Raw genomic sequence first — 113,227 nt, 5'->3', positions numbered from 1 at the left:
CCTCTCCCGGCCCAGCATTTCAACTGAGGGAGGGAGAGAGGAGTCGAGAGAGAGAGAGAGAGAGAGAAGAGAAAGAGAGAAGGTGGGGCCAGGGGGGGAGAAAGCGAGTACTGTAACAAAACCACACCCTCTGGGTTTGGTGGAATGGTGCTGATGTTTTCTGAAAGCGACTTACAGTAAACGGAGGATGTAAGACTTTTGGGGGCATTACAGATGGGGGGGGGAAACCCACGTGCTGCTTTTCGTGTGTGATAAAAAAAACGTGGTCATTTTCTACTAGCACTGACTTTGCTGGTGGCTCCTTCATTGAGGGGAAAATGTACTTGTGCAACAACTAGTCTATGTGGTTGTTTTACACAGAGGAATGCAGTCTAAGTGGCTTTGGATAAGAGGGTCCACTAAATTACTAATGATGCATTTTGTAATAGTGGGGTCATGGTCAATAATTCTAGACTATCAGTTCATTATCTTTTGCAGTTTGACGGATATTTTACAAATCCAATCTGTAAAATAACAGTGTATCATAAAAATGTGGTGTGCTTTTAAGATCCTAGAGCTCTTTCACAACGAATAACTCAGGCCAAGGATTTTTGGCCTATCAGTTTTATAACTAGTGACACATTTTGAAGGTTTGTTTAAAAGCGTAAGGAATTGCGTTATCCAAGATGTGCCAATGCAATTGCATCAGTGCCAGTCGCCGATTGCGCAACACACACATGTGATGTGAAGATCCCAGGCAGGTACAACAAACCAAACCTGCACGAATTCAAGAGGCTTCTTACTTCTTGTAATGAGGATAAACACATTCATGATGACACACACAAAAATGTCAGCCAGGACACCCTCACACACACAAACACACACACACACGCACACAAAGACACACGTAAGTGTTGACACTAAGGTCCTGGGGCTAAGCTCTGTCACTTATAAGGGATCATTAGGCTGGTTAAGTTGCATGGTGTTACGACCTTCTGATCTCTCACTGAGGCTGAGTGGCACAGGCAGGGGTCTGTCTTTGGGTTCAGATCACTCCGAGTTAGACCTACGCATGACTACGATCACAGCAAGGAGAAACGCAGAGGCACACAAACTATGAAGTGAACGTGTGAATCATACTTGACTTTAAAGAGAATCATGTCTTTTTCTAAATGCAGAGTGACATGCAGCATAATGTCCGTGCCAACACGTTTCACTTCCTGCTTTGTCTCCAGTCATCAGAACTGTCACCACCACCACCACCACTACCATGTCTGCTCTCTCTGACAGGTCAACACCACCCATACCATCAAAGCTGTTGAGTCACTCACAGACAGATGACCTGTAGAAAGCCATGGCTCTCAGTCGACTCAGATGATAGGACATCAAACTTTCTCTAAGAGCTATCTTTCAAAGATAGGCCCTGAGAAATTGGTGAAATAGCAAAAAATGTATATTGTTCCACTACATGAGCTTCAACGGGGTAAGTAACGTTATAAATTCCGGGTGAAGAAATTCTAGAAATGCCGCAGAAATGCAAGTCATTGTCGTTGCATTAGAAACCGTGCTTCAAAGCCAGTGTCTATGTATAATATGATGAAATCGTTATGTAAATAGGGATGAATGGCTAAAAGAAAATTGTAATATTTGTCCTTTGACTGTTTTGAAATTGTTACCAAACTGTATTCTCTCAACAGTTCAGTCAAGAGTTTAGTCTACAGTTAATTATTCATCGCAAATTAGGGTACTTGGTTTCAAAACAACATTTCAATTGAAGTGCGAAAAAGTCCCTTTTGGGGCCGTTCTGAAGCCAGTTGCAAGAAAGTGCTATTATTTTTACTACCATGAAGCTGTTCCGCGTGACCACGTGTTTTTATAATTTACATTTGATCCAAATATGTAAGCTTCTCTCGCCTATCGCCTTACGCTCGACTCTATCGCAATGTCTATTTGTCAGATATGGTCCTGAAAGCACAAATCGGAGAGCCCAGTTTATTTATACCCGCCCTCTCAGACACGTTGCCGTAGGAGAGGCTGCACGGGGTGTGGGCCTGCGCTCACACTGCTACATCACAGAATTCACCGCATCCTACAACTGAAGTGGGGCCAGGCATGAGCCGAGTGTCCTGAAGTCACCGCTAATCCGAGACACTAGGGGGAAGCTATATAGTCACTTCTGGTAAGTAGGCAGATGCATAGGATCTGATGCTAACCTTTTGGACAACTTGTAGACTAGACTGAGCTATATAGGAAAGCACACGTGCTATACAGTAGGCCGACAATAGTTCATTGTACTGTACTAGGCTGTGTTTGACCCATGTGTTGTCTGGTCGAAGATGTCGCTATACTTTTGTTTGTTGCGTGTCTTATTGGAGAGGTCTGGAACAAAGGCGCATGGTAAGAATGTAATTTATGAAATGTACTGAGGTCAGACAAACTGCTAGTATTCGTGAAGTGGCTAAAATTGTTCCATTCATACTGACACACCAATAGGTTTTGAGTGTTTCTAGAACAAAGACGCGTATGGTAAGAAAATGATCTCTGAAATATACCGGTACGATGATTCGGTCAGACCAATTTGAGAGTATTCGTGGGGTGGCTATAATTGTTAGATTCATCCTGCCTACATATCATGTCTTGTTAATTCAAAACGTTTTGGTATTTTTCTATAAACGTGGTGTAGACAGTGCCGTTAGAATAGGTTCATAATTGTCTGATAATTGTTACTGCTGTAATATAAATACCTATAATTTTGTCACTTGTGTCCGGTGCGGTACTTAAATATACAGCATGCTAGGCAAGCAATAGCTCATGCGCGTGTCTGCTTTATGTTCGGCTCTGCTGTAGTGCATGATGTTAGATAATCAATTTGAATAGAGGTCGTCGATTAGATTTTATTTGAATTTATTTGGTAGATGTCGATTAATTAATGTCATAACAAGCAGTATCAGAAGCCATTTTCTATCGCCATTTTCAACTCGTGTGTGTTCAATAGCTACTATACGGGAACAACATTCATATTAGTACACATTGAAGCAATTTCACAGTAGATATTTAACAATTATCCATTCAAATGGCAAACTTTCTATTGCCTACTCCATAGAAAATGCATGCCTTGAATGAAACCCATTATTCACACACATCAGCTGTGAAATATGTTTAACTGGCTGTTAAAGTTTGTCTCCTGTCAAGGGAAATGTATTCTTAATGTATCTAGTTTTGAAATGTGAGTTTTTTTGAGAAATGAAGGACGGAGCAGATCTGTCTAACGTTCATGTGGTTATGTTTTAGCAGAAGGACAACTATGTAAATGGGCTACAACAGTAAACATCTTACATAAGGACTTCCTAGAATTATATAATTTGAGACATGTGAAATCTTGTGACTTAGGAAGTCCTATACAGAAGCTGTGTCCTGTTTTTGGAAGAAATGTGCTTGTAGTGTACCATGATTTAAAAACACTTCAGTATTTAATTTCCAATTTTAACATGTCTGATTTGTCCTAACAAACAATTCATCAAACCATACAAAAAAGTCCCTTCATTATGATCCACATGTCTTGCGAAATGCATTGAAAACTGGTGGTTGTCGCCTATAAACCTAAATGTTTGTTGTTGGTTATGGTAAATAAGAACATGTATGTGTACCTAACACTTACATTAAATTAATAACAAAGCAAGGGTATTCAAATCTTGCCATAGGAGATCCAGCCTGTGCCTGATTTTTCTGTTCTAACAGATAATGAATTGCACATCTGGTTTCCCGGGGATAAATCAATCCCTGTTGTGAGGAACTAAGATGGGAAAACTTCTAGCTTTGTATTTGAGGGAGTCTCACTGTGAAGTGCATTCGTATATTGCACATCTCTTAAAGTAACTGTCCAGTAAAAAAACGTTGAGAAGTTAAGACTCCTTTAACACCTACCCAAACAAAACGTGCTGACTCATCCTAAATCGTATTTATGAACAAAATATTTAATTGTATTAAAAATACTTCAAAATGCTTGTTATTCCTCATACGGGATGATGTAATTTTACTCCTGAGAAAGATAAGTTGGCTGATTAGCAGTCTTCCTCACCGATCGTTTCCGACCATTACTTGCCCACTCCATTCTGCTGTGGAGATAAACACACTTCATTCCCATGGAGAAAAACTTTAACGCAATAATTTGGAAACACCAGGCAGTTAATTAAAACCGGTATCTTAGGCAGTGTGATTTGAAATCCGTCCCGCTTCACTTTCAGCAGAAACCCTCCCCTCTGTCTTTCCCCACTGACCTCTCCCATAAAGCATGAGGAATATCAGGAACCCCTGTGTTGCATGTAGCCAGTGGTGCTAACACACACCGCGTATTGTGTACGTTGAAGGTGCGTGATGCTCTCCAGTGGGTGAGACCCTGTCGCTCCGCGACCTGTTGGAGGATGTCGACGTCGGACTCGGATTACTCCATTGATTACCTGGCCAGCGACAGTGAGGACAGCGACAGCGCTGTGGGACTGAGCCCCGACAGGCATGCGGCTGACAGCACCAGGACTCAGCCCTCATCCTCCTTACCGCCACCCTCTTCGTCGTCATTGCCATCCGTTGACTCTCTCGGCAGCAGCGACTGCTCCAACGACGAAGACCTTCGGCCGAACTTGGGATCCGCCAGCGAGCACCGCAGCAGGCCGATCGGAGACTCGGGAGACTCGGGACGGAGCCGCGACGGCAACTGCGAGGACACCGACAATGGGGACCCTCAGCTAAGCGGGGACAGGGGTTCCAGTGATGGTAACTCCATGTGTGGCGGCAGCCCTCCAGAACCCGCTGGGCAGAACCATAGTGTCAGTGGAACCAGTGGACCCAAGGGATGTAGGCACGACGGGATCAGCCAGCGGCAGAGACAGAAACAGGCCAGGGCATTCTGGGACACAACCGTGTCCTCACATGCCTGGGACGACAGGGGACTGAGTCCTGGGGGGAAGCCAAGCGAGGACAGGAAGAGGGTCCACTGTAGCTGGGACGAGGCAAAACCTGAGGAGGCAGAGAAGGATCACGCGTTCGCCCAGAAGGTGAGGTTTTGTTACTGTTATCCAATGGATTGGGTTTGGCTTTTTAAATTCCAGTCCATTTAGGAAGTTGGAACGTTTAAAGTTGGAAATAGCATTAACCCCAAACCTGCTTTAAACCAGCTATGAATCCAAAAGGTGGACATATTAGGGCTGCCTTGTCTTGGATTGCAGGTTTTTGTAGGAAAAAAAACATTGTCATAATTTGACATAATTAAAGTATAAAATTCTACGATTGATGGTAGAGGAAGGATCAAAATGGGGACGTGTGTTCACCAAAATCCTGTTGATCTGGTATGTTTATTTAAAATTGTTTGCTCAATCAGGATCCAACTGGTTTGGAAGAGAGTACTCCTTTATCTAATGAGCACAGTTGAGCTCGCAGGTCCCTGCCCCACCCCATGATGTCACTGCAGTTCAAAGCACCTTAGAGTAAGGTCACGTCATGGTTTAACTCTAGTTAACCTTAAGTAAAGGTCATAAGATGGTGTCTATTGTTAACCTTAGGGTGAGGTCATATAATAGTGTGTATATAGTTAACCTTAGGATAAGGTCATATAATGGCTGCCAGTTCCCAATTCTTTCAAAATGAGCTAATGGGATGGAACCCCATGTGTGTAGATTCCTTGGGCAGCAAAGCACCCTGTATCCCACAGCTGGCTGTCCTCTGAATTAATCAGTCTGTTCTCGTTGGTCCCCAGATGGGAGACCAGTTGCTGCTGTAGGGGTGTTGGAGGGCCAGTGTAGAGGGGTAATGTTCTCTTTGGTTTTATACATCAAATGCTCTTGCCCCAAGGCAGTGAGAGGGACATTGCCTTCTGTAAGACGCTGTATTTCGGATGGGCTGCTGTCCTGACTCTGTTGTCACAAAAATATCCAAATTATTGTAAAAGTATGTAAGTTACTCCCTGGCAAAAAGCAGTGCACTACATTACCCTATGCCACCCTGGCAAAAAGCAGTGCACTACATTACCCCATGCCACCCTGGCGAAAAGCAGTGCACTACATTACCCTATGCCACCCTGGCGAAAAGCAGTGCACTACATTACCCTATGCCACCCTGGCGAAAAGCAGTGCACTACATTACCCTATGCCACCCTGGTCAAAACTAGTGCACTACACAGAGAATAGGGCTCCGTTTGGCACATGGCCATAATATCGCTTGACCAGGGCTAGATAATGATCTTGTTTCGGTAATGAGAAGTTATTGCCAGCTGCATAAGGTTAGTAGCCGGGCCAAGTGACTTATTGATTTAAACAGAAGCGCTACAGAGGCGCTAGCCAGGCAGTGCTAGTTGCTAATGCTAACCCGCCCCTCCCCATGTTTTTCTGCAGTGCACGGATCTGCAGTGCTACCTACGGCCTCTGTCCTCCATCCTGAGGGGCCTTCGCTCCGGCAGGTACTCAGAACGTGAGTGAGTCGTACAATCTTCAACAACTAGTTTAACTCCTCAATCCCCACACTCTTCCTTGGATTATGGCACACACACCCACCCACACACACGTACGCGCGCTTGCACACGTGGACGTGCGCACACACAGGGACATGCAAGTCCACACACGCAGATTTTCAGAATGAAGGTGTGTTGTCTGTGTGTGCGGCAGGGAGTGCGTCACTAAAGATCACCACCATAGATTGCTTGAGGCTCATCATGAGTCATGGTTCCTCTAGCAGTCTCATTACTGCATAGTATACTATTTCAAACTGTTTAACTGGTTAAATACCACTACACAATCTTCATGAGATCAAACGTGTGTATTTAAAAAATATATCACTATCCCATAAGCTGATATTTTCTAATGAGCACCTTATTTCAGGTCAGCAATTGTTCGCTCTCTAGAAGCGGTACATTGTAGTTGTTTCAGGAAGTAAACCCATATAAGGAAAGATCAGGGTGAAGCCACTGGTTCATTTCCCCCATGTGTACAGAACAATCAGGAAATTACAAGGGGCCAGCCACAGCAAATGAAACCAAGCAAGGATCAAAGCGTAAAACCGACAAGAGATCTGATCTCCATTCCTTTTTTCCCAGAGAGAGAGATTAGGAGAGTGAGGCCGAGCTAGAGAAAGATAAAAGGCTTGATCAAACATGGGAGCATATCTGCTGCCACCCACCATTGCACAGACACTTTAGACCGAATGAACAGGCTTCAAAGTGGCTGTAGTTCTGCCTGGGTCAAACTACGTTGTTGCTGTTGAGATACAACTGGAGATGAGTGAGTCCAGTGAAGAGCATGTGGGAGGAAGTAAGATGGTGTCTTGTGCCTCTTCTGTACCAAAGAGCTGACATGCTAATAAATAGCTAATGATGGCCACTCTGAACTTAATGACTTGAAGACATTTCATTTGCCCAACCATCTAATACACAGAAATGTGGAAGAGTGCTTGTAACATCTCTGTCTTTCCATCTGGCAGGTCTTAGCGGTTTCCAGGAGAGTGTTGCTATGGACCGGATACAGAGGATAATGTGGATGCTTCAGAATCCAAATATGGGGTAAATAGAAACATCCTGTCATCTCCCAGGTCAGACAGTCTCTGGGACCTGGAGGGTCCAACCCCAGTTTGTTAGCTCGGTTCCACAGTTTCTGCTGCCTCCTTCTCTCCCGTCTCAAACCCTTTCAGTCCCGTCCCGTCTCACCTTTCCTCTCTCCACCTTCCTCCTACAGAGTAGTTTGGACACCGCTGCCCTGTTGGGACAAAACACTGGAGAAAACAATGTTTTGTGTACATTGAAACATTAGTGATGGCACAGGTGTAGTTCCTGTCTGGCCTCACAATGTATTTTAGTTAGAGGGGAGGACAAGGGAATAATGAACCAGTTAGAAGCTGAAGATGATTAGGTGACCGGAGCACTAAAATTCCCCACTAGAGGAAAGAGTGCCCCCTACTGGCCCTCCAACTCTTCCAGCCGCATATCTGGTCTCTTGGAATGTCAAGTCAGTAGTAGAATGCTTCTGCAAGCCTGCCTTGTAGAGATGGATGTGTCGTATGGAGTGTTGGGATGTGCAGCAGTGAAACTAGCTGATTCAATGCAGTTAGAGACTAAGTTAGCACATTGTGAAATATTTAATGGAGACATTGTGATCCAGCGGTCACAAACAAACACACACACACACACACACACACAGCTCAGACATGCATTGACCCATGGCTAATAGTCTCAATGTCTTATTGATTGAGCTTTGTAATGATGTGTTAATTGACAACACGCACTCTAAATTTACATCAGCTCTCTATCTGAGAGGAAAGCCTGCGTCCCAGCTGACACCCTAATCTATGTGCACTGCGCTAACTTTCGCCAGGATAGGGTGCAATAGGTAGGATTAGGGTGCGATTTGGAACACAATTAGTATTTCTGTCTTATGTCAGAGTTTGCACATCTAAATGTTAGTATTGTCTTCTAACCATTAGGAAAAAGCTGCTGGTTGGTTAGTGTAATGTTGCTTAACCACCTGCTTTTTTACACATGATCATAATTTTTTCACATGGAGCAAAACCATACCTCATACGCCACTATTCATTCCACCTCAATACAAAGAAAAGCGAGATATCGTCTCCAGACGTCAGTAGCTGTCTTGGAGTATGGGTGACGACAGTGAATCGTGTACGCAAAGAAGCCTCTAACAATTCGGGTTTTCAACCTGTTTACACATTTTTCGTTATCTCCCGCTCAAATCTATCATTGTGACATGACACTTTGCATAACACACACATACAGGGACTTCAGAAGCACGGTTACAGTATGTGTGTAGGGGTATTTTGTGTGTTCGAACGGACCGGGTGCTGTGTTACAGCAGGGGCACTATCATCATAACCCTGTCTGATGAGACAAACTACAAGAGGAGGCAGGAGGGTGACCGACCAGAGATCTGGGAGATTGATAGCAGGATTAGGTGTGTGTGCTGGTGAAACAATGTTAAATCTCACTGTCCACTTTTAGACGACACACACATACAGCTGAGCCGCTACAGGATGGTGGGGCGACAGACAACAGGCCTATGGGCTTACTAGGCTATTTATAGCGGTGAATGGAAAGGACAGGAGCTCTCCCTTCTGCCACGTGGGGACGGGAGCGTGCAGCAGCATAAGTAGCACAGCAACACAGCCCCTAAGTTCAGGCAGCTAGAAGCGCCACACAGACACCGAGTTTAGACCTACGGTGTCCAGTCGTCTCCGTTTTCCGGGGCCAGTCCCCGGCCAGGTGTAAGCGGGCAAGCCCAGAGAACGGAAATAGTGACAGCCAGCAGTGCCACACATCCCCGCCCGCAGTTTAGACAGCGCCACATCTCCCCTCAGATTAGACTGTTAGCAGCGCCGCACATCCCCTCAGATTAGACGGCTAGCAGCGCCGCACATCCTCTGAGTTTAGGCGGCTAGCAGCGCCGCACATCCCCTCAGGTTAGACGGCTAGCAGCGCCGCACATCCCCTCAGGTTAGACGGCTAGCAGCGCCGCACATCCCCTCAGGTTAGACGGCTAGCAGCGCCACACATCCCCTCAGGTTGGACGTCTCGTAGCGCCACACATCCCAGCAGTTCAGAAGGCTCACAACGTCATACATCCCCTCAGTTTAGACGGCTAGCAAGCGTCACACCTCCACTCAGATTCGACCGCTATGCCTAGCCGCGCCACATGGCAGCAGTTAGGCGTAGGAGCCCTGTAGAGCGCTACAGGCTCCATTTATCGTCTTCAACAGGCACGGTGTGCTCTGTCCTACAAATGGGACCTTATTATTACCGAAGCCATATGGGTACCCCTGGTCAATAGTGGTGTACTATGTTAGTGATGGGCAGAGCGACGTTTACCGAAACAATCTAAACATTTCTGTCGGGCTTTACGAAACGCACTGAATTCTTACTCAACATTGACATCTGCCGGTTAGAAATAAAAACCAGATGTTCAATGATCATGCAGACCCATATTGCTAAAACATATTTTGTGGTTCAACAGTTTGGTATGTTTGCCAGTTGAAAAGTAAAATTTGGGGTTGTTGTCCTGTTATTCTCTTTTATTTCATTTAACCATTTCTCCATTATAATGTTTTGGATGATAAAGGCGTGTGGATAAGAAGGGTTTCATTCCTATTCCCTTTGTAGTGAATTAAACTTTATTTTGAATAACAAAAATTGCTCATAATGAACAAAACTAATAACAATGTAGTTTCGAACCTGGGTCTCCTTAACTCGCATTGTTGTTAGGTTGGTAGGACATCAATAGCAAAATCTGCCACTGTACGACTCTGTGCTTTTAAAGAGTAATGGCAGAGGTCGTAAGAACACTGTCACTTTCTCAGAGCTGTGTTTAAACCATGCTCTGTTTGTCAGTGTTCTAAACCCTCTTCTGTTCTAAACCCTCTTCTGTTCTAAACCCTGTTCTTTCCTCCGTTCTGTTCCAAACCTGTTCTGTTTTCTGTGTTCTAACCCCTATTGTTTTACTTTTGTGTTCTGTTCCAGTGAGCGGTACACCACTGTTATTCTGAAGATGGAAGAGATGCTCCATAGCTGGTTTCCTCACATCCGACCGTACCTAGACCTTCATCCTGAACAGCACACTGACCACAGTCCACTAGCTAAGAAACCCAAGGTAAAGGTCTTCAGATTGTTTGATAAACGACTTAATTAGTCCAAACCCCACACTGTTATGATAGTTAGAATACATGCTTTAACATTTCTACATTCTAAGTGAAGGTTGCTGATAGCAAACACTTTGTTTTTCCAGCATAAACACATGCATTCAATTCAGAACACATTCCTGGAACAATAACTTATTTGAGGTTGTGAGAGTGCTAGGAAGAACAGTGGAACACAGCCTGTCACTGCAGTTTGGAATTCAAGCCTGCAGGAAAGTGGGGGAGGAAGCTGCTGAAAAGATCCATTATCCCGACAACAGCAGGAATAGGGCAACGACAAGCTCCAAATCTATTTTTACACTGAAGAGAAATTACATAGGTGTCATGTTGTCTAAGAACAATGGGGGGGGGGGGGGGGAGTAGGTGGATGATGAAACAATAGTCTGGTAACAGACATTTCAGGCAGAGGAGAAAGCACTGCCTTAAGAGGAGGACAGGTTAATGTTTGGAAAGAGGAGAGGAATTAGAAAACACAGTGCAAATATGTTAGAGAATGAAAGAGGTGTGCGTGTGCGTGTGCGTGTGCGTGTGCATGCGCGTGTGCGTGCGCGCGTGCGCGTGTATCTATATCAGAATCCTTTGAGGTTCCATTTCAATAATGACAGGCGTGGTTCTTCCACATGGAACCCCTTCTCTATGGTGGATGTACAGATATAAATCCATCCCTCTGTTGCCCTCTCTCCCTATCTACAGCTGTGCCATGTCTCGGTCGTCCCCCCAGCCCCGGCATCTCCTCCTGGCGGCTCCCCACCAGAGGGTGGCCATCACCCTGCCTTGCGCCCCTGTGACGCTCCCCTACCTGGCTCCAACCCCTATTACTCCTCCACGCACCTTAAATTGGTCCACTCCACCCCGGTCTGCTCCTCCAAGAACGAGACAGCCCAGCAAGAGGCACTTGGCCCGGGCAAACCAGCCGTCATATGCCCCCTGAGATCCAGCCCCAGCCTCTCAGCCGACCGCAGGGAACAGACCCAGGACGACGCGGTGTCCTCCAGCACTGACCCCCGGGGGAGTCCCGGGGACCGGCACTCCCCGACGCTGCCCCATCGAGCCAGACCCCGAGACCACCGCCAAGGTCCTCCGTCGGGGAAGATTAGCTCGCCATGCCTGGAGAGGCTGCTCCAGTCCAAGAAGAGCATCATCTCGCTGAGGAACACAGGCGGGGACAAGCCTGGCGGCGGTAGCAGCTGGCTGTGATTTAACTGCAGCCGAAGGCTTCAGCCGGACGTGGTTCCTGCCGGGAGGATGGAGGTTTGGCCCTGGGGGACAGTGCCGGGGGAAATTGTTGACCAGCGCTGACAGAACTGTGCGTTTCCCTCATGACCAAGGGGACAGACGCGCATCTTTCAAAATGTAGACGCTCTGTGAGGGGGTGCAGCTGGAGGCTGGCGTGTGGTAGGGACACGGCAACGGCCGTCCCTTTAAGAGCGTCACATTGAGTCGTCCTTTACCGGACCCCTGGTACTGTTTGTTTGCAGTGACGGACAGAGAGACAGAATAAAGCGAGAGGAGACATATTCAACTCCTGGGACTCACCTTGGTTTGCGTTGGTGGGAAATCAGAAATTAAAGCAAGTGTCCATCTGAACATGTAGTAGTCTCCTGCCCTGCATGCATCCCCTGGGTGAGAGTTCAAACAGGGAACTTTACACGGACTCCTCTGGACTTAAGTTAGGAATGTTTGGACTTGATAGGGTGTAAGAGGAAAGCCTGGGTACCACTAAATGTGTTTGTGCCATTATTTCTCTACTGGTAGCTCAAAGAGATATGGAACCAAGCTAGCGTGATCTCTGATAGATTTTGTGGTCAGATGTTTTTTTTTTCCTTAAATTGCTTACCCTTGACAAAGGCTTGACATCAGGAACCAAGAAGGGAATTGAAAGCAGTGATATTTAGAAAACTGGGATTTGATATTCCAACATGATTGGGTCCACATCTTAAATGGCAACATGTATTCTCCATAGTGCACTACTTTTGATCCAGGCCCATACGGCTCTAATGAAAAGTAGTGCCTTATTTAGGGAACAGGGCACGATTTGGGATGCATCCAGCGTGTCCATTCCCTCAGTTATGTCCATCCTGACAGAGGGTAGAATCACGTTGTTCTGACGGTACCTCGCCACTCTTTCACTGTTACTATGTCAGTCCGCTTCTTAGCGCCGTCTGATGCAACGCGTCTACCTCGCGTTGAGAACGCCCTGTCGAGGTTCTGCCTCAGATGAAAGGCCGCTACCCCCACATAACACAATGAGCCGTTCCGCTCGTCAGATGCCATTGCTCTTTCAGTCTGAAAGGCCACAGTGGGAACCACTGTCCGCGATTAAACACACCTGGTTTTTGGGAGGCACGGGCGAATATTGGCAGACATTTCCAGTATTATGGTGCAGGCAGGAAGAGAGAGCGAGAGAGACAGTCTACCGTATGTATCTGCTGTACATTAGTCTGTGGCAAGACGGTAGTGGCGCCAACTTCTGCCAATTCAGTTAACTACTGAAGATAGATTCCAGGACCCCAAGCACACGGAATTAGTATCATGTTTTGAATTGAAATCTTAACATCATTACGAATTGCCACAGTATCGGTGTTCGCTCAGGAGCACTGGTATTACAACTATGGTCTGAAATTTCACAAACATTCCCGAGTGCATTGTTACTGTCAACACATCCTGCTTACGCAACAGAACCTGTGCCCCCAAACGGCCCTTATGGTTCCGGTCAAGAATAGTGCGTGATGTAGGAAAGTGCCATTTGGAACACAGCGGGTATCTGAATTTACAGCAGATACTTTAAAGGAGGTAAACAACATGTGAATCTGTAACAGATAATGTGTAAACTACATCTGAATCCATAACTGATAATGTGTAAACTACATCTGAATCCATAAAAGATAATGTGTAAACTACATCTGAATCCACATTGTACCAGATCATTTGTAAACAATGACTCCACATCAGATTCTAGCTAATGTGATGTAAAAAAAACATTTGATTCTTCTAGTTAATGTTTGAACAACATAGTGTTGGACAATGTCTTTGGACTCATGATGGGAAGGAATTTCCTTTGTGTAAATATTTTTTGGACAATGTTCAAGGTTTATTTACTTTACCTCTCTAAAAAGGTGGCCTTTTGTGACATTTTATACTTAATAAAATATGTGATATTTGTTATCTGCAAATTAGCGTGATTTATTTTTTTGGTGTTGCCATCTGGATGGTGATCTACTCAGGATGGAAATCAATAACATTTATTTTATGAAACCATTTTTACATCAGCAGGTGTCACAAAGTGCTTTTACAGACACCCAGCCTGAAACCCCAAGGAGCCAGCAACAACAGTCCTTCCCCCACACTTGCTGGATCAATACGACTGTCGTGAGGGAGACTTTTAACGTTAGGCAAGTGTAGGCAATATCAGGGTGACTGCAAAAGAAACAATTGTTTAAACAATTAAAATATTTTCACTGAAAAACAGACACTGTCTACACGTAGCGAGAAACAGAAAACTTGATTAAGTCTGAACTGAAGTTCTTCGACACCGCCAGACCTGCTCACCTGGGATGGTCAGAAGACCAGAGTGTGACATCACTTGGACATGAGCTGTATTGCTTTTATTCATTTTGGATTATTTTAAAGCCACTGAAGTTTTGTTCAATCAAATGTATTTATAAAGCCTTTTCTACATCAGCAGTTGTCACAAAGTGCTTTTACAAAACAACCATCCTGAAACCCCAAGGAGCAAACAAAAAACAGTGTTGATGCACAGTGGCTAGGAAAAACTGAACTTAGGAAGAAACTTTGGAAGAAACCTAGAGGAACCAGGCTCGGAGGGGTGTTTTGTTGCCCAAACACTTTTTCCTCTCTTCATGTCACCTCAAATAAGATTGCTATTATAATGTTATGAAGTTCATGGATGGCGCTGGTCCATGTTTACCTCAGGAAGTCAAGATTCTGCAGAGAGTGTTACATGATCACAGACCTGAGCACAATATCAATGGTGGAGGATGAGGTTTCAGAATATACAGTGGGGAGAACAAATATTTGATACACTGCCGATTTTGCAGGTTTTCCTCCTTACAAAGCATGTAGAGGTCTGTAATTTTTATCATAGGTACACTTCAACTGTGAGAGACGGAATCTAAAACAAAAATCCAGAAGATCACATTGTATGATTTTTTTATTATTAATTTGCATTTTATTGCATGACATAAGTATTTGATCACCTACCAACCAGTACGAATTCCAGCTCTCACAGACCTGTTAGTTTTTCTATAATAAGCCCTCCTGTTCTCCACTCATTACCTGTATTAACTGCACCTGTTTGAACTTGTTACCTGTATAAAAGACAACTGTCCTCACACTCAATCAAACAGACTCCAACCTCTCCACAATGGCCAAGACCAGAGAGCCGTGTAAGGACATCAGGGATAAAATTGTAGACCTGCACAAGGCTGGGATGGGCTATAGGAGAATAGGCAAGCAGCTTGGTGAGAAGGCAACATCTGTTGGTGCAATTATTAGGAAATGGAAGAAGTTCAAGTTGGAAGAAGGTCAATCTCCCTCGGTCTGGTGCTCCATGCAAGATATCACCTCGTGGGGCATCAATGATCATGAGGAAGGTGAGGGATCAGCCCAGAACTACACGGCAGGACCTGGTCAATGCCTTGAAGAGAGCTGGGACCACAGTCTCAAAGAAAACCATTAGTAACACACTACGCTGTCATGGATTAAAATCCTGCATTAAAGATGGGTCGTGGCTGGGTCTTCCAGCATGACAACGACCCAAAACACACAGCCAGGGCAACTAAGGAGTGGCTCTGTAAGAAGCATCTCAAGGTCTCCAGACCTGAACCCAACAGAAAATCTTTGGAGGAAGCTGAAAGTCCATATTTCCCAGCGATAGCCCCGATTCTGAAGGATCTGGTGAATGTCTGTATGGAGGAGTGGGACAAAATCCCTGCTGCAGTGTGTGCAAACCTGGTCAAGAACTGCAGGAAACGTAGGATCTCTGTAATTGCAAACAAAGGTTTCCGTACCAAATATTAAGTTCTGCTTTTCTGATGTATCAAATACTTTGTCATACTTAAAAATCAAAATGTGATTTTCTGGATTTTTGTTTTAGATTCCATCGCTCACAGTTGAAGAGTACCTATGATAAAGATTAGACTTCTACATGCTTTGTAAGTGGAAAAACTATTGGCAGTGTATCAAGTACTTGTTCTCCCCACTGTACATGTTTTTTATACTGGGAATTTTTTTGTTACTAAGCGTGAGCAGTTAAGTTGTTTTTGTCTTTTTTAATCGGAATAAGTCATCAGAATAATCAGTATACTACCAAAATGGTTATTAGAGACAGCCCCAGTTGGTTTTATTATTCTTTTTTTTAACTGACCATTCAAAGACAACCACAGAACAAAACAAGTAAATTCTGAAGCATTTATTGTTTTTGTCTTTTCTGCTTTAGGAAACTCGGCATGGGCAGTTTAAAAATTAAAACAATATAAATATGGATATTTATGTAAAACATTTTCCTAATGAAGCATTATACACAATGTACAATTTTCTTCTTCACTTGGGGTAATGAATAATCTATACACATTTCCCTAAAAATAAACATTCCTCCATGCAGAAAAAAGAAAAATATGAAGCATTGAAAAAGACCATTAACAAGAATACCTAATGCACTGCTCGTGTTTTTGACTGCATAAAAAAAAAAAAAGTGCCACAAAGTGAAAAATAAAAAAACAACACTTCCAATCCATCTTGTCTTCCAATCCACTGTACGCTGTGAGTAGGAGAGCACATGAACTAGGATGTTAACAGTGGTAAACGAAAGCCTGGTACCGCTGCTCTGCGAGTTCCTACTGTACATTGGTTAATGTGATGAACGATGAGATGCATCCCCCCCCCTCCCCCCCCCGCCATCGGACAGTCTGCCGCGAATCCGCTTGACAGTCTGTCAGGAGAGACGGGACGTCTACATTTCGACCCAGGCCCAGCTGTCGAGCTGGGTCTCGGGTAGTGTGCATGTGTGACTGTGCGTCTCATCCGCGTCGGTCGTCTGGTCAGTAGTCCGTGTCCGAGCCCTCTGCGTTATCGACGTTCCGCGACAGCATGTAATTATCCATGTCAATGGAGCGACAGTTGTTGATGGCGTAGCGGAGTCTCTCCGCCATCACGGCCTGGCTGGAGTAGGGAGGCAGGCGGAGCTGGAAGAAGCAGGTCTGGGAGGTGGGGAGGCTGTCGTGAGGCTGCACATGGGTCAGAATCAGAAACAGCTTTACTGGCTAAGCACAATTTCATGTACCCAGAATGTCAATTAGTGTAATGGTGCTGGAGCGCGCAAGCAATTAGGTTCGGCAGACGGTCAAACATACTGTGGCTAGAGAGAGACAGAAGGGGTGGGGGTGTCGTCACACGAAGGGACCGGATGACGGACGGGGGGTGGGGGGGTACTCTACTGAATGTCAGTAATGTTGACAGTCTCTCAAAGATAACAGGAGTTCTGTTTGAGTCTGGGGTTAATTACAACTTGGTACAAGTTGTTTGCTGGATCGGCTGACATCAAATGCAAATGATAGAAATGGCAGTGTGTCAGTCCTTTTCTCTCAACATGCACATGCATCTACAGAATAGACAAAAGTTGGTTTGATTCAGCCGCGGTACATTTGTTTGGGTTGTGTAAACTAAAATGTTGATTTGAGGTGGTTGGAGGTAAATAACAGATGGTTAGTTCTCTCACCTGGACCACTCTCATGATCCAAATCCTTTCAAAGATGTCAGCTGTGTGTGTGTGTGTGTGTGTGTGTGTGTGTGTGTGTGCGTGCGCTGGCTATCTCACCCTGTCCACCTTCATAATCTGGAACCTCTGGGAGATGTCGGCTGTGTTTGCGGGCAGCCTGGACCGGCCTGAAACGAAGCGCATGAACAGAACCCGCTCCTCATTAGAGAAGTCCTCCAGGGTCTGCCAGAACCACTGGACCTGAGTATGCTGCTCATCCACCTCACGATACCGCACCACCTGTCAATCAAAACGGCAACCAGCCAACCAGCCAGCCAGCGAGCCAGCGAGTCAGTCATCCACACAGTACTTGTATGGTACATTTCACAAGGTAGAAACACAGCTACAAAGTCAATACGCAAATCAACTTGTTTCACATACAAAGGCCAGATAATTATATTTAAAAAAATATATATTATTAGATAAATTAAAAACAACTTCAACTTTAACAACTGAACCGAAATAAATGTCTTTATTTTCAATGTATTCTTCAACTGTTTATGATGTTAGCCTGTGTCTCCCACAAATGTCTACTGTGAGGCTATTACACAGAAAATGAATCACGGTTCATAATTCTAAAACTATGGAGGAATGGCGGAATCTGATGGAGGAATCATAAAGAATGACCCAGTTCTAACCCAAATCTAGAGTTACTTAACTTAATTGCTACCAGATATACCTACAGTGAAGGGGTTATTAAGAATTCATTTTGAATGTGATTTGAACGATTCAGAGTTGCTCAAACACCTGGATCTGATTTAACATTAGCGAGATAAGCTTGCAGTGGTATCAACTGTGAAACATGATAACGATAAAAAGCTTAATTAACCTTGCAAGTATATCCATTTATCTCATTAATAAATCTCTCCCCATTATGTAATATTGTCTGTAGTCTAGAGTAGGGGTCATGCTAACATCAATAGGCTACAGCAGGGGTAATGCTAACATCAGTAGGCTACAGCAGGGGTAATGCTAACATCAGTAGGCTACAGCAGGGATAATGCTAACATCAGTAGGCTACAGCAGGGGTCATGCTAACATCAGTAGGCTACAGCAGGGGTAATGCTAACATCAGTAGGCTACAGCAGGGGTAATGCTAACATCAGTAGGGGTAATGTAGTGCGACAGATGGAGCGCTCTACATGGACCATTCACGAAACCCAGCCACCTCTTTTGTTCCCATTCCAGTACAGGTTCTAAACCCTGCCGGACAACAACATCTCTGACGAGAGGAGGAGGTGGGGATACCTTCTTGAGCACTTCCACGCAGATCTCAGGCATGCCACAGACCATCTGCTCCAGCTGCCTGGCCGTCAGCAGGGACAGCAGAGGCACCGGAATGATCCAGGACATGCCCTCGCGCACCGCCGCCACCTGGAGGGACACAGGACAACAAGAGAGGACTTCATTTCTGTTTATTTACTGCAGCACTCGTGTTTAAACCTCTGGGTTCTGGTAATGTAGAGAAAGCCCTCTGGAATGGATCTGAGTGGGTTGGAGAGAGAGGGGGAGAGCTGAGGAACAGGCATGTACTTAGACACACACGCTACTGTCCAGAAACAGAACCATTACAGGCATGTACTTAGACACACACGCTACTGTCCAGAAACAGAAACATTACAGGCATGTACTTAGACACACACGCTACTGTCCAGAAACAGAACCATTACAGGCATGTACTTAGACACACACGCTACTGTCCAGAAACAGAACCATTACAGGCATGTACTTAGACACACATGGTACAGTCCAGAAACAGAACCATTACAGGCATGTACTTAGACACAGTCATGTGGACGTCCAGTCAATCAAACGTGTTTGGTTATTTTGTCTCTGGCTGGGAGGTGGTGGATTCACAGGCAGTGGATGTAACAGCAAGAAATCTTAGGTCGGGCACTCCTTTGTCAATGTATGCTTGTATGCTTGTGTATGTGTGTGTGTGTGTGTGTGTGTGGTACCTGTCTGTCGATTTCATGCAGGCGGTATTCGATGGCTCGCTCCACATACTCCTTCCGGTTGGAGAAGCTCAGAGGGATGCTGTTTCCCCCAGGGATTATAGGAACCATTTTGCCGTCCGCACTCTGACCCACAAACGAGTCCAGAGGAATCATCTAGAAGGAGGTTCAATTAGGATAATGCAAAATCAGCAACTCCTCGTTCCCATGCGCGTCTCTCTCTCTTCCACATCGTTCTCCTTCCTTTCCACTTATCTCTCCTCCCTACCCCCATATCTCTCTCCTCTCCTCATTTCTCTCTCCACATGTCGGTCTCCCCTCCCTGTATCCTGGCTGTGGTCCTTGCTTCACAGAGCTGGGAGCCAGGCCAACTGGCCAATCTCTGGACAGGATGTGCGGCATCAACAGGCATTCCTCTGAGGGAGGCAAGAGCCCGGCCCAGCAGATCACAGTGCTGGGGTTAGTGTAGGGAGGTCCAGCCAGGGATTAAGGCCTGACTGGGTTTCCCCTGATTGGGAAACATGATCACCAGCCACTGGGGACTGGCGTGTGTGTGTGTGTGTGTGTGTGTGTGTGAGGAGTGTGTGTTACTGTGAGGAAACAGAAGAGTGAGGAGGGGTGAGCACAGGTGAGGAGTGTTCGAAAAAGAAAACCACCTCTGCTCAGCGAGATTCAGGTTATACTCCCTAAACTGGAACAACGCCCTGATTTCCAAGTGAACCACCCCAGCGCCTCCCAACGTTTCCCTTTCTGCCCCCCCCCCCCCATCACGCTTTCAACGCAGCACTCATCTCCATTGTCACCTCGTGGAAGTTGTCCTCGGTGATGCCGCTGTCTTCAATGTGAAGAATACTGTTGAGTGTCTGGACGTAGAGCAAGTCCACCTCCTCCAGGTCCTCCAGGGTCAGAGGGATGCAACACAGCTGCTTCCAGACCAGCGGAGCGAGGTGCAGGTCCAGGGGCTTCTTGGTCCGGATGGCCACCCCCATCAGGATGCCCAGGAACTTGAACTGGAGCAGGTGTTCCTCAAGACAGGCCGAGGGACTGAGCAGGAAGCTGGGGGAGGGACGGAGGGAGAGATTGGGGGTGGGATAGAGGAATGGTTGGATGGGGGCAAAGATGGAGGGAGGGTAGAGATTAAGTTCTCTCCCTTGGCAGACTGTTTTACATGGACCCAGAATAGATGTAGTTGATGACCAGAGAGACTAAATTAAACTTGCAGTGTAGAAGTTTCTCTGAGTATTTACAGGGCAATGAAACTGTACATGCTGGCCTCAGTTTGCTTGTTTCAGTGTGTCAATCAGTGTGTTGTGTTTTTCTTGGTGCGCCTGTTTTAGTGTGTTTTCCTTGGTGTGCCTGTTTCGGTGTGATTTCCTTGGTGTGCGTGTTTCGGTGTGTTTTCCTTGGTGTGCGTGTTTCGGTGTGTTTTCCTTGGTGTGCGTGTTTCGGTGTGTTTTCCTTGGTGTGCGTGTTTCGGTGTGTTTTCCTTGGTGTGCGTGTTTCGGTGTGTTTTCCTTGGTGTGCCTGTTTCGGTGTGTTTTCCTTGGTGTGCCTGTTTCGGTGTGTTTTCCTTGGTGTGCGTGTTTCGGTGTGTTTTCCTTGGTGTGCCTGTTTCGGTGTGTTTTCCTTGGTGTGCGTGTTTCAGTGTGTTTTCCTTGGTGTGCCTGTTTCGGTGTGTTTTCCTTGGTGTGCGTGTTTCAGTGTGTTTTCCTTGGTGTGCCTGTTTCGGTGTGTTTTCCTTGGTGTGCGTGTTTCAGTGTGTTTTCCTTGGTGTGCCTGTTTCGGTGTGTTTTCCTTGGTGTGCCTGTTTCGGTGTGATTTCCTTGGTGTGCGTGTTTCGGTGTGTTTTCCTTGGTGTGCCTGTTTCGGTGTGTTTTCCTTGGTGTGCCTGTTTCAGTGTGTTTTCCTTGGTGTGCCTGTTTCGGTGTGTTGGTGTCGATGAGCTCACCGGTCCCTGTTGTAGCCCACCTCTGCACTGGCATTGGGGGAGGGGATGAGGAGATCCACCACTCCTGTTTCCAACTCCTGCATAGGGAGACAGGAAAGCGAAACACAGACGTCAGCAGGATATCCTGTCTGTACGGTGTGTCTCTAAATAACATAACATCTCTGAATCATGATCCCTCATTGTTATGGGAAACATTTATGGGAAACCAGTAAATTTTGCAACAACAGGACAAAAAATAAACATTCTGCACGCACCACAAAGACAACTTCAGACAGACCTTGGTTTTGTTCCAATATTCAAAGCAGCATACGGCTCACAATGAATCTGCAGTATTTGTTGTGTCCATTTAGCTAGTATGAATATCAGACCATGGGTTTTAATGCTCTAAAAACACTTAGTCACAACGTGGTCATCAGCTGGACCCTCCCCAAACCTCCACAACCTCCCCAACGTTCCCAGCCTTCCCAAACCTCCCCAACCTTCTCAACATTCCTACTTCCTGAAACATAATTTGGTGCATGAGCGGATGTGAACGGCGGGTGGCCTTGTAATACCTGACACATCTCAGTGATGGTGTCGTCGAAGACTCCCCCGGCGTCATCCGCTCCCTCCCCCACCAGCTTGACCTTCCAGGCCCTGGACGGCAGTCGCAGGTCCGACGCGTTCAGCTTGACAACCTGCCGGGCTATCTGTACGAAGATGGGCTTACACTTACGACCCCTGGGCCGACACAGACACACAGACAGACAGACAGAGACACACAGACAGACACAGACAGACAGGCAGACACAGACACACAGACAGAGACAGACAGACAGGCAGGCAGGCACAGACAGACAGGCAGACACAGACAGACAGGCAGACACAGACAGACAGACAGACAGACAGACAGACAGACACAGACAGACAGACAGACAGACAGACACAGACAGACAGACAGACACAGACAGAAAGACACAGACAGACAGATACAGACAGACAGACAGACACAGACAGACAGGCAGACACAGACAGACAGACAAAGATTGGGGGTGGAGAGAGAAGAGAATGGAGAGGATAATCAAGAGGTGGTAATGGAAGTAGAAAGAGGATAATGAAGTATTGGTAATGAAGGTAGAGAAGACAATGAAAAAGTGGTAATGGAAGTAGAGAGGATAATGATGAGAAAAAAGTCATAAATATGAGGACAATAATCCACCAACGCCTTAACCAGGTACCTGGTGGAGATCCTCTTGACAGTGATCTGTGGCCCGTAGTTCTTTCCTTGGACCATGGTCTTTCCTATGGACCTCACCATGGGGAGGGTGTAGACTCTGGGGGCCAGCAGGGGCCTCAGCTGGCCCTGAACGATGCCCCAGGTCCCTGCGTTGTAGTGGGACATGCAGCTCTGGAAAAGAGGCACAGCAATGTGGGTCGATGTCACAGGCATGGGGTGACGTAGTCACAGCAATGTGGGTCGATGTCACAGGCATGGGGTGACGTAGTCACAGGCATGGGGTGACGTAGTCACTGGCATGGGGTGACGTAGTCACTGGCATGGGGTGACGTAGTCACTGGCATGGGGTGACGTAGTCACAGGCATGGGGTGACGTAGTCACAGGCATGGGGTGACGTAGTCACAGGCATGAGGAATAATGAAAGTGAGATGTGTTGATATTAGTGCATGAAACCATCAACTTGCTACTGTTTCTGAGAATATTAAAGTGGGTGTTAGGCAATAGAAGTTAAATTGACTGATTACCAGTCAACAAGGTTTACTGGCCGGGCCACACAAGGAACTGGTTAAGGTGAGGGCATGGTTAGGTCTCTGGTTAAGGTTAGGGTATAGCTAAGATGAGGGTATGGTTAGGTCTCTGGTTAAGGTTAGTGCATAGCTAAGATGAGGGTATGGTTAGGCCGCTGGTTAAGGTTAGTGCATAGCTAAGATGAGGGTATGGTTAAGGTGAGTATGTACCTGATTGTTTGGACTGAGGTTCAACAGTCTCCACGATGAATACATGAGGTCAGAGAAGTGGTAGAGAAGTCGTAGTCTGGCCCGGACCACCTCCATGCTGACCTCCCTCAGGGAGCTGTACTGGGGTGGCACCGCTACAGGAAGACCCAACTGGAGGGGCACGGAGGAACCTGGGGGAGGGGGTGGGCATTTAACAACCATTTATAAGATAATTGATGACGACGAGAACTTCGTTTTTCAAGTAGAAGATGTTCCCAGCTCACCACTCCATATCCCTAATACAACCTGCTTTGGTTAGACACCGATTCAGTCCAACTGCCTAATATTACAACAACCGTCAAGCATGGCTGATTGGAGTAACGACTGGAATAACGACACTAACAGTTGAGCAAAAAGGCTGAAGGGGGTTTGGAGAATGACCAACACACCAACACATGATGCAGTGGGCCCCTTATCCCTGTTATAAAGTGTGCCCCTTATCCCTGTCATAAAGCGGGCCCCTTATCCCCGTCATAAAGCGGGCCCCTTATCCCCGTCATAAAGCGGGCCCCTTATCCCCGTCATTAAGCGGGCCCCTTATCCCCGCCATTAAGCGGGCCCCTTATCCCCGTCATAAAGCGGGGCCCTTATCCCCGTCATAAAGCGGGGCCCTTATCCCCGTCATAAAGCGGGGCCCTTATCCCCGTCATAAAGCGGGGCCCTTATCCCTGTCATAAAGCGGGGCCCTTATCCCTGTCATAAAGCGGGGCCCTTATCCCTGTCATAAAGCGCGCCCCTTATCCCTGTCATAAAGCGGGGCCCTTATCCCTGTCATAAAGCGGGGCCCTTATCCCTGTCATAAAGCGGGGCCCTTATCCCCGTCATAAAGCGCGCCCCTTATCCCTGTCATAAAGCGGGACCCTTATCCCTGTCATAAAGCAGGGGCCCTTATCCCTGTCATAAAGCGGGGCCCTTATCCCTGTCATAAAGCGGGGCCCTTATCCCTGTCATAAAGCGGGGCCCTTATCCCTGTCATAAAGCGGGGCCCTTATCCGTGTCATAAAGCGCGCCCCTTATCCCTGTCATAAAGCGCGCCCCTTATCCCTGTCATAAAGCGCGCCCCTTATCCCTGTCATAAAGCGCGCCCCTTATCCCTGTCATAAAGCGCGCCCCTTATCCCTGTCATAAAGCGCGCCCCTTATCCCTGTTAGAAAGTTTAAAGGCGGCATGGGTCTAGAGGGGAGGCCGGCTAACGCTACGGCTATACGGCCCGGCAGGTGGGGTGTTTACCTGGAGCCCGGGGTGGGGCCGAAGGGGCGGTCCAAGCGGCTGAGTGACAGCGACCAGCGGAGATCTGGTTAACGTTCTTGCCCTGCAGTGACGTCACCAGGGTGGGCTCTCTGACGTGATTGGTGTGGCCCAGACCCAACTAGGAGACAGCAAGAAGATGGAGGAACAGATCAAGACCCAGCTAATACACACTGAGGAACAGATCAAGACCCAACTAATACACACTGAGGAACAGATCAAGACCCAACTAATACACACTGAGGAACAGATCAAGACCCAACTAATACACACTGAGGAAGAGATTAAGACCCAACTAATACACACTGAGGAAGAGATTAAGACCCAACTAATACACACTGAGGAAGAGATTAAGACCCAACTAATACACACTGAGGAAGAGATTAAGACCCAACTAATACACACTGAGGAAGAGATTAAGACCCAACTAATACACACTGAGGAAGAGATTAAGACCCAACTAATACACACTGAGGAACAGATTAAGACCCAACTAATACACACTGAGGAACAGATTAAGACCCAACTAATACACACTGAGAAACAGTTCAAGACCCAACAAACACACAGTGAGAAGACCCAGCTAGTACACAGAGTTCAGAATTTTCCAAATGTGTGTCTGTTTGCAGAATGCAGGCAACTGGCATCTGGCAGTGCTCTCATCTAATTCCAGCAGCTGTTAGCACAGACTCCCAGTCACTGTGCCTGACTCTCCTCGTACTGAAAGCAAAGACATGCAAATGGAAAGCACAGGTGAGGACTGAAACGCTGTGCGTTTGAATCCAGTGACCTACCTGCCCCTCTGAGTTGGTGCCCCAGGTGTAGACCTCCCCGGTGGAGGAGAGGACCAGCGTGTGTTCAGCCCCCACCGCCACGTCCTCAATGAACACCCCCGACAGGGCCGGCACCACCTGGGGCCGGTTGTGGTTCCGGGCCCGGCCCTCCGGAAGACCTATCAGACGGTCTGGAAATACGACAACAGATGATATTTAATTCACTCCTCAGCTGAAATTAAGCGTAGGAGGGAATTGTGAATGATGGTGAATGAAAACATTATGTACCTGCGTGCTTGTAGAATTAACAGAGACAAAAGTTCCTTACTAGAAGTAAATACTCAAATGACAAAACGAGTGGCGGAAATACCTTCTTTTTGCCACACCCTGTTTTTAAAACCCCCCGAGGTAAAGACCACTTCAGGCTTCACTTTCTGTGTGACGTTTCTATGACAACAGTCAAGAGGCGTGTCCTGAATAGTATGTAGCGTGAAGCGTCGTTTCTCTACCTTGTCCGAATGTGTAGACGTTGCCATCTCTGCCGAGAGCAACCGAGAACTGAGTTCCACAAGAGACCTTCTTGATTCCGATGCCACAGAGAACATCCACCTTCTGTGGGACACGAGACACAAGCAGCACTGGTGATATATCATATCCACATATGATGAAGCTTTCTATCGCCACATCAGTTTTATTGTCCCCTTCAGTCCTCAGAAGACAGCACACGCAACGCGCCTCAGACGCAACTCACCTGAGGTGAGGACTTGGCGGTAGAGTTCCCCAGTCCCAGTTTTCCGTAGTCGCCATCTCCGAAGGCCCAGACTATCATACCATCGGCTGAGACGGCCAGAGTGTGATTCAAACCACACGCGACCTGCATGAACCAGAACACAGAGCTTTAGAAATCACTGACACTCAGAACCATTCCTCAGACTGTCCATCTACAGGAGTGTACAGAAACAACTTTACTGACGGTGGAGGTTTCTCAGAGTTAAAAGTATCTAGAGGCACAGATCTTTCTTTGTTTGGTCTCTGTGGGCGCATGTCTTACCTGCCCAACCTGGTATCCCTCCAGAGCAGTTACTCTCTCAGGTAGTTTCTTGTTGGAGGTATTTCCAAGTCCCAGCCTGCCATAGTCGCCATTACCAAAGGAGAACAGCTTCCCGTCCGCAGTCACAACGGCAGAGTGTTTAAACCCACAGGACATCTGACAAATGCAAACCATAAGAATGTATGATCAAAACAAGAGGCAGCTATAATTTAAACTCCTCTTGGTCAATACATTACAAACTAAAAACCCACTCTCACTGTCCTGTAGCATCCGACCTCAACTCTCTCACTGTCCTGTAGCGTCCAACCTCAACCCTCTCACTGTCCTGTAGCGTCCAACCTCAACCCTCTCACTGTCCTGTAGCGTCCCACCTCAACCCTCTCGCTGTCCTGTAGCGTCCAACCTCAACCCTCTCGCTGTCCTGTAGCGTCCAACCTCAACCCTCTCGCTGTCCTGTAGCGTCCAACCTCAACCCTCTCGCTGTCCTGTAGCGTCCCACCTCAACCCTCTCGCTGTCCTGTAGCGTCCAACCTCAACCCTCTCGCTGTCCTGTAGTGTCCAACCTCAACCCTCTCGCTGTCCTGTAGCGTCCAACCTCAACCCTCTCGCTGTTCTGTAGCGTCCAACCTCAACCCTCACACTGTCCTGTAGCGTCCAACCTCAACCCTCACACTGTCCTGTAGCGTCCCACCTCAACCCTCTCGCTGTCCTGTAGCGTCCAACCTCAACCCTCTCGCTGTCCTGTAGCGTCCAACCTCAACACTCTCGCTGTCCTGTAGCGTCCAACCTCAACCCTCACACTGTCCTGTAGCGTCCAACCTCAACCCTCACACTGTCCTGTAGCGTCCAACCTCAACCCTCTCACTGTCCTGTAGCGTCCAACCTCAACCCTCCCACCTGTCCCACCTCCTCATTGCCCCTCCCACCTGTCCCACCTCCTCATTGCCCCTCGTACCTGCACCACCTCCTCTCCCTGCAGGGCCTCGATCTGTCGCGGCCGTCTTTGGCGGTCGCTGTTGCCGTGTCCCAGCTTGCCGTAGTCCCCGTCCCCCCAGCTGAACACCTCGCCGCTCTCAGTCAACGCCATGGAATGGCCGTCACTACCACACGACGTCACCAGCTGGGTCACCACAAAGCCTGGGGCACACATGCCATGTAAGAGCTTTATGTTCAGGCAGGATCCCACATTTGCTTACTTCTGTGCCAGACGTTGGTAAGAAACACATAAAGGAAAGCAACGATTCTTCCACCTTGTAAATGACAGAGAAATAATCCTCTTATTTAGAAATGGGGCACCTCTCTTCCAGTCCAAGGACTGAAGGAATGAGATTGAAAACTGTCTGAAAAAACACCAGTCCTCACTCAAATTCTCTGTGGGATGACATCCAGGCAATTATAGGCATGTGTTCAGGGAGTGAACACAGAGGCAAGGCCAAGCCGTGAAGGTTCAACAATAAAGCAATATTCTCATATTTATTTGGGTGTTAAAAAAATAGAGAGACAATGTTGCATGATTTATATTCTTTGGATTTGTAATAGATATCCTGTCTTATGATCAGTGAAAACATCACCAGAACAGGAGAAGAAATGGACAATGAAGACATCGCTGATCACAGGAGTCATAACTCTTTGACTAGGAAAACTGGTCAGGAATGGACCCCGATAATCTCTTCATGGGCTAGTGGCCAACTACATCAACAGCTGAGATGACAGTCATATGCAGACACTAGGCTGGTAAAACAGGCCTTAGATGTCATTACCTTGTAGAGCTGAGATGACAGTCATATGCAGACACTAGGCTGGTAAAACAGGCCTTAGATGTCATTACCTTGTAGAGCTGAGATGACAGTCATATGCAGACACTAGGCTGGTAAAACAGGCCTTAGATGTCATTACCTTGTAGAGCTGAGATGACAGTCATATGCAGACACTAGGCTGGTAAAACAGGCCTTAGATGTCATTACCTTGTAGAGCTGAGATGACAGTCATATGCAGACACTAGGCTGGTAAAACAGGCCTTAGATGTCATTACCTTGTAGAGCTGAGATGACAGTCATATGCAGACACTAGGCTGGTAAAACAGGCCTTAGATGTCATTACCTTGTAGAGCTGAGATGACAGTCATATGCAGACACTAGGCTGGTAAAACAGGCCTTAGATGTCATTACCTTGTAGAGCTGAGATGACAGTCATATGCAGACACTAGGCTGGTAAAACAGGCCTTAGATGTCATTACCTTGTAGAGCTGAGATGACAGTCATATGCAGACACTAGGCTGGTAAAACAGGCCTTAGATGTCATTACCTTGTAGAGCTGAGATGACAGTCATATGCAGACACTAGGCTGGTAAAACAGGCCTTAGATGTCATTACCTTGTAGAGCTGAGATGACAGTCATATGCAGACACTAGGCTGGTAAAACAGGCCTTAGATGTCATTACCTTGTAGAGCTGAGATGACAGTCATATGCAGACACTAGGCTGGTAAAACAGGCCTTAGATGTCATTACCTTGTAGAGCTGAGATGACAGTCATATGCAGACACTAGGCTGGTAAAACAGGCCTTAGATGTCATTACCTTGTAGAGCTGAGATGACAGTCATATGCAGACACTAGGCTGGTAAAACAGGCCTTAGATGTCATTACCTTGTAGAGCTGAGATGACAGTCATATGCAGACACTAGGCTGGTAAAACAGGCCTTAGATGTCATTACCTTGTAGAGCTGAGATGACAGTCATATGCAGACACTAGGCTGGTAAAACAGGCCTTAGATGTCATTACCTTGTAGAGCTGAGATGACAGTCATATGCAGACACTAGGCTGGTAAAACAGGCCTTAGATGTCATTACCTTGTAGAGCTGAGATGACAGTCATATGCAGACACTAGGCTGGTAAAACAGGCCTTAGATGTCATTACCTTGTAGAGCTGAGATGACAGTCATATGCAGACACTAGGCTGGTAAAACAGGCCTTAGATGTCATTACCTTGTAGAGCTGAGATGACAGTCATATGCAGACACTAGGCTGGTAAAACAGGCCTTAGATGTCATTACCTTGTAGAGCTGAGATGACGGTGATGACATGCAGGTCGTCAGAGTTTCCCTGGCCCAGTCGGCCATAGCTGCCCTCCCCACAGGCCAACACAGTCCCATTAGCCTGGATGACAAAGGTACAATTCTGGCCACACACCACCTGGAGAGGACAGAGGGAAGGGGGAGAGGGAAATGGAGGGGAGGCGAGTAGGGGTGAGAGAGAAGAGTGAGGAGAGAACAGAGGAGAGTGAGTGAAGAGGGGGGAGAGAGAAATGGAGGGGAGGCGAGTAGGGGTGAGAGAGAAGAGTGAGGAGAGAACAGAGGAGAGTGAGTGAAGAGGGGGGAGAGAGAAATGGAGGGGAGGCGAGTAGGGGTGAGAGAGAAGAGTGAGGAGAGAACAGAGGAGAGTGAGTGAAGAGGGGGGAGAGAGAAATGGAGGGGAGGCGAGTAGGGGTGAGAGAGAAGAGTGAGGAGAGAACAGAGGAGAGTGAGTGAAGAGGGGGGAGAGAGAAATGGAGGGGAGGCGAGTAGGGGTGAGAGAGAAGAGTGAGGAGAGAACAGAGGAGAGTGAGTGAAGAGGGAGGAAGGAGAGAAAGAAAAGAGTTCACACCTTCACCAGCAGTGAACCCTGTTGTCCTGATCAGACACATACGAAGAGGAAGGAACCTATCAATAAGAGCAGCAGGCATGTGACATCATCCCCGCCAATAACACTGACAGAGCTACCGTAGGTCCAATGACTCCATCATCTACTCAGCCCTGTGATGTCATCATCTACTCAGCCCTGTGAAGTCATCATCTACAAAGCCCTGTGAAGTCATCATCTACACAGCCCTGTGAAGTCATCATCTACTCAGCCCTATGAGGTCATCATCTACACAGCCCTGTGTTGCGTTCATCTAGTATCGTATCTAACTGTAAGGGCAGTTCCATACCGTATCTAACTGTAAGGGCAGTTCCATACCGTATCTAACTGTAAGGGCAGTTCCATACCGTATCTAACTGTAAGGGCAGTTCCATACCGTATCTAACTGTAAGGGCAGTTCCATACCGTAAACAACTGTAAGGGCAGTTCCATACCGTATACAACTGTAAGGGCAGTTCCATACCGTAAACAACTGTAAGGGCAGTTCCATACCGTAAACAACTGTAAGGGCAGTTCCATACCGTAAACAACTGTAAGGGCAGTTCCATACCGTATCTAACAGTAAGGGCAGTTCCATACCGTATCTAACTGTAAGGGCAGTTCCATACCGTAAACAACTGTAAGGGCAGTTCCATACCGTAAACAACTGTAAGGGCAGTTCCATACCGTATCTAACTGTAAGGGCAGTTCCATACCGTAAACAACTGTAAGGGCAGTTCCATACCGTATCTAACAGTAAGGGCAGTTCCATACCGTATCTAACTGTAAGGGCAGTTCCATACCGTAAACAACTGTAAGGGCAGTTCCATACCGTATCTAACTGTAAGGGCAGTTCCATACCGTAAACAACTGTAAGGGCAGTTCCATACCGTATCTAACTGTAAGGGCAGTTCCATACCGTAAACAACTGTAAGGGCAGTTCCATACCGTAAACAACTGTAAGGGCAGTTCCATACTGTATAACTGTCAGTTCCATACTAACTCTGTTTGGACAGTATAATGTCCTTAGACATTTCCCAGTGTTGGTATTGTCTTTTGTTTCTCTCTCTGTCTTATATAACAGTATGTTATGGTTGTAGTGCCCTCAAGCAGTGTGTGTGTGGGTATGTGTGTCCGTGTCCATCTGGCTACCTGTTGTGCCTGTGAAAAGGAAGGTGCGATGGTTGGCACCAAGAGGTTTCGTCCAGCCTCTGCCAGTTGTCCATGTCTACCAGCCCCCCAAAGGAACACGTCACACCTCCCTCCCAAGTGCCAGTCCTGAAACACACAGTCAGTAAACACACAGTCAGTAAACACACAGTCCTGAAACACACAGTCAGTAAACACACAGTCAGTAAACACACAGTCCTGAAACACACAGTCAGTAAACACACAGTCAGTAAACACACAGTCAGTAAACACACAGTCCTGAAACACACAGTCAGTAAACACACAGTCAGTAAACACACAGTCAGTAAACACACAGTCAGTAAACACACAGTCCTGAAACACACAGTCAGTAAACACACAGTCAGTAAACACACAGTCCTGAAACACACAGTCAGTAAACACACAGTCAGTAAACACACAGTCAGTAAACACACAGTCAGTAAACACACAGTCCTGAAACACACAGTCAGTAAACACACAGTCAGTAAACACACAGTCAGTAAACACACAGTCCTGAAACACACAGTCAGTAAACACACAGTCAGTAAACACACAGTCCTGAAACACACAGTCAGTAAACACACAGTCAGTAAACACACAGTCCTGAAACACACAGTCAGTAAACACACAGTCAGTAAACACACAGTCCTGAAACACACAGTCAGTAAACACACAGTCAGTAAACACACAGTCCTGAAACACACAGTCAGTAAACACACAGTCAGTAAACACACAGTCAGTAAACACACAGTCAGTAAACACACAGTCCTGAAACACACACAGTCAGTAAACACACACAGTCAGTAAACACACACAGTCAGTAAACACACTGCCTTCAAACCGAGACAGGGGACGTCCTGTCAGAGAACATCAAGACAAGCATCCTGCTTTCTCCATCTAGCAGGTACAATTGTAAAATACCCTTATGTAGAGCCAGTTGTCAACAACTGTAAAATACCCTTATGTAGAGCCAGTTGTCAACAACTGTAAAATACCCTTATGTAGAGCCAGTTGTCAACAACTGTAAAATACCCTTATGTAGAGCCAGTTGTCAACAACTGTAAAATACCCTTATGTAGAGCCAGTTGTCAACAACTGTAAAATACCCTTATGTAGAGCCAGTTGTCAACAACTGTAAAATACCCTTATGTAGAGCCAGTTGTCAACAACTGTAAAATACCCTTATGTAGAGCCAGTTGCAAATTCGGCATTCCCCTGATGCTGGCTGTATCAAAACCAGTAAGATTTATCTTTCTCATTCTTTTACTAGACTTTTTATATCCACTGTATCTACCATTGATATGTATTCATTATAATTTAGAAGATCCTGACTTGGGTTTCATGGTTTGATTGCTGTCTAATTGACATCACTCCTCCTCTGAAGATTTCTGGCACCCCCCTGAAAGAGGAGGAGCTTTCTGGCACCCCCCTGAAAGAGGAGGAGCTTTCTGGCACCCCCCGGGGACGGTACACCTCGCCTTGATAAAACCTGTTCTAACATATCAGCTCCAGTGTAACATAAAACGTGTCAGAATTCAGTAACACAACTACTACTACAGCTACACCACTACACAACCATGTCAAGTCAACACGCAGTAGTACGTATTTGAAATAAAAACACATGACGTTTGTAGTGTAGTTGCCCTATACACGAAGGTCTTACCTCTGGTCTAGAAGTGGCCCAAGACATGATCTGTTCATCCATGCCAGAACCCCATTTACTGTTGTCCTGTTCAGAGAAGGAAGAGTGTTGTTTTGAAGACATAGAACAGGTCCCTCCCTATGAGCCCTCCTACCTTACACCCGGGTGTTAAAATGAATTAAGATGCAAAACGTCTGGTTTACCTTTGTCCAATAGGAACTCTAGTCTTATTTGCAAAACAAAACGTTGTTCTAGTAAACCGTGCTTGGTGGAGTTAACCCCCCTCACGTGGTCAGGCCGCAGAACAGGACTCACCATGACCAGGGCCACCTCCTCCTTTGGCACAGGCTCCAGGTCGGGCACCGCAAAAGCCTCTGGGAAGGTGTTGCCTCGCGCCAAGGCCTCGGCAGCCTTCACCGTGGTGGAGAAACAGTCCAGCCACGCCCACTCGCTAGGTGACCAGGTGGAGGCGCCCGGCTCCAGGGGGCAGAGGCGGAGATGAGGGGGTACGGGAGGGGAGCACAGGAGCTGGTCCAGGTGGAGGCCTACAGCTAGGGAGGCCAGGCACTGCATGTAGGGGCTGTGAACCAGCTGCTCCCCACACACCACATGGGGCTGGACCACAGCACAGGAGAGATGAGAGGTTACACACTAGACCTTAATCCACATTAATCACACACACAAACAGACACAGAGACAGACACAGAGACAGACAGACACGCACATACGTACGTACAGACAGTTCCACTTCTAGGAACAGACAGATCTACCTTCTCGTATGCATATTGCTCCTGCAGCATGACAGGAAGCCGCTCCAGGAAGGCCCTCATGCACGGAGCCATGTTCAATCCCAGAACCCCCTGTTTCTTCAAGGCTGACCGGCAGGTGGCCAGCACATGGTTGGAGGACATGAAGTCTGTAGAGCAGTTCACCACCAGAACATCCTGTAAGACGGAAGAGGGAAAGTGAAATAAACACCGGGAATCTGTTAAGCCCAAAGTGAAGTGAGCCCACAGTTAAACACATAACAGACATTTGATAAAGTATTTACAGAAGACTCATTCACTCTGTCAGATCTGGACATTCAGAATGAAGAGAATGATTGTTTCCATCACATGTCGGAACTTCACCATGTTTTTTTGAGCTAAAAGTGAACCCACCCTTGCAATCATTAATAGAAAAGGAATATCTCATATCCTTCCTCTCCATTCTGACTATAAGAGAAGTTAAATGCGTTGTGTTGAAAACACATTGGGACAGACGTAAACCCATGTTGCAGTGAGATATGTGCACTACAGGCAGCTGCTCAGATATCTGGACCAGGGGGTCCCACAGAGAGACAATTTTCACAGTGATTTTTTTTCACATCGCACCAAAGAAAATATAGTTTTTACAAGCTTATTGACCAAAAGTTCAAGTGAGGATAGAGTGTACAGGTGCTGGTCATATAATTAGAATATCATAAAAAAGTTTTAAGATTTATGTCAGTAATTCCATTCAAAAAGTGAAACTTGTATATTATATTCATTCATTACACACAGACTGATATATTTCAAATGTTTATTTCTTTTAATTGTGATGATTATAACTGACAACTAATGAAAATCCAAAATTCAGTATTTTCGAAAATTTGAATATTACTTAAGACTAATAAAAAAAAAAACTTTCAGAAATGTTGGCCAACTGAAAAGTATGAACATGAAAAGTATGAGCATGTACAGCACTCAATACTTAGTTGGGGCTCCTTTTGCCTGAATTACTGCAGCAATGCAGCGTGGCATGGAGTCGATCAGTCTGTGGCACTGCTCAGGTGTTATGAGAGCCCATGTTGCTCTGATAGTGGCCTTCAGCTCTTCTGCATTGTTGGGTCTGGCGTATCGCATCTTCCTCTTCACAATACCCCATAGATTTTCTATAGGGTTAAGGTCAGGCGAGTTTGCTGGCCAATTAAGAACAGGGATACCATGGTCCTTAAACCAGGTACTGGTAGCTTTGGCACTGTGTGAAGGTGCCAAGTCCTGTTGGAAAATGAAATCTGCATCTCCATAAAGTTGGTCAGCAGCAGGAAGCATGAAGTGCTCTAAAGCTTCCTGGTAGACGGCTGCGTTGACCTTGGACCTCAGAAAACACAGTGGACCAACACCAGCAGATGACATGGCACCCCAAACCATCACTGACTGTGGAAACCTTACACTGGACTTCAAGCAACGTGGATTCTGTGCCTTTCCTCTCTTCCTCCAGACTCTGGGACCTTGATTTCCAAAGGAAATGCAAAATGTACTTTCATCAGAGAACATAACTTTGGACCACTCAGCCGCAGTCCAGTCCTTTTTGCCTTTTACCCAGGCAAGACGCTTCTGACGCTGTGTCTTGTTCAAGAGTGGCTTGACACAAGGAATGCGACAGCTGAAACTCATGTCTTGCATACGTCTGTGCGTGGTGGTTCTTGAAGCACTGACTTTGTTTCACAATCCTCTCCAGGGTGCGGTTATCCCTATTGCTTGTACACTTTTTTCTGTACACTTTTCCTTCCCTTCGCCTCTCTATTAATGTGCTTGGACACAGAGCTCTGTGAACAGCCAGCCTCTTTAGCAATGACATTTTGTGTCTTGCCCTCCTTGTACAAGGTGTCAATGGTCGTCTTTTGGACAGCTGTGAAGTCAGCAGTCTTCCCCATGATTGTGTTGCCTACAGAACTAGACTGAGAGACCATTTAAAGGCCTTTGCAGGTGTTTTGAGTTAATTAGCTGATTAGAGTGTGGCACCAGGTGTCTTCAACATTGAACCTTTTCACAATATTCAAATCTTCTGAGATACTGAATTTGGGGTTTTCATTAGTTGTCAGTTATAATCATCAAAATTAAAATAAATAAACACTTGAAATATATCAGTCCGTGTGGAATGAATGTATACATTATACAAGTTTCACTTTTTGAATGGAATTACTGAAATAAATACACTTTTTGATGATATTCTAATTATATGACCAGCACCTGTATTGGTTTAATCGTGTATGATGTTCATTTTATTCAGATCAAGTTATTACATTTGCATTTTCAGAAAGAATCGCTTTTCTGATTGGACAATAGAAGCACACTAACCTTTGACCTGTTGGAACAGACAGCGACCCCCACATCTGGGATCCAGACAATGTTCTGGATGGCACCTGATCCGGCTATTACGGTCTGGAGAACCGAGCCGTCCTGTTACACACAGCAAACACGCACACGCCAAAAACGTTGGTTACAGAATCTAGGCATACTGAGGTGACAGGGCTAACTGGCCTGGGATCAGAGGCACGACCTGGCTCATACAGAAGGCTTTGTAAAGGGATAATAGATAAACTTGAAACTGCCTGATTTGTCATGTTAACCTTTAACCCCCGTAGAACCGGTTCACCGACAACAGAACCACCACAAACAGGTTTTACAAGCAGGTGCCCACATAACCCCACCCGTCTGTTACTGAGGTCAAGAGGCTGAAAGTGGCGAGATGAGTGACGCGTAAATAATTCAGAGCACGCGAGAGTACGTGAGTGTGCGCGTGTGCACGTACGCGTGCGAATACCATTGTGTGACTGTATGTGAGTGCGCTCGTGTGTTGTGTCGTCGTCGTCCCCCCCCCCCCCCCCCCCCCCCTCACCCTCAGGGACCAGATGTTCATGAGGCCGCCCATCCCTCCAGACACCAGGGCCAGGCCGTCAGGGCTGAAGGCCACGGTCCTCACGGGGGTGATGTGGCCTCTCAGCTGGAACACACACACGGCCCCGCCCGCCGGCCCGCTGGAGCTCTGCTGCTGGGGAACAGGAACACACGGAGGGTAAGGCGCCGTGTTCACGCCGGGGCGACCTGCGCCCCGAAACCCTCAAAGCTACGCCGGAAGTCGGTCATTGTCAGAAGAACCACCCGAATGTCTACGTTGGGAATGTCGTACTGGACCTCTGGACCTCTCCGCGTTTCAGGTCCGCCCTATGAGGTCCAGCTGCTAATAAAGAGACTACAGCTAGGCAGTTGAAAAGCATTATCCCAAATTATTATCTGCTCAATATTTCAAGTTACAACCAAAACATTTATTAAATTACCTGCAACTAGCTTCCAATTTCAAACTAAGTTTTAATATTATAATACTAACTGACCAGGAAGATAATCACATGACTTCTCCAGAGCATCCGGAGTCTAATCCAATTAAAAACCATAAATATCTGATCCTGGATCAGTGGAGGGGAGAAGTCTTTCCACTAGTGATTCATCGTACCTTGCGCTTGTTTTTGGGCTCGTTTTCCCGCCAGCCCTCTGAGCCAGTGGACTCTGGGAAGGAAGACGCATCTTGGGGTACGGTCCAGACTGACACCAGTCCGTTTTGGCAACATCTGGAATAACACACGTTACAAACTGTTAGTATACAAGTCTGTGTGTTACTCGGATATGACTATACCTGCAATTGGACAAATTGTAAATTCCCCAGGAATGAGCTGGGTGAAGGAACGTGCAAACCTCCCTAAATCTGGGACTACAACAGACACTGTTTTCAAATTGAGCTCAGAGAGAGTTGAAGGTTGATCAAGCATGAATTATGTCTGTTGCCTTTGCTTTATACTGGATCTCTGGGTCAGACAAAATCATGTGTCTCAACAGATAAATGTGGAAACCAAGATTGTTTTTAGTAAATATCTTCGAAAAAAAACTGTGCTGATCTTTCAGTGATCCATGTGGGGTACAATGTTTGTGCAAAGAGTGAGACCTGCAGTTTAGATACAGTAATGTAATAACAAGTGTAAGGAAATTGATTTTGCAACACAGCGTAGCTAGTTTACTGTTCATAATAAAGCATGTCTCTGATGGCTGAAGATATATACACTTCTATACCCCAGCATCAACCAAGGCCTACTGAACTGAATAACCGTCCACTAAAGACATCTATAGTCCATCCCCGTCCGGGCCCTGCCTCCCAAAAGCATCACAAGGGTAGGGTGGGTTAGAGCCCCGGGAACCTCCCGTATTAAAAAACATCTTAGGCAACGCCGGCAGGACACCCGGGCCCAGCTTGGTTCCATACATTACTAGAACCTACATTAGCATCGACACCGCCCGGCTGGCTGTAATACTGTACATACGTGGCCAGCATGTTGAGCGGTCTGACTCCCTGTCCAATCAGGCCACACCAGGCCACCCCGTTGACCTGGGCAGGGTGGGCGATGCTCAGCAGACACCTCCATCCGGCGCCGGGGCTGGACCTCGACCCCGGGCTGGACCAAAGCTTCACCAGATCCTCTTTGGCACAGGTCAGTAATATCTGACCACTAGGACTCCACTTCATACTGGTGATTGACTCCTGGGGGAGATGCGGACAGATGACAAACATCCCATTGAGAATCTTTCCAGGAAAGACATTCTTGGTTGTTTGCACATTTATATTCTTTTTACTTTAAGTACAGTTCATTCAACTGGCAGTACATTTGATCAATACAAAAGGAAACTCCATATTTTGGCAAGCGTCCAACATCCTTTGGAAAGTATTCGGGGCCCTTCATCTAATCTACGTTTTGTAGTGTTATAGACTCAATTTATAAGGATTAAATAAATCTACAAAAAACAACATATTTAACATGAAACAATTAGAAATCTAAATTCCAGAAATACTGAGATCGTTCATTCAGTACTTTGTAGAAGCGCCGTTGTCAGCGATCACAGCTTGGGTCTTCTTGGCTATGCCTCCACAAGCTTTGCACGCCTGGATTTGGGCAGTCATTTCTCCCGGCGTGACATCATCAACACAATACAGAAAGTGGAAGAGGCACACTACAATGTAACACATGATCGCACCTTGTGGCCATCGATGACTACGATGGCCCCTTTCTCCAGAGGCTCTCTGGTTCCAATAAGCAGCTTCCCGTCCGCGTAGCCCACAGCGAACGGCCTGTCCTCACTGTACCAGGCTATGTGCATTACAGCCACTGAAGGAGCAGAACAAAAACAGTGTAGTTGTGTACCAGGCTATATGAAGTGCATACACTAGAACAAATTAACACATCCCCGAGGTGAGCTCACCCTACAGGATGTAACAATCGAAGGATGTTTAATCGAACGACCATTCATGATTGGACTAGGCACAAGCTGCGTTCAGAGGAAGTCCTCCCATCTCTGGAGAAACCCCAACCTCTGTCACAGTGGCCACTAGATTCTTGGTCAGCTCCTTGACCAATGCCCTTGATGCCCAGCTATGTATTTTGGCCAGACAGTCAGATCTAGAATGTCTTGGTTGTTTCAAACTTTTTCCATTATTAAAATGGAGCCCACTGTGCTCCAAGGAACTTTCAACATTTGTGTACAACCTTCCCCAGATCTATGACTCAACACTATTGTATTTCTGAGGTCTACAGAGAGGTGCTTGGACTGCAAGGCTTGGTTTTTGGTCTGGAATTCTTTCTCCATTTGTATATGATCCGTCAGACAGTGGAATTCTTAGGTTTTTGGTCTTGGCGTGATGTGCTGTGGTTAAATACCAGACCAACTTTATCATGCTTTTGGAAGGTTGGACCCTCCCAATTTTCTAATAATTTGCACTCATTTTGATGCATTACATTCTCATTTTAGCCATGTGAAGTAATGGAAGGGCAGGGGGTCTACTTATCCACACAGGGAAATTGCATTTCTTTTTATTCTAATTGCACAAATGGTCTCAAATTTGCTGCATACTTGTGCGATGTGTTTAACTGGGTTACCTACATCAATACGTGGTTGGAATTTACCTAAAATATGCAAAGTGTTCAATCATGTAAAAAAAACAAAGAAATCATCAAGGGGGAGTAACTCCACATTTGGGTTTTTATTTCCATACCATCTTTCCTGTAGCAGTGCTCCAGCTCAGTGCGGTGCATAGTGCAGCCATCATGGACCTCCAGGAGGCCCAGGGACCCATCCATACGCCCCACGAGCAGCACGTCTTTGGGCTCCCCACACCAAAGGGACACAGCCTCCCCCTCGGGCCAGGCCAGAGCTGACACCCAGTGGGGCTGGACGTCCAGCAGGCCTTTCCCGCCTGGGGGTGATGACGGGGTCAAATGTCAGACAGACCAGAAATATACCAATCAGTGTGCTCTACAGGGTCAGTTAAAGTCTTACATAAACATTTTCCTGTCAGCTCTTCAAAACCTGTATCGAATTGGAAGGCTCAAAAAGGTAGAACTTCATAGGATATCGGACTTCTTTTAAATAAGCGTGCAACCTACTAGTTACGGGAACAAACAAAAACAAACATTCTCTGCAGAAAATGACTATTGGTAGCTTTTCCAGAAATGTAGGCCTGCCTGAACGGAGGGCACAAACTGAGGAAGAGCCAACCGACTGGTGTCCTGGCCCAGTTATTACTCTGTCGTTGGCCAGCGGTTTGTAATGATGTCATATAGCATCACCCTTTACATTAGTGAATAACAACAGCTCACGGCTGTACTTAGAAGCAGCTAACAACTAACGAGACTCTGTAACAACTAAATTATACACATTTAGCTAAGCTGGAGATCATCGAACCCCAAATACCAGAGGCGGAGGTAAACAAACCAGTAATTCACACGTGTTGCAGAGGAGTTGCCACCTGCCAAAGACAAGAACAGTGTGCTCATCTGGTCTGTGAAGGAGTGCTGTTGTAGTAGCCTTGTAACCAGGGGCTTTAGAGGTCCAAAACCCCCATACACAGACAGACGCTCTGGGCTATGTGACTCCTTCCTGGAGGAGGATCCCACAGCCCTTACATTACAATTACCCCCCCATACTGACCCCGGTGTCAGCCCGGTGATTGTGTGGGGGGGGGGGGGGGGGGTAAATGGAGGCCTCCGGTTCCTGACTCACCGTTCACCTGCCAGATGTTGACCATCTTTTCCATGGCGGCGGCCAGGAACCTTCCGGTGACGCTCCAGACCAGAGGAGACAGACTGGGGTCACCGGGGGAACCGAGGCACTGTCCACCCTCATCTGGGGAGTCCTCGCTGAGGGGACACACACACAGACACACGTTGCAGGCATGTAGCAGATGCTTGTATCAGAAACACTTTCATCTTAAGATGGGCCAACACCTATTTTAGTAACAGTAAGTAGATTTGTTCTTAATGAAGTAGCGGTCAGACTACAGGACATTGCCGTGTTATTGCTGATATCAGTAACACAATGCCAGTTAGCCTGGTCATATCACCAGAGATTAGGGGTTAGAGGTCAACTTACGCTCTGTTGAAGATGCAGGTCTGTTGCAGAGTGTACTGGTTCTTAGTCACGTTCCACACTCGGACCGTTCCGTCGTTACCACTGGTGGCCAGCAGTCCTTTCTTACTGCACCAACCACACGTGATCACCTGGAGACATGACCACACGGATTCACCTTCAATCACCACTAATGTCAGGCCTCTCATTGACAAATTGCACAAGTAATTTACATTAGGCTGTTCTACAAACACAGAACCAGAAAAAAATAAAAAAAAGAGTGTGACACAAAAACAAAGCCTGAAAAGATCCACTTCAGAACACCCTATAGAAGATGATTGTGTTTATTAGATAAACACCCCCTCAGAGTTCCAAATGCACTGTGTTGGACGGCTGTGTTGGACGGCTGTGTTGGAAGGCTGTGTTGGACGGCTGTGTTGGATGGCTGTGTTGGATGGCTGTGTTGGATGGCTGTGTTGGATGGCTGTGTTGGACGGCTGTGTTGGAAGGCTGTGTTGGAAGGCTGTGTTGGAAGGCTGTGTTGGAAGGCTGTGTTGGACGGCCGTGTTGGACGGCCGTGTTGGACGGCTTTGTTGGGGTGGGCACACGTGTCTAATCATATCCTTCTCCCAGAAGGAGAGTGGGAGCTGAGAGGGGGATGCAGACTGCAGGCTACATACTAATTCAGGCCCTGACAGATGGAGAGCTGTTCTCTCTGGGAAGGAAGAGGAGGCTAATTAATGAATCAGTTCATTTTAGGAACGAATGGAAATAAATGGATGGACAGAAAGTGAGAGATTCAGACAAGGAATATACTATGGGGGGGCGGTGTGTAATGGGGGGAGGGGGGCGGTGTGTACTGGGGGGGGGGGGGGGGCGGTGTGTTCTGGGGGGGGCTGTGTGTACTGGGGGGGGGGGGCGGTGTGTTCTGGGGGGGGCTGTGTGTACTGTGGGGGGAGGGGGGCAGTGTGTAATGGGGGGAGCGCTGTGTAACAGGGTCGGAAATAATTTGATGTCACAGTTTTGCCGACCTTGAAACATCACAATTACCCCTCCATACTGACCCCCACATCACAATTACCCCTCCATACTAACCCCCACATCACAATTACCCCTCCATACTAACCCCCACATCACAATTACCCCTCCATACTGACCCTTACATCACAATTACCCCTCCATACTGACCCTTACATCACAATTACCCCTCCATACTGAACCTTACATCATAATTACCCCTCCATACTAACCCCACCAACAGCCTGACCCCTGCTACCTACCCTGCTCTGGTGGGCCTCCAGTTTCACGGAGGAGCACTTTCGCAGGTCACCAGCCATGTCAGCAAAAGTCTGCGGTCGGCTCTGGTTGTCTCTGTCGTGAGCCGCCAGCGTGCGGACCAGCTGCTGAGCTGCCCATTGGCGGTGGCCCGAGGAGAGGCGGGACGAAAGGCAGCACGCAGCCAGCGCATTGGCCAGCTCCAGTGGTCCTACAGCAGTGGGATTATAGGAAGGATGGGCATACAAATGCGCAATTAGACCTGCTTGAACAAGGCGGGAGAGAAGAGCGGTGAGCGATTTGGGAAAAAAGATGAGAGAAATAATAACAGACATGATGAGCAGTGAACTAGACAAACGTTTGGAACAGACAATATGGAGGCTAGCACATGCTAACCACAACCACACATTAAAAGTTCACGCACTCAATTCAAAGAAAATATATATAGATTTTTTTGTTGCTATTAACTAACAATCAACTACTATAATCAATACTACAATTCCACATAACGCTGCCATAAGTAAATAAACGAGAACATTTCAATAATGCATAATTCTAACATCATCAGAATAATCATTAGCGCAGGTCTACCAACCTCTCTTCTCCGTGTCGGTCTTGTCGTAGTTCGGACCGAGCCGGGCTCCTTTATCGGCCAGCAGGGCCACCAAGGCCTGGGTGACCACGAAGTTGGGTGATGTCACCAGCTTGTTCTCCTCAGCCACGCCTCTCAGGAAGCTGGGGAGGAACTTCCTCTGGATGGGGTCATCCACCGTGGTCAAGTTCATCCCCGTCGCTGCTGAGATCAGGTTCTAGAGGGAGACAGAAAGACAGACAGGGTTCTGGATTAGGTTCTGCAGACAGACACTGGGCTGCCTCAAGGTGGTGGTGGTCACGACAAAGGGCCAAGTTACACCCCCCACAAAACACTGGCTCCTTTCAGTATTTTGATAGAATCCACTCGGTTCTGTTCTGGTTTTACCTGTGTGCACAGCTGGACCAGGAGCTTGGCCGCGCTGGGGCTGTTGGAGGCCAGACACCCCACGGCCGTGCTGAGGTAGGCCAGGCAGGACATGGGCTTGCTGGCCTTGGTGGAACCACGCGGGCGCTCCAAGGACCCCGACCCGGCGACAGGGCTGGAGGACAGACCCGCCCGACCTGCTGCTGACAGACACATCAACCTCACCAGGGTTCTGATATCTGTCAGGCCCAAAGACTCCAGACCCGCTGCCAGACTGCAGCTAGAACCACTAGTAGATAAAGGAGGTGGGTAAAAGACAGAGAGGAGAGAGATAAAGGATAAATCACATAGATGGATTGAGGCCCTGAAATGAAACCCTGCAATAAGCTCCAATTCGACCACTACGCCAAACTGTACAGTTGTCCCTAAACTTTACACTGAAATGTCCTGTCTGTGTGGACTTCATTTTCCCTGATGTAAACATATTTAGTGTTACCTGACAGAGAGCAGGGACAGGGCTCTCATGACCATGGTCCTGGCCAGGAGGACCTGTGCTGCAGCCGTGACCCTCCTCAGGGCCGTGATGCGGTCGTGGGGATTCTGCAGGGACGCGGCCTGCTCCCCTAGAGTCACCCTGCCTGAAGAGCTCTTCTCCACCGAGCCCTGGCAGCCTGAAACACACACACACACACACACACACACACTCCAACAACTGAAGCATGTAGCCCTCCCCGCCACCCGGGTTCCAGAAGCAACACACAGACACTGAAACCACAATGACACAAGATGTCTGAATGTTTCCAGGGGTCCCTGGGAGACGACGAGTCCTCACCTATCTGCAGCAGGGTCTCCTCCATGCTGTTGGTGGCTGTCACCATGGCTACGGAGGCCCCAAGGGGGTCACTGTCGGGGAACTGGACGGCCTCGGGAACCAGGCGCCGCTCACTCAGACCCAAAGGACCCACCAGCAGCTCAAACTCCTCTTCCCCCGTCAGCTTGTCGTCCTCATCCACATCCAGCATGTCCCAGTCCTCTGTTAGGCAACACACCAGCAGCAAATGCTCCGTCAACAAAGCAGGCATCAACAAACGCGATGTCAACAAACCGGGCATCAACAAACGCGATGTCAACAAGCCCGCCGTCAACAACAAGCATTCTACCTCAATTTTTGCTATTTTTCATATGACTATTGAAAAAGATTGTACTTCTATTAGTGTAACAACTTTAGGACACCCAAATCAATATTTCCTAAATACTGTTTGTAATCGTATGTTTGTAAGCTGTGTTTTCTCCACATCAGTGACATTGTCACAGAGACTAACAGTCATATCGGGGGTCATAAATATGGGACCAGTCCCCCCGAATAACATCTGAAATAATTCCCTGATCCCTGACCTCTGACCCTTACCTTCATAGACACTGTCCTGCTTTCCCAAAAGGTCCGGAGCTTGACCCTTGTACCTGAACATAACATCAAGTTGTCACTGTTACACAGTGAATATCACCTAGTTAAAATATAATATTTTACAAACACACACAAAACATACCCTTATTCATATAATGATGTACATATATACACACATACATGAATAAAGATGTTTTGGAGTAAACTGATAGTGTGTGTGTGTGTGTGTGTGTGTATATACAAACATCCTCACATTCTCAGTAAAGAAAGTAACGTAGCATTAGTGTCACCTTTTGCCTGGAACTGACCTCTCGGTCATCGGGGCTCTGGCTTTACTCTTTACCGCCAGGTATCGGTCCCGGCAGCTTCCGCAGAGCAGGTAGTATGGGTTACCGCTACCACACTCTCCCCCAAACCAGCCGTCCACGTACGAGCCGTTGCTCCGGTAGCCCTGTCGGTTGGCGCTACGGCCACACCCAGGGTGGGTCTTCTTCATGTGCTGGTTGAAGTTGGCCACGCTGGCCTCACACAGCTCACACACCACCACCTCGTCCCGCTCCTCTGTCTCACACACATGCTGCGTTGGGACAGAGAGAACACACACACACACACAGACACATGGGAACAGACACACACACACACACACACGAGATCAGACACACACACACGAGATCAGACACACACACACACACACACACGAGATCAGACACACACACACACACACACACAAGATCAGACACACACACACACACACAAGATCAGACACACACACACACACACACACACACACACACGAGATCAGACACACACACACACACACACACGGGAACAGACACACACAGACACACACAGGAACAGACACACACGGGAACAGACACACACACACACACACACACACACACGAGATCAGACACACACACACACACACACACACACACACACGAGATCAGACACACACACACACACACACACACACACGGTAACAGACACACACAGACACACACAGGAACAGACACACACGGGAACACAGACACACACAGGAACACAGACACACACAGGAACACAGACACACACAGGAACACAGACACACACACAGGAACACAGACACACACACGGACACAGACACACACACACACGGACACACGGGAACAGACACACACGGACACACGGGAACAGACACACACGGACACACGGGAACAGACACACACGGACACACGGGAACAGACACACACAGACAAACACGTCAGAGGCAGTTCAAATCTGCTTGTTTCTGTGGAAAATGTAAAGAACCGTAACACGACCGACCAGAATGTTTATAATAGGTCTGAAACCAAAGGCAGGGCAAAAGAACAATGTACAAGACGACGTAGCAAATGTCTCTAAAGGACATGATGTCAGGATAATATGTATGAGGGAAAGAGTCCAGGTCAAAAATCACAGAACTCCTCATTTTCATTAACAACCTACAGGCAACTACAGTTAACTGCTCAGCTCAGGGAGAGAACCAGACATTTTTCTATCTTTCAGTTACTGGTCGGCTCAGCCCACACAAATCCCAAAAGACACTGACATCCCATTCACACCATGTTAGTTAGGGAACTAGTGGAGACCAAAGGCTGTTAGTGACAAACGCATGTTGACACAGAGTGTGTGTCTGTGTATCAAGCTCAACATCAGCAGATGAGTTTAGCATTCAGAGCAGGAGTGAGTGAGTGAAGGTTAAGAGTTAGCCAGGAGCAAATCCCCAACTTCCACCTCAGCTGACCGTCCGCTCAACGGCTCCCCCCCCCCCACACCTGTTCACAAGTATTGGACAGCTCCCTGTAGGCAGAAGCTGGGGATTCGCCCCCTCTGTGGAACAAGTAAAGAAAGGCAGAAGAGGCAGCGGCCAGCCGCCCTCACACACACCCATGTTGGCCAGTCCAGTACCTCCGGGATCCACATGCCCAGGATGTCGCTGTCGCTGGCCAGATCCTGTCCAAACATGGCCTCCATGGTCTCCTCGTCCAGGTCCATCTCCAGCTCCTCGTCCAGGTTGAAGTCGTACAGGGTCCCCGGGTCCTGTGGCAGGGCGCCGCCCTCGCGGCGAGACTGGCTCCGGTGGGCCTGCACCGAGCGGTACAGCCCGGCTAGGAAGGACGGCATTGGGTGTTTTCAGCCGTGTGTCAAGGAGAGGGTTACAGTCACGTGAGGACGTAGACGTACACCCGCCCCTCCGAAGTTGCCTTCTTTTAACATACTGGGACATAATGTGTAGTTGTCACTTCAACACTATCGACAGATGAAGGTTACCTAATTTAACGAATGACATGGAAAGATTAGACTTTACAATGACATATTCATCAAAAAGCAACGTAATGCATTTGGAAAACCCAAGCTTTTTATGAGCATCTTTCGCTCAGCTCTTGGCCTGAATTTGGTGATGGCCAGTGGTCTGGACCATTCAGATGATCTGGCGGACAGTGGAATAAACAGTTTCATGTGATGGTAAAAGCAGGGGTGTACTAACATTTTCCACATAAGGAAACTGCATTGCTGTTTATTTGAATTGGGTTACCAGTACCAATGAATGTGGTTGGAAGTTCTAGCTCAAATAACTACGTGTCCAACTTTCCAGGGGGGTGAACTTTGTCACATGACTCGAACTGACAATATGAAATCCTATGTTTTTACAGTCGGGGGAGACAGAGGGTGACATTAAGCGGCTCACCAGCGCGGGCCAGCAGTGTCCGGGCTGCCAGGTCAAAGCGGTGTTTCCTGCTGACGGCAGAACGTCCTCTGGGTGTTGGACCGCTGGAGGCTGAGGCACTATCCTGGTCCAGCCCCTCGGGACTGCAGGTACACACAGCACTCACAACATCAGTAACCATGGGAGAAACAGACCGCTCTCATACACAGCACTCACAACATCAGTAACCATGGGAGAAACAGACCGCTCTCATACACAGCACTCACAACATCAGTAACCATGGGAGAAACAGACCGCTCTCATACACAGCACTCACAACATCAGTAACCATGGGAGAAACAGACCGCTCTCATACACAGCACTCACAACATCAGTAACCATGGGAGAAACAGACCACTCTTACACACAGCACTCACAACATCAGTAACCATGGGAGAAACAGACCACTCTTATACACAGCACTCACAACATCAGTAACCATGGGAGAAACAGACCACTCTTACACACAGCACTCACAACATCAGTAACCATGGGAGAAACAGACCACTCTTATACACAGCACTCACAACATCAGTAACCATGGGAGAAACAGACCACTCTTACACACAGCACTCACAACATCAGTAACCATGGGAGAAACAGACCACTCTTACACACAGCACTCACACAACAGTCACATACAAACGTGGCAACTGACAAAACAGCCTTCATAAAATAATACAGCTATATAGATTATGTTGGTTTCCACGACAACAATAGAGCTATATAGAGTTGTAATATCATAGAAAGACAGCATGCTGATTCTGCCCTGGGACAGGAAGTAATCTGAGGGCATGCTGATTCTGCCCTGGGACAGGAAGTAATCTGAGGGCATGCTGATTCTGCCCTGGGACAGGAAGTAATCTGAGGGCATGCTGATTCTGCCCTGGGACAGGAAGTAATCTGAGGGCATGCTGCTGGAGCCAGAGACGAGTGGTAGAAAAAAAAAACTACAAATAAGACGATCTGTGACGAACTACAGATAATATCCCTGCTAACATGTCCTTCAGGTCAGGAGGTCATGTAATGGTCCTCTGGCCCATCTGGGCACCTCTCCCTTAGGCTGGGATTTAAATAGGTTGTGAGACAGTGCATTCTGTGGGTCACAGGGCGGCTCCACGCCCACCCAGTCCTGTGGAAGTGACAGGTACCTCTCACTGAAGCCCTCCTCCAGGTCCGCAGCATCGGCACTGGGGATGTCCCCAGGGGAGTGCAGGTAGCTCCGGTCCAGACTCTTACCCCCTCCGGAGGCGGTCGCCCCGGGGCAGGAGGAGCTGTCGGACCCTCCTCCTCCGGGGTGGCTCTCCTCCTCCTCCGTCCCGGGGTGTTCTATCATCCACATGGCCAGCACTGTGATGTTCTGGGCGTCAGCCTCGCCACGCGTCCCTGGGAGGAGAGGAGTCAGACGCAGATCGACTAGTGACACATTCAGCCTTTGCCGGAACAGAGGAGACCCAAACATAAAGTGCCTTCATGGGTTGTTGGTGTCATGGTCTACTGGAAGTGTTCTACCAAATCAAACCCATCCTTTACGGTTTACTTGACAGTGATGTTGATGGCTTAGGAACTGCTAGAAAAACACAAACCTGTATGGAAGCCCTTTGCTTTAAATAGACTATCTATCTGTTGGCAACACCACTACAGTTTAAGAAAACTACGAGTAGTTAAAGACGAGCTGAATCAGGGATCACCTCTGTAAGTTACGGTATCTCCACTAGGATCCCCTCCACAAGTTACGGTATCTCCACTAGGATCCCCTCCACAAGTTACGGTATCTCCACTAGGATCCCCTCCACAAGTTACGGTATCTCCACTAGGATCCCCTCCACAAGCTACGGTATCTCCACTAGGATCCCCTCCACAAGTTACGGTATCTCCACTAGGATCCCCTCCACAAGTTACGGTATCTCCACTAGGATCCCCTCCACAAGCTACGGTATCTCCACTAGGATCCCCTCCACAAGTTACGGTATCTCCACTAGGATCCCCTCCACAAGTTACGGTATCTCCACTAGGATCCCCTCCACAAGCTACGGTATCTCCACTAGGATCCCCTCCACAAGCTATCTATGAGGTAGTGATGTATATGTGTCTATACCTGTACCTGTGGCCTCCAGAGCCTTGGTGATCTGTCGCAGGGAGAAGCCCATCTCCAGCAGGGGCACGGCGATGGCCGGGGGCGGGGGGGACGTGGATAGTCGGCTGCTGGGGTCGGACATGGCTGCACCGGACAACACCGTGAAGGACAAGACGTTACAGCCAAACACACCCAGAGGCCAGCCGAACTCCATATGACAGCACTTCAACATTCCTGTCGGCTAGTAGTACTGTAGCTTCGTACAGACGCAGAGTTACTTTTATTGCAAAGCTGTGGTCTAGAATGTTTTTAATATATTATGTAGGATGTGACTGTAGGTACATTGTATTTTATTACATTACATATGAAGAGGTGTCTGTACGTAAAGTGTATTTTTATTACATTATGTATGAGGAGGTGACTACGTAAAGTGTATTTTTATTACATTATGTATGAGGAGGTGACTACGTAAAGTGTATTTTTATTACATTATGTATGAGGAGGTGACTATGTAAAGTGTATTTTTATGACATTATGTATGAGGTGACTGTAGGTGTACTTTATTTGCATTATGAGGATATTTTTTCTTATAAGCTCGATCTTACACTTAAAATATGAGGAAAACCTAACCTTGAACTCAGGTGAAATCAAAGACTAAAACATTTGTTCATCTTTTCTGAGGGTGCCAACAACTCAAGAGCATAGTAAGCACTGTGTTTCCTGGTGACTGGCAGTCTGGTACGTACATGTCCCGGTCCTGTTAGTGGGCCTGGAGCCCTGCGTGTCTGGGGAGGTGAGGCTCTGTCTTCGGCCCACCTCGTCAGAGGGAGACGTGGGGAGAGAAGACACCGGAGGGGTCTGGGCTCGCCGCGTCGGCAGCAGAGTGGTGGTTGGGTAGCTGGAGAACATTTGTCTGAACACAGAATCAAGGTCCGGAGTTAATGTCTGGCTGTTAGGCTGTTGACAGTGTCCACTATGTGACACACAGAACCAACAAAAGGACCAACCTAACATGGTTTAGTATTACTGAATGTGTGTTACTGTGCATTGTAGTGGGTATGTGTGCGTGTGTCTTATTGTGTGTGTGTGTGTGTGTCTTAGTGTGTGTGTGTGTGTTACATACCTGAGCAGGCTGAGGGGCATGACCCCAGGTGACTCGGAGGCAGGGACGGTCTCTGTGTCGGTGACGGGAGTCGTAGCTGTGGTGGTGTCTTCCAGGGAGGAGCTCATAAAGGAGGTGGTGCTGGAGGCCGAGGGGCTCGTGGTGACAGGGGTCTGGGCCTGTTGCTCTGACTCCAGACCCTCCTCACACTCTTGGTCAGCTGACAGGAAGAGGAGACGACAGGAAGAGGAGACGAGAGGAAGAGGAGACGACGGTTCAGTCAGGAGACAGGTCCGACAGGTCAGACCCAGAGTGGCACGGAGTGATTTAACCACACAGCCAAGCTCTCAGGACTAGAGGCCGACACACAGCCAAGGACTCAGGACTAGAGGCCGACACACAGCCAAGCTCTCGGGACTAGAGGCCGACACACAGCCAAGCTCTCGAGACTAGAGGCCGACACACAGCCAAGGACTCGAGACTAGAGGCCGACACACAGCCAAGGACTCAGGACTAGAGGCCGACACACAGCCAAGGACTCAGGACTAGAGGCCGACACACAGCCAAGCTCTCGGGACTAGAGGCCGACACACAGCCAAGGACTCAGGACTAGAGGCCGACACACAGCCAAGGACTCAGGACTAGAGGCCGACACACAGCCAAGCTCTCGGGACTAGAGGCCGACACACAGCCAAGCTCTCGGGACTAGAGGCCGACACACAGCCAAGCTCTCGGGACTAGAGGCCGACACACAGCCAAGCTCTCGGGACTAGAGGCCGACACACAGCCAAGCTCTCGGGACTAGAGGCCGACACACAGCCAAGCTCTCGGGACTAGAGGCCGACACACAGCCAAGCTCTCGGGACTAGAGGCCGACACACAGCCAAGGACTCAGGACTAGAGGCCGACACACAGGACTTGAGGTGGCGAGCGCCCTGTTATGACCTGGGCTTGAATCCCACCAACCTCAGTACAAGCCAGGCTGAACCGGCCCACAGGTGTGATCAAGTGAACGCCTGGTACATTTGAACGTGGGGTTGAAGACATCCAACACATTGTCTTATGTACCTTTAAGGGTTAAATTAGGATTTGGGAAGTGGGCAGTAGATACTTGTTGGCCAGTGGAAGTACAAGAACTCCGCTCATCCTAGGTGTCATTTCGACCCATACATATAGGACCTCAGCAGCCCCCCCCCCCCCCCCCCCGAATGAGGAAGACACTCACCAGGCCTGGCCTTGCCCCCGCCACCCTGGTCATCCAGCAGTCCGCTGACCACCAGCTTGTAGATCATGGCCTGAGCCCTCTCCAGGTCAGCCAGTCCCAACGCCCGCTTGATGGGCGACCTCATTACGGCCCGCTTGACCATGTGACGCATCAGGAACTGGAGAGCCGCCCTCATCTCCACCTCCTCCTGGCACACCGGCGATGCCGCTCCGCCACCGCACGTTGGCCCTGTGTTCAGGTCGGCGTTGTGCCCGCTGGGGGTGGGCTCCGACTGCACCTACAGACAACACTTACTGTTCACCGGACGCTTTTAACCCCATTTAGTTTTAAACATTGTCGACACTCACATTTTACAATTTACTAGGCATCTAACTCTGCGTACCAACCCCATGCACTAACCCCAAGTATCAAACCCGCGCACTAAACCCACGCACTAAACTCGCGCCCTAAGCCCGCGCCCTAAACACGCGCCCTAAACACGCGCCCTAAACACGCGCACTAAACACGCGCACTAAACCCTTTGCCCTAAACACGCGTACAAACCCTTTGCCCTAAACACGCGTACAAACCCTTTGCCCTAAACACGCGTACAAACCCTTTGCCCTAAACACGCGTACAAACCCTTTGCCCTAAACACGCGTACAAACCCTTTGCCCTAAACACGCGTACAAACCCTTTGCCCTGACCCCTCGCACTAACCTTCGGTATGAGTAGCAGCTCTGCGTACTTGGAGCAGGACAGCAGGGCGCTGAGGGCCTTCATGGCTCCCAGGTACAGGTAGGACAGCTGCACAGCGTGGATCTCAGACTGGGTGGCCCCTAAAGACGGGGGCCCATCATGGCCCCGGCCGCCGTGAGACAACCCCTCGTGCCCCTTCCTCCTGTTCCCCTCCGGAGCCTGGGGAGCAGGGTATAGGGTCTCCGGTCCTCCTGCCAGTGCTCCTCCCCCCTGGTGCTGGCAGTCCAAGGCATAGGAGATCTCACTCTCAGACTTGGAGTTGGGTGCTGCATGGGCCTTGACCTCTTCCAGACTGTGTGACACTCGCAGGTCAGAGGTCGGCATCACCACGGTCCCCTTTGCCGGCCCGTCTCTGGGCTCTGTGGTCGGCCGGTGTTGGTTGGCCTGCTCCCAGTCACCGGGCTTGCTGTTGGCATCGTCGCCGCTGTTGGCGGTAGTCGTGCCGTTATCGTGCGGTCCGCCTCGGTGCTTCTTCTCGTGGCGCCGGGCACCGAGTCTCCCCGCGTCCTCGTGGATGGAGGTGAGGTAGGTGAGGTCGAGGAGGAGGGAGGCGGTGAGGCCGCGGAGACGCGCCACATCGAACGGCAGAGGCTCGCATGGCTCCAGGTTGTACAAGGGAGTGTCACTAGGCGACCAGAAAGTTGGGAAGCTTTAATACGGACCAGGAGTGAAGGGAACAGAGGAAACACGGAGTGAGGGAGAGGACAGGAAGAGAGAGGCAGAACAGGCTGGGGGATGGAGACATGAGCTGGACACATGAGTAGGAAAGTGGAGGATGGACCCAACAGAGTCGCTTTTAGTTTTCAAAGCATTTGGTTTCACCACAGAGTTTTCAGGTCTACACTGAATGAACGGAACGCACAATTGTACCATGCAAAGGGTGAATGAGTTCATCAAGGAGTCAGTAGATTATGGATGAGGGCATGGATGGGGTATGGATGAGGGCAGTGAGCAGGAGAGTGGGAAGGTCACGGAAAAGTAAAGGTATTGAAACGAGGCCAGGCGATGATGGCGTTTTACAGAGCAGAAGAGTGAACAGAGCCAGTCGGGAGTCAGTTCACCATTAGCGTACAGTTTCAACAACTCATTAAACACACAAACCGGTCAGGTGATCCACCACAGTGTCATCTAATATATGCAGTCCTCACAGAGCTGTCATCACAGATCCATCACCACAGAGCCGTCACCACAGCCCTCTGCATTCTACTGGCATTGACACCTAACTATTTTGCTGTGCATCCCAGATTTTTTACATTTAGATGCAACAGCATCAAATGACGGACCCCACCTTGAACGTCAACTTATTTTCCGTTGTGCCTACAAACATGTCTTAGCGTGGGTCTAGATCTCCCAGCTAAGGCGCATGCACACTCCTTGGGTCAGTGGTCGAGCTACACCAGAGTGAATCATGCAATCCAATCATCCAGCGTTCACCCATCTGAGCACGGAAGACATACACTGGATGGACACATACATACGCTGCCTTGAGGACAACAAGCGCCGACCCCTCAACACCCAGTATACGCCGTCACGCCGAACGGTCACCAGCGCTTCAGCTTGACAACCGGACTCAGCAGGCTGGGGGAAATATGCCTTTTAAGGTACCTGATGGTGATCTCCGCCTCGTCCCACTGCACCTTGGCGGAGGTGCTCCCTTCCTTCACCACGCCCAGGAGCGTGGCGTGGCGTCCGGTCTGCTTGTGGATGCACCGGCCCCCCACACGGAGACCTGCGTCGGCACCGCCGATCACCGCCAACACCGGCCACACCTGGGCAGAGAACACAGGGTTTGCCCTGATTTTAAAGCCCCCTGGACTCCCGACTCCGGTTCAAACGGGGCGGCTGATTAACGCGTCGTGAAGATTGCGTACCAAATGCCGTTCTAGTAAACATTTGCAGCAACGACATTGATCTTTAAATAGTTGGATGTGAACTACAGCAACCCTGACCTCTGTGCAGAGGGTTCTGAGGTGGTGGTCAGATAGGTCTCCCAGGCCCCCGTGCCCCTGGCGGGACCCGTGCCCCTGCCGCCCCCTCTCCTCCTCCCCTCTCTGGGGCTCCTGGTCACGGGGCGAGTCCCTCTGGGAGTCATGCTCCTCCCTGCTCTGCACGGACCGACTCTTCTTTAGCCTCTGACCTCCTGTGTTGTGATCCATGGGACGGGTTAAATGTTTCATCTTTAATCACAGAACAACTTTCTCAAATTGGAGTGGCACGCAGCCTGTGCCAGCGCAAGCAGACGTCGGAGTTAAACTCACCCCCAGCGGTGCAGCCGGACGATTCCCTGAAACAGGGTTTGATCTTGTGGAGCCTCTCCAACATGATGCCGTTGATGCAGTGGGTCCACTGGTCGGCCCGGTGCAGGACGCGGATGAGTTGCGTGGACGCCTCGGCCAGGACAGTGGCCGCTGGACTGCACACGGGGTCACCGGGCAGGAGGTCACGAGGGGTACCCCGCATCTGCATGTCACAGATCTTTACCTGGAGGGAGGAAGTGGAAGTAGTGGTATAACAAGACCTACCACTAATCACAACAGACCATAGGATGGTATAACAAGACCTACCACTAATCACAACAGACCATAGGATGGTATAACAAGACCTACCACTAATCACAACAGACCATAGGATGGTATAACAAGACCTACCACTAATCACAACAGACCATAGGATGGTATAACAAGACCTACCACTAATCACAACAGACCATAGGATGGTATAACAAGACCTACCACTAATCACAACAGACCATAGGATGGTATAACAAGACCTACCACTAATCACAACAGACCATAGGATGGTATAACAAGACCTACCACTAATCACAACAGACCATAGGATGGTATAACAAGACCTACCACTAATCACAACAGTCCATAGGATGGTATAACAAGACCTACCACTAATCACAACAGACCATAGGATGGTATAACAAGACCTACCACTAATCACAACAGACCATAGGATGGTATAACAAGAGCTACCACTAATCACAACAGACCATAGGATGGTATAACAAGACCTACCACTAATCACAACAGACCATAGGATGGTATAACAAGACCTACAACTAATCACAACAGACCATAGGGTGGTATAACCAAACCTACCACTATGAAATACAACTGAAAATGTCCTTCCATCTTCCCATAAGAGTAAAGTAGTTTCCTTTCTAACACTTTTATTAACCAGTTGCTTTCCTGTGCAGGAATGGCATTTGAATACAGCTCAGAGGCACAGGCCAGGAGAACTACGGGCTGACTGGTTGAATCCAGAGCTGAGGTCCGGTTCAGGCTGTGGTACCTTCTCTCCAGGGTTGCTGCTGTAAAACATGACACAGGGGTAGAGCTCCGTAGCGTCCACGTCCTCGAAGGCCAGCTTGGGCTCCTGTGGGGGACAATGACAGGAGTCAGTAAACACATCAGGCTGGCTGGGGCTATCGCAGCACTACGCTGAACATGTGTGCACGCACAACTATATTGCTATTAGACAGGCGCATGGATCTGGATTAGAGTGTCTGGTGAGGATACTGAAACGCGAATGCCCACGTCATCGTATGGTGTGCACATCCGTCCCTCACCTCTCCGTTCTTGCCGAAGGAGATGGTGCGGGCCTCCATGTCCAGGACACAGGTGATGTAGTCCCCCTGGGTGAAGGAGGACAGCGTGAGGGACTGCTCCCCGTTGTGGTAGAGGTTCCCGCTGTAGGCCCGATACAGCCACATGTCCGAGGTGGTGCGGTGGTTGAAGTCGTGGACCGGCCATCGGGACACGCCCACACAGGTCCCCTCGTTGCCGCGGTTCTCCTTCACAATGTAGAACTAACCAGACAACGGGGTAATTAAATGGGGATATTTACATACATTTTTTCTTGTGAAAAATCATGTCTGATATACCACACTAAAACAGCGTGTCTGTCCTTTAAGGGGGGGGGCTGCCCCCTCCTCACAACAGTGACATCCGTACATTTGCACGGTCATAACCGGAAGCCTTTTCCCTACACCTTTGTGCAACAAGGAGTGCGCTACACAGGGGAACAGCACGGGGTTGGGAACTCATTTCTTGTTAGAGAACTCGGATACGTTAGTAGGAGGAGGACACATGACTGCTCAGCGCTGGACGTGTAAAATATATGATATAAATGTATAAAATATGATATTCCCACTGCATCGTCGTTAACAGTTGGAATAAAATGTCAGAGAAACACAAGCCACGTCAGTAGCCTTCGATGAGAAGATGGTGAAATCCAAACTTGAGATGTGAGATGGAGCTGACGGGTGTTGGGAGACAGCAGTGGAGTAAGCCCAGACGAGCCATTTGTGCTGACTTAATACAGAACAGCTTGTTATGCTGTGGCCAAACGTTTAATCGATGAATGTTTTGGTAGCTGTTACTCGTGGGAGTCCTAATCTTTCTCATCTTTTCAACAGAAATCCTATTAAAAATTATTATTAAAAATATTAATAAAAATGTTCTAGATCACAGTAAGTCTTTGATTTTTACAATTGTTAACAAGCCTTTATTTAGGTATTTCAATTCTCTAGAGGGACTGCCATTATTAACTAAACATTCAAAAATATAAAAAAGTCCCTTGTCAAGGTTTGAAAATGAACCTAATGGTGTATTCAAATCCCAAATCAAATGAAGTAAATGCTCCGGTGTTGAGTGGGGGTCTAAAATGTTGTTTCGTACCTTCCACTGGTAGCATCCAGAAGAGATCCCGGTGGAGGCCAGACCGTAACCTTTGCCCCCACTGCCGTGGGTAAGACCTTGGCCATTCTCCACCACACAGCACTGGGCCTTCTCTGGGTCAAACGACACTTCCTGGATGGGCAGGTTCTCATCCTCCTCCTCCACCTCGCCCTGCCGAGACACAGACCAAGGTCAACAACCAACCCCAAAGACACGGCCCACCGTTATCAACCAACCCCAAAGACACAGACCACCATTATCAACCAACCCCAAAGACACAGACCACCGTTATCAACCAACCCCAAAGACACAGACTACCATTATCAACCAACCCCAAAGACACGGACCACCGTTATCATCCAACCCCAAAGACAAGATACCACTATCATCAACCAACCACCAATACAAAGTACCCACAGTCATCAAACAACCTGAAAGACAAGGTACCCACCTTCATCAACCCACCCAAAGACAAGGTACCCACAACCATTAACCAACCCCAAAGACAAGGTACCCACAATCATCAACCAACCCCAAAGACAAGATACCACAGTCATCAACCAACCCCAAAGACAAGATACCATAGTCATCAACCAACCACACAGACACGGACCACCATCATCAACCAACAACAGACACGGACCACAGTCATCAACCAACCACACACACACAGACCACCGTCACCAACTAACCACAGACAGGGACCACAGTCATCAACCAACCACAGACAGGGACCACAGTCATCAACCAACCCTACAGTTAGAAACAAGATACAACACCAGCCAATCAAAGTAGAGGTAGTAGGAGACAAATGAAAAGATTGGAAAATATATATATCCAGAATATATAGAAAACAAAACACACCGATCCACCAGTGATGAGTTATCAACAGAGCAGTTAGCAGGAGGTAGTGTGTACCTGTAGTTTTAACTCCTGCTCCTTTTCTTTAATCTGGATGGTGTGCTTGGCCTGGGCAATGGGAGCTTCCCACATACAGTCAGACAGCAAAGAGAAGAGCCGTTCCACCACCTGAGCAGGGCACATGGTTTATCGGTTAAATTATTATTAAAGTCAGGCCACATGTACGCACGCACGTGCACACGCACACACCTGTGTCATCTGGTGGTCCTCCACGCTGGCTTCGCAGGCTGGTAAAACTGCCTCCAGGACATGCAAGGCCAGGAGACGAGTTCTCAGGTTGCCCACCAGAGGGACCCCTACAGAAACAACAACGTCAGCTCAGCCATGGCAACTGAAATGTGGGGTGGGGGATTATAATGGATAATAATGGAAATAAACAGTAGGCTAACACACAAAGGCCTTTACTTCTGGTTTCATCTGGTCCATCAACAGAGACATTTTGGGGGAGCAAAGCTAGTACTTTAAGACAACAGGTCTCTAATCAGCTTTTCTGTCCGTTTTACTATGCAGTTGTATACATACATTTAGTTGCGGCATCTATACCTGAACAGCACTTCTGTGCAGCGATGTTGAGCAGGACCTCTGTCCACTTTGGGGATGCCATCTTGGATTGGATGGCCTTGGAGGAGACGACTCGCCTCAGGAACACCAGGAAGTCCCCCAGGTGAAGCTCTGCGGTGTGCTGCTTACGCACCAACGCTATGTAACACACCACATTATGATTGAGGCCCAGTTCTTCGAAGGAAGAGCAAACATCCCCTTAGATAAAATGACAGTCCGAACTAAGGAAAACAAATGTCCCGGGGTGGGAACTAAACTCATGAAGGTCAAGAATCTTTAACAAAGACCCTTGAAATCTGCCCAGTGCAAAAACCTATGATCAAGTCATTATAGTCAGCTGAATAGAACGTTTCTATAAAGATCCCACAACGTCTCAGAGTATGAGCCACATCAGCAGACGGCATTTTAGCCATAAATGACTAATGATCATAACCTAGGCCTCCATGACACACACCCACACAGTTGCAGGTCAACATCCTCCTACCTCTGAAGTCTTTCTTCTCTGCGTCGTTTCCGTCCTCCGTCTCCTTTTCCAGGCGGTCCTGGGCCTTCTTCGGCGAGGCAGGGAGCAGGCTGACCCCAGCCTGAGACAGCAGGTTCTTCAGCTGGCTACAGAGCAGGTCCAGCAGGGACTGGACCACCTTGGGACCCAGCTTGTCTGCATACGTCCTGGGGGTGGGGGGGCACAGAGAGACGTCTGTCACACGACACGCCACGCTTGCAGAAACAGAAACAAGCCTATTTCACAGGCTCTCCCGGACAGAAAACCATGGGGGAAATGTAATCTCCACTTTGACTGGGGAAAACTGTCCCAATAGGCCAGGCATATTCAACTCTTACCCTACGAGGTCCGGAGACTGACGGTTTTCTGCCCTACCTCATCAGTAATTGTACTCACCTGGCGTCTCAGGTCTAAATAAGTCCCTGTGTTGAATGGCCCCGCTATGGACCAACCAAATCAGACACAACCACAGCAGGTGTTGTTTGGTAACAGTGTGTCGGTGCAGAGGGCCGCCTCACCCGGTACTGATGGCCAGGATCTGGAGCAGGCGGGTGGAGGCCACCTTCAGGGCGGTGCTGAGCTGGGACACCCCGGGTTTCTGTAGAAGCTGCAGGGGCTGACCCAGCATGGTCTCAGTGCCGCACAGCTGAGACAGCACATTGAGGAGACCGCTGGAGATGGCCAGGGACACGTCCACCGGCTGGTAGCGAACGCTCAGGGCAAACACGGTGACCAGCAGGAGGCGCTGTTGGGCCTCTGTGTAGAGGCAGGGAGAGAGAAAGAATGGCAAAAGGATTTTGTTTCCTTTTGTTAGTTAATATAGAGATCTTGGGGCCCACTGCCCGCAATGTAAGATGTAAGGTGTTTACCTATATGGTGTTTATTGGCTTGCAAGGCTCTCTCCAGGGTGACAGAAAGCTGCTGGTAGATCTTATGGACGGCTGTCTGGATGTCCATCTGAAGGGTCCGCTTTGCTGCCTTCACCCCGTCCTGGACCAACACAATATTACTATACAATACACAGTCCAACCCCGTCCTGGACCAACACAATATTACTATACAATACACAGTCCAACCCCGTCCTGGACCAACACAATATTACTATACAATACACAGTCCAACCCCGTCCTGGACCAACACAATATTACTATACAATACACAGTCCAACCCCGTCCTGGACCAACACAATATTACTATACAATACACAGTCCAACCCCGTCCTGGACCAACACAATATTACTATACAATACACAGTCCAACCCCGTCCTGGACCAACACAATATTACTATACAATACACAGTCCAACCCTGTCCTGGACCAACACAATATTACTATAATAGAATGGAACGTAGATTCAATTTGATTGGGCAAATGAGAAGGTACCTGGTAGTGGTGTAGCTGGACACTCTCTCCCTTCATGGCCCCAGCGCCCACGGTTCCCAGGCCAAAACATCCAGCCAGGAACTGCAGCCGGACGGAGGTGAGCAAGGAGGAAGACTGAAAGGCAGCGCTGGGACTGGGGCGCCCCCCCGTCCCGCTACCCCCAACTCCACCGGCAGCCTGGCTCCCCTTCTCTTCCATCCCGGAGATCAGCACCACAATCTGATGCAGGGCCTCCAGGCGCAGCTGGGGAAAACACATACCACACGGTTCCAGGACCATCACTTCAGAAGCTGGATGTGGCGGGTTTTCGGCACTATTTTAGACCGCTAAATAGAAAATCCTGTACACTCTTGACTCGTCTCACACACCTGACTCTTCTCACACACCGATTGCTGCTCCAAGTGCAATTACTGACAGACACCCTTCTCGGGATACTTGGAAGCTCTGTTCCCTAGGGTCTCGGCTGCCTCGCTAACATAGACACTCATTTAACCTCACAGTCCTGACCTGACCTGATTTTATTCCATTTTACTGTCCTTGAACAGTACGTGTACAGTCCAACGAAATGCAGTCTCACCCCAAGTTCCACCCCTTCACTCAAGTCTCCACCCCTTCCCCCAGTCTCCACCCCTTCCTTCCAGTCTCCACCCCTTCCCCCCAGTCTTCACCCCCAGTTCCCACCCCCAGTCTCCACCCCTTCCTTCCAGTCTCCACCCCTTCCCCCCAGTCTTCACCCCCAGTTCCCACCCCTTCCCCCCAGTCTTCACCCCCAGTTCCCACCCCCAGTCTCCACCCCTTCCCCCCCAGTCTCCACCCCTTCCCCCCCAGTCTCCACCCCTTCCCCCCCAGTCTCCACCCCTTCCCCCCCAGCCTCCCACCTCTGCTCTGTTCTGCTGCTGTTCCATGGCCAGGATGATTCCCTGTGGGCTGGTCGACATGGCCTCCTCTGGCTCCTTGAAGGCGGGGCTGTTGCCCACATCTCCGCTGATGAAGCTGACTATGTTCTCGATGAGGGCATGGACTCCTGCCGAGCGACTCAGGTCCAGGTCCGATTCGTCGTAGGACTGGTAGAGAGGAGAGCCGTACAGTCGGGCCCTACTGTGCTTCACTCTGAACCACGAGTCGGCCAGGGAATCCGGAGAACCATGGAGGAGACCTGAGGATGGAGCGAGGGAGGGAGGAGAGGGGGACAGAGGGTTGGGAGGACGGAGAAAAACATGGAAGAGACAGGGAGATAGGGAGGAAGACAAGAGAAAAACAGAGTGGGGGAGAGAGAGGCCAGACACCTTTTCAGAAACACAGCCTCTAAATGAATGATAGGCAGAGCAAGGCCTTGCAAAACAATTCTAATTACGCAGAGACAATGAATTTTCCTCCGCTTAGAAATCATTCAAGGGCTGGTTTGGATAGCCCCCTACTCCATGCCATGATCAGCCAGAGACTGGGATAAAGCTCTCTAATGCTTTGTTTTGTGGTTTTTGTCCCCGGAACAGATTGGGTGATGATGAGGTGACAGAAATGGCAAGCTGAGATCAAGGCCAGGATGGGAGGCAGAGCCGCTGTCTGGATGCTATCTTCAGGTAACGACGGATGGTAATGTCTATATTGATGAACGCGGTGTTGCTAATGCTAGCCATTACTGGGCCATCCAACAGAGAATGAGTGGGCATTGCAGCTTTATAATAGGACATTTAAACATGCCATGGTGTACTTGCTTGGACCCCCTCTTGTTTTTTGGGCTCAACTGGCCCAAGAGGAGCAAATAAACTACCACACAGAAATCAGAAGACAGAAAGACACATTTCAACTGCATTAATCCCAAGAGCAGGTTTATAGTAAAGTTTGACGGGTTAAGCTTAGACACAGACAAGTCAACATAATCGACTACAATCATTGGTATAATGTAGGCTTGCAGTAAATACAAATTGGGTTTGAAAGATTCTTATTTACCTCTCTTCTTATGAGAAAAAGCCAAGTCCAGATCAACATTTCTTCTGCCACTCTGAAAGAGGTCAAAGGTGCAAATAACATTAATTATTGGTGAGAAATGTGTAGACACACACCCACACCAGTCTCTTGTTGAAGTACACCCACAACATTCAATCACATGTTGCTTGTTTTTTAAACATACTCAATTAAAAAAATGTTTTAGAATACAAAATGAGAGAGAGAGAGACACAAAAGCAATGAAGGAGATGGAATGGTGAAGAGGGACGGATATGAGAGAGCGACGAAGAGAGACGGATATGAGAGAGCAGTGAAGAGAGACTGAGATGAGAGAGCGGTGAAGAGAGACGGATATGAGAGAGCGGTGAAGAGAGACGGCGATGAGAGAGCGGCGAAGAGAGACGGCGATGAGAGACTGAGACAGGCAGACATAAGAGGACCGGTGTTCTTACTGACCAGTGTGTATCCCTCCTCGTCAGACTCCGGCTGGGAGAGATCCGATTCGCTCCTGGACTTCATCAGTCTGTAGCTGGGGCTGGACTGGACCGAGTGGGTCTCTGCACTCAGACTCTCACTCCTGCACAGAACACACCGACACACAGTCAGTAACACACACCGCCTGTTGGACCGAGCCGCTTGCTGCACTCCTACACAGAACACAGCCCATACTACACAAGTCACAGAGCCGACACATTACACCACATTATCCCCCACATACACACCCCCCACATACACACCCCCCACATACATAGGCCATATGTATGCCTGGCTGGCCCAAGTCATAATGCCAAGGCTGCTGTCAATCACAGAAAACACAACTGGGCTCAAACCTTGCAGGGACCATTACAGGCCAATTCCATTTGGATTATATTCAGCTCAGTTTCATTCATTGAAATACGATTGAAAAGGTGCCCTGAGGAGAACCGGAATGGAAGAGGCTAATACACGAGAGACTAGGACCGAAGTGGAAATGACCTGTGACCCTGAACGGCACCAATCTGCAGGGTAAATAGACAAAACCGTCTGGAAAACCAGTCTGAAAGTCAAGTTCAACTTACTCAAGATAACTATGAGTTCTGTACTAGCGTATGCATGCATGTATAAATGGTACTATATATGGTCCTGCAGAACAGAGCTGGTGTCCACGTCATATCTATTATTATATTGACATGGACAACAGCTCTGTGATGTGCTGAAGACACGGTCGGTCGACCATCAACCCCACAGTCAGTCTCTCTCACCTGGTCATGAAGCCAGCGGCGTCCTGCTGTCCCTGGCTGGTGGACTGGGGGGCGCTGTGCCCCTCATCCTGGCCCCCCAGGTCTCCCAGGACCGGGCTGACACCCAGGACCAACAGGGCGCAGCGGTGCACCACAGAGTTGCACGCGGCCGTGTAGAGGTCCTGGCCCTCGGGGAGACCCGGGCAGCCGTCCCTCAGATGCTGCTGCTCCTCGTGGGACACGGCGGCCTCGTCTTCCCCTGGTGACGGCAACACTGTTACCAACGCTGTTACCAACACTGTTACCAACGCTGTTACCAACGCTGTTACCAACGCTGTTACCAACGCCGTTACCAACGCCGTTACCAACGCCGTTACCAACGCCGTTACCAACGCCGTTACCAACACTGTTACCAACGCTGTTACCAACGCTGTTACCAACGCCGTTACCAACGCCGTTACCAACGCCGTTACCAACGCTGTTACCAACGCCATTACCAACACCGTTACCAACAAAGGGAAGATTTTCCCAGGAGGAAAAGAAAGAAAAACACTTCTGCACTCCCGCAGCCGTGTGAAATTGCATTTAAGCGTGAGGAATAGCTACAGTAGTGGTGAGGACCCTGTACAGTTTGGAGTGCTTTTCTAAAATCCAAACCTACGACACTTCATAATAATCAACCACATTGAAAACAGCATTGGCTAGTTGGCAACATTTCTTGAGAGGGGAAGAAAAGAAAGAGGAAAAGAAAAGAGGAAAGAGACATGGAAACCATTTTTAACCCTACAGCAGGGATGTCAAACCAGTTCCATGGAGGGTTTTTGGGTTTTCCTTTAAATTGGTTCCCAGTTCAGACCTAAACAACCAGGTGGGGGTAGAAACTAACCAATTACAAACCTAATTAATCAATCAAGTACAAGGTGAGAGTGAAACCCTACAGACACTCGGCCCTCCACGGGACCAGTTTGACACCTCTGCCCTCCACGGGACCAGTTCGACACCTCTGCCCTCCACGGGACCAGTTCGACACCTCTGCCCTCCACGGGACCAGTTCGACACCTCTGCCCTCCACGGGACCAGTTCGACACCTCTGCCCTCCACGGGACCAGTTCGACACCTCTGCCCTCCACGGGACCAGTTCGACACCTCTGCCCTCCACGGGACCAGTTCGACACCTCTGCCCTCCACGGGACCAGTTCGACACCTCTGCCCTCCACGGGACCAGTTCGACACCTCTGCCCTCCACGGGACCAGTTTGACACCTCTGCCCTCCAGTGTTATGTTACAGTATATTACATTGAAAAATAACCTTTGCGGGCTCCCGCTCCTTCCTTTTGCCCTTACCTCCTCCACCTCCTCCCCTGGGTCCTCCCGAGGACAGGCCTCCCCCGGCGCTGCTGCTGGCTCTCTCCCTCTCCCGGCCCCTGGCCGCCTCCCGCGCTGAGAGGAAACATTGAAAGATTTCTGTGCCATGCGACAGACAGACACAGGGACACCAGGGTGCCGGGTTAGAGGAAGCGCCGTCCCGCCACCACGCAGGTTAATGAGGCTGCAAGCCATTCTGGACCCACCAGGCCGCAGTACCACCGAGGCAGTGTTGCCTGGTCCTTATAGACTTATTCAAAGCTGTATAACATAGTCCTTATAGACTACTGTAAGACTAATTCAAAGCTGTATAACATAGTCTTTATAGACTACTGTAAGACTTATTCAAAGCTGCACAAGCCAGTCATTGCACGACTAATGTGTTCTAGTGTTACTGATAATGGTGTTTCTTCTATGTGGATCTTCACTAGATTCAATTTACTCCGGTAATCCAATTTAAATCCAGAGCAGACTTTACTGACATAAAATGTAATGGAGTCACATAAATAACAAATATCTGTTTGTACTAATCCATTGTTTTTCCAGTCCCAAAATGTTTCTCTGAGGCTCTTCAGTCCTCAGTAATGACCTTTGGTTTATACTGACTTTACATTGAAATACTTCTATGTACTTTGCCAAAAAACAGCAAACCTTGTGCAATGTTGACCAAAGTCTCATTCTGTCTTGTTTCACATTTTAGAGGCCGTGGTTGATACATTTAACTGCCAACACTTAAGCTTCCCTAAAGAGCAAAAGCAGCAGCAACAGATTGGTCATGCATGCTCTTCTATACTCTAATTAGTGTTCATTGCGTTTTGTAGTGGCTCTTGTGGTGTGATGGGTTGTATGATGTGTTTTTCTTTTTTTGCAGCAGTGTGTTACTGTTTATTGAAGTTTTGCATGGTTGTATATTGTGTTTTTATGGTGTTGTGTTGTATAGTGTTGTTCTATGGTATTATATTGTGTTTTTATAGTGTTGTGTTGTATAGTGTTGTGATGTTGTTCTATGATATTATATTGTGTATTTATAGTGTTGTGTTGTACAATGTTGTGATGTTACTCACTTCCAGCAGTCATGACTTCATGCTCCCTCTCATCCTCTTCCTCATCCTGCTCTTGATGCCCTTCCTCCCTTTCTCTGTCCGTCCTCTCTTCTAGCTCCGCCTCCTCATCAATGGTCCTTGTGAATGAGTGCTCCTGGGGGTCCATCTCCAGTGAGTCTTGATTGTCTGAAATCTGATCAGGCAGAGTACGGGACAGGCGTTAATGAACACGAAACAATCTGATCAGGCATATCGCAGGACACCCATTAATAAAGACCAAAAACAAATCTGCTTACTGCAGGCAGAGCACAGAACACTTTGTTAATTAAGACCAAACAATCTAGATAGGGTGTGTTGGACACACGTCAACATGGCTTTTCTGATCTTGACTTGGAAAAAAGGACAGACGGACAAGTTATTGACCACGGACCAGTTATTGACCACGGACCAGTTATTGACCGACGGACCAGTTATTGACCGACGGACCAGTTATTGACCGACGGACCAGTTATTGACCGACGGACCAGTTATTGACCACGGACCAGTTATTGACCACGGACCAGGGGACTTACCCTTCTCTCCCGAGAAGACGAGCATGTCTGAATCAGCTCCATGTTCTTACAGGCCAGTAGACGATTCCTGACCTTGTAAACGCTACGATACACCTCAGCCAGCGTCTTACAAGGATGGTACCTGATGAAGGAACACAGACAAGGAAGGATGTATATCAGCAAACATCCCCCAAAAAAGTTGCTACCCACCAGTAGGTTTTATCTTCTACTGTAGATTTAACTCCAACCATGTTTCTGGAGAACTTCCTGTAGATTTAACTCCAACCCTGTTTCTGGAGAACTACTTCCAGGATCTTTCTGAGGTACATGACCAGAGCACTGTAGGTTCAGTAGTGCAGTTTTTGGGGGAAAAGGGTGATATTTGGGATTTGTGAAGTGTGGTGGAACCTTACCTGCCCTCTCCACAGGCTTGGCTCAGAAGGCCAGTGTGCTTTAGCAAGGCTGCCAGGACAAACCGGGACACTGTGTCCAATAAGGTCTCATTACTCAGAGAGGCATTGTCCCAATCTGGAACACAACAACACGTCCCGATTAAGGATTCAACTGGGCACAGCCAATAAATAAGGACAAACATCTGTAATTTGAGCGGTCTTCACTACTCAGGCTTCTGCCAGACGTGTCTGACAATTATCCATGCTTCAGATTCACCCAGGCCTCTTCTTCTAAACATCTCTTCATCCAATGTGTGCAAACAAAACCCCACTCGTCCGTAATAAGCCCCTGTAATGATGATAATCCCTGAACGTACCTTTGCTGGTTGCGTAGTCCTGCATGTTGACCCAGAGGCTATTGGTGGGCTCTTTAGTGGAGCCCAGGGCCAAGTCCACCAGGGTGCTCATGTCAGGTCTCAGAGGGCAGTCGAATGGCTTCTGCTCCTCGTTGCCTGAGAGGGCCACTTCCAACAACGAGCTGATGCAGTTATCTACAGGGAGGTCAGATCCATGAGTATATTGTACAGGGTAGGCCAGTCACTGTTAGATTTACAGATGCCGTAAAGGAATGTTGGGTATAAACGTATATGCAGACCCTGTCCTTTATGCCTGAACAGGAGACTAGTATCACAGATTCAAAAATAGACACTGACGCGATCGACGCCAGCGCTGCCCTCCGTACCTAGTTGTGGGAGGTCCATTTCCAGTCCATTGCTGAACAGGGGGGTTTTGAGCCAATATGCCGTGTCCCGCTCCTCCAGGGAGGCGGGGGCTCCCTGCAGCATGCCCCCCAGGCAGCGGCCCACCAACAGGGCGGCGGTGCGCTCCAGGTCCACCAGCCACACCCAGGACTGGGCAGGCTGGGCCAGGGGCTGCCCCGCCGGGTCCACGAAGTCTGGGGCTCCTGGTAGGGGTGGGGGTCAACAGGAGGCGAACAGTGAGAATACAAATGCTCTAAAACTGACGACGCCGAGAGTCGCGTGCACACAAGCTCACAACATGGTGTACACCTGCAGTGCTGGAGAAAGGAAACCTGATTTTACACCTTAGTAATTCTACACTAAAAGGCGACGTCGCCATGCAAGAAAGTCAACACCGATACACTGGAAATCATACGGACTCATCCGGGTGTCCTCACCGTGTAGAGGCCACTGGAGCTCCTGGTCTTCCAGGGGCGTGGCAGCAGGAAGTAGCCTGTTAAGGCGGTCGAGGGGAGGAAGTAGATCTAACAGGAAGCTCAAAAGGGGTCTGGCTACAGACACCGGCAGCAGGAGAAGACTGTTGACAATCTGACACAGCATACTGCCAGCCGCTGACACATAGATCACATCTGAACACAGTGGAGAAGTGAGGAGGTAGAAGGTTAAGATTCAGGCTAGAGTCAGATGGGGTACAACGAAGTTGAACACCTTGCCTCAAATAGCGGCCGGTCACGATCAATAGACTGGCAATAGCCGAACACATTACAGAAAATAAACATCTGTGTGAAATAAAAGCTGGATCTAAGATCATGGAAAAGCATGAAAGTATGGAAAAGTATTGTGTAAATATGTCAGATGGCACAGTGAGTGCCGGAATGGCGCAGTGAGTGCCGGAATGGCGCAGTGAGTGCCGGAATGGCGCAGTGAGTGCTGGAATGGCGCAGTGAGTGCTGGAATGGCGCAGTGAGTGCTGGAATGGCGCTGATCTGGTAAGTCCCGGGTGGGTAATGTACAAGTCTGGTCATTCTAAAAACAAACGCTGAATGCTGTATGTCATGAATAAAAGGCTTGCATTTCATGAAAAGCTTGACTACAGAGAGGGAGAGAAAGGAAGAGAAGGACAGATAATGACAGATAATGACAGAGAGACACGGTAGTAGTCACAGTCACCTCGGAGTTTCTCTCGGACGCTGCCGTTCCAGGAGCTCTCCCGGAGCAGGATGGCAGAGCGAGAGAAGATGTCGGTGGCATGGGGCAGCAACAGCTGAAGGTGCTTGTGTAGAAGAGACACGCTGCTGGAGTTCTGGGTGTAGACATTAAGGATATATCAGAAACCTTTTAACCCCTTTACCAAACCCCATCTCACAAAGAAGCCATAGCTGTCCTGCCAACACAGTCGAACTGCACGGACTAACTGTTAATTGTTGCACTACCTTTCTAAAATTAGACTGCGTTGAACAATTAAATGAAAACCTTGTGTTCAAGGAGCTTAAAAATTTAGAAAATACTACTGCACTGCTTGAGTTTTGAACTCCAGCACAGAACTTAATTCAATATAACTTAATTCAATAGTCTGCCACTTCGTTAAGTTACAGCAAGATTTATGAATCATATTGTGGCTGTCACATAATAAAACACCTGACAAAGTGTGTATGTGTGTACCTCAGTGACACAGTTGATGTGACAGTAAGCCAGAAGCTGCTTCTGTAGAGAGCAGAGTAACTCGTGAAGATGTGCAGGCTGACTGCTGTCCGATGATGATGTCCCCTGGAGAACCTTATCGCTGTTCTTCTCCAGCTCCCCAAATGCTTGGTCCTGCACACGCACACACAATGAATGCCCAGGCAATTGGACAGACACACATGACAGTGTTCTCCTATCTCCTTAACTATTACAGAGACAGAGTATAAAAGCTGCATATTAGGCTAGATTAATTAGTCCTGGCTGGCTTTACGGTTTAAATACATTTGCTCCATAGATTACTGAGATGGAGTCCTGGCTGGCTTTACGGTTTAAATACATTTGCTCCATAGATTACTGAGATGGAGTCCTGGCTGGCTTTACGGTTTAAATACATTCGCTCCATAGATTACTGAGATGGAGTCCTGGCTGGCTTTACGGTTTAAATACATTCGCTCCATAGATTACTGAGATGGAGTCCTGGCTGGCTTTACGGTTTAAATACATTCGCTCCATAGATTACTGAGATGGAGTCCTGGCTGGCTTTACGGTTTAAATACATTCGCTCCATAGATTACTGAGATGGAGTCCTGGCTGGCTTTACGGTTTAAATACATTCGCTCCATAGATTACTGAGATGGAGTCCTGGCTGGCTTTACGGTTTAAATACATTTGCTCCATAGATTACTGAGATGGAAACAACATGACATGTGCAATCGTTCTGTCCTACCAGCACTGACTTGGATGATATCTACTGTCTTAGGGAAAAATAAGATTTGGTTGTCTCACCCAGCCACGTTAAGAGAAAAGCATGAAGTCCGTTTACAGATAAGAGCCACATTGAGAGAATGCATGAAGTCTGTTTACAGATAAGAGCCCGTTCTCATGTGGTGAAGCTGTGTCTAATGAATGATGTGCTTGCTCTTAACGTTGAATTAAATGTTTGAAAAGTTTCTCTTCGGAGAAAGAACGTTTGTGAACAATAGACCGACATTAGCTCATGTCTCTAAGTGGGACGGGAGAATACTTGTGTACATGACTAATAACAACCTCCATCTTAGAAAAACTATGTAAAGGACAGAAATCCTGCAGTGACTAGTGGAATCTAGCGTCCAAAATGGCACCCTGTTGCCTACAGCTTATCTGTCTACCCTAGCTACTTCACTAACACTAAGCCCAAAAAGAGATTGCATTCTATAATTCTATAAAAGTTCATGCCTTGATTACATTGAGGCATTATAACACGTATATTTTGAATATTTTGGAACTGATATCCCGAATTAAACAAAACATTTAGCTGATTTCCTTGCGATTTTCCTTTGCGTCTTTTTACGGGATCTGTAATTCTCCCTGTTCCAGAGTAGTGCACCAGCATTGGGAAGCGTGCTATTCAGGACACAGCAGGCCTCAGTGTCAGAAAGCCAGGAAAAAGGATCTGCCTTAATAATAACTGGGCATGAGCCAGGTGATGAGTCATACTCTGCTGCTGCCAGCAGAGCCCCAGCTAAAGGCGGTGCTGACAGTTCTGTACCAGCAGAGCCCCAACTGAAGGCGGTGCTGACAGTTTTGTACCAGCAGAGCCCCAACTGAAGGCGGTGCTGACAGTTTTGTACCAGCAGAGCCCCAACTGAAGGCGGCGCTGACAGTTCTGTACCAGCAGAGCCCCAGCTGAAGGCGGCGCTGACAGTTCTGTACCAGCAGAGCCCCAACTGAAGGTGGCGCTGACAGTTCTGTACCAGCAGAGACCCAACTGAAGGCGGCGCTGACAGTTCTGTACCAGCAGAGCCCCAGCTTTTTACGGGATCTGTAATTCTCCCTGTTCCAGAGTAGTGCACCAGCATTGGGAAGCGTGCTATTCAGGACACAGCAGGCCTCAGTGTCAGAAAGCCAGGAAAAAGGATCTGCCTTAATAATAACTGAGCATGAGCGAGGTGATGAGTCATACTCTGCTGCTGCCAGCAGAGCCCCAGCTGAAGGCGGTGGTGACAGTTCGGTACCAGCAGAGCCCCAACTGAAGGCGGCGCTGACAGTTCTGTACCAGCAGAGCCCCAACTGAAGGCGGCGCTGACAGTTCTGTACCAGCAGAGCCCCAACTGAAGGCGGTGGTGACAGTTCTGTACCAGCAGAGCCCCAACTGAAGGCGGCGCTGACAGTTCTGTACCAGCAGAGCCCCAACTGAAGGCGGCGCTGACAGTTCTGTACCAGCAGAGCCCCAACTGAAGGTGGCGCTGACAGTTCTGTACCAGCAGAGACCCAACTGAAGGCGGCGCTGACAGTTCTGTACCAGCAGAGACCCAACTGAAGGCGGCGCTGACAGTTCTGTACCAGCAGAGCCCGCCCCAACTGAAGGCGGCGCTGACAGTTCTGTCCCAGCAGAGCCCCAACTGAAGGCGGCGCTGACAGTTCTGTACCAGCAGAGCCCCAACTGAAGGCGGTGGTGACAGTTCTGTACCAGCAGAGCCCCAACTGAAGGCGGCGCTGACAGTTCTGTACCAGCAGAGCCCCAACTGAAGGCGGCGCTGACAGTTCTGTACCAGCAGAGCCCCAACTGAAGGTGGCGCTGACAGTTCTGTACCAGCAGAGACCCAACTGAAGGCGGCGCTGACAGTTCTGTACCAGCAGAGCCCCAGCTTTTTATGGGATCTGTAATTCTCCCTGTTCCAGAGTAGTGCACCAGCATTGGGAAGCGTGCTATTCAGGACACAGCAGGCCTCAGTGTCAGAAAGCCAGGAAAAAGGATCTGCCTTAATAATAACTGAGCATGAGCCAGGTGATGAGTCATACTCTGCTGCTGCCAGCAGAGCCCCAGCTGAAGGCGGTGGTGACAGTTCGGTACCAGCAGAGCCCCAACTGAAGGCGGCGCTGACAGTTCTGTACCTGCAGAGCCCCAACTGAAGGCGGCGCTGACAGTTCTGTCCCAGCAGAGCCCCAACTGAAGGCGGCGCTGACAGTTCTGTACCAGCAGAGCCCCAACTGAAGGCGGCGCTGACAGTTCTGTCCCAGCAGAGCCCCAACTGAAGGCGGCGCTGACAGTTCTGTCCCAGCAGAGCCCCAACTGAAGGCGGCGCTGACAGTTCTGTACCAGCAGAGACCCAACTGAAGGCGGCGCTGACAGTTCTGTACCAGCAGAGCCCCAGCTTTTTATGGGAACTGTAATTCTCCCTGTTCCAGAGTAGTGCACCAGCATTGGGAAGCGTGCTATTCAGGACACAGCAGGCCTCAGTGTCAGAAAGCCAGGAAAAAGGATCTGCCTTAATAATAACTGAGCATGAGCCAGGTGATGAGTCATACTCTGCTGCTGCCAGCAGAGCCCCAGCTGAAGGCGGTGGTGACAGTTCCGGACCAGCAGAGCCCCAACTGAAGGCGGCGCTGACAGTTCTGTCCCAGCAGAGCCCCAACTGAAGGCGGCGCTGACAGTTCTGTACCAGCAGAGCCCCAACTGAAGGCGGCGCTGACAGTTCTGTCCCAGCAGAGCCCCAACTGAAGGCGGCGCTGACAGTTCTGTACCAGCAGAGACCCAACTGAAGGCGGCGCTGACAGTTCTGTCCCAGCAGAGCCCCAACTGAAGGCGGCGCTGACAGTTCTGTACCAGCAGAGCCCCAACTGAAGGCGGCGCTGACAGTTCTGTCCCAGCAGAGCCCCAACTGAAGGCGGCGCTGACAGTTCTGTACCAGCAGAGACCCAACTGAAGGCGGCGCTGACAGTTCTGTACCAGCAGAGCCCCAGCTTTTTATGGGAACTGTAATTCTCCCTGTTCCAGAGTAGTGCACCAGCATTGGGAAGCGTGCTATTCAGGACACAGCAGGCCTCAGTGTCAGAAAGCCAGGAAAAAGGATCTGCCTTAATAATAACTGAGCATGAGCCAGGTGATGAGTCATACTCTGCTGCTGCCAGCAGAGCCCCAGCTGAAGGCGGTGGTGACAGTTCCGGACCAGCAGAGCCCCAACTGAAGGCGGCGCTGACAGTTCTGTCCCAGCAGAGCCCCAACTGAAGGCGGCGCTGACAGTTCTGTACCAGCAGAGCCCCAACTGAAGGCGGCGCTGACAGTTCTGTCCCAGCAGAGCCCCAACTGAAGGCGGCGCTGACAGTTCTGTACCAGCAGAGACCCAACTGAAGGCGGCGCTGACAGTTCTGTCCCAGCAGAGCCCCAACTGAAGGCGGCGCTGACAGTTCTGTACCAGCAGAGCCCCAACTGAAGGCGGCGCTGACAGTTCTGTCCCAGCAGAGCCCCAACTGAAGGCGGCGCTGACAGTTCTGTACCAGCAGAGACCCAACTGAAGGCGGCGCTGACAGTTCGGTACCAGCAGAGCCCCAGCTGAAGGCGGCGCTGACAGTTCTGTCCCAGCAGAGCCCCAGCTGAAGGCGGCGCGTTGACATATCGGAGGTCTCAACAAGGAATGCAACCAAATGTAATAACAGCTGATATGCAGCTTGCGAAAAATGGAGACGCACTAAAGGCCATTTGAAGAATTTAAAGACCAGTTTAGGAACATGTAAAACCCTGATCCAAGAGACACACCAACCAATAAAATATTAGACTCTGAGGGGGGGCCAGTGCTCTTCTGGCTGTGTTCCTTCAGTCCTAAATCAGTTCTGAACCAAGAGATGTGCAGGAAAAGAGGTGCCCTGAGGTCAAGCATGCCTAAACACAGATGCCATGCAAGCAGAGAGGATCCCTGAATGAGGCAGCACATATCAGGGGGTCACTGTGATGGAGCCTGGATTCTCTAGACTGTCTCCTCACCGTGTAGAAACCCAGGTTCCTGAGCAGGGTCTTCATGAGGATCTCGGCCAGGTGAGTGTCAGGGTTGGTGCCAGGAGCTCCGTAGGGTGGGTCCAGGGGAAGGCCGAACCCCACGTTGGAGGAAGCCAGGGTCTCCGTGGAGTCTGGCGGACAGCTGTAACCCAGGAGGGAAGCTACGTGGGTGTGGTCTTGGAGAGAGGTCAGGATGATGTCCAGCTGCATTCTCTGGAACACAGAAAGGTCAGGGGTTATGTAGGGTTTTCAAAACATTCCCCATTTCTTTTTATTTGTATTCTCTTTACTAAATACAATCTCACTCGGATGCCACAGCTGTCATACGAAATCAAATTAAATTCACTGGCTGTCTGTTGCACTCTCATATCAGACTGAATTGAAAAATGTAAATAGGTCTCATCTCTGAGAACCTTTGGGTTACAGAGCCTAATCTTTACTTAGTAAAGCATCCTGCTTACGATGCCAGGGTTATAGGTTCAAATTCCATGGGGGCAGACCAAAAGCCTGAAGGTGTATCCCTTAAAGTATTTAGTCAATTGTACACGTAGACCAGAGGAATGTGTACACTGGTGTACTCTACCTGGCCTTTAGACAGATTTTCCCATCTGTCGGGTCCCTGTGGTAACAAGGAGTGAAGCAGCTCCATTCTCTCTCTCAGAGGTGGCAATAACATGGTGGCCCCTACTGACAGGGTCTCCATCACAGCCTATAAACAGAGACAGATACAGGTTATTGTAAGGTTTTTATTTTTCATTTTTCCCCCCTCGAAGATTTCAGTTCGTTTTTCAATATAAAAGTGGAAAAAAAGTTCTGACATGATTTATCTTTGTCTCGTACTTTCACATCACAAAACCCTGGCATTTAAACAAGGGTGTGTAGACTTTTTATATCCACTGTGTGCACATTAAGTACACTATAACAGGATCACACGGGCATAACATCAACCATCAGACAGAGACCACTGATAGTGTCACAAGGTTGGCTTGGGGACAAACACCAACAGTAAAAGGTCAGGAAGGGCAGTGAAGATAGACTGATCAGATACATCTATAATGTTGAAATGTTGGCCTCCAGACAGCAGTTTACGAGCAGCCATTATACGCTTACCTCTTGGATCTCATCCGGGACAGACGAGTCCATCAGTCTGAACAGAAGGTTCCGCAGGGGGCGGGCCTGTCTCCCTAGGATACTAGTGGCCACGCCCCCAGCCAGGGCCAAAGCCAGGTGATTGGACAGCAGTCGAAGGCAGAGCTTCAGAAAGTTGTGATGCTCCCTGCAGATTAAACAAACAGGATAATTTGTGGTTGGAAGGAATGTGCCAGCCACGCGCTGTAAAATAAACCTGTGCACTTAGGCTGATATGGGAATAGGCATAGTTTATTGGGTTTAGACAATACATTGTTCAATGGCTCTTTAACATATCCCCGAGGAAGCCAGACGTTTCACAATTTTGATGCAACCCTGGAAAATACCCAAAACAACAGGGGTTCCTTGAGGGGAGGTTTGAAAACCCCTGGTGAATAGATACGGCACACACACACACACACACACACCGTGTAAAGTGGGAAATCACAAAGCCTTTTTCAACTGAAAGTAAAAGCTTTTAATTTCCTCCAACAGGATGAACAAACGAAGGCATCAGGCCGTGTAGCTGCTGTACCCACCGAGACGAAGGGAAGGGGAGGGGGGGCACCTCGCTGTTGATGCCGTCACAGTAGTGCTCCAGGAAGGAGCGCAGATGGGAGAAGGTGCTCTCCTCCAGGTCCACACAGTAGGGCCGATGCCACGCCACCACTTGTCTGGAGGGGAACAAATCTCTGGTCATATCTTGGAAGCCCAAGCTAGTTTCAGAGGACAACACTTGTAGATACTGGGTAATGAGCACACCAACATTCCCCAACATTGAACATCCACAGACAGTGTGTGTGTGTGTGTGTGTGTGTGTGTTTCTGACTTAAATGCCCCCAAACTGTGGTTAAATAAAAAGAAAGAAAAATGTTTTTTTTGTACAGGTTTTACTATCCACTACTATACAGGGATAAAACCAACCCCTATAGTTACTGTACTGTAAAACAAGGAAAATCTATTGGACAGTTTGAAAACAGTTCCTTTGACATTGTTTAAAGTATAAAATCAGAGAGCCTGCTGATGGAACTTTTATGTAGTTTTATCAAAGGTCGTTGGTCAAGGTGTGATTGTGGGGCCGACCCAATTCTCTCTCGGTATCTTAGTCCTGGAAACACCTGGCAATGCAAACACTCGTTGACGCACACAAGCGGTTTACACACTGTACAATGACAACAAACGTGTGTGTATTTGCAACTCTTCACTGCGAAGGAAAATAGGATAATGTAATAATGTTTGGATCCGTATAAAAATAAGTGTGTCTGTCGTTCCCAGAGGTCGGACGTCCAGAGTCACCTGCCAACGTTCCACGTGGTGTAACCAAATCAACGTTACAAGCAGAAAGACCACGGTCAGGGACGCGTGCTCTGACCGTTCTTTTCAGCAGATACCGTTTTAGAAGCCTATGCGAGTGAAACGGTCCCATTGTGGAGCCCTGATTCGGTATTTCTACAACAGTACCGACCTGTCTCTGGGCAACGCGGTCCACGCCAGGCTGTGGGAGGTGCCAGCGGAGACCTGCTGGATGGCCACCCCATCCAGACCAACCACCTTCTTGGGCTTTGTGATTGGCCCAGTGGAGTTCCCCTGACCACACTGGCCCATGGAGTTATTGCCCCAGGCGTACACCTCGTTGTCTGGAGGAGAAGGATGGAGAGAAGGAAACAAAGGGGAGGTGTGACAATGCCAATCGTTCATTGCTTGGGCTAGGGATTTTTTTTTGGGGAGTGTCCTGATGTGTGTTTAGGTTATATCACGTTGAAGTGCTCTTGTTTGCATTGTATGGAGTTTGGGTAATGACTTAATAATAATAATCTGAAATTGTACCAAGAACTACAGTATCCAGGGTCAACAAGCGTTGAAATACGATTTGCTTGGTATAAACCGTCTATATGACATGTAAAAAGATACGAGTCTGGCTCCCTTCTCCCAGTCATGTTTAAGACTAGCTGAACAAGCTTTTTTATTTTTTATTGTGTTAAATCCATTAAATTGTTGAATTGATATCTTCATGGTCTCGCATGTCCAGCAGTAACACTACACAGTGTCCAACAAACAGATTACAATCCTTCGGATTGACCATGGGCAGAGAGGGAGAGAGGTTGAAGGTTAAAGGAAGCAGGCAGCATAGATTAGAATCGGTCTCACTGCCCTTCGACCTCCAACCTTTCTCGCCATCTACCCACAGTCATCCTCTACACCTGTCGTCGTCGTTGCCCCCCCCCCCCCCCAAGAAAAAACATCAGAAATGAGTTTGGGTTTCTTACCGTGTGAGAGAGCGAGACAGTGGCTGTCTCCAATAGAGATGTCCACTACTCTGGTCGTGGCCAACTCCTCGGTCAGCTTGGGCCTCAGAGCCGTGGCTTCAGAGGAGCCACAACCCAGACACGCCCCACAGCCCCACGCATACACCTGCAATTATATAACACACGACCACTAAAGACCAGACACGCCCCACAGCCCCACGCATACACTTGCAATTATATAACACACGACCACTAAAGACCAGACACGCCCCACAGCCCCACGCATACACCTGCAATTATATAACACACGACCACTAAAGACCAGACACGCCCCACAGCCCCACGCATACACCTGCAATTATATAACACACGACCACTAAAGACCAGACACGCCCCACAGCCCCACGCATACACCTGCAATTATATAACACACGACCACTAAAGACCAGACACGCCCCACAGCCCCACGCATACACCTGCAATTATATAACACACGACCACTAAAGACCAGACACGCCCCACAGCCCCACGCATACACCTGCAATTATATAACACACGACCACTAAAGACCAGACACGCCCCACAGCCCCACGCATACACCTGCAATAACACTTAGACCAATCAATGGGACACTGCCATCACAATCAGAACAGTAAAGTGATATTATGTCATACCTGTGGTATATGGTCTCATATATCATGGCTATCAGCCTATCAGCATTCAAACCACTCGGTTTATAACTGTAAACACTTCCACACACCCCTCGGCCGGGAGAGAACATGTCAACAAGTACTCTGTGTAAACACAACTGAAAGACTTCCATGAATTGATGACTAGCAGAATTCCAGGATCTAAGCCCAGAACAGCCTTTGTCACCTTGCCACCCCCATGACTCTGTTGACACTTCACAACCTAGCCTTCCTCAAACCAGGACAGTCCACGCTTCGCGGTCAGAACCCCCTGATACCGAAGAGTCCCCTGAAAACTGAAAGGCAGGAATCTTGAACGCTGAAAACGGCAGGACATCATAACAGGGAAGAAGTTGTCCCGTGAACAGCAGTTCCCTAACCCCCCACGGAGGATTCCTTCCTGAAGGCCTAACATTCCTCCCTGCTGGTTGTGAAGGAAAAACCCTGACCGGGAAGCTGGGCGTACCTGTCCAGTAGAGGTCAGGGCCAGCGATGACTGGCTTCCTGCACACACTTTCCGTATGAACATCCCCTGCAGGGACTCCACTACTTTGGGTTTGTACACACGGTTCGTGTCTCCGTGTCCTAGTTTGCCTGCAAGGAAGACGAGGTCCGGAATTATACACAGGCGAGGCTACAGGGACACACACATAATAGACACGGCATGTAAATACACGACGACACTGAAAGGACATAGCGGAAACATATTGACCGCTAACATAATTCTCAATATGAACAGATGCTATTCATGTGATGCGTGACACGTGGAGACACAGGTATGACGAGACGGCGCACACATGACAGTTGAAACGCGGCGACGTTTCCTGGCCTCCACGCACCGTTGTCCCCTCCTCCGAAGGACCAGACCGTGCGTCCGTCCTTGGACAGAGCGATGGTGTGGGAACTCCCGCAGGACACATCCCCCACGTTGCTGATGTCCTTCACCAGAGTGGGGATGTTTCGGCTGTTGCTGTCGCCGTGACCTGCGGGACCAGAGGCGACACGTCAAACCCCCAGCCGACGGCTTTAGTCTCAGGCGGGGCCTTTCCCGTGACCCTCAACGCCAGGCAACCGGTAAAGGGCGGAAACGGATGAGAAAACGTGGGACACGGCCGGTTTACCTAGTCGCCCGAAGTCCCCTTCGCCCCACGTGTACAGCTCTCCGTCCTCGCTGACCGCGGCACTGTGCCTGTAGCCCGCAGACACACACACTACCGCCTGCAGCACAGGGAAACAGAGACGGACGGGACGCACACACATACATACATGCCTGGTCAGTGTCACTTGGTTCTCATTGAATTATACTAGGATTGTTTTTAATACCAGTAATGATAAATAACACCTAGTTATGTTTGGTCTGGTTCGGAGGCGGTCGGGTCTGTGTGGGGCGGTCTGGTCAGTGTGGGGGCGGTCGGGTCAGTGTGGGGGCGGTCGGGTCAGTGTGGGGGCGGTCGGTCTAGTTCTACCTTTCCCTGCAGCGGTCCCTGGATCAGTTTGGGATACTTCTGTGTGGAGCTGTTCCCGTGTCCCAGCTTGCCGTAGTCCCCGTCTCCCCAGCTGAACACTTCCCCCTCCGTGGTGAAGGCGAGTGTGTGGCCGTCCGAGCCCTTCGACGACGAAACCTTCTTGATGGCACGGTGGGGTTCAAAGGTCAGCTTCTTGAGAGTAGACTGATTGTTGGAGTCTCCCAGACCCAGTCGCCCGTAGCTGCCTTTACCACAGGCCCGGACCGAGCCGTCAGAAGAGATGACAAAGGTGCAGTACTGGCCCGCCTCAATCTGCGAGGATAGACATCACCCCGGTTTAAGACTCAGCTGGCAAACACTCCTGATTCTTAACACTCCTATCACGCTTTTATTCTGTAAAAGCATCTTACATGACACCCAAATAAAATATTTATATTTACTGATCCTTTGTAGGCACCATGCAATACATCAAACTCCAAGAAATGCCTTATTGCTCTTATAAAGCAGTTACCAAGGCAATTAGAGCAGTAAAACACACCCCTGGTAAATTGTCTCATATATCAGCAGTCAAGATTCAAACCATCCGGTTTATAAGCCTTTATAACATGTATGACATAACATCACTTTCACTGGTCTAACTGTGCTGGTAAACAGATTCATAAGAGTAAAAAAGCATTTCAGGGGTTTGTGATATATTAACATTATACCACAGCTAAGCGCTGTGCCAGAATTGAAGCAGTTCTTAGCCGTGGTATATTGGCCGTATACCACACCCCCTTGTGCCTTATTCCATACATATAGATCTTAACCCTTTCATTAACTCTACTGAATATACCCCCAAACACCCCTTTCATTAACTCTACCGTATACACCCCCACGCGACTCATTAACTCTGCTGTATTCACCCCCACACACCCCTCCAGTCTGATGTGTTTTACCGTCTGTGCGTCGGCGAAGCTGGGGGCCAGTTTCGGCTGGAGGATCTTCTCCTGGGTTCCCTCCACCAGCTGGTGGCTGCTGTTACTGCCCCACACGTACACCTCGCAGGTCTCCGACACAGCAGGGACCTCGCCTGTCTGGACGCTGTCTGGGCTGGCACAGGTGCGGGAGTAGTCGGACGCCATCCGGCACACCTGGGTGGGGAAACCGTTGGTGAGACTTCAATTCTTGACCCCCAGAAAAAAGCTTGATTAGCTCATGGAGCAACTCGTTCATAAACACATGGCAAATATGCGAGCATCGTCCTTTTGCAGAACAGATCCAAAGCCGTGAATTTCATTGGCCTGTGGAGTCTCTCACCTCTTCCAACAGACAGAGAGCTGCTTCGTACAAAGAGCACAGCCCATCTGATGTGCGCGTCGGTTCTCTCCACTGACTTCGGTCTGCGGACGAGCCCTGGGTTAGCGGGCACGAAAAAACACAGAATTAGACGCCATTTTACCTTTGTCGGCCGTAGGCTTTGCACAGTGACGGGTACGACACAGAACACATGGTCACAACATTGTCAGTCAAGGACAATGATCGGGCAGCCCCTGAGAAGAAACCGGGACATGTCAGGAACTAATCCGGCACAGAATCTGGTACACTAACAAAACATGAAACGAGCACCGGGTCCGCCACAGGCTTCAGCCGCAGGAGCGTTCAAACCACGCCGGATGAACGGCGATACGGGGAAGCGTTCCAAAACAAGACGAGCGGTTGTTTACCAACGAGCGACGCATCTGCATGAGGATGTTCATGAAGCAGTCGTATCCCATCAGACCTTCCTGGCTCAGCGCCGCCATCTTGCCCTTCTCCCCTTCGTCCATGGCGGTGACCACGGCCGACGCCGCCAGGGCCATCTCTATCCACTCCAGCAAGTACCTCAGGGAGCCCCTCTGGGCAGCCAGGCCCAGTAGCAGCTCCGACGCCAGCCGCCGACCCAGCACGTCCGCCCCGGTGTTCGGCATGGTCACCCCCTTCAGGAATGTGGTGACCTGGGCCAGACAGTCCAGGCCCATGGGGGGGATCTTGCTCTCGTTGGCCAGGGAGAGCGGCGGCAGCGAGGAGACCACGTCGATGGCCGTGTGGATCACATCGTTGCAGAGGTTGGGCCCGCCGGGCCCGGGCGGCGGCATCACCCAGCTCTGACGGAGCAGGGCGAACAGCAGGCTCAGGCCGGTGCGCACACCCATCTCGATCAGGGCATCGGTGCTGGAGCGCGGCCGCTCGCTGACAGAGTGTGAGTCTGCGGAGCCGGAGCTGTTCTCCGGCGAGTGCTGCTGCTGCTTGACCTTGCCCTTGTCGTGGTACTTGTTGGACAAGGCGTAGAAGATCCTCTGGAGGACCAGCAGGCGCTTGCGGAGGGCTCCGGCGAAGGGTGAGTCCGAGCACACCATCTTGGCCAGGGCCAGCTGGCTGCTGAGCAGGGCGTCCAGGTAGTGCTCCTGCTCATCGCTGGACAGGGACTCCCGCTCAAAGTCTGGCAGCTGGGGTCCCTTCAGACACAGCACCTGGCGACGAAGCAGGCGCAATATTAGGATGGGTAAGAGAGGACAGGACAAAACACAAGGAAATGTTGGTTTTTACAGAAAGACAATTAGCATTTTATTGCATGACATACGTTTTTGATCACCTACCAACCAGTAAGAATTCTGGCTCTCACAGACCTGATAGTTTTTCTTTAAGAAGCCCTCATTACCTGTATTAACTGCACCTGTTTGAACTTGTTACCTGTATAAGAGACACCTATCCACACACTCAATCAAACAGACTCCAACCTCTCCACAATGGCCAGAGAGCTAGACCAGAGAGCTAAGGACATCAGGGATAAAATTGTAGACCTGCACAAGGCTGGGATGGGCTACAGGACAATAGGCAAGCAGTTTGGTGAGAAAGCAACAACTGTTGGCGCAATTATTAGAAAATGGAAGAAGTTCAAGATGACGGTCAATCTCCCTCGGTCTGGGACTCCATGCAAGATCTCACCTTGTGGGGCATCAATGATCATGAGGAAGGTGAGGGATCAGCCCAGAACTACACGGCAGGACCTGGTCAATGACCTGAAGAGAGCTGGGACCACAGTCTCAAAGAAAACCATTAGTAACACACTACGCAGACATGGATTAAAATCCTGCAGTATACGCAAGTTCCTCCTGCTCAAGCCAGCGCATGTCCAGACCCGTCTGAAGTTTGCCAATTACTATCTGGATGATCCAGAGGAGGAATGGGAGAAGGTCATGTGGTCTGATGAGACAAAAAAGTAGCTTTTTGGTCTAAACTCCACTTGCTGTGTTTGGAGGAAGAAGAAGAGTGAGTACAACCCCAAGAACACCATCCAAACCGTGAAGCATGGAGGTAGAAACATCATTCTTTAGGGATGCTTTTCTGCAAAGGGGACAGGACGACTGCACCGTATTGAGGGGAGGATGGATGGGGCCATGTATCGCGAGATCTTGGCCAACAACCTCCTTCTCTCAGTAAGAGCATTGAAGATGGGTCGTGGCTGGGTCTTCCAGCATGACAACGACCCAAAACACACAGCCAGGGCAACTAAGGAGTGGCTCTGTAAGAAAAATCTCAAGGTCCTGGAGTGGCCTAGCCAGTCTCCGGACCTGAACCCAATAGAAAATCTTTGGAGGGAGCTGAAAGTCTGTATTGCCCAGCGACAGCCACGAAACCTGAAGGATCTGGAGAAGGTCTGTATGGAGGAGTGGGCCAAAATCCCTGCTGCAGTGTGTGCAAACCTGGTCAAGAACTACAGGAAACGTATGATCTCTGTAATTGCGAACAAAGGTTTCTGTACCAAATATTAAGTTCTGCTTTTCAAATGTATCAAATACTTACGTCATGCAATAAAATACAAATTAATTACCTAAAAATCATACAATGTGATTTTCTGGATTTTTTTCACTCACAGTTGAAGAGTACCTATGATAAGACCTCTACATGCTTTGTAAGTGGAAAAACCTGCAAAACGGCAGTGTATCACATACTTGTTCTCCTCACTGTATATTGTATCGTCTAAACGACACTGCAATTACGCTGGTTTGGTATACATCTGTAAAATCTCAAGTGTTATTCCTTTAAAAGTTGTTCTGCCTCTGATGTGTTTTTAGGACTTCTTATTCATGACTGATCAAAAGGACTTTTCAAACGGTTGCTTCTTGTCCCTACACAGCCAAAATACAGTGACTCAATTTCTGGAACCCTGAATCACCATAAAATTGTATTGAATCACAGTATTAAATTGCTACCTTTTAAAGCTGTCAAAACTATTGAACTGTTAAAATCACAACACATTGCCTATCTACCACACAAGCGTTGTGAGACTCTGGGTAATTTCTAGTAACAACCTGAGCAGAGTCATCAAAATGAGCTAACATTGTCATCCGTCTAAAGTACATTCTGAAACACGATGACGGACCAAAGAGTTGTCAACTTGGGTCCGATCAACGACAAGCCCCTATAATGTCATTCATACAAAACAGTCACAAGCCTCGTTCCACTTATGACAATCAAAATGGCTGCGGTGTCTGTAGACCCTTCATCGGATGACACAGCATTTTCACCAGTCTACTCGTTTCATGGTGGATATGCTGTATGTAATCTCACCCATCGCCGGGCTTTTCCAAACTATACCGCGAGGCATGTTAGCCTGGTGCCAGATATGGCTGTGCTCTGGCCAACAAGTCCTTTGCATGGCAGCGAGTGACATGTTTAGCATGACTCTACAGACAGACAGGCACTCAGGCTGGGGATGACAGACCAAGGATATGGAACTAGACACGGCAGGGGTACAATGCAGGTCATCATTTGCTCAACTACAACTGCCACATAAGAGTGAAAACGAGAATGTCACAGCTTGATTACACCGAGACGAGATCACAAACCGTCTCATTTTATTAGCGACGGTACAGTATCTGGTAAAAGGTTCCCCCAATTTAACTCATTTGTAGCTAAACTGAAAATAGAATCAAAGTGTTTAGCCTGCAGGACACCTACTCCCAAACCTTGTGCCAACTCATTCCAGCACAAGCAGTATAAGCTCACCTGCTGCGGTAAGAGGACAGCCTCCTTGTTGGTGAGCAGCTTTGAATAAAGCACTGACACGCCTTCTCGTGTGGCGATGGACTCGCTGTCTTCTGTGATCCACGAGGCGTTCAGGTGCTCCAGCCATTTCAGCTTCACTGGAGGGATCATCAGGGCCATCACGGCATGTCACTCGGCCTCCATCGGTCCTGAGAGAAGAGGGAAGGGATTGGACAAGCCCAATCCTTCGGACGGGTGGAGGACAGCTGACTGACACAGGGGGGAGAAAGTGTCCATTAAAACAATGAATGAAAACAAGACAACCTGATGGACAGAGGGGAAACGCTACAGTTAAAAATGTGTGATCAGCGACTGACCTACTTTTACTTTTGTGCAATTTAATAAGTTATTGAAACAATGCAATGGACTCTAGGGAGCCATTTCACTAGGGACAAATCAAATAATGTGAAAATGTGGGATGAATGAAAAGGGGTGCTGGGCTTTAGGGCCTTGAACCTTGATATCAAGTACAGTGCAGAAAACTAGTCAAGTTACATTTTAAAACTATCACACGTGGACAAGGTTGGTCCAGAGGACTAAGCCATTGCCTGCAGCACATATATACTGCCATGCATGGGGTAGAGTCCAACCTGCAGCGCATATATACTGCCATGCATGGGGTAGAGTCAAACCTATGCCTCTTCCAGCAAAAAACCCTCCTTTAATTTTCAACACTGTCTCCAACAAACAGAGCATAAAATGCCAAAAACAAATATCAAAATACAGCATATTACAAAAATATGTTATCTACAGTTGAACTAGCTAGGTATCTACAGCATACAAATGTTTATAGATAGCAGTCCCAAATATTCCTGAAGAAAGATTAAAACATACTTCTAGCCTAATACTTCATGCTCCTATTCTGCTGTAACTATGACATTGCATATTAACCATGAACAATCTAGGTCTCATTTCAGATAATTTACAATTATCACAGAAGTAAACAACACTTCCGTCTTTGTGTGATTATAACATAGACACTATCATTACTGCCATATTTGAACCATCAGTTAAATCAGCCAGTGAACATCCCCACATTAGTAATAGCCTATGATAAGCTTTGTTGTAAAGCAACATTCGTAGAAGGGTACTGTGGAAAGCCTTGACACCTAAATGAGGCTGTGATATTATTTTGTAAACACAAGTTACTAATTTATTATTAACCTGTTCCTTCTGGCTGGCACATTTTAAACAAAGTAGGTCATCTCAAACGGTCTGGAGACAAAACGTTCCACCTTCCATTTGGCATTTACAAACTTTTTCCAAGGCAATGACCGCAAAAAAAATGTCAAGCTCATTGCCAAGGACAGTATATTGCCATGTGTAAGTAGTGACAGTGAAGATTTTTGTCTTCTTTTGACTCTATACTATAAATTCTATTTGACATTTTAAAAAGTCTAAGGTTTAATTTAGAATTTGTGTATACATTGATTTTAGTGTTAAGCATGACCACTGCTATTTCAGTAAAAAAAATAAAAATAAAAAAGTGTCCTGAAAAAAAAGTATAGAAATGACAGCCCTTCATTCATAAAGCACCAACAGTTTTGGAGCAACTAATACAATGCCCACGTGAAGCACACGCTTAACATTTTGTTCGCATGTCTTTGCATGGAATAACTGCCTGAAGATTGTGACCTACTGACCCCACCAGATGCTGAGCATCTTTTCTGGGGAGGCTCTGCCAGACGTGAAGTGTAAAAATCCTTGGTAGCTGTTGCTGTTCGTTTTCAACAAATGAGGGACGTGTTGTTCTTGAGATTAACTAGGCACGTTAAGAACCCCAGTCGCTATGGCAGAATGTACATTAAGGCAATGGGCCCAGACAATGTCCAACAAGTTGAAGCACTTTTCACAGACAACCCGTTTCTGCAGACCTTAAAATAATTTTCTGCCTCTGCCAGGAGTACCAAACATCAATAAAGACATGCGAGTCGGTAGGGTGAGAGCATCTGCATAAAAGGTTGCTGGATCGAATCCCGGTGCTGGCAAATCTGTCTTACTGTCCCTGAGCAAGGCTGTTAACTCCAACTGCTCTCTAGCACTTGGAGTAAGAATTGGAGTGGTTGAACATGGAGGTTTTCAATATTTCTGGCCAATAAGTGCATGATTCATCTTAACCCTATGGAAAGTCCAAACACCCTTGGTTGGGAAGCATTAGCTACTTATACAAACAGTAATCTAAGCTATGCGTTAAGTACAAAATAACGAAAAGCTAGTAGCAACGTAGTTAAACATGCAATCCACAGCTGCTCAATCTTGCAACAATTAGGAACATCGATTTCACAGCTACGGTAAAGTGATCACAAACTACTGGTTCCTACAAATGACAATGCATATTCACAATGCATCGAATAGCATTTCTGCGTAACCCCTTGTACAAATTGGTTAAAACATAGCTATAGCTTGCACAATATGTCGCAAATATTGTACCAACATAAAGGCTCATTCTCATTAACAGCTATGCTTGTGCTAGCTTTGCAAACTGTCAGTTTCACGCCAGCATTGTTGAACATGCAAGTTGACACAAATGTTAATTGGTCTGACAGCTGTCAGTCATATCATAAATTCGGCAGTGGTGTCAGCCCCTCCCAGTATGGTCTCAGTACAATAGATGTGTCTGTAGCCTCGGGTTTTCAGGTGAGCAAGGCCGGCAAGTAAAAATACTCTGAAACTGCTTCTAGCAGCTACTTAATACTTGCCTGTGCTATATTGTATTCTAAGTAGGCTAATCAGGTTTCCTTGCCATAACGGTAGCGAACTACCTACTGTCCGTTGCTATCTAGGTTGTTACGATTGCTTAACTAGTTAGCTACGTTAGCTTGTCAGTAGCTAACATTTGCTGGTTAGTGCTGTAGCTAGTAGTAACACATGCACTTCTCAACATCTGGCTAGCTATAGTCCCTTAGACTAGCCACAAAAACAACATGAATACTAAAATTATATTAGGTAGCTACTTAGCTTGACTAATGACTTCACGAAACATAATCGGACTGACATGACACAGCTGGAAAGCAAGTTAGCTAGCAAAGGAGCTAATAGACTAGCTAACTTGCTAGCATTAAGCTAACTAGCTGTAGTCTATCTACTAGCTACCTAACATTAGCGAACGTTAAGCTAGTACTGACGTTAATCCAGACTGAATGTGTTTGGCATACTAGCTACGTTTAATAATTATAGCGTTATTACCAAATTATTTTGTAAACTGGTACAGTAGTACTGCTTGGAGGCGCACAACGTAAAGCTAATGCTAGAATTTGAGTTCACTTGTCTGTTAGCTCCGGTAGTTAGCTAGCAATCTAGATGTCAGCAACTCGTACAGATGCAGGAAATGGCAAAAGCAGCTATCGCTGGGTAACTGACTCACCATTAAAGGTTGTTTTTCTGCAGATAACAAGAACGAGACTGTTTTCCAAATGTAAAATCTATGGTCGGGAAATAACTGACATGCAATGCAATCTTACAAATAGAAAACTGTCGTTAGAAGCTAGCTAGATTCGAGAGACAAGCTTACCACCAACTGTCAAAGGGGCCTCTTCACTTTAGCACGTATCTGCACTCCATTGCAATAACAAAGGTTTCTGCAATTGCATAATTGACTGGTTGTATCCGTAAGCTTACTTGTGGACTTTCACAAGGTTTAAAACAAAAATTCCTGAGACTTGGTCAGGAGCAGGTTTACGTGCCACCCACCCCTTCGTTTCTGGCTGCAACTTCCACTGCAATGGATCGAGATAACAGGTTCACTCCCAAACTCGTCTCTCTGCCCCAGCCCTAGGGCGCAGTGACGTGCGTGCGGCGTGTGCTTCCTATGTGTTTGCAGCGTGTATAGCTACCGACTGCAAGCATTTTATCTATATGTCAGAAAACTATGGAAACGTCTGGACACAATGAATTATATACAGCTTTATTCACACAGTACCTTTAAAACATACCCAGCATTTCAGTTGGTGTAATCTAGCTGCTATGGTAGAAACCTATAGGGACCGAATACACAAAACCTAAGAAAAGTTCACATAAGTATATGTAATGGGTGTTGAGCATATGTGGATATGAGCGGTTTAGATTTTGAGAACAGGATCGTGTAGCCATTTGGTTGACAGTTAGCGGTTCCGAAGCGGCTTTATGTGGTTAGTCTGTGCGAAACCGATAGGTGGTTGCCGACGGCCGTACGTGGCACTCAGGTGGCAGGGATTTTTTGGTCATGATTGAACTGTTCTGTCTACCTGCCGTCCGCTTTCCAGTGGAGAGAGGTCTTTGTGCCAGTGGGTGACCGGGGGAGGGGGGGGCAGCGAGGATCTTTCCTGTGAGATTCCTTGTCTTGAGTCATGCAGGATCCTAATGGAGGGAAGGTGACAGCCAACGACCATTTCTGGGGATGTCCTGCAGTTTAACTCTGCTGCTGGGAAGACTCGAACCCAGGCCAAATCGGTTGAGGATAACCTCCACGATGGATTCGTAAAGACTGATCAGGATTGTATCTTGTAGTTGCTCTGGGAAGTTTCGACTGCAAAACTAAAATCCACATGCAGTTTCATACCACTTTGGGTTGTTGAGGGGTTGGAGGATGTAGTGAAGGCCCATATTTATGGTTTGGTACACAGACCCTTTTGGTTCTCTAGGCAAACTGCAGTGGGTTTTGAGAGGGGAACTGAATTAATGTCTGTCTGAAATAGTTTCTATATTTAACTGTTACATAATTATTTTATATTAAATATATATTAATATATATGTGGTTACATGAAATGTTGTAATGGCTTGAACCTGACACAAAGTATTTGCAGGTTGTACCCAGTGTGAAAATACAGTAAAATGCCACATAAAAGTATAATGCAATTATAGAAATCAAATATAAATGTTACAATGACAAAACACAAATGTATTCAATTATAAGGTCTTTTAAGAATAAGTGTTAATTCATTGTTATGAAAATGTAACGCATTGCAAGAAGTTTCTGGAAGAATGTACCTCCTTTGGCACGCCATAGTCCTCAGTCCAACAAGATAGTGATACAGCTAGTGTTAATTGTCTGGTGGCCTGGGGAAGCACTGATGTTGTGCTTATCTGGGCTGAGCAGAGAATCTACAGAGGGGCCCAGGGAAATATCTCTGCTGAAGAGCTGGATAATGAATTGTAGTTCCGCTACTGGGGCAGAAGCTACATGAAGTATAATATACTATATATATATATATGTATAAACAACTGTTTCAGTTGTAGATGGTTTTAAAATACACTGTACTTAGACAAGCATGTTCTATGTAAAAGGAATAACAAACTGTCAATTCAGTTGTCCTAATTAGAAAGAATGACAAATCTTTTCAGAAATTCTTCAGAGAACTTTAGACACGGAGTGCAAGAGTCCACATTATTATGCAAGCATGATGAGAGGTAACTGTTGCATGTCAATGTCTCAATAGCGTTATTACAGTCTATTGGTTTTAAATGAAGAACATCTACTGCGTCATACACCTGATCAGACTGGATGACAAAGATGGCTGTAGCATTCTGTGTGTGAATGTCGTAACTTTTCTGTTACTTCTCTGCCAATAAGTTTGCAGCATAGGCTGCCCCCTGGAGGAACTTGCCCATTATTACACTGACACGTCACATTGCCTGACTGAACCCGCAATCATTGAACTCAACACTGAGCAGAAGCCTCAGCCTTAGGAATACAGTGTGTATGTACGGTACCGTGCTACATACCAAAACACCAGTCTGACCAAAAGCAACATGTCCAGCCTTGTTACTGTAGCTTACATATGATGGGAAGCTGTGTTATCGGCTTAAGTCGGTACATCACAATATTTGTGTTATGTAACAAGAATGAAGGGCAACAACAAAACCATACACTTCTTTTTGACCCGTCACTAACATGTTTTGACACGTCCCATGACATCAGCCTCACGGCGCCTGTCTCTGAAAGGGACGTTTCCTCAGAAAATTATTTTGACAATATTTCTTTGGGTCTTTTCATGCTTCATTTGACAAAATGGTGGAAAAACAGAGCACAGTTGTTGCTGAAAGAGCAATGGACTGGAGTCAAACCCACACTGCAGCATATTTGGCTAAGGCAGCGACTTAGGCCACAGACCCAGCGAGGCCACAGGACTCAGCGAGGCCACAGGACCTGGACAGATTTAGGCCACAGAACCCAGTGAGGCCATGGACCTAGACAGACTGAGGCCACTGGACTGATCAAGGCCACAGACCCAGTGAGGCCACAGACCCAGACAGACTTAAGCCACTGGAGCCAGCGAAGCCACAGACCCAGACAGACTTATGGCACAGAACCCTGCGAGGCCATGGACACAGGCAGACTTAGGCCACAGGACCCTGCAAGGCCACTGGACCCAGCAAGGCCACGGTTTCCTCAAAGTTTATCCTAATTTGGTACCGTTTATCTCAAGAAATTATAATCTTGAAATTGTTCTTCAGGAAATTTTTGAGAAGAGATCTAAAAGTCTAAAACCATGTATGATGTTCTCTTTGTCAACGTGGACATTTGATTTTAGTGTCGGAAAACACAAACCATGATGTTGAAGTGTCAGGTGAGCACAAGTGAGCTAGCGGGTCGGTAGCCCTGAGTGGCAGCGACTGAACTCCTAAGCCCTGCGTGAAAGTGGTACATTTGATATCCAAGATAATAAACACAGTGGTACCCCCAGGGTTTAACAACTAAGATAATAGAATACAATGTATCAATGGACTGGTATAGCAGTGACAATAAACATATTTCATTTAAAATGCATTTAATAAAATATTTATTCAAAGGAAAACCATTGAAACCAGTGTCTCATTTACAAGGTCCTAATTCAAATTTTATTTTTTAACTAACAACACAAAAAAGAAAACTTTGAACATTATGTTACAAAACAGTATAAAGAGATCCAGGGCCACACCAAGACTGAAAGGCTTTTGAACTTGGTCCTGTTCTTACAACATGAGTTTGACATCAGCACTGATACATGTTTGAAATGAAGGCCTTATCCATTGACAAACAATACCACACTGGAATATTTCCTATATAATGACAAACAATACCACACTGGAATATTTCCTATATAATGACAAACAATACCGCACTGGAATATTTCCTGTATAATGACGAACAATACCGCACTGGAATATTTCCTGTATAATGACGAACAATACCGCACTGGAATATTTCCTGTAATGTGTTTGTGGTTGATAAGGGACACACACGTGTATACACACCAGTGGCTGTGGACCGGGGGGGGTGGGGGGTACTAAGTACAGTGGTTATAAAAAGTCTGCACACCCCTGTGAAAATGCCAGGTTTTTGTGATGTAAAAGAATGAGACAAAGATAAACCATGTCAGAACTTTTTCCACTTTTAATGTGACCTATAATGTGAATACAATTCAATTGAAAAACAAACTGAAATCTTTGAAAGGGGTAAAGTTCATGCCAATCATGTTAAATAGAAGTCATTACACACCTGCATCATTTAAAGGGAGGCTTCAAAAAGGCCTACAGCAACATTAAAAGAACTGTTGTGTGCTACATCTGACAACAATCTCCCGTATTCTTCATATGAATGGGCTATGGGGTATGGTGACAAGATGGAAGCCTTTTCTTACAAAGAAAAACATCAAAGCCCGGCTGAATGTTTTGCCAAAAGCATGTGGGAAAATGTGTTATGGTCTTATGAAACCAAGGTTGAACTTTTTGGCCATAATAAAAAAAGGTATGTTTGGCACAAAAACAATATTGCACACCACCCAAAGAACACCATACCCACAGTGAAGCATGGCGGTGGCAGCATCATGCTTTGGGGCTGTTTTACTTCAGCTGAAACCAGGGCTTTACTCAGGGTGGAGGGATTTATGAACAGTTCCAAAAACCAGGCAATTTTGGCACAAAACATTTAGGCATTTGTTAGAAAGCTGAAGATGAAGAGGAAGTTCACCTTTCAACATGACAACGAACCAAAGCACACATCCTAATCTACAAAAGCATGGCTTCACCAGAAGAAGATTCATGTTTTGGAATGGCCCAGCCAGAGCCCAGACCTGATCCAAAGATTTTGTGCGCTTTTGCAAAGAAGAAAGGGGCAAATATTGCCACGTCAAGATGTGCCATGCTAATAGACTCCTACCCAAAAAGACTGGAGTGCTGTAATAAAATCAAAAGGTGCTTCAACAAAGTATTAGTTTAAGGGTGTGCACACCTATGCAACCAGGTTATAAGGTTTTTATTTTAAATGTTTTCCCCCTCAAAGATTTCAGTTTGTTTTCAATTTAATTGTTTACGTTATAGGTCACCTTAAAGGTGGAAAAAGTTCTGACATGATTTCTTTCTCTCATTCTTATACATCACAAGAACCTGGCATTTTAACAGGGGTGTGAAGACTTTTTATATCCACTGTATATAGGGCCCTAAAGTGTGGAGGGGCTCTTGAAAATGTCTGATTCTTCAATTAAGAGGTGAGGGGCCCTCAGAGACTGGGCCCAGAATGCTCTGCCTCTGGTGCACACAAACCACAGCAAACACCCAGTACCGTACTACCCATTGCTATGGGCACAAACTCTGAAACATACACACAAACCACAGCAAACACCCAGTACCCTACTTCCCATTGCTATGGGCACAAACTCTGAAACACACACACACAAACACACTACTGCAAAGGAGGCAATGCCCATTTTAACTTCATTTCAAACCTCGATTTGCTTACTTCAATAAAAAAAACTCCAAACATCTCAACCCCTCAACAGTACTTTTTCTTTTGAAACACCTTCCACTGAGACATTTTCTTTTTGATATTTTCAAAACACATTTCAGGACACGATCAAACAACAAAAGGAACATAGGTTATGTACTATAATCTATAGTATATTTCTATGTTAACAGCAGTGGGCTCTATTCCAAGTCTAAGTCGTTGACTGTACTCTGTTTTAGTCTTGTTATATGCCACTGTGACTCTACTATCTCTGCTGTCCAGACTCAGTGAAGTCCAGATTGATCCCAGACAGCAGGTCTCCCCCACAGCTCCTGTTCAGCATTTCCTTCAGAGCTTCATTCACGTCATTGTTAAACACAGTGGAAAAGTTACAACTGGAGTGCCCCCCACCGCCCCCACCACCTCCGACCCCGCCCGGGACCCCAAACGACCCCACAACGTCTTGCACCCACTTCAACTCGTCGCTCAGCTCCTGTCTGAGGGAGTCGAAGTGTCTTCTCCTCTCCTGGTAGCGGGCGTCGACGCCGCTAACGCTCGCGTCCAAGGCCTTCATCTCATCTTGCAGGCTCCTCTTCATTGCTTCCACCTTGCGGAACTCGTAGCGGATCTGGGACAGCTCGTGACGGACGCCCTCACTCTCCTCCTTGTACCGGGACTCCTTGTCGTTGTAGATGGAGACCAAGGCGTCGATGTCCTCCTGCAGGGAGTCGTGCGCCAGCGCTAGCCCAGAGAAGGAGCCCTCCATCTGGCCGAGGTCCTCTACCACCTGAGCAAAGCGCTCAAAGTTGACGTAGGTGTTGTTTGGCGGCATGGAGGAGTGGGACTTCATGGTGTACTCCTTAAGTCGTTTGGTCTTCAACTGACGGCGCTCGCGCTTCTTGGGGGCCTTGATCTGATCCTGGACTCTGCTACCGGGGGTCTCCTCCCTGTGCTCATTGGACTGGAGGCACAAGAGTGGGTTGAGTCACTGGTCAGGAGGTCACTTATTGGCCCAGCATGCCATGCGTCAATGAGGTAACTGTGACATACAGGCAAAAGCAATAATGAGGGTGCAAAAACATTTGAAATTTGGGAACCCCCAGGCTGTGCTGTTCAGGTGCCCCTCTACTGTTAATTAATTGAAAACTGTAGTTTCTTTGTAACATGCAGGGCTAGCAGATACAACGTGATATATTTGTTGAAAAAGGCTCAGCCAGGAATGAGAATCATCCTTGCCAACCCACAGACCGCGTGATGTGGTATGTTCCTCTTCTTTTTTTCTGTCAACAAAATCATGTTTATATTACGAAATATTAGTTGCACATTAAGTTTAGAGTCACACAGACGGCAGCCTATTTACTCCTGACACGGAATTGAATAAGTGTTATTCAGGGCCTATTTTAGCCTTTTGGGGGGCCTAACCAAAATTTGATTTGGGGCCCCCACCCCTAGCAGTCCCTATTGGTCGGGGAGAAAGTATGTCGCTTAAGCCTAGAGCGGCCCTGGTAACATGCCATCATGATGAAAATCTCTATTAGGATTCAAATAAAACTGAAGTTATTTATCGGATGTTCATGTCCAGAGAAACTTACAGCTAAAGCGTGTATCTTAAAATATCTACGTAGGCGAAATGACCACAAAAGTCAGAAATAGTACATTGGCTCTATTTCTACTCAATACAGTATCTGTAACAGACCACAAAGGTTTTCATCTGGACTGATGAACTACATCACGACTGATGTTCGACAAGTGTTTATTGTGTTCCTCAACATCTTACTTCTAACAGCAAACACAATGAAAAAGATGTGTGACTTCTGACCAGAGATTTAGGAGAAGTTACAATCCTTTAACTTATTTTCTTCACAAACACCTTACTCGAAGTATAACATCAGAAAGTTTTAGAAATATTATCCTGATTAGTTTGCTTAATCACAGGACTACACATGATAGTTAGTGAACAGAATTCACTACTTTAAACAGGTATCATTATTGCCCAAGACATTGCAAAATCCACATGAACATTTAATAAAAAAAATTTTTTAAATAATAATAATAATAATATTATTATATATGTGATTACACAACAACACCTGTGACAGCACATTTTTCTGTGACAGCTACAGTATCTGTTATTAAGTCGTGCTAGATGATAAAAAGGTAAAGATCAAAGCGGTTGTGGTATTACTTATTTTAATACATATATTATTAAACAAGGCCTTCTATTAACAGACAAACCATGGGCCCACACTTGGCCAGGGCTTGTTATTTGTATCTATATTTGTCTGAGCATGTAGCTGACCATGAAAAACATCTATTTCATGGTCATAAACATAAAAATTCCTAAAGGCCTTCAAGTTAAAGCGCAACCATAAATAAAAGAAGCTTTATTTGTTATGAACAGAGCACTCTACTTATGATGCTGTTATTGCAAACACCAGTCTGCATTTGTAACGCATTACATGGCCTCGAAACAGGCTACGTTAAAACCACCAAAAAACGAAACATCTGTTTCAATGTTAAAGTCTGCCGTGTTTAACTTGTGCGTCAATTTCAATGCACATCAAAAACAATTGTTATGCAGTAATTTTTCAAAATACCTGAATCCAGGGGTGGTTGAGGGCATCTTGAATGGTTAGTCTCTTCCTTTAAAACAAACACGATTATATACTTTCAGGGCAATGCAGACATGACGAGAGGGAGTGACCTTTAGACAAATACCATTCTGTGTCACTGTAAACAAGAGTGTGTACTGTAGTCATGCAGACTAATGTCAACAAGCCTCCTCATTAGGAAAGTTTGTGAATATGTCACTTAACACCACTACTAATAATAACTATAATAATAATACTACAATGTGTTCATAATGTGCTACAGTGAGTGGTGGGGGGGGGGGGGGGGGGGAGCGGAAAGCCTCTCATCGGCTGCTCGACAACGTGCTGCAAATGCATAATAAAATGAACCAAGAGGTGCAACATGACATTGGAACACGCTATGGCCAAATGTGAAGAACAGGATGACCTGTGTCTAGCAAAAGGATCGCTAGTGGTAGTCATTGGAGCTCTTAGAAACTTAATTGGTGGCTCACAAATTGTAGGGCGTCTTTGTACTAATAGTATTTGGGGTCCTTGACATGTAAGGCTTAACTCAGCAGCCTACTTGTCTTGTGGCACACAAAGACAACCATGTTTCAAACCCAAAATGTTGCCCCTTCTCCACCTCAGCCCCTCCTGACATTTAGTCCCAAGCCACGCCCCCCAGCCTACATTTTGTCCCTCTCCAGGAGCTGTCGAATGAAGTTCTTGGCCAGTTCGCTGGTGCTACCGAAGAACTCCTCGTCAAACTCGTAGTTCATGGCTGAGATGTTGGCCAGGGTGTCCTGTTTAGTCTCACCCAGGAAAGGAGACGCTCCGCTCAGCCTGGAACACACCACCAGGGACCAGAGGGGAGGAGGGTTAGCAGCACAGGCAGACCTGGATCCGAGATACTGGGATGACCATGCACAGTCAGTTGAATTAAGTCACTTGATCTAAACTGGCTTTGCCAGAAAGAACAATCACGTCGTTATGTTGCATTTAAACATACTTTCCATCGGCTGGAACGAGAGATACGATAGGAGAGACTTCAGACGGATTTTTAAGATGGGTGTGTGTGTGTGAGACCTGGATCTGTGTTTGGGCTGCCTTGAGATCTGTGTTTGGGCTTGCCGCCCCCTGGTGGTCATTCAACATTACAGCACAAGCCGATCCAGGACAAAGATGGTTTCATGTGCTGTTGTCACTGACACCGAATACAAAGTTTGAAAATGTGTGTAGTAGGGGTCTCTATAAATCGCTCTGCTAAAATCACATCTGTTGGTTTAATACTGCGTATGTGAACGTGCCGTGTGTTTCCACTCACAAGATGTATGTTATGACACCAATACTCCACATATCTGCCTCCAGACCCAGTGGCTCGTAGTTCACGATCTCCGGAGCTGAAATAGACAGGAGGTGGATCCTCAGAAGACCGCAACCACTAACAGCGGAGCTATTACACGGGAAAAAGTACATCGACTGCCATTGTCTGTGATTTTCATGGTATAATTAACACATTAATAACATAGAAGATTGTATTCTTGTGCAGCAGTCCAGTGATGGCTTGTTTGTGAGCATCTCTGCGCTCAAGTCTTACCCACAAATTCCGGAGTACCAAAAATGTTTTTAAACTCAGCTCCTGCTTCGATTTTATGTGCGAGGCCAAAATCGATGAGTTTGATCCTTGGCAATGGTACGTTCTTGTCCAGCAGCATGATGTTTTCAGGCTGGGGACCCGAGAGAGAAAGAGAGCGGACATTTGCTCAGAGAGCCAATTTGCTAATTGTTCCTCAGTCTCTGTGGCAGGCCTGTCTATAGAACGGGCCGAACATGAATCCTAAATAATTACAATTCATTTCGCGGGGACAACTATGACATTTTCCCTCAGAGTGAATTACAGAAAAGGATTTGAGTAATACTTAAGGGAGTAAATTCCCAAGCACACAACAATATTGAGTAGCAAACCCTGGAACTCAGCCCAGACCTAGAACATGGAGAGGAAATTCACTCATTGTCCCACATTACAGCGGAAATTAACACGGTCACACACTGACAGAATCAAAGTTTCTTTGACCCCACAAAAAAACTGTTTAATGCTTACTAGCCTCACAGCAACCACTGTTATATATGCACCATATAGCATTCTTAGATACTGTTAGAGTGCACGAGGTAGGTTGATGACAAACATATGTAATACATCGCATCGCATCGCATCATCTTCCGCTTAATCCGGGGCCGGGTCGCGGGGGCAGCAGTCTAAGCAGGGATGCCCAGACTTCCCTCTCCCCAGACACTTCCTCCAGCTCTTCCGGGGGGACACCGAGGCGTTCCCAGGCCAGCCGGGAGACATAGTCCCTCCAGCGTGTACTAGGTCTTCCCCGGGGTCTCTTCCCGGTGGGACGGGACCGGAACACCTTCCCAGGAAGGCGTTCCGGAGGCATCCGAAACAGATGCCCAAGCCACCTCAGCTGACCCCTCTCGATGTGGAGGAGCAGCGGCTCTACTCTGAGCTCCTCCCGGGTGACCGAGCTTCTCACTCTATCTCTAAGGGATCGCCCAGCCACCCTGCGGAGAAAGCTCATTTCGGCCGCCTGTATCCGGGATCTTGTCCTTTCGGTCATGAGCTTTGGGTCATGACCATAGGTGTGAGCTATGTAATACATAATATTTATATAATAATAATACATATATAGGCATCAGGTCAGCGATCAGGTCAGGCATGTTTCACACAGATGTGTTCCTGACCGGTGGTCCCTGACAACCTCACCGTGGTCCAAACAGCGCTGGTCAAAAAGAGTGCACTAGATAAGGAATAGGGTGCCATTTGTCACAGGCCCTTCCTGTTGCTGGGCCAGCATCTGTCGCCGTGGTCACTGGGAAAGATTGCAACTTCACTGAACGCTGTTCCAAACCTGACACTGCACTTTCTGTCTCTGTCCCCCTCTCTCTCTCCATCCCTCCCTCGCTCTTTACCCCCCCTCTCTCTCTCCATCCCTCCCTCGCTCTTTACCCCCCCCCCTCTCTCTCTCTCTCTCCCTTTCATAATCTGAGGTCACTGGTTGAACCTGTGCATGACACATCCCCCTAATCAAATTACCAGCATGTGACTATCTTTACGAGCTAATGAGCTTGTGGAAAGTTTCACAATGCATAATTTTACATATTAGTTACTTAGCTGATGCCCTTACCCAGAGAAACTTTAATTCATCATTGACTGCATACATTTAGTACCTGTAGCACGTTAAAGAAATGATTTACAACCCAGTCATTTTCCAGGCACTTTTTCTTATAAATGTTTCAATGAGGGAATCGAACTGATAACCCTGCCAATGCAAGCTACCTGGTCTATAATTAACCTATGGTTATTTTTACTAATTTAGTAGCACTGTGGCAGTCTTCTTCCAATAGAAAGTAGGTCCACTGCATACTTGCAGCTGCTCTTGTGCATTGATAATAACACTACACTTGGAGTTCGACCAGCTCACGAAGAGGTTGTCACCATCGGAAAACATCTTATTCTTATCTCTCCCCCCCAGTGAAGGGAGGGAGTGGAATGAGGAGCCCTGCTGTTCTCCAGGTCCGGTGTGTATTTAAATCTGGAGTTTCAGTAGTAAACAGAGTCTCTGTTTGATAAACTGAGTGGCCGGGCCTCCCTCGTAGTTATGGATGTGTGTGTGTGTGCGCAGTACCTTGAGGTCAAAGTGTGCTATCTTCCTGGAATGGAGGTAGTGAACCCCCTCTAGAATCTGTTTGATAAACTGAGTCGCCTCTCCTTCACTTAGAGATTCCTTCTGGGCCAGGAAATCAAACAGCTCCCCTCCAGACACCCTGAAACACACACACACAAACACACACACACCATACCTCAAGCTTAGCAGAACAACTTGGAAGTGAAAGTTGAAACAAGCCTGGCTCCCAGTGTTTGTGTCGGTCTCAACCAGTGAGGCATAGATTGCCTTTTGTAATGTAATTTGTGAAATCTGTGTCATTCATACTGCAGCACTCTGGTCGTTTCTTCGATTGAAGAATACGCCATGCTCGTTGGAAAGTGTCCATGCATACGTGAATGCTTGGCAGGTGATCGCGTTCCAGCAGAAGACGTTGGGCCAGGGGCTCTCTAGGAGCACAATTACTCTGAAAGGTGGCAGTTGTGTGGTGAAGGAACATCAGGTGTACAAGGTAGAAATCTAACTGGCAACTCCAGTACCAATACGATAACCCTTAAAACCACACTAAATATCTGTTACGTACACCTAACGGTACACAAAGTGGTTCCAACTCCGGTCCTCGGGTACCCAAACATTGTACATTTTATTGTAGCCCCAACCAAGCACAGCTGATTCAATTCGTCAACTAATTATCAGGCTCTCATTGAGTTGGATTGGGTGTGCTTGTCCAGGGCTACAAACAAACGTGTGTGCTGTTGGGGGGTACTGGAGGACCGGATGTGGGCACCACAGTTGCATCCTACTCTCATCATTTGCAATTATTAGGCCAATTCAAAACAGAAGATAATCACAAAGGTGTTTGTTTTGTAACTTTAAGATAGATCAACGTCTAGGATAGATGACTTCATCTGGGATAGCGATGCATTTTGGATATTTAACAGGTGGAAATATGACCTTTACAGAGATGATGGTCTATTTTGAGCGCCATTCATTTGTGTTGGAGGTAATTAAAAGGAAAACATTTTGTTGAGACAATAGGATGTGTTTGGTTGTTGGCAGAGACAATAGGATGTGTTTGGTTTTTGGCAGAGACAATAGGATGTGTTTGGTTGTTGGCAGAGATGCAATAAGGATAGGCCTATTCATTTGTCGAAGACCTAATCCATACAAACGTTGCTTAAAAAATGATGAAGTAATTACATTCTGAAAAATATATAAATGTTGCTGCTCAATCTAAAACCAAACAGCGCCCCTGGATAAGGGCCCCTGGATAAGGGCCCCTGGATAAGGGCCCCTGGATAAGGGCCCCTGGATAAGGGCCCCTGGATAAGGGCCCAGGGGTTATCCGACTCACAGCTCCAGGATGAGTACGACGTCAGTGCGGTTCTCATAGACATCGTGTAGGGTGACGATGTTGGGGTGCTGTGTCTGCTCTAGGATGTTGACCTCCCTCTGGATCTCCTCCCTCCTCACACCCCGTCTACTGGCTCGGCTCTGCCGTTTCTTGATGAACTTGGCAGCGAACTCCAGACCGCTGCTCAGCTCCCGGCAGCGCTTCACAATGGCAAACTGACCGCTGGAACCAAGAAGAGCATCACACTGAGCATGCTGGCTTCCTGTTGAAATTCTCCCCCACAATGAAGCCAAACTGCTTCATGAATCAAGGACTTGGCTCTGAGTGACTGTTACCTGAAGGAGTCGCTACAGCGCACGACCCTAGGCAGCCCAATCCTATATCCACCCAGGACACCGCCCCATGCTCAACCCTCTGCCATATCAGTGTGCCATGCCCAGGATTCACACACCTGGCTGCATTGGTGCAGCGTTACTATGAGTGGAGCTGGTAGAGAGAATGCCAAGAGTGTGCAAAGCTTTCACCAAGGCAAGGGCTGGCTACTTTGGCGAATCAACAATATGAGATGTATTTGGATCAGTTTAACACTTTTGGTTATTACATGAGTCCATGTGTTTTTCATAGTTTTGATGTCTTCACTGTCATTCTACACTGTGGAAAATAGTAAAAATAAAGAAATACCCTTGAATAAGTAGATGTGTACAAAACTATTGACTGGTAATGTACATCCCCCTTCCCAAGTTGAGAATTTAGAAGAGTAAGAGGCAAAGGAAGCTGCCGTGAAAGATACTAGACTTTACATCTCTGACATCAAAGAGGCTTTTATTGAAGATATCTATGAAGCATAAGTAACTCTCAACCCATTTGATAACAGGTGAGGTAAAGCCATAAGTGAGCATTTTCAGTAATGATATCTGATCAACAAATCAAAAGCTGCAAAGAAACTTAACAGCAGAAAACTGAGCGGCTGTTGACACTGGTAAAGGGTGCTCTACCAGCTCTAGGTAGCAGAATGCCTTTATCTTGCCACAACATCGGTTTTAGTTAAATATCTGCTGTGCTGGTGTTAACAGTAGTGTGGCGAAATTGATTGGATAAACGCTGTGTAACCACCTTCTCTGTTTTGCATGTAAAGTCCACCCACGTTTTGTAGATATATTCACATTTTCATGGAAAACATCAAACGATCCTCTTCCATGGTGCCTAAGTCACAGACACGAAGGTACCATCCCAGGACGCAGAACGTTCCTGGGAACGCATGTAAAGCAGACTCGACAGGCCAGGCTGCAGCCAATGGAAATCTCCTCAAGGATGTTTATTGTCATTGTGGGGCATTGTGTGTACATCGATGGCAAAATAGTAATCAATTATAAATGAAGTTTTATAACAACATTTGGAGAAAGGGGCGGGGCCTGAATACTTTCCTAATACACTGTATGTCTTACAGTCTGGCTAACTTGGCCTCGTCTGGTTTTCCTCTACTGTCAGTACAGTGAGGTAAACTTATATTTCCTCATTCATAGTGTTGCTGTGAGATGAGATTTAGACACGCCACTAAAAATAGCAGGAAGCCATCTTTAAACAGCAACGTAGCCGAGCTCTGCTGCCACTAGAGAAGTGCCTTTAAATAAACTACTGGGTCATTAAGTACAGAGCACAGTTTGAGAGTCTGTTGACCCAGTACCTTAACGAAAATTCTCTTTCCAGGTTTAAATCTTTGTTTTATGGCATGGCCGTCTGGCCAAGGTGTTAGAGCATTTGACCAGTACCCAAAAGGTTGCCAGATCGAATCCCCCGGATGTGAAAAATCTGAGGTCCTTTTAAATGTCACAAAAGCCAACATGAACTAATAAAAAGCAACCCATCGTGGCACCGACCGCTTGCCTGACAAACAGTCCTTTCAGTCCTTCCACTGCATCCGAAAAATGAGCAGACAACACACTAAATGTCCCGGCAGCCATCTGTCTCCACCTGCCGGGTCCTGGTTTTTACACCGGTATGTGTGAATGACTCCCAGTCACTGTCAATCAATCGGACACAACAGTCAGCTTCTCTCAAGTATACATCCCATGTTAACATCTTATTCCATTGGCCTCAGACTGGCAGCCATAAACCCCACTGTGTATAGGGATCTATTATAGTCTTATGGGTCAAAAGAAGTGCACTTATTGGGGAAAGGGTGCCATTTAGTCGAAGCACATAGCCTACATCAATAAAACACGTAAAGTCTGAATGCTTGGATTACTCCCAGACAACAGACAAGTCAGGACATCCCTTGGACGTCACCAAGGGATCCGTTTGCTGGGCGACATGTGTCACTAAAAGGCTGTGCTGTTGTTATAGCTTCACCGGTGTTGCCGCTTATCGGTGTTTTAACGCATCATGCAGGCAGACAGAGAGGCCTGACTCGGAGTCATCGCCAAGCATAGCGGACAGGATCGAAGCGTGTAGCTGGAGTGTCTCCCCACTCTGGTGTTGCTGGCCGGAGCCTGTGCACTGTAAATACATTGGCTTTAAATAGTAACTCAGGACTACACCAATGCTGTTTTGGGATGATGAGGTACCGACGACCAACACGTCAATTACACAACCTTCACAAACACGCAAAACACGGAGCCCAGAAAAATACTTACAACCATTGATAGACCCTCAAATGTTTTGTGTAAACAGACAACAATTTATTGAGGCAATGGGAAAAAGATTAGCGATTGAATGTTTTTCTGTGTTATTGTCGGGATGCTGTACCTGCCCAATTCTTCTCCAATGTCGTAGAAATCCTCCACTTTCTGCTGCTTAAACACAGCTATTGGTGGCTTCATTGTGGTCTTCATTGGTGGGGATGACGATGATGTTACACGCGTTATTTAGCAGTAATTCTCCCCATGTGTTCTTTATTCCTCCACGAGCCAAGTAAACACGGCCATAAAATATCAGAATACATTTATCATGATTCTATCAAAAGCTTTTTTTTGAGGATCAAACGATGAGTAAAACGGTTCATTAATTGTGTTGTTAAACTAGAGTTGCAGCATAGGTTTCTAGACTGGACTTTACACTGTAGTTGTATCAGTTCTGATGTAGGCACACTTCATGGAACTTGATGGACTGCAATGTTACCGGATTTTACAATGTGGAGGTACTATAGACCTAATGCCGTTAACCAATGGAGTTAATACGTATAATGTGAAATATCGGGTAGTTGAAAAGGTCTTACCATTTTTAAAATAACTGCCAGTGCGTGTCCACAAACCTCTCCGCTCAGTCTCGTTTCTCTTCTGTCCGCGAAGACCTAAGTCGACTACGGACCACGCGTGCTCTCAGGTTCCCGGTGCGCGTTTGTGCGTCACAGTAAACGACACCTGCTAGGCTTCTACCACGCGAGTCAACTGCCTGTACGAAGCGCGTGTTTTTCAACGTGTATATGTATATGTGTGTGTGTGTGTGTGTGTGTGTAATGTGTATGCGGAGAGGAGATATTGGCACACCAGCTGTCCTCTAAAGAAAACCAATTTGTGCGCGGCCAGCAGAAGCGCAAAGCCGTCCAGCCGGTCGTCAGCCAAGCGCAAATTGCCTAATCACAGATGCAAATGACCTCATAAACGGCAAACTCTGCTGGGATGTTTCGCTGCCTTGTAGGAGGCTCGATTATCCTAGAACACAGATTCTGCGTGATGAACCGCAAGAGGGCACGATAGCACTAGAACAGACACGGACGCCGTGTGTGACAACACCAAGGGACTAGGGTCTAATGGAATTCGTTTAAGATTCAGTAAGAGCTGCTTTTCAATAATTAAGTGAAAACGAAGTTTTTAAGTTTTAGAAAGGATCAGATAGGATCAGGTTAAGTGGCTGCCCCAATAGTGTGTCCCAAACTATTCACCATTTAGTGCACTCGTTTTGTACCAGGGCTCGTGAGGAGTACTGTTTTATTTGGACTTGGCTGCCATTTTGGATGCAAGCCTTTAACCCAAAACAGCTCCCCCCGAGTGGATCAAGAAAAAACTGGTGACAAATGGGTCCAGATACTGGAAATGACAGAGAGCAAATAATAGAGCTAGCCACGGGCATCAGATTCTCTATTCTCGGGTAATTTAATTACAGCGGCAGGTATTGATACTGATGCTGGGAAGACTGGAGTGGCCGGGTCCTGCTGAGTGCCTTTATGTTATGAGAACAATATATCACATTTCATCTGTCCAGTATGATAGCGCCCTGAAATCCTGACCTGTTTTCTGCAGATATCCCACTGCTTTCATTGTCAAGGTAACGTACCCCCGTCCCTGAATATTTTAGCAACAAGAATCTTTTCCCTCTCTGGCTGCCACTAGAATTGAGAGACTAAAAATGACCTTTGTTTCCTCAAGTAATTCTTTCAAATTGATTTTGAGATCACGTTTTGTTATTTGATCTAAGTTGTAGATGTACGCCTATGTATACTTGAACTGAATTAGGACATTATTTTAAGTGTACTAAAATACCATTTCCAGTCATGTATTGTTTGACCTGAACAGGTTCAATAAATGAAAGCGGTTGGCAGACATATACTGGTTTTACGGTTTAATAGAGCAAAACCTAACATAATCAGTCCAAATTTCACAGTCAACTACTCTATTGAAAAAAGTAAATAATTGTTTTGACTTTTTATGATACCCTGAAAAATATGTTGAACCACCAAGGTGTTAAACATGTAGAAAATTGTCTACTCTAATACCGACTAATTTAAACCATTTGGTTTGGTCTAAAGACTGCTGGAATTTAAAATAAATTACTTCAAATAACAGAGTTTTGTTTAACTGTAGTGTAAGGACCAAGTCAAAGAAAAAGTGAAATTCCTGCGAAAGTGAGGGAAAATAGTGTGCCAATTCAGTGAAACCCTATGACATAATCTCACACTAGGAAGAATGGGGGGCAATTTACCCCAGATGAGGGTGGATTACCCTGCCAGCAGACCAAAGTGCCCTGTCCCTGAAAACATATTTTATTACATAACAATAATAACAATTATTTTTTCTTCATAATTTGTTACCCCCCGAATAGACTGGTACCCTGAATAGCAGACGCCATGGAAACACAATGTTGGTAACAGGCTTATATTCTTCCTTCACGCCAGCTGATGTGTTGAGGTCAGCAGACACACAACAGCATAATATACGTTATTTTAGGATTAGCATATACCTTTCCCAGGGCCTCTGTCAATGTGGGCATTTGTTAAATGCTTAAACTATTTAAATGTTAAACCAGAATGCTCACACCTTTCATCGCAGGAGTCATTGAAAGAAGCGTGCCTATTTGTTTGACTGTTAAAACACAAATTTCTCAATACTACGACCGCCAGCAGTATTTGTTTACAAAGGAATGTGCCTATTTAATGCTGTTACAGGCCGGTCTCCTTGTACCGTCGTGAAAATGTCCGTTATTTACATGTCAGCCCTGTTGTCATTGTATGATGTGGGAGAAGGAAAGGAGATAGCTAAATGACCACGTCAGCCGCACAGACAGCACCGCCGGTTGAGGGGAAGGCAGATGGGGAAGATAAATGGAGACAATGGTCCTGTTGATCAGACAGACACATGGAGTGACGTTCAAGTTAGCAACGGAAAATAGGCAAATGAGGCATCCAATCACTACCCATGGAGTATTGGAATTGACAGTAGTCACAAACCGGTTGCTGCTGGACGGAGCGGGACCTTTTCCCAGGTGGCTAACTGTCTACCCTCCACACCTTGCCGTTTTAGTAACGGAGCCGGACACATTTTCTTATCTTGCCGTTTTTTAAAACGGCAACTGACACTTTAGTCGATATTGCCGTTTGAAACGGACTCCTTTTATCTCGCCGTTTTTAAAATTCCGACTGAATCTTTTGTCTTACCTTGCCGTTTCAATCAGCGATTGTCAAGGCTGCTGGCAAATGTTTCCACACTTTGAGGAAACCGTTTGCTGATTGGACCTGGACACATTGTGTGTGTGTGTGTGTGTGTGTGTGAGAGAGAGAGAGAGAGAGAGAGAAGTGTGTGTGTGTGTGTGTGTGTGAGAGAGAGAGAGAGAGAGAAAGAACAGATCCAAGGCCGGTTGGTTGGACCTTCACATGGAGTCTATTGCCGAGGGTGGAGGAGGGCTGAGGGAACTGGTCCAGAAGTGGTTCACTGACACCCAGGCCCCTCTGATACTCCTCCAAAACGGGAAGTTTCCTGATTGGTTCCAGGGCTTCACCGCCAGGAAGTAAGACACTCAGTAACAGTGGGAATACAACAAATTGTTTCTGTGTTTTATGTTTTGCTGTTCAACTCGCATTTTGACTAATTGAAAGCTTATGATGATTTCTGATCACTAGGTTGCAGTAAGATTGTGTTGAGGGGGATTAAACATATTCAAACCGCAGCATCTCAAACAGGCACAAAGAACAATGTTGTGTTTAGGCCCTTTTTAGGCCCCACTGATTAATATTGTGTCAGAATGTGCTGCATGGTACATTGAAGCTCATTTGCCTGTAAAAACAGTGACTGAATGTGTGACCTCCCCCACCTCTGTCAGGGAGGCAGAGGATCAGCTGAAAGACAAGCCTCTTGGCTGTTTTCTCATCAGACTCAGTGACAAAGCTATTGGCTACATCCTCTCATACAGGTCAGTCCCAATGCTGAACTGGTATAGTAAAGGCACACAAAACTGTGGAACAGAACGAGTTTCAAAGATTGCAGTTGCATGTGTTGTAGTTTTTTTGTAGGTCAATAGAATACCAAAAAAACTTGAAAAATCTTTAGATTAGTTCAAAACTGTATCACCAAAACAAGGTCTGTTGACATAACAGAATGGGGTGTTGTATTTTGTCGTAGCGTCACACTTCCTGTTGATTATTTTCTATTCCAGTTCATTGTAACTTATTGGATCCTTCCTCAGGGGACAAGACCGCTGCCGCCATTTTGTGATTAACCAGGACCAAGCAGGGCTGTTCATCATCTCCGGGGACGACCAACCTCACCGCAGCCTGAGAGACCTGATAGAGCACTACAGGACCTGCCCGGTTCAGCCCTTTGGAGAATACCTCACGTCAACCTGCAGCCAGGTACACGGTCGATGTGGATGATGTGGGTGATGTGGATGAGTCTTGTGCAGAGCTCATGTCATGGTCTCCAAAAAGAACAGTTAGGCATTCTTCATAATAGAACCCATGGTGGAACCCATGTACAGTAAGTTATTTGGGAAACCTTTTAACAAGTTCTTAAAAGTGTCCTTTGATCTCATTTACACAGTTCCCTTTAAGAACCAAGAAAGGTCCCCCACAGTTTTAATGTGATGGACCCCCTAAAGTATTCTCCTGAGGCGTTCTGTGTTTTAGAGGATGAGTTACTAAAAGGGTTATATTTCAGACACAGCCTATACTGTCAGACGTTTTAATACAACTTCCCACAACTAGTGATCTGGCAACCTGAGCTGGTACACCGACCTGGTACTCTGACCTGGTACACTGACCCAATATGCTGACTGGGTACGCTGACCTGGAATGTTGACCTGGTACACGGACCCGGTATGCTGACCGGGTAAGCTGACCTGGTATGCAGACTGGGTATGCTGACCTGGTATGTTGACCTGGTACACTGACCTGATATGTTGACCTGATATGTTGACCTGGTACACTGACCTGATATGTTGACCTGGTACGCTGACCTGGTATGCAGACTGCGTATGCTGACCTGGTATGCAGACTGGGTATGCTGACCTGGTATGTTGACCTGGTAAGCTTACCTTGTATGTTGACCTGGTACACTGTGCTATACATCTGCTGTGGGGCTGTAGTACATCTGAATAATCCTTTTTGTTCCAAAACCTGCTCAGTTTTACATTCTAGTTAACATTTAACATTGGTAACTCTGTCAACAGTAAGTGCAATACCACCAGTGAAATTATTTAAAATGAATAACTGGATAGTTAATAAGTCATTGAAGTAATAACTATTTTAGGTTCTGTAATAGGTTCTCGCAAAATCCACTGGTTACTACGTAGCCCATGTAATCCCCATGGCAACCCCTGTGTCATTTGTTTCTGGTTAGTCTTCATTGGGTGAACTCTATGATGTGGTGCAGTTTGGGGCCAAAGAGAAGACATTAGGTGGGGTCAGCGTCCAAGCCCTGAGAAATTACTGGGACAAGCAGAACGAGCAGCATAACGGATGGAATCGACAGAGGAATGACCATCATCAGTGGACTGACCATCACCAGAGTGACATTCATCAACCGAGTGACCATTATCAACAGAGAGACCAATGGAATAACCATCACAATGACCCAAGGAATGTGCCTCAGAATGAGGCGTGGAAACACCCAGCACTGCCACCCGTTCTGCCATCTAAGTCTAACAGGAAGTTGACCTTGACAGCATCCACTGGCAGGATGTCTGTTCCACAGGTATTCACACACTGATGTCATTTTAGAACTTCTAATAACCGGTGATAATAAATATTATTGACAGGATCATGGCTTGTAGCACGCAGAAGGATGAAAACGTCTAAATAACATTGGGTTTTCAGATCGTTTGTACCGAGCAAATATGAAACAGAACTGTTGTATCACTTGTTTTCAGCAAGCAGTTCCTCCTGTCCCAAGGCGGAGCCAACCTCTGACCCACTCCCTGAGCGGAACCCTGCCCGACAAAAGCCCGTCACAAACCCGGTACGCCCTATTACACCAGGACCCACACAAGACCACTGCGCCCAGTGAGACTCAGTATGCCGAAATCCACACCATCCAGAACAAAGTGGAGAGACTGGCCAGTGGCGGGAGTCTTAACAAAGCCGTGGGGCCACGGTCTGTGGACAACACCGACTTCAGCCATTATGACAATCGCAGTTACACCTCCACAGCACCAGGGGGAGTGCTGTACTCCGAGCTGACCCTGTCTTACTCACGGAGCCACTCCTTTCCCCGCTTGGACGCCACCACAGACGAGGAGGGGGACTACTCCGCCTCCCAGTACTCCCCCGACGCCCCCGAGAGGGCCACCTGCCACTCTTACACGCTGCAGGATCCCAGGGGGAGCCTCCAGCCACACGGGAGCACCAACCTTCCCTACTATGCCTCACTTGGGCTTGGCGTGGGTCAGGAGTGGCCCCGGGGACCTCATGTCCAGAGAGAGGAAGCGGACGGCGGCTGGAGGCCTGAGTCCAAGGCCCAGCAGGAGGACAGTATGTATGCGGAAGTTCCATCGGGGCCTCCCCAACATCAGACTGCCGATAACACCTATGAGCAGATTCCTGGGGATGTTGGCCTGAAGGGGACAGAAATCACAGACGCAGCTCAGCAATGGAACACCTACGAGACTCTGGAGGACCTGAAATCTCAGGAGTCTACTTGGGGCAAGAAGGTAAGAGAGGCAGAAATACTCTGTGTGTGCATCTATGACGGACACAATTGTCAAATTGTTTATGAAAGTGAAATTGTTCTTACGTTAATTCTAGACAATGAATTACCGTGTATTTATGTTGCTCTTCGCAGAACATGGCATGGCGAAAATTATTCCCTGAATACAAGAAGAAATAGCAGTGACGCGAAAAAGACTTGGGGGAAGACTAATTATTTGGTCAAGGTGTCATTGAATTTAGGAAATGTGTGGACTTGTGTTCTCATTGTTCTATGTGTGGAATTAGCAAATATAAATTCAATGTCTTTTCTTTCCTCTATGCACAGAAAGTACACAGTGGCAAAATACCTCCTGAGAAAAGACAGGCACTGCCCCACAAAATGAGGTGGAAGCAAAACTGCACTTACAGTGGGGAGAATTTTGCAGGAATTTTGCAGGTTTTCCTACTTACAAAGCATGTAGAGGTCTGACATTTTTATCATATGTACACTTCAAATGTACACTAAAACAAAAATCCAGAAAATCACATTGTATGATTTTTTTATAATGAATTTGCATTTTATTGCATGACATAAGTATTTGATCACCTACCAACCAGTAAGAATTCCGTCTCTCACAGACCTGTTAGTTTTTCTTTAAGAAGCCCTCCTGTTCTCCACTATATTAACTGCACCTGTTTGAACTTGTTACCTGTATAAAAGACACCTGTCCACACAATCAAACAGATTCCAACCTCTCCACAATGGCCAAGACCAGAGAGCTGTGAAAGGACATCAGGGATACAATTGTAGACCTGCACAAGGCTGGGATGGGCTACAGGACAATAGGCAAGCAGCTTGGTGAGATGGCAACAACTGTTGGCGCAATTATTAGAAAATGGAAGAGGTTCAAGAGGACGGTCAATCTCCCTCGGTCTGGGGCTCCATGCAAGATCTCACCTTGTGGGGCATCAATGAACAAGGTGAGGGATCAGCCCAGAACTACACGGCAGGACCTGGTCAATGACCTGAAGAGAGCTGGGACCACAGTCTCAAAGAAAACCATTAGTAACACTCTACGCCGTCATGGATTAAAATCCTGCAGCGCACGCAAGGTCCCCCTGCTCAAGCCAGCGCATGTCCAGGCCCGGCGGAAGTTTGCCAATGACCATCTGGATGATCTAGAGGAGGAATGGGAGAAGGTCATGTGGTCTGATGAGACAACATTTTTCTTTTTTTTGGTCTGAGCTCCACTTGCCGTGTTTGGAGGAGGAAGAACACCATCCCAACCGTGAAGCATGGAGGTGGAAACATCATTTTTTGGAATGCTTTTCTGAATATGAATTACTTAAAAATCATACAATGTGATGTTCTGGATTTTTGTTTTAGATTCCGTCACTCACAGTTGAAGATTACCTATGATAAAAATGACAGACTTCTACATGCTTTGTAAGTGGGAAAACCTGCAAAATCGGCAGTGTATCAAATACTTGTTCTCCCCACTGTACCTAACCTCCTGACAAATGCATGACCACATTAAAGACAAATATTTCATTTAGAATTCTAAATAAAACATTGATAAAATCCTGTATTTTGCTGGCAAATACCACAATGTGCTCAGAGCAGAAGGAGTTTTGACCCATTGCCTTGAGGAAAGCACAACCAGTGAAACACAAACAACACTGAACATAACCTATATTAATGTCTCTTCATTAATCTCCCCTTGTCATTCTCACATGTTTTTCAACTATTTTCAAGTTTTTACAACACTATACATACCCTATAATATAATCTTCAAAATGCCTTTATCCCTTTAGAACTTTATTATTTCATGTTAATATTTTTTTATTGAATAATATTGTTTATGTTTTAAGTTATATCTTTCTTATCTTCCACTTGCTTTGGCAATGTAAACAATCGTTTCCCTTGCCAATAAAGCCCTTCAAGTTCAAATGGAGATATGATATGGACAGAAAGACAGAAGGAGTGGTTCTATAGTATGTGTTTAAGGAGGAGAGGTACTGCTCTCTTCTCTACCTCCCCCTCTTCTCAGGTGTTTTCAGCCACATTACACGCCATAGATCCTGCTGTAGTAGAACCTGGACGGTACTGTAATTTCAAGCCTACTGGAGGTGCAACTGTCCCATCGCAGCGTGGGGAGGTGTGAGGGCGGAAGCAAGGGAAACATCTGAGAGAAATGGAGTGGGAGGGAGACAGAGAACCAGTGTGAGGAGACACACACACACACACGGAGTGATAGAGTTCAGATTAGCCAGATGTCAAACTGTACTTTGCATTTCCTCTTTATGAACCCTTTTGTTTTATCTGACACAGTGGACGAGTTTCACCTCATGAATACTAAACTGTGGCTCAAACAACCATCCTCATAAGACCAAAATCTCCCTGTTATATCTTCTCCCGGGGTGTTTTGAGATTTCCTCAAAAATAAATGGTTGTTTACAGACGCAAACCCACAATTGACAGCGATGGAGGAGAGGGTGGACTTCACGGCTGATATATAGAGCCACGCTAGGATAAACTGAAAGACGTTTAGGATTGTGGAAATTCTAATTGTGTAATGAATTGCGGATATGGAACCCAAAAGCAGACCCAGATAGATTCGGTAGAAGGTTCACAGCATTCCTTGTAAAGAGAAGTGGGGAATGGAGTAGGTGGAGGTGGAGATG

The 113,227-nt window shown here is 47.4% G+C and overlaps 4 protein-coding genes across 20 annotated transcripts; 2 read left to right on the top strand and 2 right to left on the bottom strand.

The window, feature by feature from the left end:
- The first annotated feature begins 1,310 nt into the window (after positions 1-1,310).
- LOC105029579 lies at positions 1,311-13,821 on the top strand. 3 transcript variants are annotated; one of them, XM_010903009.5, is made up of 7 exons: positions 1,311-1,462; positions 1,994-2,158; positions 4,347-5,030; positions 6,363-6,438; positions 7,444-7,522; positions 10,481-10,610; positions 11,350-13,821. In XM_010903009.5, exons 3-7 carry the CDS (start codon positions 4,401-4,403, stop codon positions 11,851-11,853), a joined length of 1,419 nt encoding a protein of 472 aa, XP_010901311.2. In that variant the 5' UTR covers positions 1,311-1,462; positions 1,994-2,158; positions 4,347-4,400; the 3' UTR covers positions 11,854-13,821. The 3 variants fall into 3 exon arrangements, with proteins under 3 accessions (XP_010901311.2, XP_010901310.2, XP_010901309.2); XM_010903008.5 differs by having other exon boundaries at positions 1,937-2,158; XM_010903007.4 differs by lacking the exons at positions 1,311-1,462; positions 1,994-2,158 and adding an exon at positions 2,166-2,376.
- Positions 13,822-16,072: 2,251 nt separating this feature from the next.
- Positions 16,073-88,726, bottom strand: herc1 (HECT and RLD domain containing E3 ubiquitin protein ligase family member 1). 13 transcript variants are annotated; one of them, XM_029125775.2, is made up of 85 exons: positions 88,448-88,726; positions 88,301-88,317; positions 84,898-85,146; positions 81,573-82,358; positions 81,166-81,261; positions 80,805-80,999; positions 79,867-80,178; positions 79,522-79,618; positions 79,240-79,383; positions 78,867-78,994; positions 77,733-77,877; positions 76,931-77,102; positions 76,005-76,139; positions 75,448-75,613; positions 74,921-75,046; positions 74,326-74,550; positions 69,564-69,716; positions 69,072-69,204; positions 68,339-68,530; positions 67,883-68,104; positions 67,518-67,691; positions 67,162-67,276; positions 66,770-66,890; positions 66,219-66,390; positions 65,134-65,253; positions 63,811-64,048; positions 63,026-63,146; positions 62,573-62,624; positions 61,501-61,778; positions 60,623-60,865; positions 60,109-60,229; positions 59,758-59,995; positions 59,222-59,406; positions 58,720-58,875; positions 58,366-58,472; positions 58,174-58,284; positions 57,256-57,426; positions 56,145-56,384; positions 55,868-55,951; positions 54,823-55,045; positions 54,514-54,704; positions 54,170-54,333; positions 52,526-53,213; positions 51,827-52,103; positions 50,623-50,821; positions 50,246-50,412; positions 49,521-49,643; positions 48,574-48,808; positions 47,405-47,526; positions 46,603-46,823; positions 44,985-45,271; positions 44,698-44,750; positions 44,122-44,322; positions 43,786-43,960; positions 43,311-43,578; positions 42,927-43,140; positions 42,337-42,596; positions 41,081-41,208; positions 40,712-40,848; positions 39,705-39,905; positions 38,690-38,820; positions 37,981-38,198; positions 37,122-37,236; positions 36,510-36,662; positions 35,969-36,070; positions 33,638-33,811; positions 33,183-33,482; positions 32,889-32,954; positions 31,208-31,333; positions 29,452-29,590; positions 27,355-27,536; positions 26,400-26,555; positions 26,100-26,222; positions 25,858-25,960; positions 25,370-25,539; positions 24,558-24,696; positions 23,289-23,458; positions 22,552-22,721; positions 21,889-22,054; positions 21,335-21,411; positions 20,190-20,442; positions 19,390-19,542; positions 18,680-18,805; positions 17,492-17,671; positions 16,073-16,901 (listed from the first exon to the last, which is right to left on the bottom strand). In XM_029125775.2, the coding sequence occupies exons 3-85, from the start codon at positions 85,054-85,056 to the stop codon at positions 16,716-16,718; spliced, it is 15,045 nt and encodes a 5,014-aa protein (XP_028981608.2). In that variant the 5' UTR covers positions 85,057-85,146; positions 88,301-88,317; positions 88,448-88,726; the 3' UTR covers positions 16,073-16,715. The 13 variants fall into 13 exon arrangements, with proteins under 13 accessions (XP_028981608.2, XP_028981604.2, XP_028981602.2 ...); XM_029125771.2 differs by having other exon boundaries at positions 84,898-85,142; XM_029125769.2 differs by lacking the exon at positions 88,301-88,317.
- Positions 88,727-93,261: 4,535 nt separating this feature from the next.
- On the bottom strand, positions 93,262-104,833 carry dapk2a (death-associated protein kinase 2a). Of its 3 annotated transcripts, none has more exons than XM_013136063.4 (9): positions 104,426-104,833; positions 103,957-104,108; positions 101,212-101,433; positions 99,879-100,017; positions 97,787-97,916; positions 97,514-97,589; positions 96,880-97,032; positions 96,214-96,259; positions 93,262-94,577 (listed from the first exon to the last, which is right to left on the bottom strand). In XM_013136063.4, exons 2-9 carry the CDS (start codon positions 104,040-104,042, stop codon positions 93,882-93,884), a joined length of 1,548 nt encoding a protein of 515 aa, XP_012991517.3. In that variant the 5' UTR covers positions 104,043-104,108; positions 104,426-104,833; the 3' UTR covers positions 93,262-93,881. The 3 variants fall into 3 exon arrangements, with proteins under 3 accessions (XP_012991517.3, XP_028979272.1, XP_028979273.1); XM_029123439.2 differs by having other exon boundaries at positions 103,957-104,100; XM_029123440.2 differs by having other exon boundaries at positions 103,957-104,036.
- A 649-nt stretch (positions 104,834-105,482) lies between these two features.
- On the top strand, positions 105,483-110,995 carry si:ch211-112g6.4. Its single transcript, XM_010888586.4, has 6 exons — positions 105,483-107,430; positions 107,743-107,832; positions 108,106-108,271; positions 109,257-109,610; positions 109,786-110,565; positions 110,697-110,995. Exons 1-6 carry the CDS (start codon positions 107,297-107,299, stop codon positions 110,739-110,741), a joined length of 1,569 nt encoding a protein of 522 aa, XP_010886888.2. The 5' UTR covers positions 105,483-107,296; the 3' UTR covers positions 110,742-110,995.
- The last annotated feature ends 2,232 nt before the right edge of the window (positions 110,996-113,227 follow it).

The sequence above is a fragment of the Esox lucius genome, chromosome 2, assembly GCF_011004845.1.
Source record: "Esox lucius isolate fEsoLuc1 chromosome 2, fEsoLuc1.pri, whole genome shotgun sequence".
NCBI lineage: Eukaryota > Metazoa > Chordata > Actinopteri > Esociformes > Esocidae > Esox > Esox lucius.
The sequence above is the reverse complement of the archived record's forward strand: the minus strand, read 5'-3'. Positions and strand labels throughout refer to the sequence as shown.

Bases quoted from the DNA above. Each gene is read 5' to 3' on its own strand.
- LOC105029579 (XM_010903007.4), top strand. The intron at 6,439-7,443 runs GTGAGTGAGTCG...TCCATCTGGCAG, and splicing joins CTCCGGCAGGTACTCAGAAC to GTCTTAGCGGTTTCCAGGAG. The intron at 10,611-11,349 runs GTAAAGGTCTTC...CCCTATCTACAG, and splicing joins CACTAGCTAAGAAACCCAAG to CTGTGCCATGTCTCGGTCGT.
- herc1 (XM_029125775.2), bottom strand. From the start codon at position 85,056: ATGGCCCTGATGATCCCTCCAGTGAAGCTGAAATGGCTGGAGCACCTG. The intron at 66,391-66,769 runs GTAAGTCCCCTG...CTGCCTGATCAG, and splicing joins CGTCTTCTCGGGAGAGAAGG to ATTTCAGACAATCAAGACTC. The intron at 57,427-58,173 runs GTACACACTACC...GTGTCTCGGCAG, and splicing joins AGCAGGAGTTAAAACTACAG to GGCGAGGTGGAGGAGGAGGA.
- dapk2a (XM_013136063.4), bottom strand. From the start codon at position 104,042: ATGAAGACCACAATGAAGCCACCAATAGCTGTGTTTAAGCAGCAGAAA. The intron at 100,018-101,211 runs GTGAGTCGGATA...TGTGTGTTTCAG, and splicing joins GTCGTACTCATCCTGGAGCT to GGTGTCTGGAGGGGAGCTGT. The intron at 97,033-97,513 runs GTGAGTGGAAAC...GGTGTGTTCCAG, and splicing joins GGTGTCATAACATACATCTT to GCTGAGCGGAGCGTCTCCTT.
- si:ch211-112g6.4 (XM_010888586.4), top strand. From the start codon at position 107,297: ATGGAGTCTATTGCCGAGGGTGGAGGAGGGCTGAGGGAACTGGTCCAG. The intron at 107,833-108,105 runs GTCAGTCCCAAT...ATCCTTCCTCAG, and splicing joins GGCTACATCCTCTCATACAG to GGGACAAGACCGCTGCCGCC. The intron at 108,272-109,256 runs GTACACGGTCGA...GTTTCTGGTTAG, and splicing joins TCACGTCAACCTGCAGCCAG to TCTTCATTGGGTGAACTCTA.